The 144,179-nt window shown below is 43.3% G+C and overlaps 1 protein-coding gene and 1 long non-coding RNA gene across 3 annotated transcripts; one reads left to right on the plus strand and one right to left on the minus strand.

The window, feature by feature from the left end:
* Positions 1–7,735: 7,735 nt before the first annotated feature.
* On the minus strand, positions 7,736–29,035 carry LOC112113343. The gene is made up of 4 exons (XR_003369754.2): positions 28,924–29,035; positions 23,654–23,730; positions 18,924–18,979; positions 7,736–7,867 (listed from the first exon to the last, which is right to left on the minus strand). It is a non-coding gene; the product is annotated as an uncharacterized LOC112113343 (long non-coding RNA).
* Positions 29,036–29,755: 720 nt separating this feature from the next.
* CCDC6 (coiled-coil domain containing 6) lies at positions 29,756–114,184 on the plus strand. 2 transcript variants are annotated; one of them, XM_029911400.1, is made up of 10 exons: positions 29,756–30,092; positions 66,776–66,925; positions 83,630–83,758; positions 91,934–92,037; positions 94,101–94,261; positions 102,954–103,110; positions 104,810–104,910; positions 107,621–107,745; positions 108,068–108,116; positions 112,936–113,056. In XM_029911400.1, the coding sequence occupies exons 1-10, from the start codon at positions 29,826–29,828 to the stop codon at positions 112,956–112,958; spliced, it is 1,266 nt and encodes a 421-aa protein (XP_029767260.1). In that variant the 5' UTR covers positions 29,756–29,825; the 3' UTR covers positions 112,959–113,056. The 2 variants fall into 2 exon arrangements, with proteins under 2 accessions (XP_029767260.1, XP_024065474.2); XM_024209706.3 differs by lacking the exon at positions 108,068–108,116 and having other exon boundaries at positions 29,758–30,092; positions 112,936–114,184.
* The last annotated feature ends 29,995 nt before the right edge of the window (positions 114,185–144,179 follow it).

Consider the following 144,179-nt stretch of genomic DNA (forward strand, 5'->3'; position numbering starts at 1 on the left):
AAAGAGAGTGTCTTGTAGACACTCCCACTCCCTTTCAGAATCATGCAGACCACTTGCCCACCCATCCATGATCATATGACATCCCTGAAACAACTACAATCATTGTTTACATGGAAAAATAATATGTATTGTATGCATTCTAGCTATCTTTTAATGCAATTTACAAGATGGAAACCAAAAAGAGAGGAGCCCATGACAGCCATGCTAATCACCAGCAATCATGAGTCTGAGAACCACTGCACTACAGTCTTGAGTTCCTCTTTATCTCTCTTATGATAGCTAAGAGAACTAATGGCAATCAGGATTTTGTTTCATCCATGTCTTCTCTGCAGAGGCCCCTTTCAGAGTTCCTATTTGACAGGCTTTAGTTATATTTGGTGGACAGAAGTTCTGTTTCCTGAGACAGATAATTATACGAAAATATACATGTGAACCTAGCTGGGCCTCAGACCAACAACAGAGAAGCTGGAAACAACATCAAAGTTAAGAAGAAGCCAGATTTACAAGAAGGCTAGAACTGGAGCAGGAGTTTACCAGAGCCCTCAGCCCTGTTTCTCTACTGTCCTCCACCTTGCGCAATCATTTACACCAGGGCACAGTGAGTGGAAAATGCTGCCATTCTGATTTCTACAAAAGATGCAAGACTGAGGAAAATCAGAGCTCCATTTTGGGACAGCAACTGGATGAAACTGTCACAGGTTCAATAGGTTTCTGGGCTGTATATGCAGAAAGGAAAGATTTTGTGTGTGTGTGCAATGAGAAGAATTTAGAAGAGAACTGTCAACCTGCCAACTCTGAGGCGTAGCTAGCATCTGTTGGCTCACAATGCCTTTCAAGCCCAGTTCCATTCTCTAATCTGGGTCTCTACAATGAGAGAACAGGCTGACCTGACCTGTCACGTTATCAGCTCATTCACAAAGAAATATACTGTTCAACTGTATTAAAGTGCAGTACAGCCAATCAGGAAGTGATCCACAGTTCTACATGAAAACAACCCTTATATTGTTTTATCTTTATACTCCAAATTTAGAGATGATGTAAACAGCAAACTTCAATTTATTACCATAGATAAATCAGCGTATAATTGAGGGGGGCCGAAGGGTGGAGTTGTGGGAAAAAAAGCAATAAATTGGAACTTTGTTGTTTTAAGTTTAGCTGAACCATATCATCTTCTTTGAGGGCGCTGGGACAACTCTGTTGAAGAGGAGCTACCTGAAGAGGGGAGGAGGATTTCTCCTTTTAATAACAAAGCTAGGAAGGCACAAGAATCAGATCCAAGTAGGGAAGGCGCTGTGGGCATTTGGGATACACTTTGAATTAGTACCTAACCATCTCAATGCTTACATGAACCTAGTGAAGTTTATCTATCACTAGAGAAAAGAGACGGAGGAACCTTAACAAAACTAACCTGAAACTTAAAAAACAAAAACAAAAAACCCTCTGTAGCTGAAAGGTTCTTATTTTAACCAAACAGGATTGTCCTTCCTCAGATAAAGCATTCTGTAAATGCTACAGCAGAGCAGAAAAAAGCTCATTCTGCTTTTGCAAAGGATTTTGATATTTTGAAATTTGGTTTCATTCCAGTTTGGACCAAAAACCAAATATTTTCAAATTCTTTGAAATACCCGCTTCAGGGTATTGCAGCTGGAAGCCCAGGAGTCCCTATCGTCAGGGAAGTCCACCGGAAGGAAAGCCGTCAGGAAACCAGACAAGTTTATCTCAGAACTTTGGTGAAATTGAACCATTTCAGCGAAAAATGTTCTATCCCAATGTTTTCAACCAATGTGAGATGGGACAAAGAAAGCACAGCTCTGGCTGTTGATTCCTGACTACATAGATTTCAACCGCCAAAATTGCCTTTTAAGATAATGCAGCACCTTCTGAGCTGCAATTGCAGCTTTGCAGATGCTCTGTAATGCCAGGAATGATCTAGTTATTTAGTCCTGCCTTGAGTGCGGGGACTGAACTAGATGATCTACTGAGGTCTTTTCCAGTCCTACACTTGTATAATTCTATGCCCCTGGGGCTGGGAAAGATTCTGTTCCCCTCCCTACTTCATAGACAGCTATCCCCTGCAAGGCCCTTCGTTTCAACTATGCCTAGAGATCCAAAATTTGGCCCTGAATGTTGCTCCAAAACAATTCATTTGCCCCCTGAATTTGCAAAAAATAAATAATATATTCAATCTGCTCTGTCCAAAGGACAGGACTATGCTATAGTGAAATATACCTTTAGAGCAGTGGTGGCCAAACTTACTGACCCTGCGAGTTGCATACGATCATCTTCAGAAGTTTGAGAGGTGGGCATGCCTGCCGGGGATCAGGGCGGGGAAGAAGCCCCAAGCCCTGGAAGGCATGCCCCACGGGGATGAAGCCCCACCACCGCACTGCAGGGCAGAAGCCCCAGGCTCCCGCTCCCTCCCCCAGGCTGGTTGGTGGAGAATCAGGGGAGAGATGTGGGGGGCTCCACAAGCCGCACTTTAAATTTAAAAGAGCTGCATGCAATTGGCCGCCCCTGCTCTAGAGTCATGAAGTGCAATATTAGAGAGTGCAAATGGAATTTTTCTTTCACAATTGTTGGCAGGTTGGAGACTAGGAGATCTTTTGTATTTTTCAGGAGAAACCACTATGGTCTTTCCTCATGCTAAAATCCATTCATTATTCGAGCAGCTTTTAGTTTCAAGGGTAAAATCCTGGCCCCCCCTGAAGACAATACAAGTTTTGCTATTTACTTCAATGGAGCCAAGATTTCACCCTGATTTTAAACCCTGAAAGGAGAGAAAATTCAGCATTTAAATTCCCACAACAGTCTTAATTCTAACCCCGCTTGCACACATGTATTATGCGGAGTCCTGGAGAACTCCTAGTGACCTGAATGAGAACGTCACACAGAGAAGGGCTGACATGACGGGCCCAAGTTAGCTGGGTATTGCATTTCATGATTAATTAAAACTGGGTACTGATCTGCTCTAGGCACCAAAGGTGAAATGCTGGCCTTAGTGAAGTCAATGACAAAACTTCTGACTTTAATGAGTCCAGGAATTCATCCTAAATATTTATTATACAGCTCTGGGATAACTAACGTATGGAAGGGGAGGACATACTCTGACTGGTTCTACCAAAGTGTGTGGCTTTATTAAGCAACAACAACAACACTTAAATGCTGATAAACTGTCACATTTTCTGGTAAAAATTGAACACCAATAAACTGTACAATGCTGTTTCTATTCAATCCTTAGTGAGTGATGCACCTGCACTGGTATTGATCTCACTGTGTGCAGGGGTACACATTTTAACAGTGCACAGAGGGTGTTATTTCCTAATGACAAATAATAGGAACCTTCTTAAAGGGGAATATGCTTTTGTGGGCAAAACCCTGCCCTGAGGAGATGAACTGTGTGGTGGGAATGGGAGGGACGATAAGAACTAGTATCATCTCTGTGTTTGGCACTAGAGCCATTCTGCTGGGCAAAGGAGATGATCTGCCAGGTTTAAAGAGGAGCAATGTGTGTCTCCAGGTAGGATGTGCTTCTAGCTGAAGGCATGATCATATCCGTAGGCAAGAGACCACACTCTTGGCAGGCTGTGGACCTGCTAGCACTCTCTTGAGCACTATGTAGGAATCCTGCACTGCTCCTGTGAGAGTGCGCCTGGGGAAGAAGAGCTGGGGTCTGAAATCTGTACTGCCACACAGGAAACCCATATTAGTGAAATAAACATTTACCATGTCTTGGTGCCTGGTGATCCTTCTTGGTGCCTGGTGATTTGTGATGGTATCAAGACAGACTCTTAGTGCAAACCCCTTGCCTGCCCCTCCACAAAGGGCCATGACTCAGTGGAACCAGTGCAGTTCTGGGGCAGAATGAGGGAGGGCCTGACTTCAGACCATGCTAAGGTTATGTGCCCGCAGAGAATCCTAGTTCCCAAGAATGCAAAGAGTGTTTGAGGAGCAGGGCAGGCTGGTGGTGCTGTGAATGCAGATACCCCGGCAATTCACCTATGAGGCTGCAGCAGAGGCTGCAGAGGCACATATGATGCCATAGTGAAGCCTGATTCCTTCCTCCAAGCCACCGCCAAAATCCCTAGCATGCAACTTTCCAGAATTTAGCCCATAAAGTATTTGTACAAGGGGACAGAATTAAGTTTCACAGGGGAATCTTAATTCTAAAATTCCTGAGTTTAAAACTGCAAGCACATTAAATATTGTGTGGACACAGTTGTTTGCATTGAATGTATTCAAGCAAAGCAGTAGCTCAGGGTGCATGGGGATAGCAGGATTAAGACATGCTTTTATTTAGCATCAAAAGGAAGGAGAATATGGGCTGGAAATTTGCTAAATCCTAGTGAAACACAAATCTCTCCAGTAACAGCAAAGGAAATGCAAACAGCCCTGGCTTGATCATTTTCTTTTAGTATAATTTTCTCTTTTTTCCCCAGTTTTTCTCCAGTGCAACATTAGCCTTACAGGCAAGATTGAAAGTCATATGAATATGCTCCTATTCAAATTAATGGTATTGCAAATTGCTGTATTCTTTGGTTGTGTGTGTTTAATGCTGTTTGGGCTGTTTGTGTAATATTCTACATCAATTGTTCAATTTCTGCAAAAATCCATATAATATTTCATTTGTAATTGGATGTTAGAAATTACTATAGTCTCTGAAGTAGAAGATAAACTACAGTTGTTTGCAGGAGTTCTGCACCACCATCCTTATTAGTGCTAACTGAAGAGGTTTCCTGGAGGTCTGACACCTGCATCTGGCTGGGGTGCTTTTGTGCAATACAGCTTCACAGGAAATAGAGAGTCACTCTAGACAATCATTTTAAGGTAATTACATGGAAATATACTGTAGAAAACTAAAAATAAATAAATAAATCCCAGAATTCTTGCCATTAGTGCTTAAAAGGAAAAACGATGAATTACAGTGATTTTTTCTTTAAAAAAATCACTCAACCAACTATTTAGAATGAGTACAATTATACAAAGACATTATTAAGTAACTCGGTCTATGCTGAGATTTAGTACTTAGACTTTTTTATGATGGATTGGCCATGGACACATGATTGGCAGCAGTGGCTCTCCAATTAAATAAAGGACAAGTACACAGGACCCAATTTGTGCGTTTATGCAGTGGAGTGGTAATGATTTTACCTGGCAGTGGAGTATTTTAATATTCAGCTCTCTATTCAATATATTCAAGTACTTGGTACATGTTTTTGTATTTAATGTGTTCTCATTTGTTTTGGAGTGCGTGGATCGTAATTGGGTTTATAAATTGTGTCTTTTTTTTAAAGAGTCAAATTCTCTGCTGCTGTAACTCCATTGAGTTCAGTGGAGTTACACCAACAGAGATTTGGCCAGACAACTCCGTGATAAAGAAACAATCTAATGAAAAGACACTGCACAGATACTTACCAAAAAATGCCATTCACTTCAATGGACAGACCCTGCAAAACAGAATGAACAAAATAAGCATTTTCTTTTCATCCCAATACCCCAGATATTTGCAGCCACACATTAACCTCTCTTAGGACATAATTCTGTAAAATTTGTGAGGGGTAAGGACACCGAGCATCCCGAGGAGGAACTCAGCGCCTCACAGGATCAAGTACTTCATTTGATCTATATATTCATTCTTGCAGGCCAGACAGACAGAGGCTCGCATAGGCCACTATTTGCTGCAGAATCCACCCCTTGGCAGATTTGTTCTCCAGACTCAGAGTTTTCATCTTAAAAAAAAAAAAAAAAAAATTGTTCACAGCTGGTATGTTTGCAAAGAAAACCTTAAAAACATGCACCAAATGTAAACCAGTGTTGGTTTGCTGAATCTGCAGGCAGATGGGGACATACACAACCTTCAGAGCTACTTTTCCCATTAATTTCAATGGATCATCGACTCTGAAACTCAAAGCAGACATTTGAATATCAACATTGTCAGTTTTTACACGGTTGATCATTTTAGCAGATCGTCCAGTTAATATGTATATCCCACAATACCCAGATGCATTCTATGTCCTGACTGCTAAAAATGAATTCTATTTAATATTGCTATAAATAACAGTGAGTTTATTGTACTGATGTATTATTCAAGTTCATATTTTGTTCAGAACAAATCTCTAATTTTAAATTTAAAGGAAACTGTTGTACAATTTCCAGTCTGTCATACCAGAGAGCTGCAGAAATTGGCATAGAGGGAGGGGATACAGAATGTAGGTCCAGTCTGCTGCACAGTACACAGGGCCTTGCATAAAGGGTCATCTATTATTGCATGGAAAAGGAATTAGTAATGGGGGGGCCAAAGTGCATTGTTCAGAAAAATGTACATGCCACACTTTTCCTAATTGCTGATACTGAAAACAGCATGCTAATTGTACATGGCTTTATTTATTTGATCCTAAATCCAGGAGCAAGGTAAAAATGTATAATAAAGTTTACTGGTACTTTTCCCATCATGCTAATGTTGAATTATTGAGAAGCCATTTGACCTATAAAACAGAAATGCACAGCACTCGTTGGAAAGCTTCCAGAAGCTATTTATTATTATAGCACAACAGCTAGAACAACAAAGCAAACCTACTACAAATGATGAAAAAATTATTTGGGGAAATTACAAAGAAAGAAAAAAACAAGAGCTAACTATCTCATAGGGTGTACATTTATTGCTCCATGACACATCATAATTAATTATACTGTCCTCCACAGATATTTCTCTTAATATAATCCTCTGCTAGGACTGGTGGTAAGAAAGAAACTCTATATTTCTCACCTGGTTTTATCATAGGCCCATAGCTTCATTTTCTAAGTATTGTATCCTGCATTACTGAAGGCAATGGAACTTTAGTTGTTGATTTCAATGACAGCAGGATTAGGCCCTAAATTTTAAGCCTAATACTAGTGAATTGGTTTCCCTCTGTTCTTAATACTGTTTTTCAAATGAAACTTTTGCCCATGTAGTAGCTATTACCCTAATGGTAGAAAGATCTATATATGCTATAGATATTCCCATTGTAATGCTTTATTGCGAGGTAATTCCATTTGGCTCTACATTTTTTTTTAAATGTTGTTTGTTTATTTCTCAGATAAGATTTTTTCCATTAATTGCATTTTAATATGCATTTGTATATTTTCTTAAATTGGTTTTTTTTTTTTTGGTCTCAGAATAGGATACAGAATTTTCCTTGACTTCAGCGCTGCTTTTTCCTTTCAACCTATACAATTTAAATATTCTAATATAATTGTAATGATATGGTAGTTCTTACAAATGACTAACGGCCCTCTGTATTATATTAAAGATTTTATTAAACCCTCAAGCATACCTATTCTAACCACCATAACTAGCAATATGTTTTATAAAAATATTGCTGTCAATTATGTGAATTTATGAAATTGTGTTCTAATTGCCCATTACCTCCTGTAATGATAGTTACTGTCAAGAAATACATTCCTTTTTATTGCTTCCTTTTTTATGTGAACTTGTGCTCTATCATTACATAGTACTGGATGACATTTTAAGATTCTTTGATTGGATAGGAACATTTTTGTATATATTGTTATAAATAAACATTTAAAAAAAAAAAAAAAAGATGGTACTATATCTTTTGTATTTCCTGATGCTGAGAGAAGATATTTAAAAGCCTTTGCAGGCCAGCCAAACAAAATATTTAAGCTAATTGTGCAGCTGATCATATGTTTATGTTTTGATTAGTATTCATGCAGATCAAAATTAAATGGTGGAGTTGCTCATTATGAACAAACCTTGTTCTCCTCTTTCTAAGTACAGCTCTCTTAACACAGTACAAGCAGGTCCTTTTAGAGGGCTGAGAGAGAGCTGGCCCTGTTTTCCCAAATCCTGGGAGCACAATTTGAAAACCTGTAAGTACAGAGAAAATAAGCCCATTTGTTTGGTTTTCAGGCATTACCAATATATACTCAATCCTGTCTGTCTTTTACTCACATATGTATTTTATCTAGTGCAGTGGTTCTCAACCCGTGGCCTGCGGGGCACTTGTGATCCAATCAGCACACAGCTGTGGCCCAATCAGCACACAGCTGTGGCCCATGTGACATCCTCAAGGCCATACAGCTAGTACATATATTGTCTGGATGTGGCCCACGTAACACAGAGAGAGCTGCATATGCGGCCCACAATGGTAAATAGGTTGAGAACCACGGATCTAGTGGCTCGAGCACAAGTCAGAAAGACAGGATTCCTGGATTCTCTTGCCAGCTCTGCAAATGACTAGTGTGTGTGATGTTGAACACAGCTCGTAATTTCGATGCCTCTGTTCAGGGCTGGCTTTAGGACCTGCGGGGCCCGATTCCACGGTCCGGGTCTTCGACAGCATTTCGGCGGTGGGGAGGATGGGGTTTGCTCCGCGTCTTCCGTGGCACTGAAGGACCCCATGCCGCCAAAGACCCCGGAGTGGACCCCACCCCCCGCTGAAATGCCGCCGGACCGGGCCACCGCCGGGTGAGCCTAAGGTGCGGGGCCCTCTTAGGCACGGATGCGGGGCCCTCTTACCCATGGGGCCTGATTCCGGGGAATTGGGGGAATCGGCCTCAAGCCGGCCCTGCCTCTGTTTATCCATCTGTAGAATGGATCAGGGCCGGTTCCAGGCACCCAAGCTGGTGCTTGGGGCGGCACCTGGAGGGGGGCGGCGCGGCGCTCTGGCCGCCGGGGGGAGAGCGGAGCCCCCATCGGGGCTTGCCACCCTCGCCCCGGGGCTCCGGCCGCCCTCCCCCCCAGCGCCCTCCCCCCGGCCACCGGGGGGAGAGCGGAGCCCCCTCCGGGGCTCGCCGCCCTCCCCCTGTGGCCCCGGCCCCCCCCCCCCCCCACGGGGGGCGGGGGGGGGCAGCCGGAGGCTTTTTTGCCTGGGGCAGCAAAAAAGCCAGAGCTGGCCCTGGAATGGATATAATAATACCTGTTTCACACAGGTGCTATGATATTCAGGGGCAGGTTCTGCACTGTGGTCAGGCCTCTTTGCACTATACTGCTGAAGTTCAACAGCCCCAAGCACATGTTGCTTGCCATTGCAGGTAGTTCTGACATGCTAAGAAACTGGACCAGTGCATAGCCATCCTAGCATAGGGAAACACAAAGATGACTTACAGTCCCATTTGCACAGATGCCCTCCAGGGCTGCACTGTATGCTGCCTGCCATGGGTAGGTGGGCATTTCTGGGAAGGTATTGCTGACAGAGGTGTGACGGGGGCAAGAGGGAGGAAAGAGGGGACTCTCAGCTGGCAAGCTCAGAATGTTCACTGGTGGGAGCAAAATGTTGGCTCTGAAAGCCAAAGGATGATGAATGACAGGTGTCAGAGTTGACAGTGCACCAATTGCAGCTGCACCCATGATGGCACACATTCAGTTGAGTGTGAATGGATTCAGGCTTATCCCAGATACCACTATACAATTTTGGAGTAAATTAGGCCTTGTCTACACAGGGATTTGGCCCCATTTACTGCCACAAGTGGCTAGTTTATATAGGAAAAGCCCTCTAAGTTATGTTTTGCAGCTTACCAAGTTTCTGTAGTTTAGACCAGTAACTCCTGCGGAGGGGCTCATGGCAGCTACAGATCAAGGGGAATAATATACTGTGCAGCCATCTTTCCCTTCTGTGCAGCCCCATGACACATTTTCCACTGTTTTTTCATGGTTCTGCTGCCCTCCACCCCCTGCAACATAAGAGAGCATATACTCTCTTATTTTACTACCCCTCAGCTTCACAGGCAGATAAAATGGTGTAGGATACCAGAGTATTTAAATTCACTACTTGAAGACAGCTGGCTCATGTCTTTAAAAAGGAGTTTTGTTAATTATACTTTTATCACATACTTGTGCTTTTTCATTGATCTGGTTAATATTTCACTGATGTGCCAAGCACAACATTTCATTGTCTTCAGTGCTAATTAGAATAGCATTTCCTCTCACTCTCAATGTATTTATTTGGAATATTCAGATATAAATTGTAATTAAATTTATGTACATTATTTTCCAATTTACTGTGTAGAGGGAGAGAGTGTGGTCTCAAGCCCAAGCATCAGGCACCCCTGAGTGTTAATCCTGCCTTTCACCTGACTCATGCTATGTCACTGGGCAAGCTATATCACCATTCTACTTCAGTTACCTCATCTGAAATGTAAAGTGAGGCTAATACTTTCTTGCTTCACAGGGCAGTAGTGAGGATTAATTAGATAATGTTGCAGCACTGCTTGGACCTTGGAAGTGTTATAGACATGCCAAGTTATCATTCATTATTATGCTCACAGGCTAAAAGACTGAGGACAGTGCATATGATGCAGCTCCAACCGAGGGAGAAGGCGGTAAAGCAACAGAGCTGGACTTGGTGGGAAAATTCTTACATCAATTCCATATTATTTTTTCTTTGTACCTACAGTTCAATAGCCTATTCTACAGAGATTCTACCTAGCTGCTAAGGCATTTCTAAAATACCTATCATTTCAATAGTTAAGATGCTAATCTTGCTATCAAATTTCCACGACTAGACCTCACGCCTTCATGGGACCCCGTTGATTTCAACAGAGCTCCACACAAGCAAACTAGTTCACCTCCACAGATTCAATTGCATGACTGGGACCTTAGTGTATATTCTGTCTAATCTAGCTGTCATTTATGCCACACACATTGTGGTGATATATATATGGATAAATTGCATTTAGCTCATCCCTTTGGCTATATCACCTGCACTCTACCCACTAATCTATCTCAACCTGGGCTACCTGAAGAAGAGCTTTCTTGTAAGCTCGAAGCTTGTCTCTTTCACCAGCAGAAGTTGGTCCAATAACAGATATTACCTTACCCACCTTGTCTGGACTGTTTCTAACATTCCAAATCTCTAAGCAGCTTCAAATAGCTGCCATTACACCATCAGAAAATGTTTCCTTCACTCCATGCCCTTCCCCTCCAAAACATGTAAATGGGGAACATGGGAATCCTCCTTTGCACAGGGATACAGCACTAGTTTCAAGCACAGGCGGTTCTGGAGGTATCAGACCTTAAAATCACAGCATTTGATGTATAGAAAGGCTATTTTCAGCCAGTTTCCTACACATACATTTTCTAAAAGCTATTTGATATGGGCTGGGATTTTCAAAGGAGCTTAAGCAAGGTAGGTGCCACCTCCTATTGAATTTCAACAGGAGTTCACTGCCTAGCTCATCTAGGCTCCTTTGACATCCAAGTTATAATTTTTATCTCCCTCTGAGGCCTTACAGTTAGACACAGGGTAATTAGTCAATCTGACTTGACACACAAATGGATATAAAAACACAGCACCAATACAAATGTTAATACTCTGTCAAACATTTCTAAAATAGGGTTGGGAGTATCTTTTGGAAAATATATGACAAATCCAATTCTATGAGATGGAGTGATGATATATCAAGATTTTATTGGCATTGAAGAGAGGCAGAGTGGCATCCCTCTAAGCCTGGTCCTGACCGACCACTACACTCTCCCTGGTGGGCTTAGCCAAACCAGCCCCGCCCCTCCCAGAAGTGCAGGGGCAGGACAGGAAGTATAAGGAGAGGGCCTTACAGCTCAGTTGGGGCTGAGCCAGGGAAGGAGGCAGATGTCTCAAGTCCTCTGTGGGACTCTGGACCAGACCCCTAGCCATCCATGCCTTGTCACCAGAGGTAACCGAGGACAAAGAGATGTTATTGGGACTACCATCGGCCGTCTACCCAGAAGTTACTAAGGACAAGTGAAACTGTGCCAATGGATGGCAGTTAGGGTTGCCAACTTTGTAATCTCACAAAATTGAACACCCTAGCCCCACCCCTTCCCCGAGGCCTGCCCCTTCCCCAAGGCCCCGCTCTCACACTCACTACATTCCCCCTCCCTCAGTGGTGCACTCTCCCCGCCCTCACTCACTTTCACTGGGCTGGGGGAGGGGGTTGGAGAGCGGGAGGGGGTAAGGATTCTAACTGTGGGTGCAGGCTCTGGGATGGGGCCAGAAATGAGGGGTTCAGGGTGTAGGAGAGGGCTCTGGGCTGGAGCAGGGAGTTGGGGTGCAGGAGGGGGGTGAGGGCTCTAGCTGGGGGTGCGGGCTCGGGGGTGCGGGTGGGGATGAGGAGTTTGGGGTGCACAAGAGGGTTCCAGACTGGGGGGTGGGGACCAAGGGATTCGGAATGTGGGAGGGGGCTGTGGGTTGAGGCAGGGGGGTTGGGGTGTGGGAGAGAGTATGGTTTCTGGGCTGGGGGTGCAAGTTCTGGAAAGGGGGCCAGAAATGATGGGTTTGGGATGTGGAGGGGGCTCTGGGTTGGGGGGGGCTCAGGGCTGGGGCAGGGGGATGGGGGTTGGGGGCACGGGCTTACTTCGGGCAGCTCCCGATCGGTGGTGCAGCGGGGCTAAGGCAGGTTCCCTGCCTGTCCTGGCTCTGTGCTGCGACCCAGAAGCGGCGAACAGGCCCAGGCTACTAGGCGGCGGGGGCCAGGAGACTCTGCGTGCTGCTCTCGCCCGCAGGCACCCAGCTCCCATTGGCCAGGACCCACGGCCAATGGGAGTGCGGAACCGGTGCTCGGGACAGGGGCAGCATGCGGAGCCCCATGCCCACCCCCCACCCACCTAGGACCCGAGCCTGCTGGCGACTTCCAGGGCGCAGCGTGGTGCCAGGACAGGTAGGGACTAGTCTGCCTTAGAGCCGCAGCACCGCTGACTGGACTTTTAAAGGCCCGGTCGGCAGTGCTGACCAGAGCTGCCAGGGTCCCTTTTTGACCGGGCGTTCCAGTTGAAAACCAGACACCTGGCAACCCTAACTGCAGTAGGAAGTAGCCTGGGGAACCAGACATTAGTCTGGCTGTGCTGCTGGAAAGCAAGTCAGTGTGTTTCGGTGGGATCTCCGCTGACTCAGTGTTGGCACCTCCCGCCACTGTTAGACCTGGTAGAGTAAAGTGGACCTGAATCCTTCAGGCCTAGGATGAGTAGGCTTCCCCCCCATTACCAACCTCACCCCTGGGGTGGAAGCCTACTCATCCTAGGCCTGAAGGATTCTTCCTTGTTGTGGCCTGCCCCAGCCTTGTTGTGGGCCCCTAGTCTGTGATTACTGTCTGCTCCAGCCTGAAGGTTGAAGTTAAAGACTGCCTGCTGCTCTGCCCCGCTCAGAGGGCCAGAGCTATAGATTGAGTTGCTGTCTTCCCAAGCCAGGAAGCTTTTGGGCTATGGGCTGTGTGTTGCTCGGCCCTGCCCAGATGGCCAGGGCCTCTAGACTGCCAATTGGCTGTTGTTTGCTCTCTTACTCGGTAAGGCAGAGTGGCCTCCTTCCAAGCCTGACTGTGAGGGACCACTAAAGGCACTCATTTAGACTAAAGGCATAACTCATTTATAGCTCATTTATAGCTAACAAGAGTCGCTGGGGCCTTCGTGACAACCCTTTGTGCAGCTGTGGCGCAATACAGACAATGACGCACATTGTCGCTTACTAGGTTCAGCGGTGGCCTAGAAGAACTGCATCATGCCATTGAAGATGCCATTGCTTGGCTAGACAACTGTGCACACGCTAAATATATGTATAGCTGTACCATGCATGTGCGATGTGGCCATCACAAATGAGTCCCAGCAAATCTTTATACAATGCCACACCACTGTATATTTATGTCTCTATTCATGCACGTTTGTGCAAGTCTATATGTGTGCCTCTTTCTGTCTCATACACTATATATAATGTATGAGAAAAAAGCTGCACAGCAAGGATTAATAGATTGTGGAGCAGGTTAAATAAATGGGGGTGGGGAATATTTTTTCTCCTTTTTTTTAACAAAATGCAGAAATGTTTTGACCAGGTCTAATGGAGAGAGAAGAAAATAAAGAGAGAAAGAAAGTAATGAAAGGAAACTAAAAATTATTTGTTCACATAATAAATTAGAACACCCATCGACTATTCATAAACCCAGTATGGTTTCCTAACATCACTGGGAAAGGGCCTGGTGATTAGGGCTGGCGGGAAAACAAGAATTCTGTTTTGCAAAAAAAAAATAAAAAAAATTCAAGGTTTAGAAAAAATTTTTAATTTCACAGCTGAATGAAGTTTTTTGTGAAAAAACATGAGAGAGAGATACCTGCTCCTGAACAGTCAGTAGCTCGGTGGTTAGGACACTCACCTGGAATGTGGGAGATCATGCTGAAGTCCCTGCTCTGCATGATTCAGAGCGAGACTTGAACATGGGTCTCCCACACCTAGGGTAACCAGACAGCAAGTGTGAAAAATCGGGACAGAGGGTTTGGGGTAATAAAAGCCTATATAAGAAAAAGCCCCAAATATCAGGGCTGTCCCTACCCACACCCCAGCGTGGCCCCCCAGGGGTTGGAGGGGATGACAAAGGGGCAATTTGAGAGAGGGCCAGTGAAACAATATGATGGCAGGAGGACGGCTCGAACAAATTTGAGTGAGTTTCATTGTGGCCTGGTGCACCAGGTCACTGTGCCACTGTAGCTTGAGTGGCCTCTATGTGCAGCATGCTGCACCCTCACATGCCAGTTGCTAAAACCACAGTAGCGCCTTTCAGCTCCGGGCACTGGCCAGAAAGCAGGACGGACCCGTTACCTGGGGTCAAGGCTCTCCGGCAGGGAGGGGCAAGGTAAGGAGTGGATAGGGGAGGCATGGGCTGCTGGGAGAGGATGGTAGAAGCGACTCGCTTAAAGGCTGAGGCTCATAGGCCAAGGGGGTAGAGCTTTTTGGAAGGGTAGGAAGGCGCCTCAGTTTCAGATTTTCGCATCCTCTCCAGTTGGTATTGGCTATTCTGGGGTGGCTATCCCTGACTGGAAATTCCATCCTTGCCATGAGAACTTTCCAACTCAATTTCCATCAAAACCTAAGTGTTTCCCCGAAACATTTCAGTTTCAACTTTTATTTAGTTGAAAAATACCATTTGGTGAAATTTCTTTTGACTACAGTAGAATCTTAGAGTTATGAACACATCGGGAATGGAGGTTGTTCGTCACTCTGAAATGTTCGTAACTCTGAACAAAATGTCCTGGGTGTTCTTTCAAAAGTTGACAACTGAACATTGACTTAACACAGCTTCTAAACTTTACTATGAAGAAGAAAAATGCTGCTTTCCCCCCTTTTAGTAGTTTATATTTAACAAAGTACTGTACTGCATTTGCTTTTTTTGTCTCTGCTGCTGTTTGATTGTGTACTTCCGGTTCCAAATGAGGTGTGTGGTTGATTGGTCAGTTCATAACTTTGGTGTTCGTAACTCTGAGGTTCTACTGTAGTTCTACTGCTATCGGCATGATTTTGAAAGACAGTCTCTTCTAGTTTTAACACAGCTCTCTGTTACAATAATGTGCTACAATTCATTTCCCATCTGCAGAGATTGTCTCATCAAATTATTGCTATTATTTTGTTGCTGTTGCTATAATTATTTTAATATTAATATTACCACAGCTTGCCCCAAGCACAGTTGAGATACTGTTGTGCAGAAGCACTGTACAAATATACAAAGAGACAGTCCTCATCCGAAAGGATGAGTGGGGGGTTGTGAACTGGGCTTCCCAGAAAAGTGGAGCAAGGCCAAAAGATAGGGCATCCTCCAAATTTCTGGTATTCACTTATCCTTTGAAATTGAGTAAAAAAGCAACTGGTAAAATATTTGAAATGCAATCTAGAGATGACCCAGACTGCCTCTGATTCTGATCACAGAGAGTAGAGAAGGAAAGACCTATTATGTAATCTGTTCCAGATGCTTTCTGTCAGTGCAGGACTGTTCCCTACGGTACATTTCCTAGTGTGTTGTCCAGTCTAGCTTTAATGTCCCAAGTGATATGGGGGCTTCTGCCATTTCCCTTGGAGACTATGGCCCCCAATTCAGCAAAGCACTTAAGACTGTGCTTAATGTTGAAGTCAATGTGATGTAAGCACAGTTTAAAGTTAAGCACACTACATGGTTTGTTGAATAGGGACAGATTTAAGCAGATATTTACATGCTTTGCTGAATCAGGGTTTCAGTGCATGTGAGCCAGCAAGGAACTTAGGCACATGAGTAGTCCTGCTGAAACCAATTGAAATACCAGTTGAATCGAACACATAGAGCTTTATGAAGAGAGAACACTGCTTTAATTTGCAAATTAAATTTTGAAGAAATAAGTTTCCTTTGGAAGGAAAAGAATGAGGCAGCTAACGAGCTATCATGTCAAGGACTGATATCTTCCAGATTCCCAGAAATATTTCATATTCTGTCTTCTCTGTGGCAACAACTGTGCTAGAGATAATGATCAAAATGAAATCTCTTGTTCTTTTAGGAAGGACAAAACAATTTTCACATGAAGATAACACATCGGTACAATACAATGTCTGTTTTCAACTCGAAGAACACACTAACTCCTCAAATTAAAGTAGATATTTTCTATTGAACTGTTATTAACTGTTCAGGAAAGGATTCAATTTCTGTCCAGTATTATATCAAGGGAGATATCCAAATTATTTCATGGGGTGGTTTGCATTTTAAGAGTTTTACATTATACCCCAATAATTCATCAAAACTATTGATTCCTAAATATTTTGTTCAGTTGCTAAAAACCTCTAAAAACAAGTCAGGCATGAATTTGTTAAAGCAAATTCCCTTTCTCGGGTCACAGCTTCAGTTTCTGTTATATGTGCTATAGAGCAATAAAAATGATAAGGTTTAACGATAAGAGCCATTTTTTAGAGGCTCATATAGTAACTGTTTTTCTGGGCATCATTTTAATACCAAAAGTATACCCTTAAAACATAGATACAGGACAGAGTGTAAACCTGGAAGGTTGGAGAAACTTGCCACTAAATGAACAATGGCCCCCTAATGACTGAAAACTTGGTTGATTTGTTCAGCATTATTGTACAATAGAAAATCCGTTTTGACATTTAGTGTAATGCAGAAGAGCTCTCATTAGGTTGTTCATGGACTTTAGTTAACTAGCAGGGCTGACCCTAGACCAAATGGCACCCCAGGCAAGGAGCGTCTTTGGCACTCCCTCCCTCCATTTGTTAAACTTTTGAATACCTTACAATACCCTGAGCCCGGTGCCCCCCAAGCCCAGCACCCCAGGCAGTCGCCTGCCCCTAAATCTGGCCCTGTTAACTAGTCTCCATGTAGTTCAGAAAGACTATAATACAGCTCACAAAGGTTCCAGTGCTTCAATCTTCATATTTCAATGAGAGTTTAGTGTGTCTGAAGATTGCAGGGTCAGAGTCATAAGCCTCCTTTTATTACATCAATCTATTCCAATTCAAATAACCTATTCCAATACAGATGGCACAACATCAGTATTATGGCCCAGATCCTCAGGTAAGGTCGAGGAAATGCACCACACTATCCAGGGAAAGGGATGCAAAAGTGGCTTTAAGTCACCTTTATGCTTACCAGATCATGAACCTTGCCAGAGTATAACCTGCGCTGCTCTAACTTAAGGAAGCTGCCAGCATCCCCAAGGAACTGGTACAGCAGCTGATAGTGAATAGTGGCTCTAAAGTAGTGAGTTTACTGTATGATCAAGCAGGAGAAAAACATGGTCTCTGAGTCCTTATTTAAAAACACAAGTGTGAAGGAGTGTACTATCCTACAAGGGACAGCCTGGGGTGTAATCAAGGAGGTCCTGCCCGTCCCCAGGGCTGGGCTATTTAAACAGGAAACTGGGCAAGGGAGAGGAAAGTAGAAGTCATGCAGACTGCAGCAGGTGGTGGTTATTTTTCTTTTAGGCTCTAATACATCAGCCTAACCAGAGTTTATGGACTTGAAATTAGGAGCTCTGAACTAGGGTCCTGAGGTGAGGGCCTTATGAACTCTTTCTTATAATTGTTCCATCTCCTGTTGTCTTCAGATGAAGGCTGGATGCCTTTCTAGAGGAAATGTTTTAATCAAACACAGTTTATTGGGCTCAGTACAGGGGTAACTGGATGAAGTTCTATGGCTTGTTTTATACAGGTTAGACAAGTTGATCTAATGGTTCTTTCTGGCCTTAAAATCTACAAGTCTGTGAAAACCCACTGCGAAGAAATTGTGCCTGAGTAGCCCAATAGAACCTGCATTACCATATTTTGGACAACTGCACAATGTACTGTGAGTGGCATCTAATTTTGGTCTTGGTTTGTGGCTGGAGGTAGGGAGAGTATGACCATTTCCCCTGCAACTTGAGCCCTGTTCACATGGCAACATGAAGCTCTTCTGTCGTACTACCAAATTTAAGGTCAACTTCAATTAATCTTTCTAAGAAAATCACATTACTTGTTCTCTGAAATGGAGGGAACACACCTTATTGCCAATGCTTGTGATTCATAAACCAAAAATAAAATAATTAAATATCTAGCCCCACAAAGACAAAGAGAATAAATACATTACAGCAGATACAATTCCTTTCTATATTATAACCCATTAAATAAGAATAAAATCTGAAATTCACTGTGGAAGAGAACAAAAAAGTATTACATTAAAAGATATTAAGGACTTAATTAACTCAAAACAATGTTGCCAATGTACAAATGACTTTGTTAAAAGACTAAAACCCACTTCATAAATAATTGAATAGCCAATTACACAGGCTTTGTGAATGGTTTATTCAGAAATAATGTTGATGACATTATTCCATATATTTAACAGTACAGTGTACAAAACATTTTAATTTCACTCAAACCCACTGCCTTTTTTCAACTGCAACTTTAAAACAATATAACACCAATGTATACAGTTATAATGAAATATCATAGCCAAAATGAGATGTGTATTAATATATCTTAAATAAAAACAAATAGAACAATTAAAGCTGAATAAAATAAAAAATTCATCCAGTTTCTATGCCTTAGACATTTACACATTTACCCTGAGGAAACACTTTATTTTTCTTTTCACGGAACAAAAGCTGAACATACATTCTTGTGACTATATCTCTAAAACAGTAACAAGAGAAAATAAACGTAAAAAGGGCTACTTACTGCAGTAGCTCTTGTTCTATGGCTGCATTACCTGCCACTCTTGGTATTTGCCAACCCTAGAAGTTCGAAAAACATGTCAGACTTCAAAAAATCACGAGATTTTTTAAAAACAAAATTATATCATGTATTTTGGTCTGTTTCTGTATTTTTTTAACTTCCCCTGCCCACAATCAAGGTTCATGTGACCTAGTGTTCCCAGCTCTCCCAAATGTACAAAGTAAGGTGCTTCTGGCCCCTAAGGTTTCACTGGCTGCCTGATGGTGCAAGGTTTCCAGTTTCTCCCCAAACCAAAAGTTCCTCACTGATTAATTCAGCCCCAATTAATTATGTGCTCCCCTAACCCCTATATCAACTTTGCCTCCCACATCTGCCCATCTAGCAACCCACAAGTTCCATCTCTGCTCTTCCTACAGCTCCAGGGATTCTTCACCCTCTCTCTTGGGGCAGGAGAGGGGGGCACTATAGCAGAATCGTCTCCTTTCCAGGCCTGGGGTGGAAAGGCAGGGGCAAGAAGATCTTCACTCCCTTCCCAGGCCTGGTGTTCCAGGGACGAGGAGCAGAGAACAGACTGAGACTGAGGATCACCAACTTTCTAATCGCACAAAACCGAACACCCTGCCCCTGCCCGCCCCTTCTTTAAGGCCCTGCCCCCACTCACTCCATCCCCCTTCCTCTGTCACTCACTCTCCCCCACTCTCACTCACTTTCCCCAGGTTGGGGCAGGGGGTTGGAGTGCGGGAGGGGTGAGGGCTTTGGCTAGGGATGCAGGCTCTGGGGTGGAGGTGGGGCTGTGGATGTGAGGTTTGGAGTGCCGGAGAGGGCTCTGGGCTGGGGCAGAGGGTTAGGGTGGGGGGAGGATGAGGGTTTGGGCTGGGGGTGTGGGCTCTGGGGTGGAGGTGGGGTTGTGGATGCGGGGTTTGGCGTGCTGGAGAGGGCTCTGGGCTGGGGCAAGGGGTTGGGGTGGGGGGAGGGCTGGGGGTGTGGGCTTTTGGGTGGAGGTGGGGCTGTGGATGAGGGGATTGGAGTGCAGGAGAGGCCTCCGGGCTGGGTCAGGGGGTTGGGGTGCGGGGGAGGGTGAGGGTGAGGGCTCAGGCTGGGGATGTGGGCTCTGGGGTGGGGCCGGGGATGAGGGGTTTGGGATGCAGGAGGGGGTTCACGGCTTGGTGTTGGGGTGGGCATGGGCTCTGGGAGGGGCCTTCGGGCTGGGGTAGGGGGTTGAGGGTGCAAGAGGGGGGTTGGGGTCCTGGCGACACCTTATTGTGGCTCCTAGGAAGCAGCCGCCAGGTCCCTGCAGCCCTTAGGCACCGCCCCCGCAGCTCCCATTGGTTGCGGTTCCTGGCCAACGGGAGCTGCAGAGCTGACACTAGGGGTGGGGGCAGCATGCAGAGCCTCCCTGGCTGCCCATGCGCCATGGGGCCGCAAGGACCTGGCAGATGCTTCCGTGAGCCGCGTAGAGCTAGGGCAGCCAGGGAGCCTGCCCTAGCCCTGGGCCCCCGGTGCGCTGCCGACTGGACTTTTAACAGCCCAGTCGACAGGGCTGACTGGAGCCGCCAGGGCCCCTTTTCAACCAGGCATTCCAGTTGAAAACCAGACACTTGGCAACCTTAAGACTGACTCATTTTTCAAAGTGAGGGAGGAGGGAGCTACCTCTTCTGTTATGCACTCCCTCCACTCACCAAGAAGGGAAATCATGGTGCATCATGGAAGGCGTAGTCCAACTGGGGATGCTGGCCTAGAGAGGAGAATGGAGTGCTAAGCACCCAAAACACAACTCCCATAAGGCACCATGACAACATTTCCAAATCAAACTATTTCAAGTTTTGGCCGAAGTATTTTGGTTTTCAATTTTGCACAGAATGAAAAGTTTGTTTCCTGGGGGTTGGAGGGCACACTTTCTGACTAGCTCTAAAAATCAGGTCTGTTTTGCCCACAGTACTGCAACCAGAATTACTCTGGCTTTCTCCTGCCAAATCCTCTGCACCCTGAGTATGAGAGAGAGACTTAATAGAGCCCATTTCCCCAGTGTGAGAGAAAAGGCACATGATATGCATTTCACCTATCTGCCCACTCAAAGAAAAACTTTATATATTTGTTGTTCTATCTTGTAACAAACAGGTCCAAGTCCAGATGACCCACTTACTTAACAAATATCAGACAAGCCATCAAACTTCGAGTGGCCATTTCTGATAATCTGTACCTTTTTTCAACACAGGTTATTGACTATGTGGTATTGCTGCATTGCTGCCAGGAGCAAGGCAGATACTGTCGATTTCTTCCAGGTACAGTAATCCCCCAGATGGATGGCCTTCTGACACAGAAGTTAACAAGCACCCCCAATCTATTCAGGTAATAGTGTGTCTTTGGGAATTTGCACTAGTTGCCCTTACTGAACTTTAGGAGAAGGGACCTGAAACTCAGCCTGATGGCCTTTTGATCTATTAAACTTTATGTCAAACCTTGACTCCAAAGGCCTGCGGAGAAGGCAGAGAAGGCCAAGAAGTGCTGGGCAGGATGATAGCCCCTCAGGCTGGAAACTGAGGCAGGCCTCTGCAAAGCCATGCTTGGCTACGGGGAGTGCTGCACACCTTTCACATTGTGGTTAACTGGCTGCACCCTTTAACTGTTCATTCCTAGATTTTCTAATATTTGGGGGAGGAGGGTTTATGAGTGTAACATATTTGAGAAAAGAAAGTTTTAATATTGGTTTTGGACAGAAGTTGGACTTCGGTGAAACACATTTTCATCCTTAAATCTTTTAAAATAAAGATTTTTGACTATGAATGTGTAAAGCTGCTTCCATTATAGCACCAGCCTTGGTCTAATGCATGTAATACAAGTCACATTTATCTGTAACATGAAAAACCAACAGGGAGTCAGTTTTAGAGTACAGCCCTGATTCCAGCTTATGTGAGATGCATAATCTCTTTCCCAAAAGGTACGCTAGTTCCACAAAGGGCTAATGGATTCTCCACAGACCTGACCTGGTATTGAAGAGGTACAGAGCATCTTGATGAGGAAATAGAGCAGAACCAATTGGGAAAGCAGAGAACGCATACAAATTCAGTTCCAATTGGAAAATACAGTTAGGCTCTTCAAAGATGCAAGTGAAAGAGACATAAAAACATGATCACAGCCAAGTTAATCTTTCTTAGTCTCCACTCTTACTCATAGGCTGTTTTGGCACTGTTTCTCCATGGGCAGGGCTACAGTAACTGCTGCATTAGATACCTCTTGCTAGTGAAAAACCGCTACTGACATCCAATGTCTCTGCAAACCAAACTGGCCCTGGGTGGATTTTCTGCGGTTTTGGTTTGTATTATTAAAGTTGCTTGGGCAAGCTGTAGCATGCTCTGCAATGCTGATTCTAACTGGCTCGCAATGAACAAGATATCTAATATCAGACTACTAACTTCCGTGAGGAGATGCTCTCTGATGTACATAAGGTGCATTTAAGTGAAATAGTACAACTTTCCATAGATTAAGAGAGTAATTCTCAATATAAATCAGCTGTTCCAGTATGGAATTATCTTGTCTCTTCTTAGCCACTGTGAACTATATGATCTAGACAAAGAAAATGACTCGTAATGCTTGTAGGTCAGCCAAATAGCTGGGCAGGAGTCTGATATGATTGGGATCTTTTTCTATTCCTGAAGAGACTTCACTGCTGACTCTTCTTGAGCTTTTTCAAATGTTAAATGTGCTACTCTGCAGTATATAAATCCCAGCTTCACAATAAAGCAGACAAATGGAAAAAACTCTGAGGTCGTGATCTAAAATATAAGATCAATAACAAAGTGGAATAAAATATTATGAGCTAACCACTGAGAGGAGGTTTATTTCCGCAATATATAATACATTATACAGAATATATCCAGCTCCAGCTAAAATGAGCACTAACATTGGATGCTAGAATGGTGAAAATGACCATGGGAATCCAATACATATGCTGCAGTGATGCCCGCTGAGGTACTCTCTGGAGAAGAATTGGAAATCGTGAATACATTTGAATGTAAGTACTAACCTGTAGTACTGAACCCCCATATATATTAGCCTGGATTCTCAACTATACCCCATGATTGAACTCAGACAGCTGATGAGAGCAGGGTTATGAGGGGAGAAAACTGGTCCCTCTGAGCCACCTTTCCCTTTCCCCTGGTCTGGCTGGGGCCTGCTACTATCTGCTATGTTGTATTGTACTAAGAAGCACAGCATGAGCAAGAGATCCACCAGGAAGAGCAGTGAGAAGAGACCTGGAGCAAAAGAGGAGGAGCCTGGAGACCCTGGTTCTCTATTCAGAATGCCTGGAAGCAGAAGGAACTCAGCAAGCCCTGTTGACCAGAGTAGGAACTACAGGGAAGACTCAGCTATCTACCTGTGTCCTACTGAGTATAACTGTGATGATGGGACAAATGTATTTCACACCAAATGAGTGATATTTGTAAGCATGACAGATATGGCAATTTCCTGGACAAACCTTACTGCATTACGTTAAACCTTACTGAATAAAGTTTAAGTATTTTAGGCAGTACCGTATTAAAAATGCAAACGTTTATATATTATTGTGGATTGTATATAACTTCTTTAAGGGAGAAAAAGGACTAATGTAAGCTCTGGGAAGTGTTATAAGCTTCAAAGGACTCTTTTAAAACAATGGGCCAGACAAGACTGAATGTTTAGTTGTGTGGGTTTCCTAGAAAATATGTGGGAGGACGGGAATGCAAATTACCTACCTCAGGACGGACCCATCCTTTGGAAGCTAGGCCTTGAGGAGAAAGCCGTTGTCCAGCTGATTACCTATTCACGATCTCTGTAGATTGAAGACACAAAAGTGGATAAAAGAATGAATCATATGTTCATGTGTGGGCTTGTTTTGAGCTAACAGCTGTTATGAACTTATGACTAGAGAAAAAAACTCTGGTGGGGTTGGGTGGACTGTCCACTGGCCAGAGCACTTGTTGGAGTTGGGGTGAGCATTGGTAAGCTTATTAGCATGCATGTAGGTTCTTTTATTGTTTTCCCTGTAATGCTTTCACTTTATGAATACATATGTTTGCTTAGAAATGGCTGTGTGTAACTTAACTGTGGCAACAACACTATTTATAGTCTCTGAGGAGAAGGCAAAACAGACTGTCTTGTGCTGTGTGCAATTCTGGTCTCCCATGTTTAACAAAGATGAATTCAAACTAGAACAGATGCAGAGAAGGGCTACTTGTATAATCAGAGGAATGGAAAGCCAACCTTATGAGATGAGACTGAAAGAGGTTGGCTTCTTTAGCCTAACCAAAAGAAGGCTGAGGGGAAATATGATGATCTCTATAAACACATCAGAAGGATAAATACCAGGGAGGGAGAGGAGTTATTTAAGTTAAGCACCAATGTGGACACAAGATCAAATGGATATAAACTGGCCATCGACAAGTTTAGGCTTGAAATTAGATCAAGGTTTCTAACCATCGAAGGAGTGAAGTTCTGGAACATCCTTCCAAGGGGAGCTGTGGAGGTAAAAAACCTAACTGGCTTTAAAGCTGAGCTTGATAAATTTATGGAGAGGATGGTATGATGAGACTGTCTACAACAGCATGTAGCCCAGGGGTGGGTAAACTTTTTGGCTCGAGGGCCACATCTGGATGGGGAAATTGCATGCAGAGCCATGAATGTAGGGCTGGGGCAGGGTGCTGGGGTGTGGGAGGGAGTGCGGGGTGTGGGAAGGGGCTCAGGGCAGGGGGTTGGGGTGCAGAAGGGGTGCGGCAGGGGGCTCAGGGCAGGGGGTTGGGGTGCGGGCTCTGGCCCAGTGCCACTTACCTGGCTTCAGGGTGGCAGCAGTGCGCACTGGGGCCAGGGCAGGCAGGGCTCCTCCTGGGGGGGCGAGGGGGCAGAGGGCTCTGCGAGCTGCCCTCGCCTGTTGGTACCTCCCCCGAAGCTCCCAATGGCCACGGTTCCCCATTCTCGGCCAATGGGAGCTGTGGGGGTGGTGCCTTCAGGCGAGGGCAGCGCGTGGAGCCCTCTGTCCCTCCCTCTCCCCCAGGGGTTGCAGGGACATGGTGCTGGCCACTTCTGGGAGCGGCATGGGGACCACAGCACCACAGGGGTGGCAATCCCACGGGCCGGATCCAAAGCCCTGATGGGCCGAATAGTTTGCCCACCTCTGATGTAGCCCATCTGTAATTGCTAGCAACAAATATCTCTGATGGCCAGTGATGAGATGTTAGATGGGGAGGGCTCTGAGTCATTACAGAGAATTTTTTCCCAGATGTCTGGCTGGTGGGTTTTGCCCACATGCTCAGTGTCTAACTGATCGCCATATTTGGGGTTGGAAAGGAATGTTCCCCAGGGTCAGATTGGCAGAGACCCAGGGATGGGAGAGGGGGTTCACCTTCCTGTGTAGCCAGGGGTACAGGTCACTTTCAGGTTTAAACTAGTGTACATGGTGGATTCTCTGTAACTTGAAGCTTTTAAATCCTGATTTGAGAACTTCAGTAACTCAGCCAGTTGTTATGGGTCTATTACAGGTGTGGGTGGATGAGTTTCTGTGGCCTGCAACATGCAGGAGGTCATACTAGGTGATCATGATGGTCACTTCTGGCCTTAAAGTCTGAGTCTATGAGTGATGCTGGGGAATTCACAGTGCAGGCAGGAAACTGCAGCCTGGAAATATCCTGGTCAGGAGCGAGAGAGACATATGTTTTCTCCCAGGAGATGTGATGGCTGGGCAGCCAGAAGCCTGAGAGTGGGTGCTCTGGGTTGACCATAGGCGGAATATTGGTGCAGTTGCCCTGATGTGACAGTAAGCACCACCTCAAGGTGAGTCTTGTAAAGGGCTGAGCATACTGTCAAATTTTAGCAAATAATAAATTACAAGTATTTTTATAATATTGTGGATTTTATAATGGGTTTCTATTTCAGTAATGTAAATTCATATTCAGAGCCCTGTTGTGACAATGTTTGGTTTCACTCAAATCATTTTTACAGGAAGCTGAAAATTAGACACACTTTCCTTGAAATAACAATAAAAAACAGTAGAAAAAAACCTGTAAATTTGATCTCATTTGCATCAGCAAAGAAGAAAATGATGTGAGCATCTTTCCAAACTTCTTCAAACATATGCACTGCACTATTCTTCAATATTTGTATGATTTATCAGAACACCTATTTTTTCCTAATTCCTGATGAACATTTATTCTCCGGAAGCCTTGCAGGCCCCTTTAAGGGAGTCAGGCAACTGAAAAAATGCTGACTCTATGCAGCAAGTCTCCCTTTCAAAGCAGTTGGTGAAAGCCAGCAAGAGTAAGCCAACCTGCTTCATGCCCTGCCAAGAAAGAATGTCCATGCTGCAGTAAAGCAGTGTGTGGAAACCAACGGATATAATGTGATAAGGGGCAGTGTGAATGTATATATAGGCAAGCCAGATCCTCTGTAGCTTAGTGATGAATAAAGTGGAAGGAATGCTGTTATATCTGTTTCCACATGGTGTTATTTCTAGTTAGCCTACTCTTTCACATCACTTAGACCACTGGTTTTCCAGAATCCCTATCCAATGTAATGAGATGCTTGGCTACTGCTATCCGACCCAGATAAGAATTTACACTGGACAAGAAAGATATTACAGACATGCTTAGCTTAAGAAAATCAATATTTCCTATAATTTGCCATATAATTATTTAGATGATTTAGATAAAAGGAAAGTTTCACCCATTTTGAGACTCGTAGTAGCTTGAAAATTCATAGGTTAACAAACACTTCTCACCATGCAGAAATGTATTTGATAAAATGTTTCTAAATTGCAGTTCATATTTCTGAGCAGCCTATAGGAAGCAGCCAGCTTGCTGAAAAGTTACATCATTTTTGTTCACTGGCAGCATGGGAAACCCAATGTGAGGCTGTGTGAATAAGGTTTCATTTTGCTTTAACAATAATACAATCATTTAATGAGATATTCAAAATGAAAATAATAGCCCTGATCCTCCATTCTGCTAAAGCAGCTTTACACTGGTGTTATTCAAGTGAAAGCAATGGAACTACTTTGGCATAAAATTGATGCAACATAGAAGAGCATCAGATTCTTATTCTTGTTATCACCTTAAATTATTATAACTGAAAGAAACTGTAAAAATCTCATTTTCACTATCTATTATGTTTGTTTAGGTTTTGTGAACAGTCAAATTAGACTAAGTTTCACTGTATTTTTTTTTCATCGTATCATTTTCTGGTTTTCATGCAGTAACACAGTTCTGTTGCATTTGGATTGGATTCATAGCGCTGCAGAGGAATACACACACACACACACACACACAAATCATTGCTTGCTTTAATTGCAGGTAAATATTAATGTTTTGTAAAACATTAGGGCTCCTCCAGTCCTTCATTGTGGTTGTGCACAGGATGACTGCTACTCCTGCATGAAGCTCCTTGCTCTGTGTGGGCACAGCAGTCGCCACAATGCAGGATTGAAGCCATCGTTAGTAATTTGTTTCTCTTTTTACACAAAACCTAAAGTTTGGGCATAAGCTGTTTCATTATATATTTTTTAAAGTATGTCAAAGTGCTCACTTTAAAAGCATTACCATTCATTGAGAGATTATTAAATCAGTAGTAAGGCAGGATGAACTTTTTTGCACTCTATTAAAATGCTCGCCGCCCCCCCACTGCCAGTATCACGAACAACACTGGGTTCTATCCTTACTCAGAATCTGATCGGGCCACTGTTCTTCACATTGAGTAGTACTTACGCATGTGAGGAGTCAAGAGGAGCTGGAGTACTTAAAACCTCTAAAGATGAAGTCACTCTTATTCTGGTACCTCAACAGAAATAGAGGTGCTAAAATGTAAGTACTCAAGTTTGTAAATTTTGGCCTTAGTCTTTTGTGAACCCAGTTCTTAATACCATGTTGCTTCCCTAGCAGCCTCAGGTCCTAATACCAGGAGGCTCAGTCTAGAATGCTGGGGTATAAATGCAAAAAATAACAAAACAAAGCACACATTCAATTTGCTAGGGATTTTGTTACTGGAAAGGATGGGAGCAAGAGAATGTGTTTTGTTTAAATCTGTTTAATTTTTTATTGTTCTGCTCCATTTTAGCTCTGAGTCTACTTCGTCATACATGGATGGACCTCATAAAGGGAATATAAAGGAATTTCAGACTGGTTTACAAAAAAAAAATCTTTGGGCCTTTTTAAAAAAAACTCTACTGGATAAATTCAACACACTAGTAAACTACTGTTAAAATTAGCAGTGCAGTTCCACCATTTATTCCACTAAAGGAAATTAAGGCTGGAGCTTGACTGTAACTACTAACTACACTGGCAGGAATGAAACTCATCACCTAAAGTTCTACAAACAAATGTTACACATAGGCCATGGTCTTTCAACTTGTTCAACATGGATGGACCACTGAGCCTGTGTGGAGCCCCACTGATTTCCTGTGTCCTAGATGTTTAAAAAGTGTGACACACACACACACTAAAAACTGCAGCCCCTATCCTGTACTGAGAACCATGTGGGTGGAATCCTACACCCATGCAGAGCCTCAATGAAGTCGGTGGGTCATGCGTGGTTGCAGATTTCTTAATGCAGGATCAGACTCCAGAGAGGAATAATATAACCAAGGTGAGAGACGATATTGCAACCCAGTGCTTATTAAACTCAATCCTTACTACCTACTAGTAGGGAAAATAATTCTATTCTAATGCCCCAAACACAAGAAAGGTACAAGAAAAATGTCCTCAAATTATCATAAATAAAGCACTTCACATCAAGAACAAGGGAGAAAAACTCTACATTGATTATTTTGTTAATTACATTAAAATATTAATGTTCTGAAAAATATGTTTGCAACTTTTTTTTTAACCTAACGTTTGGCATAAACAGTTTGACATTATTATCAATAAGAAAAACTACATAATGCTGCCAGAGAGGAAAGAGCAGAAATTGCCGTAACCTGCCATCAGATGAGAAATTTACGATCATTAATAGACACATAAGTTAAATCTTCAGATTCTCTTACCATGGGGAAATCCCTGAATCAACATTTTCTATATACTGGTGTTACCTTTTATACAGTTCCATAAACAGACATGGTGTTTATTAGACGTAATAATAATGATAGCAATACCAAGTATTTGCAGGGTCAAACAAGCTTGACAACACAGCACGCCACGGTGTTGGGAGGGGTATTATTCATGGAACGCCATAGGTGTGCGGCAAATTACACGCAATGGGGATGGGAGGTCGAGGGCTGAATAGTGCAAATACACTTTTCCTCCACTCTCCATGGGAGTTTTAAAATGAGGTAATGTTTGCAGCGCGGCCACGGCTGCTCCCCCTGGAGGGGTATGTGACTGGCTGAGTTTTGTTGGCGAGAACAGGGAGTCACTGTCCTAGCCACGTGTGCCCTGGGGTACCCAGCAGGATTCTTTGTTAGTAGCCCCCTTTCCGCTAATGACGTGTGGGTCCCTGAGCGAGCCGCCACCGTGGGACACTGGGGGGTGACTGGAGGAGAGGGGAGGGAGGGCTAGGGTGAGGTTGGAGGAGGGTTGCAGGAGTCGGGGGCAGGCTGCGGGGATTTCTGGGCGGTGGTTTGGGGCGAGAGGCTGCGGAGGAGTTCTGGTTGCGGGAACTGACCGCATGTACAGAGGAGGGAGAAGTGCGCCCCGGCGGGGGCGGGGCGCGCCCCGCTGCCCTGGCCGCGCAGCGCCGCTCTCGGGGGCGGCTGCAGTAGCGCCGGGCCGCGGGCGGTGTCGCTGTGGGCTGGCAGTGCAGCGGGCAGCTCCCCGCTTTGCCGGCGAGCGCGGCTCGGAGCCTGCGCCCTGCTGCCCAGCCCAGGCGGTGCGTCTCGGCCGACCCCGCCCCCTCCCCTCTTCCCTTCGCAGGCAGGCAGCGCCTGAGTGGGAGGCGGCGGCCGCGGCGATGGCGGACAGCGCCAGCGAGAGCGACACAGACGGCGCGGGGGGCAGCGGCGTGACGCCGGCGGGCTGTGCGGCGGGCCCCGGCGCGGGGGGCGGCAAGGCGGGCGGCATCGTGATCTCGCCGTTCCGGCTGGAGGAGCTGACGAACCGGCTGGCCTCGCTGCAGCAGGAGAACAAGGTGCTGAAGATCGAGCTGGAGACCTACAAGCTGAAGTGCAAAGCGCTGCAGGAGGAGAACCGCGACCTGCGCAAGGCCAGCGTCACCATCGTGAGTGCCAGGGCAGCGGGGCGGGGCTGCCGGGCAGCCCGGCTCGGAGAGGGGGCTGCGGCGCGGTGGGTTGGGTAGGGCCGTGCCTGCCCCCGCCAGCCCGGGAGGGAGGTGCCCGGCTACCAGGCGCCGCTGGAGGTGCCTGGCTGAGAGGCGGCGCTGGGCTGGGCGGGTTTCCCGCCTCGCTTTGAAGGGGGGACCTGCCCGCTGGGGAGAGGGGAAGGTCCCCGGTTCTTGGGCGACTTGCGGTGGGGTTGCTGGGCTCCCCCGGTGGTTTGGCTTGGGGTGCGGGAGGAGACCCCTGGGCATCCCCTCGTTCGGTGGGTGGCCTTGCCCGCCATGCCAATGGCGCGGGGTCCTGAGGCGCTCTCCGCCGTGGTGGTGGGGGTGTAATTACCAGAAAGAAGGTGCTGGAGCAATTTATAAGCTGGTGACGGGAAAGCGACACATGCTCTGCCGTGGGAAGTGTCTGGGGGAGAACCCAGTGACCTCGGAAACTCCCAGCGCTTTGCACTAGGAAGGGTTCTGCCCAGGAGCCTGGCGGTGGGGGGCACCGTGTCTGCACCCCACTCTGTGATGACAACAGATGGAGGAGGTCAGGCGCTTCCCTGACAGGCTTTCGCTGCTGTTTTCCTGCTGCTTACTACCTCCTTGTAGAAAGGTGGCTAAGGGGGGGAAGGGGCTCACCTAGGCGTAAACATTTAGAGCACCTTGTCTGGCAGCTGGGCTGAAAGGGTTGGAGGTGCTGCAGTTTGGGTTGGGTCCCTAGATCTCTGGCTTAATTGGAAATAGTTTAGTAAAGTTTTAACATCCTGTATGCTGATAAGGGCTTCAGGGAACTACCACAATACCTGAGTCTGTTGGCATAGAACTGGGTTTAAAATACTGGGTTTTAATAGCAGGGTTTGATGCTGTTGCAGCTCAAACAAGTTTCCTCCTGCCAAACCCTTCAAGTAAAATGGATCTAATCATAACACATTCAGAGCTGTCTAAGTCTTAATGTATTCTTGCATAAATGGAACATTTTTCTTCTTTCTCTCTTTCTCAAATGCTTGCAAAAAAATTTAACTCAGGCTAAGTCTTTCAAAACAGGTGCCATATGAATTAGTTTATTTAAAATATTTTCCTTTTTTAATATTCCTTATTGTATGAAAACTAGAGTAGAGAATGAGCTATAATCAGACTCCTTTAAGATTCTATACTTTCTGCCTTTTGTTTTACAGTGCTTCTGAAGTATTGTAAATACTGCACTTGGTTACAGCCCTGATCCTGCCATTGGATCTGCCAGTGTAAGAGTCCTCTGGAGGGGGCCTAAAATTTGCAACTCGATGAGAAAACATGCTGATTTCCTCACCAGGGCTAATGAAGTACAATTGGTTACTTCTGTGCTAATAGATGGGTTCTAATCTATATGGCTTTATTTGGTAATTGATAATTAATATGCAAGTTTATTAAAATAGATGAATATTTTAAGGGAAGTAAGGGTATTGGGATTTGTGTAGAGAAAATATAGACATTCCATAAAGTCACTCATAGTAAAGAATGGTGTTGAATGGGATGGAGAACAGTTCATTTAAGGATACATAAGTTATGGATACACTCAGTACGTGTTCAATTCACACTCCTCATCTGAGAAGACAAACGGTAAGAAAATATGCAGGTTACCATAACAGTATTTTAGTCGTATATTTAGCACACGCCCCATTTTACATGAATAGATTGGATGGAAACTCATTTAAAATTAGTACTGAAAAGTTGATTTGTAAAAATAGTCTTTAAAATAAGACTGTTTAGCATCATTGTTGCAGATGTAGAAACACAGTATTAAAAAGTGTAAAACTTAAATGCCCCTATCAGGGGTAGGCAACCTATGGCACACGTGCCGAAGGCGGCACGTGAGCTGATTTTCAGTGGCACTCATACTGCCCAGGTCCTGGCCACCAGCCCGGGGGGGCTCTGCATTTTAATTTAATTTTAAATGAAGCTTCTTAAACATTTTAAAAACCTTATTTACTTTACATACAACAATAGTTTATTATATATTCTAGACTTATTGAAAGAGACCTTCTAAACATGTTAAAATGTATTACTGGCACGCAAAACCTTAAATTGGAGTGAATAAATGAAGACTCGGCACACCACTTCTGAAATCTGCTGACCTCTGCCCTAGATAAAAGGACACAGTTATTGTAAACTTTGTCATTTTAAAACTGTGAGAAACACATTGCCTTAGCCTATGTGAGGAAGGGCCATTGATTTATGAACACTTAGGAGGATAATTAGAACTCTATCTGCATCATGAATTATGGGATTAGGTAATCCCGAGTAAAATAAATATGTAAATATGATTAACATGCAGCTGTTCTAGTTTTCCATTGTTTTAGAGTTCAGGTGCTTTTAGGTGAATAGTGGTTGTGATGGTAGTTAGAATTTCATTATCAAAACTAATATGCAAGCATATTGTTTTATAATCATGAGCAACGTTCTGTGGCATTATAAATAACCCTACGTACTTGTATGCATTGAAATTTGGTCTCGGCTCTGCACACCTTTACTTAAGTGAATAGACACATTGATATGCAGGATGAGTCTCTTAGAGTGCAAATGCTCGTAACTGTCCTTTCTGATCTTTTATCTGTCTCTGGCCTAGCAAATTCTTAGTTTTATTACAAATATATTAGCAATAACTTGGCTACCCACTTTACTTCTTACTATTGGTGATATGAGTATATAGACTGTTATGTCTGGTGGCTAAGAAAAGGAATCTGGAACTCATCAAGAGAAATCTCTCTCCTAATAGCCATTTGAATGTCCAGCAGGATGTCTGCAGGAAAAGTGCATGAAATATAATACAGTAGTATTTTGGTGCTATATTTGTCATCCTTGACTAATCAGGGAAATGCACAGTTCTGTTATTACTTTACAAGAGGCATATGCCATGTTTTTATTAAATTAAATAGCGTAGTTTATCTTCTGGCCCAGAAATGAAGGGTGAGGGATCTTATCAGAGACTTTCTTTTTGCCATTTACAGTGAGATGATATACTCAGCATGGTTTCAAAAATATACTTGTTTGTGTGTAATTTCTAAAGAGAACCATTAGATTTTTGAACTCATTTCCAAAACTTATAGTCTGGGGTTTTCTTTGGGGACTGAATGCATTCACTATTAATCAGATGTTAATGTATAAACAGGTGCTATTTTTGTTCAAATCTAAAATCCAGTAGTGCAATTTATTTTAAAATATCTCAGAAGAACAGAGAAAAGAAGTACAACATATCTATGGCAACCTGTGGGCACACCAGAAAATCTAACATCTTCAGAAGGATCTCTGTACAGTTAGCTCTTATAAGTGGTTCAGTCAGTAATGCACGGCAGTTTAGAATTCTGAAAATAGAATGAGGTGACATATTGATGAGCACAAAGGGGAGAACTAGAGTGCAGTCATTTGTTTGAAATAGTTGCTGAAGTATAGAAAAGAGAGATGATTAGGAAAATAAAATCAGCAAGGAGAGAGTGATGGCCCTGGAGACTGTTCACAATTTCTCTGTCATATAGAAGTATATATTTGTAACTTACGGCAGTGCAACAGAAATAGAATTATAGGCCATTTACCCTTTCTAAAGTCAACTTCTTGCTCTTTTGACATTTTCAGCCTATCAGTATTAAAGGTGACATGCAAGATGTCAGTTAATATGTATTTTTTTAAATAAAATATTGTATCAGTGTCTTGGATCAACAGAAAACATAACTTTATAACTAGGGCCCTACCAAATTCATAGCCATGAAAAATGTGTCACGGACCTTGAAATCTGGTTTCCCCTATGAAATCAAGTCTTTTACCCTATACTATACAGATTTCACAGGGGAGACCAGCATTTCTCACACTGGCGTCCTGACCCAAAAGGGGGCTGTAGGAGGTGGTGTTGCTTGGTTATTGTAGGGGTGGGGTCACGGTATTGCCACCCTTACTTCTGAACTGCCTTCAGAGCTGGGTGGCTGGAGATCAGTGGCTGCTGGCAAGGCACCCTGCTCTGAAGGCAGCATCCCACCAGCAGCAGTGCAGAAGTAAGGGTAGCAATACCCTACTATGCCACCCTTACTTCTGCGCTGCTGCCTTCAGAGCTAGGCGGCCAGAGGGTGGTGACTGCTGGCCAAGGCTCCCAGGTCTGAAGGCAGCACAGAAGTAATGGTAGCAATACTGTGACCCCCCCGCCCCCCACAATAACCTTACAACCCTTCCACAACCCCCTTTTGAGCTAGGACCCCTTCAGTTACAACACTGTGAAATTTCAGATTTAAATATCAGAAATAATTAAATTTACTATTTTTAAAATCCTGTGACCATGAAATTGACCAAAATGGACCTTGAATTTGGTAGGGCTCTATTTATAACTTGTCAGGACTTTAAAACTTTAAACCATCATTAATATAAACACATTTGCATTCCAAATATTGTCCAATTACTCCAATATAAAAATGGTTGGAGACCACTTTTCTCTGGCTTTGAAAAGGTTTAAGTGAGAGCTGATAGAAGGTAAGTGTAAATAAATGTTTAGTTGGGGAGGTGTGTGGGGGAAAACAGTTGTTCTACTTTGCTTGTCATTTACTCTACCTTTTACTAATCCTATATAGCTTTTTGTATTTACACCCTCACAACTCAACCCAAGTTCTTTGTTGGTCTTGTAGAGAAGTTGTAAATGTATGTAACATGTTTATTTCCTATTATAGAAATGACTGTGATGTTATAAATCAGCTTTGATTTCATCACAGGGCAAAGATGAGCTGAGGAGGAGAATGCCCATTTGTGTACAGATAAAGTACCAAGATGAAATTGTTTTAAATGAACACAAAAGTATGTAGATGAATGTGAATCTTCCCATCATGTTGTTTCTTATCAAGGACCCTTGCAACACACACTGATTTGTACTCCACTGTGTTAGCACTGCAGACACGTTAAAATTGTATTGCAGTTACTTAGTTCTCTGTGCTGTTTCACCTTTAAATGTTGACAACGTTCTCCTTTTGTTTTCTTTTTGGCAAACCTTTATCCCCCCCTCCCCCAATAATGCTGGCTTTTGTTAGTCTTTGTATGTGTGCCCCATTATCACTGAATTCAGCATGAATGCGAACAGCTTTTGAAATTGTTTAAAAGCTTGCTGCAGCGTAGCAAAGGCGCGCTCGCTCGCTCCTTTTTGTGTGTGTGTGTGTGTGTGTGTGTGAACTTCTTGGTGGCAGAGGGGTTAATTTGAAAATGGATATTTTGTGCAAAAAGCCTGTATTAAAGTGTGTTTCTACATGGAATAGTCAGTCTGGGGGGAAAAGGCATCAAGATTTCATGTTTGCGTGTTTACTGATTCCATATCAAATTTGGTAAAATATATAAATACAAAGATTTCTTTGACTGTCAGGCCTTCAAATTAAGTTTGGGCACTAAATATTTTCTTCCTTATTGTCACCAGTTTGCACGCCAAATAGAGAATAACTTATACTTGTGCAACTGCCTCATCTTGAAATTATGCCCTCACTCTTGTGTAACCACATTGAAGGCTGTTGTTGGGATGATTGAAGTTTGTGCTGTGCTTTAAAAACAAAGCACCGTACAGATGTGAAGTATTATCAGATTACATACAAAAACATTACATTAGGAGAATGTTATGGTTACAGTGTTACAAAATCAGTCACTAAGAAATTCCAGAAGTAAGTTGCTTAACCTTAATTTCGCTCCCTTGTGCATATGCATTATGATAGTCTTTTACTACATCAATATATACCATTTTTTTCTACAAGATCCTTGCCTCATTCAGTACGTTGGGTGCCTGGTACCAGGGTAGATAAAAATAAGTCCTTTAAAAATTGGATTTTTTTTTATTTAGATCATGAATTTTTTTATTTAAACTTTTTAAAAATTAAATCAGATTGTGTTTTTACATTTTATAGTGTTACATTTTTAAAATGATTGTATTGTAACTTTTTTTTAGTTTTCTAATGGTACAATTTTACATAACTTTTTTCTACTAAGAAGTTTCAAACTTAAAAAGACATGCCAAGGGCCTCAGTAACTTCCTTACTGTGAGACCAACGCCAACTAAAAAAGTGATAAGCAAATAATTGTGCTATATTTGCAGTCAACATCACCTTCTATAGCTTAAACTTATATAAGGCAAGAAAGTGGGGGCAAGTAGCCACGTGAAAGCATTTCCAGTCAGGGTTTGGCTTGTAAAGTTAATGGGACTTGTGCTCCTAAGTCAGTTAAGTGCTTTTAAAAAGAACAGGAGTACTTGTGGCACCTTAGAAACTAACAAATTTGAGCATAAGCTTTCGTGGGCTACAGCCTACTTCATCGGATGCATTAAGTGCTTTTGAAATTCCTACTCTTAAGTGCCTAATATGGATTTCTGTTTTTGAAAATTTTGTGCTGGGTATAAAATGTTTACAGTAACTTTGTTAATGTATTGGAAGCCTAAACTTTTCATTAACACTGCAATAATTTTGTTTTATAGTGACACAGACTGCATGTCACAATGATGATGATTAAAAATAATTTTAGTTCCTGATTCTGCAACTATTTGTGCACTTGTTTAACTTTAAGTATGACTGGTAGTCCCATTGACTTCAATGGGACTATTCATGTGAGTAAAGTTATGTACCTGCTTAAGTGTTTGCAGCATTAGTACCATATTTTTCACTTTTTTTTTACTATAATAATTTTATTAAATTTGTTAGATAAGATACCTTATAGGCAACTTTAATTCTGGCATTTCTTAACTTTTGAGTGCTTGAGATTGCAACCTTAACATTATTTTGACATAGCTTGTATAAATGTCACTTCCTAGCTTGTTAAAAAAAGGTAAAATGAAAAAGCCCAAACATTTCAGTAATGGATTTGGAACAGTCAGATCCACAGCACAGACCTCTGCTGCATGAGCTAATGGAGTAACTAGTAGTAGGCAGTTATACTCTGTGAGCCTGTCATTTGAAGGGGATGAGACACATTCTTTGCCAGTGGGTTTTACAGGTATTTGCTGACAGAGGAGTGTTAGGACTCAGGAATCCTGGATTCTATTTCAGGTTCTGGAATGGCATGTGTTTTACTGGTTAGACTCTTCTTTCCCTCTGTTTCTTTACTTTCCTACCCTGTCGTTTCTCTGCTCTTCATACCTCTGTATTTGAGTTTGGCTGCTTCCTCTATGTTGTCCGGATGCCAATAGGGGGAGCATGGAGAATGGAGGCGATCGAGTTTCCTTGTTCTCAGTTCTAGGGCCCAGTGCTACTGTTGCTCCCAGCAGCTGGGAGGAGCAGTTGAAGGAAAACTCCCTGCTCAGCACTGGGATGGAAGGTGCTCAGTAGACACAAAGTTTGGAGAAATTTGCTGCCAGCCTCTATAACAAACCTCTGCTGAGTGTGTTCAAATTTTCAGTGGCTCATAAGTTAGGAAAATTTGGATGGATTTTCATGGGTAAAGCAAAAGGCACTACAGAGATACTGCAGTTTCTCAACAGAACAGTTGGCATCAGCAAAACAACTTATTTTCCTCCAACCTCATGCTCAAACTGTTCTTGCTGAAACTTTATATATAGTCAGAGACAGTTACCTGGCAAATAAACTTTCAGCCCTAACAGTTAAAGTTAGCAAAGTTAATGAATATTTCAGTTTACTATAAATACAGCGCAAAATATGCAGTTAATATACTTTTTTTTTCTCTTCTAGAGTCTCTTAAACATTAGGGTTTAAAAACAAAAACAAACAAACAAAAAAACCTTTGCATACACCTTAAATGCATGAAGATTTGGGAGGGAAGGAAGAACTAGGTAGGAAGAATCCAAAGGGGGTGTTTAAGGAGTGGTGGGTAAAGTGGTGGTGGGGGAGGTACAAAGGAAGGAAGCCAGTCGTCAGTGTCTGGAGGTGGACAAGTGGAGAATGAAGCCTAAAGTGGGAAACAATTTAGAGACTGGCTATTTTTTTTTTTTTTTTTTTTTTTTTTTAAATGGATAGTATTTGAAGCCCTATGTGCCAGGCTTAAGCTGTTCATTGAATTTTCATTTCAAAATGAATGTTACACATACAAAATTAAAGAAATCTGAGATGTACCTGTAAGCCCAAATATTTTAATATGGTTTGTGTGAAAATGGGTTGGACCACTATTTTGTTCTGTTTGGCTCCTGCTGGCTGTAGGATAGACTGTTCACAGTTCCAATCATTAGGGCTCAGTAGGCAGTCTTTTTTTGGAACTTTTTTTTTAATCTGTCTGCATTGTGGCTCAAATGGTAGTATGTCTAGAGACATGACAAAGTCTTGAATATATTTGCAGAGTGGGGTGAATTGGTGAAAAATATATTGGGGAAACTTGAGGTGTGAAATTACTAAAATAATGCAAAAGCTAAAGCAAAACTTTAGCACAAGTAATCAGCAAAATCTGTTCATTTTATGAAAATGCCCATTTTATCAATACCCACTTTTGAGAGTCAGGGATCAAACTGTATCATTAAGGAGCAGTAAATTATCAGGCATGATAGAACTGGCTAGTCTGTCAAATCTTTCAGAAAAAGTGGATAAATATGCAAGAGAGGTTTAATTTGTTCTTTTTAAAAAATTGCCTCTGTTTAAGAAGTGTCTACAGAACTTGAATCCTAGGTAGAAGTATCCAAAGGAAAAAAGGAAACTTAATAGTAAACTCTGTCAACTTTTTGGCCTTTAGGTTGTTGTGATAAGAGTAATAGTTACCTGCATGGTTGGCCAACTTTCACAGATGGCAGAAAAGGGTGCATGCATTGTCTGTTTACATTCAGTAGTGCTGACTAGCCTTTAGTGCATTAAGTTTCCAGAGGAAGACACTTTCAAGATGTTGTGATAACACTTTACTGTTTGACTATATTATAGAAATAAAATAGAAAAGCCTGGTGGCTTCAAGAACTGTAACAGTGTTTCTGTTAGAATATTGACAGTTTGTATACTAGATATTTATAAGAAATAGACTGGAAGAAAATATTTTGCCATTATTTCCTCCCTAGCATCTTGACTTATAGTGAAAATAACTTCATCAGATATAATTTTGAAAAATTTCTGTTGTATATAGAATTTAATTCAAATGATTACAAATCAAAAAGCATTTAAACCTGTACATCTTCAATCTTGGTGGGATTATCAGTATGGTACTTTGCATTGCTATATCCAAGTAGCTCTTTTGCATTGAATTGAGGGGGATTTCTTTTGTTTGGGTTAGGGAAAATATGTTGTATGCACTGGGACTCTAATGCAGATGTTTTGGAGTTTCGTATCATTCAAAAATATTGGGATTGAGTTAGATTAATTTTTTCTATTACTCTGTTCTTCTGTAGTTTCTAGTATTTGGTGTCCAGGTTACAAGGCAAATTGAGCCTTAGAACTGTTTTAGTCTCTCTCAAGCATACCGCATAGTTGACCTGGTTTCATGTCTGCCACTCTGGGTGAACCACACAGCCCTGCCGTTCTGACTGGATCTCTGGGCTGCAGCTCGCCCGGTTTCCCAACCATGTGAATGCAACAGGCCTATCTCGGTTTGGCACCTGTATGCCTCATCAGTCTGAGGAGCTGGGTTGTTAAAGTGACTCAAAACCAACGTCTTCAAAATAAACATGATTCATTCATTCACTCGTAGGTACACAACATGCAGAGCAAAGGGTGAAATAAATCAGGCGAGGTCTGCATGCACATTTCTCTATACATAAACTTTAATCTTTCCTTGTAGCTTTTGTATGGGCATGTCTACACTGTGAACTTACATTGGCAGAACTATGTCTCTCAGGGGCGTGAAAAATCCACATCCCTGTGAGATGTAGCTATGCCAGCCTAACTGCTGGTGTAGATGGTGCTAGGTTGACAGAATCCTTCCATCGATCTAGCTACTGCCTCTTGGGGAGGTGGTTTGCGTACGCCAATGGGAGAAGCCCTCCCATTGATGTAAGTAGTGTTTACATTGAAGTGCTACAGTGGAGCTGCTCTGCTGCAGCGGTTTAAGTGTAGACACACCCTATGTTTAAGTTAGCCCAGTTACCTCCATGTCTGGGTTGTGAGAAGCTGACTGCCCCAATGCAGTTGCTGCTGCTCTGTTGTCATCTTGCATGCATGCCGTGCGTGTTTATACTTAAAATGCTGTGGCGGCACAGTGGTACTTCAGTGAAGGCACTATGGCTTAGGTAGTCCACTTCCTTTATAGGTGGTAGCTAGGTTGGTGGGAGAATAGTGTTGTCTACACCAGGGGTTAGATTGTTTTTTTTCACACCCCTGATCAATATAGTTATACTGACCTAATTTCTTAGGGCAGACAAGGGCTAAGTATCTGGAAAACTCTCTCTATATTAGAGGCCCTGAGTGACTCCAAGAGTGTGATTCTGAGTACCACCCCAAGCATTGTGAGTTTAGATCCAACCCATGGCAGAAATTAGGCATGGGTGGAAGCAGGCAAATTGCTCTAATCTACCTCTGTCAAAGGGGGATTTTTATTTTGGGGGGGGGAAATACCCACTCCTAGCAGGGAATCCTGCCCCTGCTTCAGACAGGCTTCTCTAGCGATGCCCCAGGTCTACCCAGTCCTCCCCCTTTCCAGTCTGAGCCTCTCCCCCACATACTCTGGTCAGCCTCCTCCCATAGGTGCTGACTCAGTGGGTGCTCTGGGCTGGAGCACCCACAGAAAAAAATTAATGGGTGCTTAGCACCCACTGGCATTCAGCTCCCCCCTTCCTCCCAGCGCCTCTCACCCGCTGCCGGATCAGCTGTTACGTAGCGTGCAGGAGGTGCTGGGAGGGAGGGGCAGGAGTGGGGATGGAGCGGAACTTGGTGGGAAGAGGCGGTGCGGGGGTGGGGCCTTGGAGGAAGGGGTGAAGTGGGGGCAGGAAGAGGCAGGACAGAGTGGGGATGGGAAGGGCGGGTGTGGGAGCTTGGGGGAAGAGGTTGGGTGGGGGCAGGGCCTGGGGCCCAGAGGATGCAGGCGCCTGTGTCTCCTCATCAATCCTACACTTGGGATATGTATATCTTTACTATTTATTTTCTGGATTTTAGATGGCTCAGACACCCCAAGAGCAGCAGGGTCCCCCAAGTCCCAAAACACATGGCAGGCAAGAAGAGAGGCTCAGGCCCCTTCAGAGGGGCAGGACTCCCACAGATCCCAGAACACACACAAGAGGAAAATTCAGGGATGACAGACCCCCCTTACCACTAATCCCCCAAATCCCTCTGCTATCCCTCCCACTTCCCCTAATCTCACCCCTCACTCTCACATGAGCCCCTCCAATCATTCCCATTTATCCCACTCCCCATAATACCTCATCCCTCACTACATACCCAAACCCTTCTTCCCCTATTACCACCTATCTTGCATCCCTAATCATGCTCCCCTTTGTGAGCATTCATAAGTAAATTATTTTCTTTTCAAAACAGTTTTAGTGCCTTCTTAATATTCTGTTGTACTCTCACTCCTCAAAAACCCCACCTTGACAAAGGCAGATTTTTCCCAAATATTTATAGTCAGACTGCTGCTCAGGGTAGGTCTCAAACAGAGTTGCTAGTATCTGTGAACTTAGTGAAAGGCTTTTTTTTTTTTTTCCTGGGGGCTGTATCTCTGAAGGTCTGGTCAAATGGCCATAGGCGCTGACTCTGTGGGTGCTTCGGAGCTGGAGCACCCATGGGGAAAAATTAGTGCACCCACCGGCAGCCAAGCTGTCCCCTGCGCCCCCCTCACCTCCGCCTCCTCCCCTTAGTGTGCCACGTCCCCGATCCTCTGCCTACCTCCCAGCGCTTGCTGCCGCCAAACAGCTGTTTGGCAACATAGCAAGCTCCGGGAAGGAAGTGGGAGGAGCGGGAATGTGATATGCTCAGGGGAGGAGGCGGGGCCAGAGCGGGGATTTGGGGAAGGAGTTGGAATAGGGGCAGGGAGGGGGCGGAGACTTTGGGGAAGGGGTTGGAATGGGGGTGGGGCAGGGGTGGAGTTGGGGTGGGGCCGGAGGTGGGGGGGGGGAGGGTCGAGTACGCACTGGCGCGAGCAGAAATCGATGCCTATGCAAATGGCCCCAAATTTGGATCACAGATCATACCCCATTGGACACACCAAATTTAAAGAGAATCTGATTAAACATATGGTTTTAAGACACTTAGGACAGTCGATCTTTAAAGAGAAAGTTGGTTTTAACCTTAATGATAGCAGACCTGTTGCTCTGCTACTGAAAAAATCAGAGTGAGAATGGAAGCTCCACAGTAACACACTAGGCTCAGAGAGGTGTGAAGTGGCCCATCGGTTTCAATGAGATATTCTCAGCTGAAAGAGAATACCCAATGAAGATAAATGCCAGCTGAAGCAGTAGCTCTGAGACATATGAGCTGCTCCATTCATGTCAGTAGGCGTTCCTTTCCCTCTTCCCCAGTGCTGAAGAGTTCTGATATGTCAAGCATACCCATTTGCAGCTCCTCACTCCAGTCTCAGCAGTGTGTTGGTGGTGCATGCTCCGAGCCAGCTACCCAGTAGAGTGGCAGATTCCTAAATGGGAATGCAGGCAGGGAGAGGGGCTCAGACAACCCCAGAAAAACAAGGCCGCCTCAGAACCTTTGAAGTCTATTGATGAAAAACACTGTATTATTCCTGGGGGAATTATGTGCCAAAAATTTGCACACGATATTTTAAAATTCTGCATATTTTATTTGTCAAAATAATACAGTATAATCACACCAGTTTCAATTATTTTTGGTCATTTATTTCAAAATACCTGTCAGCAAGTATGTCTGTAACAATACAGACAACAAAAAAGATTCAGAAAATGTTTTTTAACAAGTAGATTCCTTACTAGGCATATGAATACAGAACTCTGAGTAATAATTCATTTAAACTACAATACAGAACCGTATTTCCCGCACCCTTCAGAAGCAGTGCAAAGGCTTGGGGGAGTCGGGGATAATGGAGATGCTGAGGGAGAGGGAAGTAAATTGCTGGGAAGGAGCCTGGGGTGTGAACTTGGAGGTTTGTTGGGTATAGGTGGGAAAAGTATGGAACAGGTTTTTTAGGGGGGAGGGGAGGGATTGTTAGGGAGCTTTTCCCATGCAGACCGTGGCTGACCCCTAGCCTCTCCCATTCAGTCAGGCACATCTGCCCCTGTCCCCATGTGTTTCTGCGCCCCATGTGTCCTTGCATCCCCTGTCCACATGTGACCCCCACTCAGACACCCATTCCCCCCATCCCCATGTTGCCCTGCTCCCCCTCCCCTTTGTGGCTCTGTACCCCCTCCCCCATCCGTCTGTGCCTCTACCCAGCCACCCTCTGTCCCTATGTAGCTCTGCACACACACCCATCACCATGTGTCCCTGCACCTCCACACCCCCCCCATGGCCCTGTGCCTCCACTCCCATCCAGTCCCTGCCCCAGGCTGTCTTCCCCCGCTAACCCTTATGAGCTCATCTGACTCCCCCTGCACCCCACACTGTGTGTTTCCCCAAAGCTCCTGACCTAGCCTGACAGGCACTGGGAAGAAGGCAGGCTCTTTCTCTTCCCTAGCTGGCTGGGTGCTGCTGCTTTGTTCTGTTGCCACAGCACCCTCTGGGAAAAAGGCGGAACTGCAGAAGTTTTTTTCTGCTGGGAGCTGCTGCTACTCTTGCACCACAGAGCCCTCTGGTGGGCAAAAGGCGGAACTGTAGCAACATTTCAGCAGAAGCTTTTTTGCTGTGCAAAAAATTAAAAATATGCACGGCTCATTAATTATGTGCATGTGCAGTAGCACAAAATTCCCCCAGAAGTAACTTTATAAAAGCTAGTTCTTTTGATTATTACCTAGCCACAGAAGCATATCAGCTGCAAACCTAGGTGAGAACTACAGCCTTCTAATTGACTACTAACTCTTATCAGCAAACATTTATCTTTGTTTAAAAATTTAGGAAATGAAATGGGAAAAAGAAATTCATTAATGTAGAGTTAAAGTTGCCCAGCGATAACAAACTTCCAGAACATTGAGTTAATCAATACTCAAACTTCTGAAAACGAGGAAATAGAGTTAAAGTAGATGCCCATGTAACCTTAAATCTTCCCTTTTTGAGTGATGTCCTCATATGTCCATAACACATACACACTCCCATTCTCCCTGTTTGCTGTAATGGACTGGGGCTCCCTGTGTTTGCCCTGCTCTCAAACACTGAGCCTACCACACTTGTGAAATTAACAGCCCCTTCACACTTGTACATAGTGTACCACCTAAACCTATGTTTTTTTCCCTACCCATCATTATATCCACAGACTGCTCTCATATCCCACATCACTACTGACAATACCTGTGGCAAGTGTCCTGTCGCTGACATAGCCTACACAATTCTGTACTGAAATGATGTAGACTGGAACCCTATGGGACACGTACACCTTTTTCCTTTGATAATGCACAATGGGGGACTCAGACCCAGATCTTCTCATATTATAATTGCAGCTCTTTCAAGCTGCTCCAATTTACTCCTCTATTATTCAGTACAACTACACTTAACACAGTGAATGCAGCTGGCATACATGCAGATAATTCCCAGTGGCTATTGCCAGCTCAGGGCCAGACTTAAGGTAAACATCCATACATCTTTAACTCTGTGTTTCCAGGTTTTCAGAAGCTTGGGTTTTGCTGAACTTAGTGTTCTGGAAGGGCACAAGCTATACCTGGGCTACCTTAACTTTGTGTTCCCACATTGTTTGCCTTTTAATCTATTTGAATCTTTCTCTGCTGAGCATAAAAACCACGTTTGCAGTTATCCAGGGAAGCATGTTCTAGTTCAGGGGTCGGCAACCTTTCAGAAGTGGTGTGCTGAGTCTTCATTTATTCACTCTAATTTAAGGTTTCACGTGCCAGTAATACATTTTAACATTTTTAGAAGGTCTCTTTCTATAAGTCTATAATGTATAACTAAACTATTGTTGTATGTAAAATAAATAAGGTTTTTAAAATGTTTAAGAAGCTTCATTTAAAATTAAATTAAAATGCAGAGCTCCCCGGACTGGTGGCCAGGACCTGGGCAGTATGAGTGCCACTGAAAATCAGCTTGCGTGCCGCCTTTGGCACGCGTGCCATAGGTTGCCTACCCCTGTTCTAGTTCTTGCTAGAAAGGTGCCATGTTTTTTCCTTTCCTTTCAGGTAGAACATTTGTTGGTTTAATACTAAACTTAAAGACCAAAAACCCTGTTGAAGGTATAGGAGAAAGGAGAGAAAACAGGGCAGAGCAAAATGCACAAATTGGACTACAGAGAGGGAATAGCAGACTAAACAAATAGGATAGAGGGAAGAGAAACAAATGTAGGCTGAAAAGAGAAAGGAGACCAAAAAGAGGAAAGCAGTTCCATTGGATTAAGGTAGAGAATATTAGTTTGGCCTTTTGCCCTCTGAGCTTGTAGGGTCTAGGAGCATCTCATGTTGTGTTCTCTTCTTTAGTCAGACCCTTCTCGCTGGTTGAAGACATGAAGTTCTCCTTAGCTAAAGGGGTGATCAGTGTGAAGCGGGGCCTTGTAAGAGAAGGAAGTAAAATGGGTGACAGGGCATATGGGGAGAAGGGATCTTCCAAACAGCTCCCAGCGAAACTCAGTGAGAGGGACTGAAACAAAGATGAGGTGAAGCAATATAGAAACAGTATGTGAGGAGCAGGGAGGCACTGATAGAAACCAGAAATAAGGCGATAGTAAAAAGATATATATGCTATCCATAGAAGGTGAGGAGCAGCCCATAAAAGAGAGAAGATTGCTTCATGTTAGGGTGCATGCTTAAATCCTACATTATCCTCCTCCCAAATCCCCTCCTTCTCAATACTTTTGGAAATATTTGCAAGATTTATTTATTCTATAAAACTGTCCTGATATTTAGTGTTCCTGCTTATTGCTGCATAGTTAAAGACTTCCTGGAATTCTTTATTTAATGTAGTTATTAATAATGAGGCACACACAACATGATATTTAAAACTCCTGCTACATGAATAAATAGCATTCATCCAGTGTTGTGGTATGGCCTTCTATAGAAGGACTGTATGTGGTTTTTAATGAATTAGATAAGATAAAAACCAATAACATTAAAAAAAATATCATGCTCTGTGGGGTTCACTTCTTTTTTCAGTCTGATTTCCTCCTCATATAGTGAAACATGGGGACAAGATTTTTGCAGCCCAGTCGAATCACCATTTCTTACCATTTTTCAACTTGAAGACTGCAAAAGAGGAGATAAAGTAGCATTTTAAAAAATGTGTGCTTTTTCAGCAATGCTTTGCCAGTCGCTGCAGAAAATACTTGTTCAAATTTGTGACTATTGTTCCTGCTTCAGAGAGAACCAACATCAAGGCTAGCATCAGAAGACGTGATTTCTGGAAGTGTAGCAAACAAGTCTAGCTGGCTCCACCTGGAAAGGGGTCACTATATACCCCACTGGTCAGACTCCCAAAGAGAAGAATCACAGGAATCTCACCTGCAGGGTAAAAACAGTGGATACACAGGGTACTATAATCCAGGTCCTGGTCTGGATAATTGTGGTAAAGGCACAAGTCCTGACACCTGAGGGGGTGCAATCAGTGATCCCATTTAGAGAACAGAGGCACAGCTAACCCTGTAACTGTGACACCTTCTACCTAGAGAAGTCTTTATAGTAAAATAACAAGATGATACCTTGACTTCTTTTGTATACTCTAATGAAGTATAAAGCTGACCTTGACGGAAAACAGAAACACACTTCTATATTATGCCAAAATCCTTTAAATAATCTACATGATTTAAATAAACCGAATTAGGATTTTTTCTAAAGACTGTTCAAGAAGGTCTTTAAGAAATTTTCTCTCTGCTTTGTTTTTGCACATACCTGTCTTTGAACAAAAAAACCAGTTGTGGAAGGCAGAATAGTTACATTTAACAAAGGTTTGCTGTTGGCTGGGCTTTGAGCAGACATGGGTAAATTTTGGACAAGACTGTACATTCCTGTTAGTATCAAAAGCATATATTCTGTGAGCAGAACATCTATTTCAGTAATATAACCACCCAAGAGGTTATTTAACTTTCTGACTAGAGTGTCTCTCCCCCCACCCCCAATGTTTTTATTTATAACTTCTTCCTGAGTGCACCACAGACTGTGGAGTGAAGTTGCTGCTAATGTAATATGGTGGAACGGGTGGAAGAAGAGGGATGGTCTGTTGTGTGGAAAAGAAATAGTAGTGGTCTATCAGTGAAAAGGAAAAGAAAAGGAAGACTAAAGTAAAAGCAAGTGTAGCTTTTAGGCCAACAAACTTTTTATACATTTCACATCCTATTTTGTTGCATAACTCAGGTTTATGTGCCGGAGAGTTAAGTTTGACGGTGAAGGTGGTGGCAGGCAAGAACATTGCTAATAAGGTTCAAGTAGAGTTACCACTTATTGGTTGGCAAGCAAGTATCCAAACAACCCGATTTTTTTTAATGTTACTATTTAAAATATTGAATTAGAACAATTATAATATTAAAAACAAAGAATTATAAATGAAGAATAGTTGTGACTGCACTGAGTATGGCAATCCTGATTTTTTTTTTAATATTGCATGCCACAGTGGCAGGTAGCTTTGTCCTTCCCCTCTTTCTCCCTTTGTATTTCGTGCCCTGAAAGCTGTACTACTTTAGGCAGAACATTTGACTGACCTTAAAACTGATAATCTAATGGGGAACATCTCTGGATTTTAAACATTTTGTTTAGATCTGTCATAAGCTAGCTATAAATAAAGATCCTTATGTAGTATCTGAACGAAACCAATGTTTTATGTGCTTATGCTCTCTGCTTGCTTAGCATATATTGATTATATTGACTGTTCACAGTGCTTTGACAAGATTACCTCTGTGCACAAACAGCAGTAAACCAAAAAGCTGCTGTTCTAAAACTTCACAAGTAACACAGAAAAATTCCAGTGTTACTCTGAGTTGCAAAAGCTTTTTGTTACGCTCTTGAATTGATAATGGGCAAAGGATTAGTACAGAGAGAAATGGTTAGAACTTCTAATTCAGTATTTTAAACAGTGGTTTTTTAAAGATGTGCTGTTGTCCAGTTGAGTTTCCACATCAAACAAACTTTGACTATCCAGTAAGGTAGTTGCTTCATTGACCCATATAAAATCACACAAGTTACTCATAAATTCTTGTTATATTAAACTGTATCTACTAATTTCTTACATCATCATCCAAGGTCTTTATCATCAAAGGCTGTTGTAAGAAATATCTAGGTATTGTTATATTCAACAGGTTACATTTTTGTGTACTCAAATATAATGTACACAGTTCTAATGCTCTCTTGTGGAAATAAAACTGCCAGGAAATCCATAAGCCAAATGGATACTACTTTAAAGGACACATGGTGTATGTTTTTAAGAACTCTGCAGCAGTGAGAGTAAATCTTCCATCTGATGTCTGATGCATTGAAAGTATATTTACTTTTGGCAATAGCATAAATCATTATTTAAACCCTTATTTGAATAGTGGATATTCCTTATCAGACATTTCAAACTAACCTTATAAAATGTCAAACATGTACTGTCCCAGGACCATATTCTACTCATCTACCCTTTACCATGGTATAAAAGATGAATAAAATATTTTTTATCATTATCTGTTAAAATTAATATATTCATTTTGGTCAAGTAGAATTTTCTAAGGCTGGTTTAAAATTTTAAAGCTACGGACATTGTCAAATGGCTTTGAAACGCATTGGCAAAATGTGTGCCTCATCTCCCTTTAGAGCAGAGGTGGGCAAACATTTTGGCCCAAGGGCCACATCTGGGTATGGAAATTGTATGGTGGGCCATGAATGCTAATGAAATTGAGGTTGGGGTGCAGGAGGGGGTGAGGGCTCTGGCTGGGGATGTGGGCTCTGGGGTGGGGCCAGAAATGAGGCATTCAGGGTACAGTATGGGGCTCCGGGCTGGGGCAGGGGGTTGGGGTGTGGGGTGGAGGGAGGACTCTGGCTGGAGGTGCAGTCTCTGGGGTGGGGCTGGGAATGAGGGATTTGGGTGTAGGAGGGTGCTCCAAGGAGTTCAGGGTGCTGGGGCAGGGGGTTGGAGTGCTGGAGAGGGATGAGGGCTGGGGCACAGGAAGGGGTCAGGAGTGCAGGCTCCGGGCAGAGCTTACCTGAAATAGCTCCTGGAAGCAGCGGCATGTCCCCCCTCCAGCTCCTATGGGGAGGTGTGGCCAGGTAGTTCTGCGTGTTGCCCAGTCCGCAGGCAACGCCCCTGCAGCTCCCATTAGCCGCAGTTTATGGCCAATGGGAGCTGTGGGGGTAGCAGTGCGCGCAGACCCCTGGCTGCCTCTGAGCGTAGGAGCCGGAGGGGGAACATGCTGCTTCTGGGAGCCTCGGCACATGTGTGCGGAGCGGCCTCCGACCCCGATCTCCGCTGGAGTGCGGGAGCAGGGCAAGCCCCAGGCCGCACTCCCCAGCAGGAGCTCAAGGGCCGGGTTAAACTGGCTGGAGGGCCGGAGGCCGTAGTTTGCCCGTCCCTGCTCTAGAAGTTGGCCCATATCGAGGATGACAGCCTTCTACAGCAATCAGTTGCTGTATTCGCTCAAGTTGCAGGGGTTTGTGCTATAGATTAGAGATTCTAACCCTGATGAAGAACCATCTGGAAGTCTGTATGGTTCTACACAATTGAATTTGTTTTCTCAATTTGCTTTTTTTAAAATCCTAGAAAATTACACAAAAAAGTATTAAAAGGACCTAAAGGTACAAGTCAAGCACTCAGAAATAAGGACAGGTTTCCTGTACAACCTTATTTTGGCACCATTGTAAATATTCATTGCAGTACAGTTTTTAATTGCATGGTCACATGCTATATTATCCGTAAACCTCAGTGTTTGAAGTTCTAAATGAAAACCTATTGACAATAGGCTTTGGGTTTATTTTTGGTTACTATTTTTTTATTGTCTAAATGTTGCATTTGACTATTTTTAAAATCTCTGGCTCTATAATGATGTAAAATTCTTTCTTTGTGATAACAATATACACAGTGAGGCTGCAGGGATTTTTTTCATTACTTGATTTTTTTAAGAAAATGTATTTAAAATAGGTTGAGGCTTTGTAAAAGTGACTTGAAAAATTGTGTTGATGTAATTTTAGATTAAAACTTTTAGTGAACTAAATAAATGCTGATTTTTTTTATTGACTTATTTCAGTGTCACTACTTGTAAGGTATACAGGCAAGAACAAAATCTTGGCAATCTTAATTTTATAACTTTTTTTCACAAATCGAAAGTGGAATAAAAGCTTTGTCACCAAAAACAAAATTAGTTCTATGTTAGCACTGAATAGTTGTTTAGAGTTTCAAACACTAAAAAAGTTTACATTTATGAAAACAGTTTGCTGTGGGACATTTAATAAGTACTTCCTCAAATGTAGATTTCAGAAATATCTGAAAGTAGGATTGAATGTCCTGGATACTGACTGCTGTTGAAGTAGTTTTGACTACAACATCAAATACCAATGCAATTGCATAAATACCTCATTACCTGTAGTATTGCTCCCTGAACCTGTGTGCCATTTAATCAGAACTGGCTAATTATTATTCTGAACAGAGGAATTTATCAATAGATAAATGTTTTTAAAAACACTTACACAAAAATCAAGTTAGAAAGCAAGTTCTAAATGTAATGATATATAACCAGCAGTAGATCACTTATTTATCTTTTCAGTCTGACTCTTCTTTCTGATACTTTCTGATTTTGCTTTTTTTCCCCTCATGGTTCTACCTCTTATTTTTCTTTCCTGTTCTCACTCTCATCCTTGTATTTGTTCTCTTGTTCCTTTTAACTTGCTTGTAACTTTTCATCATTTGGCTGTTGCCTCTTTTTTGTGCCTCTTTTTAGTTTTTCTCATTCTAACTGCCCACCTCAGAACTGCAATGGAATCTCTTTATTCCCACATCCTACCTTTCTAGATAACGGAGAATTACTAGTACTTAAAATTTTCTTCTGCTTGTCTGAACAGTAGAAATCAGTTAATATTTTACCTTGTTGTGTCCCCTCTGGATCCCTCTAGTCCAACAGTTCTGTCTTTATAATTGACAAGGAAATGCATCCTAGCCTAGTTCAGTGTTGAGGATTCTCTTGGTGATGCTTGGGAAAATTCATGTTTAAGTACCGTATATACTCGATTATAAGCTGGCTCATTTATAAGCCAACCCCCCCAAGATGGATAAGTAAAAATGGAAAATTTTTATGACCCATTCATAAGCCGACCCTATAATTCAGGGGTCGGCAAACTTTGGCTCCCGGGCCATCAGGATAAGCTGCTGGCGGGCCGAGACGGTTTGTTTACCTCGAGCGTCTGCAGGCACGGAGGTAAACCTAAGTAAACAAAGTGTCCCGGCCCGCCAGTTCCTTACCTTGATGGGCCGGGGTAACTGGTGGGGAAATTTTGGGGGTGGTTGGGGGGGGAAGCTGGGAGTCAGGGGAGTAACCCCTGTGATCACTCCCCACATGACTCTACTACCCCAGCTCCAGATCCCCACCCTCTCCCCATCCCATCCCTTCCCACCTTAGCTGGGGCGGGCCAGCGGAGGATGTCTCTGGCCTGGCCGGAGCTGCTCCGGCAGGCCGGGCGGCGCAGTCGCAGTCTGCTCCCATGGGCCGGGCGGCGCAGCCACAGCCTGCCAGCCCCGGAGCTGCAGCTTCTTCGGAGGCTGTGGGGAGAGCAGCATGGCCAGAAGCGGAGAGACTCTGGCCCCGCCTCTTCCCTTCTGTCTCTGCTGGCTGTGCTGCCTCTCCTTGCCCCCTCTGTTGAGGGGAGGGGCTGTGTCCCACCTTTCCCTCTCTATACCAGTTCATAAGCCGACCCCCTTCTCTGATGCTTCCCTTTTTTACTAAAATAATTCGGCTTATGAATGAGTCTATACGGTAATTAATTTCTTGTACAAGGCATAGTAAATGTAAGTGGATGGTTACCATGCAATTTAGAGTAGATCTGCTCAAAAAATAACAAGGCTTATTCTATTGTCATATATGAATCTTATAAAGATGTGCAATAACCAACAGCAAGTGAGCTTTGCATTTAGAGAAAGCTTACTGCATCCTTCTGAGTGTTACAAGTTCCAAAATAATTGTGTTTTCTCTAAAACGCTGGCTCATTCAGCCAAAAGATAAGCTTGCTCTGAAAGTTTATTTACTAAGGGCTTGTCTACACTACAAAATTAGGTTGACTTAAGTTAAGTGAACCTACAGCCACCTCAGTAATTAAATTGGCTGGTGGTGGCCACGCTATCCTCCTTCCGTTGGTGGTGTACGTCCTCACCAGGAGCGTTTGTGCTGACTGAAATGGGGCATTGTGGGCCACTGACAGATGGGGTACTGACATCTGTGCATGGCTCACAGCTGGAGCCCACTCAGGGCTTACAGCCCCAATTGTGAGCCAGGCGCTGGGCTCAGTTTCACAGCAGGGAGCCTACCAGCAGTGAAATTGACATTCTTGTCAGTTTCACGGCTGCTATTATTTCACATTTCCTTTCCAGCTCTGGCTGTAAGCCTGCATGGGGCTCACAGCTGGATTCACCCCACCCCCACCCCCCAACGGCTGTCATCCCCATGCAGGGCTCACAGCTGGAACTTCCTGGCTCTGGCGATGACGGTTAGAGCCTGGAGACTAAATGTGAAATTATAGCAGCTGTGAAACTGACAAGAATGTCAATTTCAATGCTGGTAGGCTCCTTGAGGTGAAATTCTGCCCTGGCCTACTCTCCGGCTGTGATCCCTGGGGCGGGAGGAATAGGGGCTACTGCTGAGAACCTTGCTGCTGGGGCTGACAGCCTGGAGTGCTGACAGGCTGACTGCCCAGAGCCCTGCTGCCACCTCCGGGTGAGGGTTTAGGGGGAAGGACAGCTTGGAGCCCTGTTGCTGCCTCCTGGTGATGGATTGGCCGGTGGGAGGAGAGCCTGAGCCCAGGTGACAGCCAGGCGTGGGCTCTCTCCCTAACCCCCCCCCAATCTCTCACTGGGAGGTGGCAGCGGACCATCAGGCTGTCAGCCCCGGCAGTGGGGCTCCAGACTGTCAGCCAACAGACGATGTAAGTACACTGCGTCACCCTAACTGCATAGACCTTAGTACTACACCTTTTGCAGAGGTGGAGTTAAGTCAATGTAGTGGGCGACTTACATCGGTGGGAGCACCATTCTAGTGTAGACACTGACATAGTTAGGTCGAAGTAAGCTGCCTTAAGTTGACCTAACCGAAGTGTAGACCAGGCCTTAAAACAAATACCTTCAGTAGTTTTGCATATGAAAACTGTGAAGTTGAGAGTAAATTGAAAACTCATGCAGATGAGCTACAGTCATCTTGTTCTTACCTGCAGCTGTACAAGAAACCATATAGACATTCTCCCTCTAGATTAATTTTGTATAGGTGCAGGTTTTCTGATCCAGGTTATCTGGTAGGGTAGAAACACCTTGAAATTCTTTGAGTTGTAATTAAAAAAGTGGGGATGGAGACTAATGAAGCATCAACTGCTCTCCCTGGCTGACATAACTAATAATAGGCCTATTGGATAGGGAAGAGACCCACAATAAACTTCAGAATGTGGGCTCCTTTAATTTTTTTCTGCAGCTGATGTTCATTCACTCAAACCTGCTTTACAGTAAATTTGTTACTGGAGTCTGAAAATGCTCATTCGATATGAATTTTATTGCTTCATAGCCTGAGCAATGTCAAACTGCAAAATGAGAAAGGTGATGGGGTAGGGGGGAATAGCCAGTTTAGGTGTTTGATGATTACTGAAGGGAGAAAGATTTTGTTGACAAATTGTTTTTCTGAATCTAACTGCAATAGCCAGATATGCTGTTCTGATGGATTGAGTCGAATGGCTGTATTTCTAATCAAGGATTTTTGTGTTATGAACTGAGTGTGAATATAGTGACTTATTGGTCACCAGGATTGTTGTCTGAAATTTGAAGAATAATCAAAGAGTACACTTAATTTTTATAAAAATTATTTTTTCAGTCAGACTTCTGCTACTTTTCTCTGTATTACTCCTCCCACCTCCAATTTTTTCTTTTCTCCTATGATTTTTCTTGTCACCTCTCCTGGTAGCATTTTGAATGTTAATACTACAATACAGTGGATGGAGAATAGGAGTGGGGAACATTGGAGGAAGTCACCAAACCCACTCTGTCTAACAATAATGTAGCTAGTATTGATCCTTTACTTTTAGTTACTAAGTCAACAAATATATGCAGCCATATGCTCAGTGTTGTATCATAGGCAACTGAAGAGCAAGTGAGGGCTGCAGACTCAAACTCACAATTTATACTGGCTACGGATCATCTCCAAAAAGGCCAGTAGCAAACAGTTCATGGAGCACATTTTGATAGGAAATTTTTTCAGTCCAAAAATTTAGTTCTAATCACTAAAGCACCATAAGCATTTATAAGGCCATACTGTCCTTTACAATAAGGCTCCTTTACACAACTCTGGCAATGTGAAGGAGCCTTAAAATTTTTACGCGTGTTTTATACTCCTGGGGAATTCACCAAGAACAATGGGAACAATTCACTAAGCAGGCAGGCTGCTACATTCTACTCTGCCTGAGGAGACAGAGCCTGCCGCACACCTACCTCTTCAGAAACACCACAAAGCTTTGCCTCTCCACTCCATGCCACAATAGCAAGTGAGAGGGACAGTGTGTGTGTGTGTGTGTGTCTCTCTCTCTCTCTCTCACATGCACGACTGCCCAGCTTCCCCTCCTCCTCCCCCCCCCCCGATGGTGATTTGTTTCTCTACCGGCTGCTCTGGGTACCCAAACCGATCTGCCTGCACTGCTGTGGAGGGGGCCATGACCGCTCTTGCGGCTTCCCTGTCAGAAGTTATTTTTCTGCGGGGAAGCAAAGAAATCTGCAGGGGCCATGAATTCTGTGCATGTGCAGTGACACAGAATTCCCCCAGGAGTAATTGTTGCAGATAGAGCTTTCAGAGAAGTATTCAAGTATTTTCTACCATTGATGATCCTTATGAACAATTTTAAACTCTCGGGGTGTGGAATTTAGGATATACTCCTTCTATCTATGAATTATAGAGTAGTAATAGATGGAATTTCTCCTTCAGTAATTGTCTAGGAAGGATCTAACTTGTAGGTATACATAGAAATCCTAAGAAGGTAGATTCACTTTAGTTCTGAGCTACTCAGAATTTATCAGTGTTATACCCTTGGCAGACAGTCTGTCATACCACCTTTTAAAGTTAGCATGTTTGTCTTAGGGAAAACAGAATTTCTCCGAACTTGAGATTTTTTTGTTTAACTCTTAAGCTGATTTATCACACCATGTGAAATTTTGTGGTCTGATGTGGGCTAGTAATCTTGACTTAAAACAAACAAAATCATCACTTCATATGAAGCCAGTTGCTCATATTGGTACCTCTTGAACTCTTAAAGCATTTATAACTTTCATTGTTCTAGCTCTTTTATTTCTTCATGGAGATCAGGGCACCACTATGCTAGGTATTGTGTACATACAAACGATGGAAACAGTGCCTGCCCCAGAGAGCTCATAGTCTATGCAAACAAATGCAAAGTACAATGTAAACTTTTTTTTTTTTTAATATTCCTGCAGTAATATTAATCCCTGGTTACATACATAATCTAAATTTGTCACTTTGTTTATTGGTCAGCCTTTTTATTACAGTCAGCTTTGTTTGGGTCCATTGCCTATTTTTTAATACCATTGCACATTGCCATGTCTTTTCCTTCATCTATTGCATTCCTTCGGAACTTCAGTTTTGACATGTTACATCACATAAGGCTTTCCCAAACCTGATGCCAACACTGATCTTGAGACCCATTGGAGTTAGAGACTAATACTGCAAGCATATACAGTCTGAAGATCGACACCCTGCTTTCAAATAGCATAAAGCATAAATGTCAGCTGCTAAAATCATGTCTGAATTAAAAGCCAAAATTTAAAATGCTAATTCATCTGGTGTCAAACATCTGGCAGTGGTACTCTTTGGTGTCAAGTTAGGAGCAGCTTTTCCCTGCCCACCTTCATGAAGTGCAGCACAGTGAATAATCCATCAGTACTTTCCCTGCTCACCCTCACAGAGTGCAGCATGGCAAATCAATGTAGAAAAGACCATGCCATAGCCATGCATACACTGAATCCCCCAAAGACATTTCCCGTTCGGGGGAGAGAGGCCAACAACAAGCAAACAAAAACAAACGACAGAGAATAGATATTCAGGAGATGTATACTGCATGTTGTGGACTAGAGCTATGAAGATTCCAGATCCCTTAAACAAGCTATAGCTATATATCCCTTCTCATGCACCCTGTGAGTGTGTAATAGAAGGAGAGAGATTTTTGTGCCACATCTAAAAGACTGGGAAAATATCGGGCTATCATCCTCAGATGCCGTTGCAGGTTGCCATGTCTTAACTATTGGGCTGTCATTCCCACCTGTCACTGTGGGTCTCCAGGTCCTAATGTCCTGGTTATTGTTCCCAGCTTCTGTTACATGTTGCCATGCCTCACTACCACTTCCACCACCTTCCCCTAGATGGCTGTGGAGTAATAAGAGGGACCGGGTCAGCAGTCCAGATGTGGAAGAACTGGCAGGCAGTGCGTGGCTTCTTGGCCCACAGTTTCTTTCTTTGCATACTACACATCCCCTGGCCTCCATTCTGTCTGGCCAGAAGGTTTCTTGATGTGCACCAATCAGAATTTATGCTGGTGTCACTACCAAAAATAAGTGTGCCTTTTTCCCTGGTGGTAAAGGACATGTTTCTAACTGGGGAAAACTTTTATCTGAAAGAGAGACATTCCACTATAGGCCCTACACAGGCAGCCAAGTCCAGGCAGGCATAATTTTAGCTTCCTCCTTTGGGCAGGAAAACTATTGGGAGCATCAGGCCAACAAGAATAAATAAAAGAAAACTGTCATCTGACACCATAAGCATCTCCCACATGTTTCCACAAGCTGTGCCAGATTGGGTGGGACAGTATTGCAAGTATAGACTCTCTCAACCTATTTTTAAAAAAAAATCTCACAGCCTAAGGGCTCCTGCTTGATGAAGAGGAGGAGTCAGGGCAGGCACACCGTCATCCTAGATCTCCTACAAATGAGAGCCATTGAAGCTGTCCCTCTTCAGAGGAAACAAGGTCTTATTCTGTATTGTTCAGATGCTCGGGGAGGGGGGGAGGAGGGGGAGGAAGTGAAGTGACAGAAGACTACAAAGTACACTCAGCATCAAATATCTCAACAGATCCATTACAAAAAAAATTCATGATGGAGACCTTAAAATGCACACTAGCTTCCATCAGCAGAGGGGACTGCATGCCATAATGGATGTGAAGAGTGCCTATCTCAAGACAGTGCCTCAGATGTTTCCTAAGCTTTGCTCTCAACACTTTTACCAATGCAGGTCCTAACCCTTTGGTTTAGCAACAGCTCTGCTAGTGTTTACAAAAGTGAAAGTAGTGTTAATATCAGCTCTGAGGCAAGTCTACCTCTTCTTGGGTGACCTCCTTATCCAAGCCTCATCCAGTCATGGACTGTACCACCAAAACAATAAGGATGAAGCAGAGCCACAGTTTTGTGAAAGTCAGTTAATAGTCTAGCATATTCCAAGTGTCTGTGTGGGAAGAGTCACTGTCCTCTATAAAGTTGCTTATTGTGGGAAAGGCAGGAGAAGCAGAGAAATTATATCAAAACCGTCAACCTCTCAGAGAGCTCAGGACACTTTGGTATGATCTCAAGGCTCTGCTTCCATATCTGGATTTACCTCATGTGTTTAGCAAGACAGACAACACCTCGGCAATGTCATACATTCACAGGCAAAGGGAGCAAGGTCTACAGTCCTTCACGGAGAAGCTTGCCTTCTGATGACTTGGGCAAAGGAGAATCTACAGTCAATTTTCTCCCTTCACAACCAAGGCAAAACTGAATGGTATGGCTGACTGGCTCAAAATTAGGGAAAAATTAGATCATTCACAATGGGACCTACACCCGGAGGTGTTTCATCTCCTGGTAAAGAAATTTAGTCTCTCAGACATCATCTGTTTGCCTCCTATCTGAATCACAAGGTTTCAGTCTTATTCTCTTGCTGGAGGAATCACAGAGCTCAGGCAACAGATGTCTTGTTGCAAAGGTGGACAAAGGGACTCGTATGCCTTCCGTCGCTTTTCCTCTACGCACCAGAATGCTACAAAAGATCAGGAGAGAAGCAGCAATGGTAAATGGTAATTTTGGCCTATTATTAGTTTCGTCAGCCAGAGAGCTGTTGGTGCTTCATTAGTCTCCGTTTCCACTTTTTTAATGACAGCTCAAAGACTTTCAAGGTGTTTCTATCCTACCAGATAACCTGGATCAAGAAAACCTGCACCTATACAAAATTAATCTAGAGAGAGAATGACTCTGTTCCTGTGGCCAGCTAGCAGTGTGCTGGGAGTAGGGCTTTGTGTAATACAGAAACTGCTTAACTGTGTTTTCAGTCTAGCAGTAAGTGTGGGAAGGAAAGATGTTTCCAGTTCCTGGGAATCGAGTGGGTACTTTTGGGATAGAAAGGCTGAGAAACATTGGCGCATGGGGATTGTGGGATAGTAAGAACATAAGAACAGCCATACTGGGTCAGACCAAAGGTCCATCCAGCCCAGTAGCCTGTCTACCGACAGTGGCCAATGCAGGTGCCCCAGAGGTAGTGAACCTAACAGGTAATGATCAAGTGATCTCTCTCTGCTGTCCATCACCACCCTCTGATAAACAGAGGGTAGGGATACCATTCCTTACCCATCCTGGCTAATAGCCATTAGTGGACTTAACCTCCATGAATTTATCTAGTTCTCTTTTAAACCCTGTCATAGTCCTAGCCTTCACAACCTCCTCAGGCAAGGAGTTCCACAGGTTGACTGTGCGCTGTGTAAAGAAGAACTTCCTTTTATTTGTTTTAAACCTGCTGCCCATTAATTTCATTTGGTGGCCTCTAGTTCTTATATTATGGGAACAAATAAATAACTTTTCCTTATTCACTTTCTCCACACCACTCATGATTTTATATACCTCTATCATATCCCCCCTTAGTCTCCTCTTTTCCAAGCTGAAAAGTCCTAGGCCTGGTCTACACTAGGCTTTTATGTCGACTTTAGCGCCGTTATATCGAATTAACCCTGCACCCGTCCACACCAGGAAGCCATTTAGTTCGACATAAAGCTCTCTTTAAATCGATTTCTGTAATCCTCCCCAACGAGAGGATTAGCGCTAAATTCGACATGGCCATATCGAATTAGGCTAGGTGTGGATGGAAATCGACGGTAATAGCTCCGGGAGCTATCCCACAGTGCACCACTCTGTTGACGCTCTGGACAGCAGTCCGAGCTCGGATGCTCTGACCAGCCACACCCCCGGGAAAATTTGAATTCATTTTCATTTTCCTGTCTGGGCAGTTTGAATCTCAGTTCCTCTTTGGACATCGAGGGGAGCTCAGCAGCAGTGGCAACTATGCAGAGCTCTCCAGCAGAGATGGCCGTGCAATCTAATAGAAAGAGGGCCCCAGCATGGACTGATCGGGAAGTCTTGGATCTCATCGCAGTGTGGGGCGATGAGTCCGTGCTTTCAGAGCTGCGCTCCAAAAGAAGGAATGCTAAGATCTACGAGAAGATCTCCAAAGCCATGGCAGAGAGAGGCTACAGCCGGGATGCAACGCAGTGCCGCGTGAAAATCAAGGAGCTGAGACAAGGCTACCAAAAAACCAAAGAGGCTAACGGACGCTCCGGATCCCAGCCCCACACATCCCGTTTCTACGAGGCACTGCATTCCATCCTGGGAGCGGCCGCCACCACTACCCCACCCCTGACCGTGGACTCCGAGGATGGGATCATGTCCGCGGCCGGTTCCTCGTCGGACATGACAGCGGACGGGGAAGATGAAGAAGGAGATGAGGAGGACGAGGCAGTCGACAGCGCTGGCACCGCTGATTTCCCCGACAGCCAGGAGCTCTTCATCACCCTTACCGAGATCCCGTACCAACCGTCCCCATCCCTTACCCCGGACACAGAATCAGGGGAAGGATCAAGCAGTAAGTGCTGTAAACATGTAAACATTTATTTAAAACAGAACGGTAATATTTATACTATTAACAATGTACATTTATAAAAGTTCTGTAAACTAGTAAAAAAATAATCAGGTACAAAACAGGAATATTTACAAAGGTAACAAATGGGTTTTCATGATTTCTCTGTCTTAGGCTCTTCTCAATTTAGTCCCAAGTGTTTTAAAAAATTTTCACAATGTCCGTTACTCCATGATTCCCAGGCCCAAGACGCTCCACTCCATAGTCCCAGTGCACCTACGCGAAAATCCGGTCAATGTGGCCGGGGATCGACGAGAAATCCTCGTAGGAGAACTCCTCGTAGGTCTCGTGGAGGTAGAGCTCAAGCCTGTTGATCAGGTTCCGGGGTAGGGCGATCTTAGTGGGCCCTCCGTGGTAGCAGACATGCCCCCTCCACGCCACAATCAAGTACTCCGGGATCATGGCCCGACATAGCATGGCGGCATACGGCCCCGGTTTCTGCATGCTTTCCCGCAGCATGCGTTCTCTCTGGGTGTCCGGGATCCTCAGAAGGGTGATGTCGCTCATGACGCCCTGCTTTGAATTAGGGAGGGGAATGTTAGTATTGGGACTGCTTTACAGCCACGCGGTGGAGGGAGAGGGGCAGCATACAGGGATCTTTCCCTGGGACAGCCGCGAGGGGGTGGGACAGGGGCAGAGTTGATGCTGTCCTGATTTCTGGCAGCAGAGACTGGCATTGCTTTCAATGTGAAAGGAGGCCAGTGCTACTGCTGGAGTTTTAAGCAGCCACAAGTCTGCGGCTTACCATTATTGCCCGCTCCAGAAGTTCAGGTCTCCAGCCACGCTTCTCAGATCACTCCAAGACCTCCGCAAGTCCACAGGCACTGAAGGCGACGGCCGAAAATTCGACCTTGTCCTGAGTGCGCATGTGAGAGGTGCAGTGCATGGTCTTGTTCACAGAGAAAGACTAGGTTCTTTGTATACAATTTCATTTATCTGTCTCAGGAATTCACTCCCTTTTCACAATTCACACAGACACATCTGCGACTGTCTCCCAACCCAGCCTGTCAGCACACTCCCAGAGGCTAGCGCAGATTAGGCGGAGGAAGAAGAAGACGCGTGAAGACATGTTCTCAGAACTAATGGGATGCTCCCGAGCCCAGGCAGCCCAGCAGACACAGTGGAGGGAGAACTTGTCACAAATGCACCGAGCAGTCATGGAACGGGAGGAGAGGTGGCGTCAGGAGGACCAACAGGCTACTGAAAAGCTGCTTGGACTAATGAGGGAGCAAACGGACACGCTCCGGCGCCTTGTGGATGTTCTGCAAGACCGGAGGCAGGAGGACAGAGCCCCGCTGCAGTCTATCTGTAACCGCCCTCACCCGCCACCAAGTCCCACACCACCCTCACCCAAACTCCAAAGAAGGAGGAGCGGCAAGGGCCGTTAAAACTTTCAGTCAACCCCTGCAGACTGCTCTAGCACTAGAAGGCTGACATTCCCCAAAATTTCATAAGTCCTTTCCTACCCACCTCACACAAGCCCCCGTCCAAGTTTCACCCCCCACGTTTCATGTCTGGTTCGCAATAAAATGTTTGTTTCTCTCCATTACTGTTTCAGTCAGGTTCTTTTGAGGGAGAGTCTGTCTGGAGGGGGGGAAGGGGCTTGGTAATTGGGCAGGACAGTGACCTTTAGCAGGGTACAGAGGCGGTGTCAGGTCCAGCATCAGGACACATACACAGTGCAGTCACTGGTTACCCTGGTCAGTCTGGGAGGTGTTTTTCATGTTCTCCATTGAAATAACCAGTCCACCAGTGCGTCCCCGGTTTAAAATATTCCCGCGAAAACAGCAACACAGACAACGGTGTTCATTAACAAAATCGAAATGATTTTATTTTTTGCGAAGGGGAAGGGGGTGAAGGGGGTATGTAACTGGAGAGGATAGTCAAAATGAACTGGGTAAAGAAACGGGGGCAGGTTCAGCTTTTCTGTCCACAAACTGAAAAGTCACTGGTTGCCCTGCTCACTCAGGAACCTAGCTTTCAAAGCCTCCCGGATGCACAGGGCGTCCCGCTGGGATCTTCTAATGGCCCGGCTGTCTGGCTGGACGTAATCAGCAGCCAGGCTATTTGCCTCAACCTCCCACCCCGCCATAAAGGTCTCCCCCTTGCTCTCACACAGATTGTGGAGCACACAGCAAGCTGCAATAACGATGGGGATATTGGTTTCACTGAGATCACAGCGAGTCAGTAAGCTTCTCCATCTCCCTTTGAGACGGCCAAAAGCACACTCCACTACCATTCTGCACTTGCTCAGCCGGTAGTTGAACAGTTCTTTTTCTGTGTCCAGGGCGCCAGTATAGGGCTTCATGAGCCAGGGCATTAGCGGGTAGGCTGGGTCCCCGAGGATGACTGTAGGCATCTCCACATCCCCAAGAGTTATTTTGTGGTCTGGGAAGTAAATACCTTCCTGCAGCCGTCTAAACAGACCAGAGTTCCTGAACACGCGAGCGTCATGAACCTTGCCCGGCCATCCGACGTAGATGTTTGTAAACCGTCCCCGATGGTCCACCAGTGCTTGCAGCACCATTGAAAAGTAGCCCTTTCTATTGATGTACTGGCTGGCCTGGTGGTCCGGTCCCAGGATAGGGATGTGAGTCCCATCGATAGCCCCACCGCAGTTTGGGAATCCCATCGCGGCAAAGCCATCTATGATGACCTGCGCGTTTCCCAGGGTCACTACCTTTGGGAGCAGTACCTTCACGATTGCCTTGGCTACTTGCATGACAACAACCCCCACGGTAGATTTGCCCACACCAAAGTGGTTCGCGACTGACCGGTAGCTGTCCGGCGTTGCAAGCTTCCAGAGGGCTATGGCCACTCGCTTCTGGACAGTGAGGGCTGCTCGCATGCGGGTGTCCTTGCGCTTCAGGGCAGGGGACAGCAACTCACAAAGTTCGAGGAAAGTCCCCTTCCGCATGCGAAAGTTTCGCAGCCACTGGGATTCATCCCAGACCTGAAGCACTATACGGTCCCACCAGTCCGTGCTTGTTTCCCGGGCCCAGAATCGCCGTTCAACAAAATCCACATGCCCCATTGCCACCGTGATGTCCTGGGCGCTGGGGCTCGTGGTTTCTGACAGCTCTGTGCCACTCTCCGACTTCAGGCTCTCACGGCGGTGCCGTAGCCTCCTCGCCCGATTTCTCTGCATCTGCCTCAGGGAAAGGTGTATGATAAGCTGCGAGGTGTTGAGAACGGCCACAAGTGCAGCGATGGTCGCAGCGTGATCCATGATCGCAGTGCTGTGGCGTCCGCGCTGTCACTGACCAGAAAAGTGCGCGAACTGATTTCCCGCCGGCGCTTTCATGGAGGGAGGGAGGGCGTTAGTGACGGACGGATGACGACAAATTTTTTTTACCCAGAAGGCATTGGCGGCTCGACCCAGAATTCCGATGGGCAGCGGGGACTGCGGGAACTGTGGGATAGCTGCCCACAGTGCACCGCTTCCAATATCGACGCTCGCCCCGTTAGTGTGGACTCACAAAGTCGAATTACTGTCCTTAGTGTGTCCTTAGTGTGGACACACACGTTCGACTTTGCAATATCGATTCCACATATTCGATTTAAGTAAAATCGAATTACCCTCGTAGTGTAGACATACCCCTAGCCTCTTTAATCTCTCCTCATATGGGACCCATTCCAAACCCCTAATCATTTTAGTTGCCCTTTTCTGAACTTTTTCTAATGCCAGTATATCTTTTTTGAGATGAGGAGACCACATCTGTATGCAGTATTCAAGATGTGGGTGTACCATGGATTTATATAAGGGCAATAAGATATTCTCCATCTTATTCTCTATCCCATTTTTAATGATTCCTAACATCCTGTTTGTTTTTTTGACTACCGCTGCACACTGCGTGAACGTCTTCAGACAGCTATCCATGATGACTCCAAGATCTCTTTCCTGATTAGTTGTAGCTAAATTAGTCCCCATCATATTGTATGTATAGTTGGGATTATTTTTTCCAATGTACATCACTTTACATTTATCCACATTAAATTTCATTTGCCATTTTGTTGCTCTATCACTTAGTTTTGTGAGATCTTTTTGAAGTTCTTCACAGTGTTGGCAGAATATCCAGACATGAATCTGGGGACTCAGGCCTGAGCTGTGTCCACACAGCAAAAAGACCGGGCTTAGACCTGAGGCCCAGTGTACAAAGTATTAAGACTCATTACTGCAGTCTACAAGAGAAATTTGATTATGGAATGAGTGTTTAAGCTTGAATGCTGGTGGTGAAAATACAATAGCATTCAGGGTTTTGTCCAGTATTTTAGACAACGTTAAAGCAATTAATGGAAACCAACATCAGATAAATGAATACTTTAAAACAACTAAGTAAATCAGGTATTACTTTGGGCCAAGTCTACAGACAAAAGGGAGGCTTTCTATAAGAGAGAATGCATGGGGTTAGAAAGTATGGCAGCGGGGGGCTGGCATCCTTTCGTAGCATGTTCTAGTAACAATACCATATTTACCTGTTTTCATAGTTGGCATGTGTTAAACTCAAATTCTCAAGTAACATAGATCTGCATTCCCTTGTGTTAAGATTAACTGTTATATCAGATTAACTATTATATCAGTTAGTACTTTTACTTAAGTGTGTCAGTCACTTAATTATCTGGTCTCTTATTCAGAACAAAGTACTAGGTTTTGTTTAATTTTAGACCTTTTAAAGGCAGACAATATAGGATGACCTTTTTAATGTCTTTTCAGCATTGAAAAGCAAACACCAACAGTAATGATGTGTTACTGGCAGTGAAGGGAATGGGTTTAAGAACTAGTTTGTGCTGTGAAGGACTCAAAGCCGATAGACTCTAACCATTTGACTTTAACGTATGTATTTGTTCTCTATCCTGAACTTCATTGTGTCCCGGTTATAGATTTGAGGCTGTGAATACCTGCCCTATTTAAATTCCCTTTTAAAGCTTCTTTTGACAGTTGTTATTATTTTATTCAAATATCAGTTAGGTCTCTCATGTTAGACATCTTCTGGATGAAAGCTAACAACTTAATGTAGCATTTGTCCAAGAGCTTGCTGACCTTTATACATTGGGTTTGTAATTTCCTGATGTGACACTCAGACACATCCTTACATTATTACTAATGATAGGGGCACCGGACCTTGTTTGAATATAGCACATCTGTGACACTGCAGATGAAACCTGAGTATTTCAATTGCACAAGACTGCTTTGCCAGGGTGTTATGTTTTCTATGGTGAGAGTCCTGTGCATTTGAAAGAAGTTTGAGGATTCTCTGAACAAATTTCATTGCAGATTGTAACTATAGCAGCTGTTTTCTAATAAAATAGTTGCTTTGGGGAATATGGCTTTCCTTCAAATAGATAGGAATGACATATTATTGTATTAAGCGTTCTGAGAAGCTTTCTGTTGCAAGTTTACTGAACTTACAATGTATGTTGTGTACTGTTAGGTTTTGCCGGAAGAATTTTTGTTACAGAGGTGCAGTTAAGTTTTAGACTAACACCCTGTTATAATTCTGGTTCTTGGATTTTTAACCTTCTCTTTTCACCCCTGCCAAACTGAAACTGATCTGCCTAATTCTTTACATGCTGCATGTTAGTCCAGGGTAGATTTTTGTTTGTTTGTTTATAAGTTTGGGGCAAAATGGACAAGGATAATAGAGTTCAAAAAAATAGGATTTTAAACTTTTTGATAACTTTTTAACACTGTATTGACTCATTTCCTAAAAAAAAGGTTGGCCTATAATTCTAAATTTGTTTTATTCTGTTGGTTTTAGTTAGGTGTGATCTATTTTTGGAGGCGTGAGCTTCGCTGTTGCATTATTTAGCTATGAGCTTGAGTTTGCATCTATGTAATAGTCTGTGTGGCCTATGTGGGCTTCGAAAGTATGCGTCAAGCAGGTTGTAAAGTTTCTGCAGAACTTCTGAGATATGAAAGAAGAGTTAGGAGGATCTAAACTCTGCAGGAAGGACCCAGAAGATGGAGGGGTTGGAGGGGCTGATCCCCTGTGGAACAGTACCTAACCTCCAAGGAGAGACTGAGTGTGAATGCTGCTTCATTTTCCTTCTGATAAATTTAAGGATGCTCTCCTGGAGAGAGAGTTCCTTGAATGGAGAAATAAGTGGCAGTCAACCTCTGTCCTCTGGAACTCTATGGAGAAGTGTACTGCTGGATGATTTGATGAATTTTTAAAAAACCCACCTTGTTTGTCTGTAGTAAAGGTTGAAAAAATCTATCTGTGAAGGAGAAAAGCTGAAAGGTTGGGGTGATAGTCACCCCCAACCAATAGTGTGTGTGTGGGGAGAGGGGTGTCTTTTTTTTCCTTTTTTTTTTTTTTTTTAAAGTTTAATTGTTGCCAGTTGTAGGCTGGACATTTCTTAATGTGATCCAAGAAAAAATGCTTGGATCCAAATGTGATACAAAGTAAACAAAGAAAGGAACATATGGCAATATGCAGGCAGAGTTTCAATGAAGGTAATGGGGTTTACTAAGCTGTATACAGTACTTTTGAGGTCCAGGTGACAGATGAAAAGGATTACCGTATTTTTTTTTTACAGTACTCTAAGAGCAAAGAGAAATAGTTGTAGCTTTCAATATGGAAACTTCCAATTTTTTGCAATGTCTTTTTTCACAGCAAGCAAGGGCAGAACAGGAAGAGGAGTTCATCAGTAATACTCTATTTAAGAAGATTCAAGCTTTGCAGAAGGAGAAAGAGACACTTGCAGTAAACTATGAAAAGGAAGAAGAATTTCTCACTAATGAACTCTCAAGGAAACTGATGCAGGTAATTGGTTTCAAAGCTTGTATTCCTCCTCACAGACCCCAAAGGACAAGCTTAAAGAGGCGAGTTTAAACTTTGTTCTTGTTACCATATTTTCAGTAAAAGGAATGTGGTTAGCTTACCTGTAGCTCAAAACTAACGCTTTGTAGAGGAAAAAACAAATCTCCTTTCTTTTTTTAAAATCTCAATAGAAAGGTGTGTTGTTTTTTTTTTTTTTTTTTTTTTTTTTTTTTATTAAAAAATAAATTTTTTTTTTTTTTTTAAATTCAAAATAGAATTGTTTTTTTTTTTTTTTTTTTTTTTTTTAACAATTTGAAACTCAGGTTTTGTAGACTGAGAACTTGATTGAAAGTGAAGCAATTATGTTGATTTTCATTCTCCGTACTGAGATAGAAAAGTAAATTGGATTTTAAAAATTCTTTGAGTTCTAATACCCTAAGCTTTTGTTGTTAAGACAAGTGAAGAATCTTATTTACGGTATTTGATTTTAAATTAACTGTGCATATGTGACCCAGATAGAGTGCTTATGTTAAGATGGGTAGCAGCACTTGAAACTTGGCCAGGAAATGTTATCCACATTTTTTTAAATATGTTAGTTCGATATTTTTAGTAATTTATGGCCTCTTCTTCTATTAACACTTATAACATGTACTTTACTAGTATTTCATTAACGCAACTTTAAATGAAGTTTAACAGTGTATTATTAAAGAAACTTATTTCTGCATATTCTAAGCATTTTTAACATTCTATAACTGTAACCTTAAGGCATATTTAATTCTATAGGATAGTGAGGAATATATTGTTGTAAACTATACTATGGCTAATCTCCTCTGGCACCTTCGGCATTGAGAGATGGGATAATTAATGGGTGACTGCCACTTATTGGTTGTACCTTACCTCATTCATTAACATAAATGTCAGGAGTTAAGGTTCTCTATATTTTGTGGTCATACTATTTCCTCCCACTGTTTTATACTAATTTAGTCTAATTCACAAAGATAAACTTTCAGAATTATCGTTTTCTATGAACAATATAGTAGCATTTTTAGTGGGAATGGAAGGAGGGGTATTAAGTATTCTCTTCTTGTCAAAGTAATATGTAGTTTTCCTTATAGTAAAACACACTGGAACATCTTGAGTGCAGTAGCTCTGGAAAAAAGCATGATGGGCTAGTGCATTTATTTCACTCAATAGAGTACTTAAATTTCTAATATAAAACTGAGATGCCTTGAACCAAACCCACCACCATCTACAGCAAAATAAAACCTCATACAAAATAGCTTAAGTGAAAAATGCAACTTGATTTAATTGGCTGAAGTGGCTTCAAACCCATGTAATCTCTTATGCACATGGACTCCATAATTTCCTTAGCAACCAAATTACTGCACCAAATGTAATTTATATCTCTATTTTATTTGTAAGTAAAAATTTTGTCTTTCTGTTTCTTAGAGTTCAGCTGCTCTATCGGTATTCCAGTCCCTCTCTCAGGAAGGACAGGGACTGTTTTAAAAGTGTATGTGTTATATAGACTTACCGATTGTGACGTTAGGTGCATATTACAGAAATTAAAATAAACTTCCTGTCTACAACTGTCACAAACTGAACATATTTACATGCTCCAGAAAGTCAGAAGAGTTAACTACATATAGTCAGTGTTCTAGCAAACCATGATTTGGTAATATACTACAAAAAGAGCAGTCATGCACCTTCAGTTTCTTTCATCTGGGAGTCCTGAAAGACACTGGTATGGGGGAAAAGATTCTGTCCCAAAGAGAAGTTTAGCAAAATCGGGAACTTAATTCAAAAGGAGCAAGCCATTAAAGATATACCCTCATTATTTTTAGTCAGATTCCTTGGGACGGACTGATCTCCTGCAGATATTGAAAAACATGTTGGGCATCTGAGTCAGAGGACTAACAGACTACCCAGAGATTCCAAGAAACTGCTCCACTGCCTTGCCTGTTACTCATAGCTTTGACTAGCAGCATCAGAGGGAAAACAATATTCTTGTCAATTTTCTTCTGCTACTGCTTAGCAAAAGGAAGAGCAGGAGCAGCTCAAATCGCTAGCAGAGTCAGTAAAACAAAACTGCAATGACTAACCTTTCAAAGGTGAACCAAATGTAAACTTCACAACCTAAGCTAGAATACTTAGGACTGAGTTCTCTTGTTTCTTTGTGCTGCTCTGGTGACTAGTGGAACCAGAAACTGGCCAAACCTTAGCTAGGGATTCCCCCAGTAGGTCAGTCATAAGAGGGAATAGAGCTGATGTAGACTGTGCCTACACTGCCTTTCTGCTAGCCAAAGTGTTGGGAATGTTCTCTGGATGGAGCTCCCTGAAATCAAATGGTGGGCAATATTGTTTAAAAAAGCAAAACAAAAAACAAAATAAAAAAACATAACCTGACACCATGTGCCCCCTTTGGTAACTAATTTGGTCATAGAATTTAGGTCCCAAAGGGTAAAATTCTGACTACAATGTATTTACCAGTACTCAGCCTCAAGTCTGAATTTTAGTTTGCAGAGACCTCACGCCCCAACTCCCATTCAGTCCAATGAGATTAGTTTCACTCTAGTTTTTGACAATCTAGATTAATTCCTGATCGCCATAATGTCAGCTCAAAAGATTTTATAGCTTACTGTCTTATTCACTGAAAAATAGTACTGTAGTTTTCCAAAAAGATTAATGACTAGATAATACTTAGTCCTGCCATGAGTGCAGGAGACTGGACTAGATGACCTCTCGAGGTCCCTTCCAGCCCTATGATTCTATGTCCTAAAGCTCCCATGAATATTTCAGTCAAAGTCAGGGTGTTATCTTCCACTTCCCAGTACCAACTCAATTGACCTGAAAGAGAGAATTTATTCTACCCTTGATGTTGATGGTGATAAAATTGTGCCTATGAAGAACAAACACCACCAGATGTCCCATTTATTGTTTCTGGCCAACCAACCACAATGTAAAGAGGAAAAAATAATCTTTTTCGTGGTATAGTGCAAGACGTAGATCTAGCTGCATCACAAAAAACTTACCTAGCCATAAGTATTGTGATACATAATTCTGGATGCACTGCATTCTTCATGCTGAAAAAGCACATGCTTCAATAGAGGAAGTATGTGAAGCACTTGTTTGTTCTTCCCTCCCTACTTTCACAAAGGATTGTGTTTTTGTACTTTTTGTTCTCCCGCAATACTTCTTGGAAACTTTTTTGCTGTTTTAATGCAATAATGCTTAACCTAAACAAAAACAAAAAAAACCAACTTTATTTGTATGTCTAGTTGTACGTCTAGTATAAACCTATCCACCAGAACAGGTCATGGCTTGATTATATCCCCGATGTACTACTAAACTACCAGACATACCCTGGAATGAGCAAACAAAGGTGCAGGAACACATTTCCCCAACCACCAGTAATATGCTGATCAGTGTGTAAGGTACAACATGAAAATGGTCCCTGTCCTGAAGAGCTTACACTACAGAATTATAAATTTCTCCTCTTTGAAATATCTTGCCCTGCCCTTTTTCTATGGTGATCTTGGACTTGGGCACTTGGTACTAAAATATACACTAATTGTATATAATTTTCTTAGGTAGTTATGAATTCAGGTTAATTTTAAAGTTGATGAGGTTTGCAGATCATTATTTGGCTGAAAGCATGTCAGTTACTGATGGCTCTGATCTACCTCTATTTTTGAAAGGGGACGTTTCCGTTCATATGTATAAATGACTGTTTTTGAGAAGAGACTATGGTACTGTAAAGCAAATACTCCATTTAATAGAAGAAATGGGAATAGAAGTGCATGTCTGTAATATGATCAAGTGAACACTTTTATAGCAGCTTAACATTTGCAATTCTTGGTTCTTCAAGTGATGGTCCCTATGGGTATACCACATGTGGGATAGGCATGCACACCATGTGCCTGTGTCTGGAATTTTTTGTAAGCAGTGTCTGTTATCCCACATGTGCACCGAAGCAAACCAAAGGCATAAAAGTTCTCTCCAGTTCCTTCATGCTGCCACATGGTCTGAGTTGGAATCTCCTAGAACATCTCGGAGAACATATTTGCTCCCCCCATCAGTATTCATCCCTCCTGTTGACAGTCTCTATTCCGGGATGGCGGACGCTAACCTGGTGTGGCAGAGTTGTTCTTCCCACCTGCCAACCTTGGGGCACAATCATCGGTACTGTCAGTTCCACTAGAGATAAGGGATCCGGCTTTCTTTTCAGATGAGTCTGAGGCCCCCCAGGAGCCTTTGCAGCATCGGACAGAGGTGGCACGGGACAGGAGATCAGAGTTCCAGCCTCCAACCAAATACAGTTGGTCAAAAGATGGGTGGTACCCTTTGCCACGGGATCCTCCTCCACCAATTGATCCATCCTACTGGCAATATTGAGGACCATGGAAGCCCAACCCTAGACACCCAGGATCAGTGTAGGAGTCCTGTTTGACATTGCCCAGGCACTCACAACTTGACCTGTTGAAATATTCAGAAGGGGAAGGTGAGCTGGATCCATGAGTGATCTCCTCATCTTCACTGGATGAGGTGGTTACCCCGTCTTCTCCATCTCCACCAGACGACTTTAAACACTATCAAGAGCTCATGCACAGGGTGGCTGCAGAACTACAGCTTCAGCTTGAGGAAGTCCAGGAGCCTAAGCACAGTTTACTAGACATTCTGCAGCCTTCCAGTCCCAGTTGAGTGGCCCTCCCCATCAACAAGGCCATCGTGGATCCAGCAAAGATGGCTTGGCATGCTTATTCTTGTGCTCCCGCCCCTAAGAGGGCTGAGACACGCTATTTTGTTCCATCCACATTCTGTTCCCACTGCCTAACTCTTTGGTGGTGCAAGCAACAACACCCAAAGGCTACTCCCTCTGATAAGGGACAGAAGCAACTTGACCTTTTCGGAAGAAAGGTCTTTTCTTCCCCTCCCTCCAGTTCAGAATCTCAAATTATCAGGCCCTCTTGACCAAATATGTTGATACTAGTTATAATAATTTTTTTTTAATGTAAGGACAAGCTCCCGGAGGAGGATAGAGCCCAGTTTGAGGCCTTAGTGGAGAGGGCAGATTGGTGGTCAAAACTTCCTTCCCAGCTGTGGTGAATGTGGTAGATAAGGCACGTGGCAAGGAGGATGGCTATAGTCATTGTTATAAGGAGAGACTCGTGGTCACAATCCTCAGGTTTTCCTAGCGAGGTGCGAGAGTACCATCCAAGATCTGCCCTTTGATACTGTTAACCTATTCCACAAGAAGGCAGGTGAGTCTCTGCACTCCCTCAAAGTCTCAAGTCCAACGCTTAGCTCGCTGGGTATTTATACTTCTCCTCCTAAGAGAAAACACCATAGATGGGGTAAAGGGCCCTCCTTAGCAGTTTTACCACCACCATCCTCAGGAGTCACCATGCAAGAGACTGAGGGCTTATAGACATAGGAACCCAACCTCTGCAACATCCACCCGCACGTCATACTCTAACTCTCAGATGAAGAGTTTCTTTTTATGGGACTGTTGAGACCTATATCCTTTATTAATGTCCCTTTATTCCCCTCCTCTGACATTAGGAGCCCCCCTTACCCTATTTGCCAAAAACTGGAGGGTCCTAACTACAGACAAATGAGTATTGGAGATTATTCATGGCAGTTATCTGAATGAGTTTCTGGTACCTCCTCTCCACAAATCCCCCCCCTTTCCCAGTTGCTTTTCAGGGACCGCTTTCATGAGGAGATTCTACAAGATCTCCTAAGGTAAGCCATAGAGAAGGTTCTATCACAACATCAAGTGAAGAGATTCTATTCCCCTTACTTCTTGATTCCCAAAGAAGAATGGGAGATGGAAGCCAGTTCTTGATCTGAGACAGCTGAACAGATTCATTCAAAAAGTAAAATTCCACATGATATCCTTGGTATTAATAATTCCCCCGTTAGAGGAAGACACATGATTCATGGCTCTCAGTATGAAAGATGCATATTTTAACAGATATCCACCCAGCCCACAGCAGTTTCCTTAGGTTCCTCTTTGATTACGAGTATTACCAATTCAGAGTCCTTTCCTTTGGCCTAGCTATAGCACCCAGGGTCTTTATGAACGTTTTTTCAGTAGTGGCAGCTTGGATGAGAAGACAGGGATTTAGTCTTCCTTTATCTCAGCGACTGGCTTCTGACGGTCAGTTCCTACAAGGAAGTCTAGTGAGCAGCCAGTGCCCTGCTCAGCCTTCTGCCTTCCATGGATGGCTGCATCATTCATGAAAAGTCCACATTGCTTCCCACAAGATTCCTAAATTTTATAGTTGTGACAGTGGGCTCAACTATAGCAAGAGTGTATCTACCTCTAAAGAGATTTCAGGCCATGAGTGTTCTCATATATCAGGTCAGTATAGGACCATGGTCATCAATCAGAACTTGCCTTTTCCTTGGCCACATGGCCTCATGCACATTGTGCCGTTTCCCAGACTTCATCTTTACAGCCTATAAGCCTGGCATCTCGCTGTTTTGCTGCCCTTCTCTGATGAGTACACAGAAAGGTGACAGTTCTGCCCAAAGTTTAACTCTCTCATTTGCTGGACAAAATGAGAGAAGGTTGGTATGGGGATCCCTTTCCTCACACCAACTCCTGAAGCAAGCCTGGTTACTGACACCTCCCTCTTGGGTTGGGGTGTTCATATGGGTGATCATATGGCACAAGGCATCTGGACCCTATGCGAGTCTGGAATACATATCAATTCACTAGAACTCCCTGTGGTGGTTCATGCCTGCAACACCTCCCTCCCCCCATTCATCTGATCCAGACACGTCCAAATAATGTAAGATCTCATGACAATGATATTTTATATGAACAAGCAGGGGGGGAGTGAGATCTCTCCCTCTTGTGCATAGAGGCAGTCACCTCCTGGGACTGGTGCATCAGCCATTGCATAACTATCAGCAGTATGTTTAGCAGGACTCCCTAGCTGACAAAACTCCTTAGCCGACTGCCCAAGCAGACCTTTTTTTGCACAGTTTGGTTCTCGATGACATCTTGACCGAATGGGGAACAACAGCCTGGGACCTTTTCAACTTGTGGGAGAACAGGAAACTTCCTTGGTACTGCTCCAGAGCAGTCCTGTTAAGGGCTTTATGGGAGATGCCCTGTCACTGTCATGGAATGGTTGCCTGTTATATGCCTTTTCTCCCATCCCGTTGATGCCACAAGTTCTGCAGAAGATCCACCAAGAAAGAACTCGAATAATCCTGATTGCACCCAACTGGCAGAGTCAGTTCTGGTTTATGGATCGGCTGATGCTCTCAGTTCACCTACCCATGAACATCCTCACATTACTGGAGCTTCTAATACAGCACAAGCGTGGGTTCAAGCACCACAGTCTGGGACTGCTTCAACTCAGAAGCTTGGTATTTGAATGGGCATCAGAAGTAGAGTGCTCACATTCTGAAAGGGTACAATCCATCCATAACCAAAGCAGAAAATACTACAAAAAGCAGTTAGCAAAATGGAAGTGTTTCTCCTCTTGGGCTCACCAGTGTGAGTTGTCTCTAGAATCATCCAGGATCCCTGCTGTCTTAGAGTATGTACTTACCCTTAAGTCTCTGGGTCTCGCACTCCATTTTCTGTGACTTCATTTAGCACCGATCAGTGCTTTCTATCCTCCGGTGAATAACAGTATAATATTCACTCATCCTGTCACAACTAGATTTCTGAAGGGGATTCTCAGTCCTTTCCACCAATGGGGAAGTTTGAATCTCAGTAGTACCTCAGTTTTTGTTTTATTGTCACTCACCTTTGAACATCTGGCCACATGCTCTGTGGCCCATCTGTCCATGATGGTGGCCTTTCTGGTAGCCATAATATCAGCCAGAAGAGTTAGTGAGCTCGGAGCACTCATGGCAGACCCACCATATACTGCCTTCTATAAAGAAAAAGTCCCATTACAGACTCTTCCCGACTTAGGCAATCGTTCCATTCCGGAAAGCTTTGCATTACCCAAATTTTACGTAAGTCGGAAACTTATATTGTGCAAGCATAAAAAACAAATAATTACAACAAAAATATTGCATTTACCTTAATCCTATTGTTATCCTGGCACACTGAAAGCTGTATTTTGGTGGTGGATGACAATGGGCTTAATTTGTAAATGAAGAAGGAGAGGAGGAGACAGGCATTACATCGTCGGGATCGTCAGAAGAGGCTTTGGAGGTGGAAGGCTGTGGAGATGTGGACGTTGCAGACCTTTCAACCTTTCTTACAAACTTATTGAGAGATGACTGGATAGTGATCTTTTTCTTCTCTTCATATATCTGTCTATAACAGGTTAGCGTTTCGTCAATGCCTCTGTTCACTTTCAAGAATTGTGATTTTAAAGGAGCAGAGCCTTTCACATGCTCTCTTATGCGTGCACTGTCATTCAAAATACTTTTCACTGTTGAGGTAGCCAAATCGAGTTCACGAGCAAATGAGACCGGCTTTGTCCACCTTCATACTTTTTCACTATTTTCATTTTCTGCTCTAAATCAATCTTCTTTTGCTTACAAACTGGTCCTGCACTCTTGCTATCACTTGGTCACTTTCCAGGCATGATTTGAATGAAATAATAGGGTGAAATAACAGAAATACAGTATCACTGAAATAACACGAGACTGAGAGGCTGTGAGAGCGCAAAGCCTTCCCTTGTAGGAGATGCTACTGCTGTATTCCTCCGCACACCGCACGACAGTACTTTGCGTTTCCGTACGCTATGCAATATTTTCCGCAACTCAAAAATTTTATTTATGCCTTATGGAACTTTTTGCGTAAGGTCGAATTTGTGTAAGTCGGGTCTTGCATAACCTGGGGAGTGTCTGTACAAACCTATCTTAGATTTGTTTCTAAAGTAGTTTCCAAGTTTTATAGGAGTCAGAAAATCCACGTACCAGTATTTTTCCAAAACCCCACATGCTTCAGATGAAGAGAGATGGTTGCATTCTAAAGTCATCCAAAGGGCTTTGGCTTTTTATCTGTAAAGAATGAAGGATGTTAGAAAGACTCCTTAACTATGTTTCCATAGCAGAGCAATCTTGAGGGGTCAAGCTACATTGATGCAGAATGGATCTCAGGTTGTATTACCCTTTGTTACCAATTAGCTCATGTTCCCACTCTGGAGAAAGTGAGGGCTCATTCCACCAGCGGGCAAATTACTGCAGCTATATTGCTGAGGGACATAGCACTCCTAGTGATATGTAGCACAGTACTTGGAGCTCTTTGCATACCTTCTTGAGACATTACCCTCTGGTCTAGCCATCAACTGTGGATACAGCTCTGAGGACAGCAGTACTACAGTCAGCTATCACTTCTGCATCTGTGCACCCACCTCCTGTCTGATTATTGCTTGTGAATCTCCCACGTGTTGAATACACATAACGATAATCACTCAGAGGAAATGGAGGTTACTTAGCTGTAACTGGAGGTTCTTCAAGATGTGTGGTCCTTATCTATATTCCACTACCCATCCTCTGTCCTTTCAGCTGTGAATTGTTTGAACTGCACTAAGAATGGGAAACTGGAGAGACCTTTTATGCCCTCCGTTTGGAGTACAAGGAGAGCTACACGCATGTGTGGGCCAATGGACATTGCTTACAAAACATTCCAGATGCAGGAGCATGATGCGCATGTGTATCCCATGTGTGGAATGCAGATAGGGACCACACATCTCGAAGAACCTCCAGTTTTATGGTAACTTCCACCTTTATTTGAGTTGTGCAACCATAATGTTGCATTGCCATAGCCCAAGATTTTCAAAAATAGGAACCTACAGTGTTCATAATTAGGTTCCTCAATGTCTGATATTCAAAAGTGGTGGGCAGCAAGCAACTCCCACTGAAGCCAACCTATTTTCCATATAAGAAAAACTAATACCAATCTTGTTCACAAACAGTGAATTTTGTTTAGTTAATTTTGATAGGCAGGTTTCCAGCTGTCATTGACTTCATTGCCTATTACACTTAAAAATAGGACACGTTATTTTAAGCTACACTGCACCATCTCTGGTTTGAGAGCAGCTTTAAGTTTCCTGCTACATGAAGTGTAGTAGGCTAGGCTTGTTGCAATGTCCAGAGCGAGGTAAGGGAGCAAAGGTCACGTGTAATTGTTCAGGGATACTGCACACATGTGGCTGAGAGGTGTTGTCATGAGAAGATATATAAATAGGAAAAAAAGACCCCTAAATAGTGAACTGGCATCTTTCCTCTTCCATATGGGGCTTCTGTGCTTCAGACAGAATCCTTCCTGTCTCAGACAATGATCCTATTTTGGATGGGACTTCCATTGGAGGCTGTCAGACTTCCAATTAAGTCCATAAAGAGAGTCTCTCCCCTCTCTGTTTGGGAATAAACACCTGAACTTGGGTGCCCATCCTAATCTGAAATGATAGGAGCTCTGATCGCAACATTGAGCTAACCTGGAATTGAATTTTCTCAAATTGAAGCTAACGTGTTCCCAAGCAGTTTTGGTTAATTGAGAAATATAAGATAAACTGATGTACGTGAAAGAATTTTAGATGTCCCAGGGAGGCCTTGTGATATATTCTGCTAACCCAGGTAGAATTCTTGGCCTCTTATTTTTTCAAGCTATCAACATTCTGCTGCCAAGAAAAAATTGCTGCCCCATTATGCAATTGCCGAACAGTTGGCAGAGTGATTTTTTTTTTTCATGTTACCTGAACTGTTGCATTGTTGAATCTTTGTTTTTCACATTGGAAGGGACTTACACACTGCATTGAGTGGCATCTGGAAAGAGCTCCTAGAATGTTTCTACTACATTTTAAATGTGACAGCTGACCTGCAAGGCACGAACTACAGCTCTCGCATTAGTAGTTTCATAAGAATTTCCCAGTTCAGCATGCTATTATTCATTGCAGTTATAAAACACAATAAAATTGCATTAATTTTTCAACTGTTATAAAATTGATTTTGAAACATTTTTATTACTTGCTCGCTTGATTGTAAATATATACACACTTGCACTTATAATAAGAGAAGCAGATAATTTACCAAGGATGCCTGTCCTTCTTAGACTATGCTTTCTGCTGTAGTGTGGCATAGCAGAGTTTGCTTACGTATGTTTTAAAATGGTTGATATTAGCCTTTAGTAAAACTTGTATGCTTATTTATTGGGCTTGTAGAAGCACTGTGTTCAGTTAGCTTTATGCAACACAGCATTTGGTTCTGCTGGGCAAAATGCTGCATATGCACAATGAGAGAAAATACCACCTCAGCAGACATCTTGGAATGAAGTACGGTATATACTCGTTCATAAGCTGAATTTTTTTTTTTAGTAAAAAAGGAAAACATCAGAGAAGGGGGTCGGCTTGGGAAAGGTGGGACACAGCCCCTCCCCCCAACAGAGGGGGCAAGGAGAGGCAGCAGAGCCAGAAGGGAAGAGGCGGCCGCCCAGCCCGCTGGAGCACGCTGCGGCCGTCCGGCCTGGCCTGGCCCGGCCGCTGGAGCACGCTGCGACCACCTGGCCCGGCCTGCTGGAGCACGCTGCGGCCGCCCCGCCTGCCGGAGCACGCGGTGGCCATGACACTTGGCCCTGCCCGCCAGAGCAGGCTGCGGCCAGGCCAGAGACATCTTCCCTTGGCCCACCACAGCTAAGGTGGGAAGGGATAGGATGGGGAGAGTGTGGGGGTCCTGGGCTAGGGGTGGGGTCATGTGAGGGGTGGTCACACGGGTTACTCCCCTGACCCCCAGCTTCTCCCTCCTCCTCTCTCCCTCCCCCCCCCAAAAATTCCCCACCAGTTGCTGTCCCGGCCCGTCAGGGTAAGCAGCTGGTGGGCCGGGACACTTTGTTTACTTGGGTTTACCTCCATGCCTGTGGACGCTCGAGGTAAACAAACTGCCAAAGTTTGCTGATCCCTGAATTATAGGCTCAGCTTATGAATGGGTCATAAAAATTTTCCATTTTTACTTATGCATCTTGGGGGGGGGTCGGCTTATAAACGAACCGGCTTATGATCGAGTATATACGGGACATCCTTCATTATCTGAAAAAAGGATTTTAGTGACACAACCACCTCACTAATAACTATTTTTACAGCCCTTGTTTTAAATTAAATGTCTTGTATTTATGACTTTTATTTGATCGGGTTCTGCTGACAAGCCAAGTCTTTGAAAAGTTTGGAAACATAGGATTCAGGAAAAAGAACAGGAGTACTTGTGGCACCTTAGAGACTAACAAATTTATTTCAGCATAAGCTTTCGTGGGCTGCAGCTAACTTCTTCAGATGGAACTCTATGCATCTGAAGAAGTGAGCTGCAGCCCACGAAATTTGTTAGTCTCTAAGATGCCACAAGTACTCCTGTCCTTTTTGCGGATACAGACTAACACGCCTGCTACTTTGAAACCTGTCATAGGACTCTGTTAAAATTAACTACTAATTTGAGAACTTTTTTTGCATAACTCCATTAGATATGCTTGGTATAGGATTTGTTATTGCAAGTTTTTCCTTGCATTCACTTGTTACACCTTTTGAGATTTCATGGAATATATTTTGAAAATTTTGAAAATTAAGCTTGCATGTAACAGGTTGCCCAAAGGGATAATTTAGTTTTTTTTTTTTACTTACAAACTCATTTATTCTTTTGACTCTCTAAATTTAAAAATTAGTGAGATTCTGCTTTGTCAGTATCCTTTACCAATATTGTACTATTTGCTAGTTGTTCTAAGTTTGGTGTATCTCACATGATGACTTGTGGATAATGTTAAAGGGGACACCATCAAATGAATAGGCATAATTTGTGTATTCGTGCAAACTAAGTGGGCAATAAAAATAGATTTGATATCTGACTCTTCTTCTTGACAGTCCTTTTGAAAATAATATATCTTGTAAAAACAAGCTGCTGACCCCATTCAAATGTCATATTAACTCCAAGATGCAAATGAAATAATTCATTGCATACAGAATGGGTATCATTTACCTGATGCCATCTGGGAACAAAGCCTATGTAGCTTCTCAGTTTCAGAAATATCTTTTTAAAATCCAAATAGATTATATCTGTGGTTGAAGACACTAGACAAACTGAATAAAATCTAGATTTTTGTAGTCTATTTGAAACTGCATCAGTAGGAAATAAGACTAATTATTTCCACAAGAGTCAAATGTATTTGAATGGAAAATGCATTTGAATTCAAGAAACTCATAAGATACCAGGATCACAATAAAGAGCAAAAATTAATTTTGCCCTGAATCATCAGCCAAGGGTAATACACAAACCAAAGGCGTTGACCGTCGACTACTTTTTATTTACGCGTACATCAATTTTGTATTTGCTACTGTCTTTTGGGAGCATTTCTGATGCTTTCTGTCACTGCACAGCTTTCTTTTTAGCAGTCTGGCCATATAAATTGTTTGCAGTCTTAAATTTATCCCAAGCCTGCCCATCTTTTTACCTTGCTGCCTTTTTAAAACGCCCATTTCCTACACCACTTAATATTTTCATCTTTGAGACAATGTTATGTAGCTGACATTTCCAGTTACCAAGTGCATATTTTTTACCCTTTTCTTCAAATCACAGCTGTCTATGTATTTATAAGCAACCATCACTAAAACCTAAGTGCTGCACATATAATTAAAAGCACAGTGTCTGTCTGAAAATACTCCACCCCTCCCTTAATGCACTCTTTTACTTAAGTGGATGTTTTCTTTATGTCAGTGAGAGATTTAGCCATGCCAGCCTGCAGCTGTTATTGGGGGAAAGCGAGATTGAAATGTCAGCATTATTAACTATTTCACTGCTGATCAAAGCAAGTAAGAAAGGAGAGGGATGATCTGCACAATCTAAGGGTGACATCTCACTTTGTCATGAGAGTTTGGTGTCTGGGAGAGTACCACCACTAGTTTTCTGCCATACTTTGTCTTGTGGAATCAAAAGAAAAAAGAGGAGAAGAGCCCCAGGAAGTTGCTTTGGAGTCCACCAAAGAGGTCAGAATCTTGCAGAACCCAGCATGGCAAGTCCTTACCATTTTTTCTCACATGGGCAATGCTTTCTTCTGTGCTCCTCGGGTACTCAGCTTTCTGATGTGCTTCATACATTTGAGTCAAGTAGAAAAGAAAGCATTCCTTTGGCTGGACCGCTGTTGGCTTTGCCGAAAATCAGATGGAGCCATTGGAGTTCTGATCAGCACAACCTTGTGCTTTGGCTGCAGTGTGCTCACACTGCTAAGATCGGATTTAATGGGTCCTACAATAGGTACAGCATAAGTGATTGAGCCTCATCATTTCCTCTGATGCAGATTCCACACCCAAGCATTAAGCAACCATGATGTGATGAGCCAGATTATGCAGCTGCAGCTAAACTTGATTAAATAATAAATGTTTCTGGTTCGTGTCATTGATTAGGTTAGTTTTTGAACAACCTTTATGATTTTATTTGTCTGATTCGCTGCTGATGTTAACAGTCCCTAATCACACACTTGACATTAAGCATCAGTGTAGTGTAGACTCAATTTATATCAACAGAAGGGTTTTCTGTTGGTGTAGGAACATCACCTCCCCAAATGAAGTTAGCTATATTCATGGAAGCCCTCTTCCATTGACATAACCCATGGTGTAGATGCAGCCATGTCAGCAGCGCTACACTGGTCAAGGATGTGGGTTTATTTTCACATCCTGATTAAAGTAATTATGCCAATATAACATTTCATTGTAGGCCTGGCCTAAGACTTTTTGGTCATGTACCTCTTCATACAGTTATTAATTCACTAACTAAAAGTTAACCTGATTATCAGCAGCTGGCTTTGGTATTAATTTTCATGAGAGAATGAGTCCAGTTTTTTTTTAAATTAGAGTGAATTTTAAATTGATAAAAGTGAAAAACTTGCATTACCTTGAGCTAGGCACTGCTGTGCAAGGTTTATGTGCATTTTTGTTATTGCTCTGGTCCCTCATGTTCCAGTCTTAATTCTCTCTTCTGAAAATTCTAGTCATACCATATTTTTGGGAGTGATGTAGGGTGGGTATTTAAGGTGAGCATGAAGATGTGACCATCAGAGGCAGGATTTAAATTCTGGTCTACAAAGGTATAAAACTAGGGAATGGTATACTTTTGATATTGAAATTACAAATTGTTTTTTTTCTTAGAAAGTTACCTCTGTTTTAACGTTACGCTACATAACAGCATTTCTCAGTTTTCATACAACTTGTAATATTCGAATTGCATGCATTTTAAGAGAGATCTGGTGGTGAATGAGGGAAAAAATTAAATATTCGTGCTGCTTGTTCAAGCCATGTACGTAGGTGCGATGTCAATAGTCACAACTTTTAGTGGTGAAACAGGCAAACTATTGGAAAAGGTCTGAGTACCTCAGGGATCAGCATTGAGCCTTTTCTTGTTTATCCTCATCCGGATACCCTCACAAGGAACATAGTGAAAGAGGCGTCTTGGTGCATGCTGTTTGCAGATGATATTGTTCTATGCAGTGAGGAGAAAGATGCTCTAGAAAAGGATCTGGAAAAAGGGGAGATGTGTTGGACAGACCTGGCCTCAAAATAAGTATAGGAAAAAGAGTAGGTGGTATGTAATTTTAATAATGTGAACAATGAAGAATTATCCTTGAAATTAGATGGGCAGACAGTATCGAAAAGGCAAAGTTTCAAGTATCTGCGTTCCAGAATCTGGAGAAATGTAGGACGAAATTAGAGCTAGGATAATAAATGCATGGCTCAAATGGAAAGAGAAGTGGTGTAGTATGTGACAAGAAGATACCAGTAAGATTGAGAGCCTATAAAAGAATAGTCCATCCAGCTTTAGTATATGATGCTTAATGTGGGCAACAAAGAAACATGACTGAATGATCTGTTCCAGAGAAATGTGAAGGTTGACGTGGATGAATGGGATAAGCAAGAAAGACCCCAGAAGGAATGTGTGTGTTAGGGTACGTCTATACTACCCGCCGTATTGGCAGGTAGTGTTCGATGTATCGGGGATCGATTTATCGCGTCTCGTCTAGATGCGATAAATTGATCCCCGAATCGGCGCCCGTACTCCACCTCGGCAGGAGGAGTAAGCGGAGTCGACGGGGGAGCCGCAGCGGTCGACTCGCCGCCGTGAGGACGGCTAGGTAAGTCAAACTAAGATACTTCGACTTCAGCTATGTGAATAGTGTAGCTGAAGTTGCGTATCTTAGTTCAAACTCCCCCTTTAGTGTAGCCCAGGCCTTAGACATGTTCAAAGTACCGGTAACATCCATAAACAAAAAAAATGGAGTGTAGGCTCAAATGGTTTGGTCATGTCAAGTGCCGTCCTGACAACTATGTGAGTAAGAGTCCAACAGATCAAGATTGAAGGAAAAAGAGGCTGACTCAAGAATTTGTGGGATGTCATAAAGAAAGACATGGTGAGATGACATGGCACTGAACAGAGCACTTTCGATGGAGAGGACTCCAAGAGCTGACCCCATTTGATGGGATTAATGCAAGAGAGAAGATTTTTGTCTTTGCTAAATATTTGGAAATTTAAGCTACTTTCATCTGTTTTATATATTAAGCATAATTTAAAATGTTGATCTTAAAAAGTGTGGTGTATATTTTCAAATCTTCTAATGAGAGTTGAATACAGCCAGTAGAGAAGACTTTAATATCCAGAAAGAATAAATGTGGTGTTGCTTATAGTCCTGTGTAATCTGCTTTGTAGACTTTTATAATTATGCATTGAAATATTTTCATATGTATCTTGAATTTTTAGCTACAGCATGAGAAGGCTGAACTGGAGCAGCATTTAGAGCAGGAACAGGAGTTTCAAGTGAACAAGCTGATGAAGAAAATTAAAAAACTGGAAAACGATACTATTTCTAAGCAGCTCACTTTGGAGCAGGTAAACTATTTCCTGTTCTTTGAAATAAAGTGTTTATCCTAGAGAACAACTTCTGTTCAGATTTTTTTCACTGGGGGGAAAAGTGATTTAAAAATACATAAATATTTTAGGCTCCAAATTTGACCCATTTATTAAAATCTGTAATTTAGCTGGAGGTAATTATTCAGTTTTTAATGTTTTGGGATAGGAAAAGTATCAGGGATATTCAAAGGAAATAGCTGGTAGGTTTATTTTGTGATGATTATGGTAAATTATTTAATCTTGTGCTTCAGACTGCCTGTTTTGTATAATAGTGCTTCACAGGGCTGTTACAAGGTTTGTAAAGTACGTTCGCCTTTTGTTCATTGAGAAATACTGGTGTTGCCACCACCATTATAACACTTTAGCTCACCTGTACCCACATACAAGTACTTGAAACGGTACACATTGTTTACAATGAAGCAAGGAAGAGCACAAAATGATAAAATAACAATTGAGTAAAACATAGCTTAGTCCCACATGGTTTTACCTTAAAAACAGATGTATGTTTGTTGTTCAGCAGCCACATTTCAAACACCACATCTCTCCCCTCAGTGTATGTTCTTATACTGGAGAAGTTTGCACATCAGTCTGTCCACTGCCTCAGCAGTATCTCCCACACTTAATGCAACTGAAAGACCACATAGAAAAAAAATCATTTGTTTGAAAGTTACCCCCCATATTTCCAAATCCACTTACCTCAACATAATGCTCCAGCATCCACTTTATGACCCTGCTTATTTCCCATCCTGTAGGAGTGATACACACCTGAGGGGCCACATTGGAAAGGAGGAGTGTCTTCCCTCCAGACCTGGATGGTCCTATCTCTGTATCCTAGAAGGAAACATTAGAAAAAGTAACTTAGAAAAAAGAAAAACAGCAATAACAAAATTAATATTGAAATATAGACTATATAAATGACAATAAAATCATCTCTCTGCCAGCACTCTCACCTAGAGGTGCTAATACTGTGTCTAGCACTTAGCCTCTAGGCTCATAAGCAGATTGGTAATGGAGCTGATGCGAGCTGCTGCTCTTCACCACATATTAGACACTGTCTCTAACAGTGGATATGCTATCCCCACCTGACACATGATGGCCCATGGATAGGGAAAATGGAGTCTCTGCTTCACACAGGGAATAGTTCAGTATAGCAGAAGAAACTCCTGCTTCATCCTGGCTTTGTGCAAGGATTCAGGGAAGTAGACTGAAAAGCTGTACACTCCCAAAGTGGCTTGGACGTGAGGACTCCCAGAGCAACGGCAGGCATATCATTATCCTCATGCATGATACTAGGTAATGAAACTGTCAACAACGTGGGAGAAATTATACCCAAAATGCAAAACATAAATAGACTAAATAGAGAATTATCACTTTGATTTTTAGTAATCAAGTTTATGGGATTTTATTATATACTATTGAAAAGATTTCAAATGATTTGGGAGTTCTCTGTAATGTTGGGATGGAGTGATTTTTAAATCATTTGATTTTTTGTAATTGATTTAAATTGAGGCTCTGTAAAACTAATTGGAAAATGTGTGCTGTCGCAATTTTAGATGAAAACTTTAATGAATTAAATTATAAACTTTTAAAAATAGTTTTACGGATAGGGTATCTTTTGAATTTTACAACACTTCTAGAGGCAAAAATCAAAATACAGGAAATTGAAGTCCTGATCTTGCAAATACTTAAGCAGGTATACTTGATTCACATTTACTGTACTTCAGTGGGACTACTCTGTTTAAAATTAAGCATGGACATTGCATCGTTAGGGAGCTAAACTGTTCTTATTAAACTTTTTGTGGCATAAAGCTGTCACTTCAAAACCAAAAGCTTCACACTGAAAAGTTATTTCTACTTTCAGTATATTAACAAAATTACTGTGAACTTTTTATAAAGATAGGCCAGACTTTTCCAACCCATATTTAGGCACCTAATTGTGGCATTTTCAAAAGCACCTAGTGACTTATAAGCACATGTCCCATTGACTTCACAAGGCAAACCCTGATGAAGCATAGCCTGGCCAGAGGATTTCAGCTTTCTTGATTTATGGAAATTGAGCATATTGGAAGGGAATGTTGGCTGAAAATATATCAGAGGCTATTTGCTAATCAAGTTGTTTGAATTTGTGGTCTTCTCACAATACAAGGCCCTAGACTTGGCTTTTTCAGCATAGAAGAGCATTTTAAATGTGAGACTAGTAGAATTCCAGATTTTACATGGATGGGGTTTTTTCTACTAGTAACTGGAAAACTAATGAAAGTATCACACATCTACTTTAGAAACAGAACATTATAAAATGGGATGAAAGTAAAGAATTCTCATGTAATTAAAAAATCGAATTTAAATAAGTATTTTTTTAATTTAAACATTGATTTTAATTATTTTAACCATGATTTTATCCCCCCTAGTTTATTTTGCACTTTGAACATGTCAAATACTATATATACTAAATATTATTCTGTTAAATGTGGATTATACTTAAATGTGGATTTATTGAAGGATCTGAGGAATAGAAAATTAGGCGGATGTAGTACCTGACAAAATCATGACAATCAAAATCTGGAAACAAACGTTAAACTGAAGTAACTCTCTTAGCCACAAGGTGGTGGTGGTGGCCACTTAGAACTAAAGTGCAGACAAACTGAACTGAAATATTATGCTGTTTTACAACCTTTGAAATATCAGTGCAAATAGTGTCTGTAAATTTCTTGTGTGTTGGAGCTGTGTTGGTCCCAGGATGTTGGAGAGACAAGGTGGGTGAGGTAATGTGTAGTATTGGGCTAATGTTTGTTGCTGAGAGAGACAAGCTTTGAAGCTTACACAGAACTCTTCCTCGGGTCCTGAAATAGAACTCTTTGTAAACCTAAAAGCTAGTCTCTCTTGCCAACAGACGTTGGTTCAGTAAAAGGCATTACTTGACTCACCTTGTCTCTGTAAATTCATTAGCATTTGTGATGTTACTGTGTATCTTGGGCAGACAGCTTGGTTAAAAGCTAAAAGGGCTGTGTTCTTACTGTGCTGTCCTCCAGTTTTCTTGTACTTAGGTACCTGGCATAATGCACTAATTTTATGTCTGTGCAAAGTTTTGAGTCAAAGATAGATGACCAATTGTCTTTGAATTTCCTTGCTTCTATGAGTTGGGTGTGTTAAAGTTTTGTTTATATAATTTTCTCTTTTCAGCATGGTAAAATAAATCCCAAGTTCCTTTAAACCCCCTACAGTGCATATTCACTTTCTTCCCTCTTGTGGTTTTTTTTTGTTTTGTTTTTCTTTTTTAAGTTAAGGAGATGAGTTGCAACAATACTTAACTCATCTGTTACTATTATGTTAATGCCTAGAGACCCCAATTGAGATTGTAACCCCATTGTGCTACAACCTGTATATGCATGTGGTAAGAAACAGTCAAAAGGAAAGAAAGGGGAAATATTATACAGGTGGAGATTTTAAGGCAGAGAGAGAGAATGATTTCCCCAGAGTTACATAGGTGTGGCAGACTGAATATTTGAATAAGACTGCCTTGATGTTGATGTTATGCTTGAGGAGGAGGAAGGATGATTTTAAGGAATGGTTTCAAACTGTTGTGGAGACAATATGTGTTAACATCAGAGGCTACATTGCTTGCAGTGTTGAGGTTCTACGGGATCCAACACTGTCATAGATTCTCAGGTAGTATCAGTGACCCACAGTATCTTCTATTGAACGTGACTAAGTTCTCTCTAGTGCAGAACTTCCAGTGATCATTCATGCCTTCATTGCTTCCAGATTTGAGTACTATAGTGTGCTCTGTTTGTGGCACAGGTGTCAAAGCCAGTAGGCCAGGGCAACCCACTCCAGGGATAATCCACTCTGACAGTTGTTTCTGCAGTTCATTTTTGTTTTCCCTTGTGTTTCTGAATTTTACCTGATGTAGTTCTTTCCAGCTATCTGCCTTAAGACAAACAATAGATCTGAGAGATTTTAATTCTGGTTCAGACATCACACCCTAAAGCATAACAGCACAATTTGAAACTCTGGCAATTTCATTAGCTGGGTATTTTAGCTAAAATGAACTGTAATGTGCTTCTCCATTGTTGATGCAGTGATACAGGATGAAGTGGCTGTCAGTTTGCCATCCAAGTGCTATAGTCTGCTGTTGTGATTGCAGTACTAGTTGTGGCCTCTTACTGTTTCTTCTTTCAGCTGCTTCCCTAATGAGCAAAGCAGAGGGCAGCTAGAAGAGATGCAGTTGGGGAGATAAGTAGGACTTTAGCTAACAGTAGAATCTGGTGCTACAACCACCCCTTTAGCCTGTAGTTCTTGAAAGAAGAGAGAACAGATTTTGATGCTTAAGAAGGAAGGTTACTCTTTGGGGCCAGCAATATGGTAAGGTGTGAAGTGGAAAGGGGATGGATGAAGCCCAGAGGTAGAGTTGAGATGCTGGGGGAACAGTAAGTTCAAGTCCTGAGACAAAGGAAAAGCATAGAAAAGAAAGAACAATATGCACAAATATGGAGTTTTGAGGGGGATATAGGTTGAAAACCAAAGAGAGGAGGATGGATGGTCAAGAAAAACAAAGTGCAGAAATTATTGTGGCCCTAAAAATACCATTTTCCCATTATAGAATGCTGAATATAACTAAGTTTGAGAGCCTAAGGACCACATTCTATCACCTGTGTCTACGCAAATTTCCATTGACATCAGTGGGAATTTTCCTATTAATCTGAGGGTAGTGTACAATCTTAACCGGGTAGCCACAGCCCCTTGCCCTTAGTTTAAAATGTAACTAGTCCCTGCCAAACTCATTATGTAGATACTGACTTTAGTCTGTGCTTGAAGTCCACTTGGAAGCTCCTTAGTGCAGAACACAGCTGCCTGCGAAGAGCTACAAAAGGATCTCTCAAAACTAGGTGACTGGGCAACAAAATGGCAGATGAAATTCAGTGTTGATAAATGCAAAGTAATGCATGTTGGAAAATATTATCCCAACTATACATATAAAGTGATGGGGTCTAAATTGGCTGTTACCACTCAAGAAAGAGATCTTGGAGTCGTGGATAGTTCTCTGAAAACATCCACTCAATGTGCAGTGGCAGTCAAAAAGGCGAAGAGAATGTTGGGAATCATTAATTAAGGGATAGATAATAAGGCAGAACATATCATATTGCCTCTGTATAAATCCATGGTACGCTCACATCTTGAGTACTGTGTGCAGATGTGGTCACTCCATCTCAAAAAATATATATTGGAATTGGAAAAGGTTCAGAAAAGGGCAACAAAAATGAGTAGGGGTATGAAACGGCTTCCATCTGAGGAGTTATTAATAAGACTGGGACTTTTCAGCTTGGAAAAGAGATGACTAAGGGAGGATATGATAGAGATCTATAAAATCAAGACTGGTGTGGAGAAAGTAAATAAGGAAGTATTATTTACTCCTTCTCATAACACAAGAACTACGGGTCACCAAAGGAAATTAATAGGCAGCAGGTGGTTTAAAACAAACAAAAGGAAGTATTTTTTCACAATACGCACAGTCAACCTGTGGAATTCCTTGCCGAGAGGATGTTGTGAAGGCCAAGACTATAACAGGGTTCAAAAAAGAACTAGATAAGTTCATGGAGGATAGGTCCATCAATGGCTATTAGCCAGGATCAGCAGGGATGGTGTCCCTAGCCTCTGTTTGCCAGGGCATGGACCACTTGATGATTACCTGTTCATTCCCTTTGGGGCACCTGACGTTGGCCAGTGTCAAAAGACAGGATACTGGGCTAGATGGACCTTTGGTCTGACCCAATATGGCTGTTCTTATGTACATCCCATTACAGCATTTAAGATGTGTAAGGAGATACTTGCTTTCCATACCTATATTTGAACACTTTGTGCTGCTGCAGGTGCAGTAGTGGCAGTGGGACTTCCATGGTTGAGGACCCTCGCTTCTGGAGTTCACTCCACTTGGGAGTCCATCAGAGCCCGTCTCTTGATCTTCAGGGCATGATGCAAGGCTAATTTATTTTTAGTGTCTGATGGAATCTGAGTTTGTTGGCAATTGTTGATTGACTGAAGAAAATTTATATTACTTTGTTTTTCTCACTTAAGCTTTTTTGAGTTGTGCTAGATTGTACCTGAAATGTAAAAGCGATTAAAAGAAGAGTTCAGATGTGATTAATGTAATCTGAATTGTATGAATTAAGTGATGCAGAGACCACTGTACTACAACAGCTGATCTGTAGTCATCCCCTATCATCAGGTAATCATAGAATCATAGGATTGGAAGAGACCTCGAAAGGTCATCTGGTCCGCTCCCCTGTATGCATGGCAGAACTAAGTATTATCTAGACCATCCCTGACAGGTGTTTGTCTAACCTGATCTTAAAAATCTCCAATGATGGAGATTCAGCAATCTCCCTAGGCAATTTATTCCGGTGCTTAACCACCCTGACAGTTGAGAAGTTTTTCCTAATGTCCAATCTAAACTTCCCTCTATGTACCTTCATGGTGTAGTAAAAATGTGTGTGGTGGTAGTTTTGGGGGTAGGGAGGAGTGAATTCTCAGAATGTCCTGTACTCTTCCAAGCACTGGTGAGATGAATTGGCTAAAGAGCAGTGTGCTAAACACTTTATCTTTATATCTCTCCAGCTTCTGCTAGAGTCAGCCTTGAGTGTTTACTGCAACATACTGCTTCTGGACTTGACTTTTGGTTGTATTAAGTATAAATTTCCTTAACTATTAATCTAGAATCTCAATTCAAAAGCGCTTTTTTAAATTAAAAAATAACTGTCTGGATTAAAGATTCTGTCACAAAAGTGCAAAGGAAAGGCTTATTCTTCCTTCAGTTCTTTTACTTCCTTTAACTGATGATAGAGATATTTATTGTCATTTTAAAAAAAAGTCATGATTTGAGTGCAATAGTCTTTTCATTTACAGTAACTAATTTTTTACTCAGTTTCGAAGAAAAAACTTGTACATGAACCAAAAACTCGTATTTGGAAGGTAAACTGTTTCATGAAGCACTTCAATATCTAATTTTGCTTTGGTATCTGGATTAATTTATTAATAATCACAATTCACTTGTCTTAGAGGAAGAGTGCACTGTATGTAAGGGCTAAAGCACAGGTCTGAGATTCAGGAGATCTGGATTCAATTTCTGACTCAGCCATAAATAAGCAGAATGGCTGTGAGCAAATCGTAATCTCTGTTCCTCAGTTTTCCCATTTGTAAAATGAGAGAATTTATTTCCCCATTAGGTGTGGTGGTAGTATCTGGTTGGTTTGAGATCGACAGATGGAAAGTGGTGTAGAAGGGCAAAGTATTAAACCCTTTTAGCCTAAGTACATTTCATTATTGTTACTTTTATCTTCAGAGCTTCTGAACTTTGATGTCTTCACAGTTACAACTGTACTTGTTGAACTTGCAATGCATTCTCACCCAGAACTGACTACTGTCCAGCTTCTTTTGGGATATTTTGATGTGCCGTTTTTTTCCTATTTTCTGGTAGTTCATACTTGAATCAGTAATGGTTACTAGTCTTTTAATAGCCATTGGATAACTGAGAAGCTCTATGAACCCTTGTTTCTTCTGGCTTTAGAATTTGGTTCTATAACATTGTTATCTAAAAATAGAGAGACCACTTTTCTTCATTGCTTGCTGCGTTTACCTGTGATGCACACAACTTGCCTCTCATGTCAAGCAAACTTAAACCTCTGTAGTGTCAAATTTTGTTGTTTAATTCTCCACTTTAATTTTTTTTTTAATTACCCATAAGAATAATTATATATATATATAGTAGATGTGTAAGCATGTGAATACATTGTCAATGTAAATTACTGTGACACATGCAATGAGTGGTGTCTCTGCTAGGACCTATCTTTTCACTTGCTGGCCACACTGCAGCTCGATGACCAGGTATGGAAAAAGACAGAGCAACCCAAACCTGCGAATGAGAGGTTCTGTTTAGAAGGGGTCTATGTAGGGAGAAAAGGCAATGTACGCCAAAGGCAGTTTATGTACCTGTATTGATGTGATCTCCATTTACTTTGACACTATTCTACTATTTGTTTGAATGAATCTACAGTTCCCCCCCAAATTTAGCAATAGGCTGAATATTAAACTTTCCAGAATAAAAATCTTAAACAGTAAAGTCAATTCCCATCTCTTTCACCAAACAATTTTCTTCCTCAGCTAAGACGAGAGAAGATTGACCTTGAAAATACATTGGAACAAGAACAAGAAGCACTAGTGAATCGTCTCTGGAAGAGGATGGACAAACTTGAAGCAGAGAAACGGTTTGTCTTGTCATGTGTTCATTATTATAGATACACCATTTAATACTTAATTCATCACAAGAGGCTTGTTTGATCTGCCAAAGGCGCAGAAGTTACAATATTTCAAAAGTTACTTGTTGACGTGATACAATGTATCACATACTTGGCTGCTTAAATTTGCTAAAACCAAGTAGTACAAGAAACAAGGGAACTGGGAAACTAGGGAGAAACTTGCAAACTTGCTCACTTACTATTTGCTGGCAGGCTGGTTTTAACGCTATTTTAAAAGGTGACCTGCAAAGAAAACAATTGGGCTTGTACCCTTTCTTTGCTGCTTTATTGTGTATAAATAAGTCTTGAGAGTTTTTTTTTTTTTTTTTTTTTTTCTTTTCTGCTTGTTTATCCCATAAGAAAGGTCCTTTGTAGCCTGGAAGACTGACTTAAGGACTAGTGAAATTGTGACGTCACAAGAATGAAGAGAGAACTGAGCAATTTGGGAGAAGATATTTTTCATCATATTTTTTTAAACTTTGTTTTTGTCTTTTAACAGCTTTTTAATTTCAGTGACGAATCTTTAACCAAAGGCTATCTTAAAATAATGTTATACAATCTTTCCCTGCTGTAAGGGTGTTACAGCTCACATTAAATATCCTTGAAACCTCCCAGAGGTTCTTCAGCAAAACTAGGGACATTCAGGTTTGACATTCCTGATATTTTCATGACTTAAAAAAAAAATTCATAATACATCATAGAAAATCAAAAAGGACGTAAGTTTATAAGCTCTTTGGGCCAGGGACTCTTCTGTTATACAGCTGTACAGCATCCACCTCAATGAGGCCTCTGATTCCTGATTGGGCCTCTGGGAAGTTCTGCAATACAAGTAATAATGAATAAGCCCAGGGTTTAAAAAATACCATTAAAAGTAGTTTACATTTGTCCTTATAGTTCTGTGTTGAACGGTAGCCCTCTTAATGGGAAATGAAGTGGTGCTCTAAAAAACCATCTCTCTCATACCAGTGTCAAAAGCTCTATGAAGAATGAGGCCCTACCTAGGGCTCATGCTGTCTTGTACCTGTGTTCATCGTTCATCTTCAGCTGCACAGTTTCCTGTTTGACTTTGCCCAGTATGTGTCTAATAAAGAACAATTTCATATTTTCATGCTGACAGATTCCTCCCTCCCTTCACTTCAAGAACCTTTATGTAGCACATCATTCTATTGCAGAGCTCACTTTATACGAAAAGCAAATTGTGCCTGAAACCCTAATAATTAAGACAGATTCCGGGCATTTAAATTTTGGCTTCCTGTAATTTGAAACCCTAGCTATAGAAATATGATGTGAAATACTTTTCTGTGCAGAGATACTAAATAGAATATCTATTTTGGAAGCTGTGTCTAGTTTATTCAACAACACAGTGAATGCATATATATATATATATATATATATATAGATAGATAGATAGATATCAATAGTGCAGGAAAAATGTGTTAATGTGCACTTTATGAATGTTGCTCTGCTCTGATCTCTATCTTTGAGGAATGAGTTCTTTATCAAATAGCACAAATATAAATGTACCACAAGAGTTGGACTTGAATATGCTGAGAAGTTACTTAAGAGAATTAGGAGGGGATTAATATAAATCCACAGTAGTTAAATGAATAATGGAACAAGGCTATAAATATAGCTTGTTTATAGCTTGTTTCTGCCCCTGCAAATTCAGTTTCCCTTTTAACTCTATTTTGACAGTTATTTAAATGAAATACTTCTTGAAATTTGGGCATATAGTGGGTATAGTTGAGGCTTTCATGAAGTTATTTCACTGAGGTGTACAAAAACTATTCATTTTCAAAATAGTGTGCATTTACTATTAGAAACACTTTGACAGTATCAGCATCTGAACACTTAAATTTCAAAAGATCTAACACTTGGCGTTTGACAAAATAAACTTTACCTTCATTAATAAAACTTAAGCATACTATTAAAACATAATTGGAGCAATGTATACCTATTAAAACGTTACTACTTCAAAGTATATGCATGTATCTTTCAGAAATACAATAACATCTAAATTATTTTTAATACAGAATTTTGCAGGAGAAGTTAGACCAACCAGTTTCTGCTCCACCATCACCCCGAGACATATCAATGGAAATAGATTCCCCAGAAAATATGATGCGACATATCAGATTTTTAAAGAATGAAGTAGAGAGGTTAAAGAAACAACTAAGAGCTGCACAGTTACAACGTAAGTAAACTCTCTTTCGCTATAAATGGAGTCTGTAGCTAACAATTTACCAAAGTGTACCTAAAGGAATTCCTACATATTTTTAGTTTAGTTGGTGCTGAAATGTATTAGCTGTTTAAACTGCACCAACCTTGAGCAGTGAAGATACTCTTCACTTACTATTCTCATCCATTTAAAATTTAAAGGTAGATGACAAAACTTAATATTCAGATTGAAGTTTGAGTAGGCCATTGTGATTAAATTCTTTACTGTTGTGAAAAATGTTATTTGATCTTTTACCACGAATAGTCAGTCCTGTACTTTGCATTTCATTTGAAAGATAGGAATTCCAGCAACACAGCTGCTCGAACACCATGCTGTGGCATAAGCTCTGAGTGGGAAAGTGTTACCTGTACCTTTGTGTAAGATGTTGACTCTAGTAGCTAGAGTAAGGCACACAGTCTCCGTTGGTATATAATTTCTTTTGGTAATTGGATTGACGGTCATCTCCCTCCCACCGTGTGCTAGTCTTGGCAGACTAACTGGAATATTGCTACCCAGTTTTTGGAGCAATAACATTTTGCAGAGATAATGGCCTTCTTTACAGGCAGATGGGTGCTCTTGGACAGAGGCTTTGTGTACAGGTTTGGGATATTAGTATTGAATGCCACATAAAGAAGATAAGGAGTGTTAGTCTTGCCAAACTCTCCAATATAGCCTTCACTTACCGAACTTCACAATGAAAACAAGGCCTTTAATACTGAGTACTTCATGTGCAAATGCTAGGGTGATTAATTAAACTTGAAGCACTCTTCATTATTTTGCGATTGGGATAACAGAGACTTGGTGGGATAACTCACATGACTGGAGTACTGTCATGGATGGCTATAAACTGTTCAGGAAGGACAGGCAGGGCAGAAAAGGTGGGGGAGTTGCGTTGTATGTAAGAGAGGAGTATGACTGCTCAGAGCTCCGGTATGAAACTGTAGAAAAACCTGAGAGTCTCTGGATAAAGTTGAGAAGTGTGAGCAACAAGGGTGATGTCGTGGTTGGAGTCTGCTATAGACCACCAGACCAGGGGGATGAGGTGGATGAGACTTTCTTCTGGCAACTAGCAGAAGTTGCTAGATCGCAAGCCCTGGTTCTCATGGGAGACTTTAATCACCCTGATATCTGCTGGGAGAGCAATACAGCGGTGCACAGACAATCCAGGAAGTTTTTGGAAAGTGTAGGGGACAATTTCCTGGTGCAAGTGCTGGAAGAACCAACTAGGGGCAGAGCTTTTCTTGACCTGCTGCTCACAAACAGGGAAGAATTAGTAGGGGAAGCAAAAGTGGATGGGAACCTGGGAGGCAGTGACCATGAGATGGTCGAGTTCAGGATCCTGACACAAGGAAGAAAGGAGAGCAGCAGAATACGGACCCTGGACTTCAGAAAAGCAGACTTTGACTCCCTCACGGAACAGATGGGCAGGATCCCCTGGGAGAATAACATGAAGGGCAAAGGGGTCCAGGAGAGCTGGCTGTATTTTAAAGAATCCTTATTGCGGTTGCAGAACAAACCATCCCAATGTGTAGAAAGAATAGTAAATATGGCAGGCGATCAGCTTGGCTAAACAGTGAAATCCTTGCTGATCTTAAACTCAAAAAAGAAGCTTACAAGAAGTGGAAGATTGGACAAATGACCAGGGAGGAGTATAAAACTATTGCTCAGGCATGCAGGAATGAAATCAGGAAGGCCAAATCACACTTGGAGTTGCAGCTAGCAAGAGATGTTAAGAGTAACAAGAAGGGTTTCTTGAGGTATGTTAGCAACAAGAAGAAAGTCAAGGAAAGTGTGGGCCCCTTACTGAATGAGGGAGGCAACCTAGTGACCGAGGATGTGGAAAAAGCTAATGTACTCAATGCTTTTTTTGCCTCTGTCTTCACGAACAAGGTCAGCTCCCAGACTGCTGCACTGGGCAGCACAATATGGGGAGAAGGTGACCAGCCCTATGTGGAGAAAGAAGTGGTTCGGGACTATTTAGAAAAACTGGACGTGCACAAGTCCATGGGGCCGGATGCGCTGCATCCGAGGGTGCTAAAGGAGTTGGCGGATGAGATTGCAGAGCCATTAGCCATTATTTTTGAAAACTCATGGCGATCGGGGGAGGTCCCAGATGACTGGAAAAAGGCTAATGTAGTGCCCATCTTTAAAAAAGGGAAGAAGGAGGATCCGGGGAACTACAGGCCAGTCAGCCTCACCTCAGTCCCTGGAAAAATCATGGAACAGGTCCTCAAGGAATCAATTATGAAACACTTAGAGGAGAGGAAAGTGATCAGGAACAGTCAGCATGGATTCACCAAGGGGAAGTCGTGCCTGACTAACCTAATTGCCTTCTATGATGAGATAACTGGCTCTGTGGATGAGGGGAAAGCAGTGGATGTGTTATTCCTTGACTTTAGCAAAGCTTTTGATACAGTCTCCCACAGTATTCTTGCCGCCAAGTTAAAGAAGTATGGGCTGGATGAATGGACTATAAGGTGGATAGAAAGCTGGCTAGATCGTCGGGCTCAACGGGTAGTGATCAATGGCTCCATGTCTAGTTGGCAGCCGGTTTCAAGCGGAGTGCCCCAAGGGTCGGTCCTGGGGCCGGTTTTGTTTAATATCTTTATTAATGATCTGGAGGATGGTGTGGACTGCACTCTCAGCAAGTTTGCAGATGACACTAAACTAGGAGGCGTGGTAGATACACTAGAGGGTAGGGATCGGATACAGAGGGACCTAGACAAATTAGAGGATTGGGCCAAAAAAAACCTGATGACGTTCAACAAGGATAAGTGCAGAGTCCTTCACTTAGGACGGAAGAATCCCATGCACTGCTACAGACTAGGGACCGAATGGCTAGGTAGCAGTTCTGCAGAAAAGGACCTAGGGGTCACAGTGGACGAGAAGCTGGATATGAGTCAACAGTGTGCTCTTGTTGCCAAGAAGGCTAACTGCATTTTGGGCTGTATAAGTAGGGGCATTGCCAGCAGATCGAGGAACGTGATCGTTCCCCTTTATTCGACATTGGTGAGGCCTCATCTGGAATACTGTGTCCAGTTTTGGGCCCCACACTACAAGAAGGATGTGGAAAAATTGGAAAGAGTCCAGCGGAGGGCAACAAAAATGATTAGGGGTCTGGAGCGCATGACTTATGAGGAGAGGCTGAGGGAACTGGGATTGTTTAGTCTCCAGAAGAGAAGAATGAGGGGGGATTTGATAGCAGCCTTCAACTACCTGAAGGGGGGTTCCAAAGAGGATGGAGCTCAGCTGTTCTCAGTGGTGGCAGATGACAGAACAAGGAGCAATGGTCTCAAGTTGCAGTGGGGGAGGTCCAGGTTGGATATTAGGAAACACTGTTTCACTAGGAGGGTGGTGAAGCACTGGAATGCGTTACCTAGGGAAGTGGTGGAGTCTCCTTCCTTGGAGGTTTTTAAGGCCCGGCTTGACAAAGCCCTGGCTGGGATGATTTAGTTGGGAATTGGTCCTGCTTTGAGCAGGGGGTTGGACTAGATGACCTCTTGAGGTCCCTTCCAACCCTGATATTCTATGATTCTATGCTGTTTCTTTCCTTATTGTATCTTTGATTTACAGTAAAATTTTCAAAAACACTAAGGGCTGGTCCACACTAAGCCCCCGGTTCGAACTAAGATACGCAACTTCAGCTACGTGAATAACGTAGCTGAAGTCGAAGTATCTTAGTTCGAACTTAAAGGTACTTACCGCGGGTACACACACGGCAGGCAGGCTCCCCTGTCGACTCCGCCTACTCCTCTCGCGGAGCAGGATTACCGGCGTCGATGGCGAGCACTTCCGGGATCGATTTATCGCGTCTAGACAAGACGCGATAAATCGATCCCAGAAGATCGATTGCTTGCCGCCGAACCAGCGGGTAAGTATAGACGTACCCCTACGTTCTTCTTCAAGTGATTGTTCATGTGCATTCCAATAGGTGTGCGCGTGCCGCGTGCATGATCGTCGGAAGGTTTTTTCCTTAGCAGTAGCCGTCGGGTCGGCTGTGGAGCTCCCTGGAGCGGGGCCTTCATGGCGGTGTATAAAGGTCCCTCCCGATCCACCGCTTGCTCAGTTCCTTCTGACCGCCAGTGACGGTCGTTGGAGCAGCTCAGTCTCTTGCATTCGCAAGTGCCTACCTAGTGGTCCCCCCTTTCTTAGTTGTAAATAGTTTCATAGAGTTGTAGTAACAGTAGTTTGTAGTTTCATAGTAAGCTAAGCTTATTTTGGGGGGGGTCCTCCCCGCTAGTTTTCCCCAGATACCGGGGCATGCCTCAGTTGCAGGGGCTTGTCGTGCAAGAGGTGTGGGAAACCTATGCCCAGAGGCGATCCGCACGCTGCTTGTCTTAAGTGCCTGGGAGAAGGTCATCATACAGACAAGTGGTCAATTTGCAGGAGCTTTAGACCCAGAATTGAAAGGGAGCGGGACTATCCTTTGAAGCTCCAGAAACGGCACCGGCAGCATCAGTGCACAGCGCTCCAGGGTGGGACGCCCTGGTACCAAGAAAGAACTCCTCCAAGGAACATTGGCGCCATTCCTCAGCTCGTAAAGCCAATTCTAGCAGGCGGCACCATTCACAGTCCCCGGTGCCGCATAAGAAGAAGGCAGAACAGGGGTCATTCCCCTGTTAAGAAGCCGCGTTGGGATTCCAGCGGGGTGCGTCCCACATCGGGACACCTGTGGCCTGGCACCATTGACTCTGGCCCCGACGGAGGTCCATCAAATCCAGAGCTGGTGGACTCCCCAATTCGGGAGGAATTGGAGGAAGAACTTGATCATCCCTCCATGCCAGATACCTTTGAGGCAGCACGGGACCTTATTACCATGACTGCACAGTCCCCAGCCCCGATCCAGATGTCGCCTTAAATTCCGGCATCGTCAGCAGCACCGGTGGCGGCGGCGCAGCATGTGACACTGTCCCCGGCACCATTCATGGCACCGATGGCGACACCACCTGTCGTTCACCACTGAGGCAAGCCCATGATGTTACGGCGCCGTTCCCATCGCCCCGGTACCACTCCCCGGCACCGTCGGGCTCAGAGTACTCTTCCGAATAGGAGGCCGAGTCTTCTGTCTCCTGACGCAGCCGGTACTGCTCATGATCCCAACACCGGTCCTGGCACCACAGAATCTTGGACTTGTCGGCACTGATGGTATCCTGGCCAGCCTAGTGTCAGGGCCCGGTGCAGTGGCCCTTTTGGACTTCTTGGGCCTATCATCAGGCTCAGGGACAGGGCTGCAGGGCCGCATCAGTGGCATCCTCACCCAGGCTCCCCCCTCAGTGACATTGATGTCACAGGGCTCTGGAGGACCCCCTACGGGACAAGGATCCTGGGACTTCACACCCAGGCGCAGCATCCGAGCCAGCACCACCAGTGCTACTGGAGCCACCTCCAGTCCTGGGGCAGACCGACGCACTTGACCCAGCCTCTAGGGAGCTAGAGGGTCAGGAAGACCCGGTCTCATGGACCTCCTCCTTCTCACCAGACGAGGCGATGGCGGGCACCACCACCACCCTCCTGGTGACGGACACCTGGGCGCACCAGAATCTTCTTAGGGGGGTGTCCCAAAACCTAAACCTCCAGGCGGAGGAAGTCACAGAGGACTCGGACCCGATGGTGGACATTCTTGCCCCGGAGGGTCCATCTGAGGTGGCCTTGTCCCTGATGATAAGAACTATCCAGAATACCACTAAGGTAGTCTGGCAGACCCCGGCCTCGATACCACCCATCGCTAAAGGGGTGGAGAGGAGGTACTTTGTCCTGCAGAAGGGGTATGAATACCTATTCACCCACCTCCAGCCGGGGACTCTAGTGGTTGGTGCAGCAAATCATAAAGCGAGGCAGGGACAGCTGGGTCCCACTCCAAAGTCATGGGACACCAAGAAGCTGGACCTTTTCAGCCAGAAGGTCTACTCAACTGGGAGGGCTTCAGCTTCGAGTTGCCAACCAGCAAGCAGTACTCAGCCACTGTGCTTTCAATTCCTGGAGCGCATTGGTAAAGTTTCAGGAGTTGCTCCCGGCTGACTCACTTCTAGAGGAGTGCAGGGTGGTGTGAAGAACCTCCCTCTAGCCTGCGTTAGACTCGGCAGCTCGGACTATGGCCACTGCCATTACAATGAGACGTAGCATGTGGCTGCAGGTGTCGGGGATACCGGCAGAACACCATTCAGGACCTCCCCTTTCACTGTGCGGGCTTGTTTGCCGAAAATACAGCCTCCAGCTTACACAGTCTTAAAAACTTGCGGGTGAATCTGAGATCTTTGAGGATCCACACTCCTGCACCCCAGAGAGAGCCATTCAAGCCTCAGCCCCCTTCCCGCTTCTGCTCCGGGCCCTCAAGTTGGGACTCATCCAGGAGAGGGAGCAGGAATAATAGGAGGCGCCTGTTGCAGTCCTCCTCAGGCCACGGATGCTGGGAAGGGGGTGGGGGGGCACTGCCCGGGGGGGTGCCGTGGGTGCTCGGGGGAGGGGGGCGTGGCCTGGGGGGGCGCGCTGCCGCGGGTGCTCAGGGGGAGGGGTGCAGTCGCGGCCTGGGGTGAGCGGGGGTTGATGGGGCTGGGGCAGGCTCCCTACTGGGCACCTGGGAAGCCGCGATCCTAGCTCAGGGGCGGGCAAACTTGTTTTGGCCTGAGGGCTGCATCGGGTTTCCAATATTGTATGGAGGGCCGGTTAACAGAGGCTGTGCCTCCCCAAACAGCCAGGCATGGCCCGTCCCCTATCCCCTATCCAACCGCCCCTGCTTCTCGCCCCCTGACAGCCTTCCGCTCCCGGACTCCTGCCCCATTCAACCCCCCTGTTCCCTGCCTTCTGATCGCCCCAACCCCTATCCACATATCTGCCCCCTGACCACTCCCCCGAACTCCCCCGCCCTCTATCTAAACCCCCCCCCCCCCCCCCCCTCTGCCCCCCTACCGCCCCGCCTGGAGCACTGGTGGCTGGCAGCGCTACAGCTGCACTGCCCAAAGCACCAGGACAGGCCGCCACGCTGCCCGGCTGGAGCCAGCCATGCCACCGCGCAGCACAGAGCACCGGGTCAGGCCCCAGCTCTGCAGCCGTGCTGCCCCAGGAGCTTGCAGCCCTGCCGCCCAGAGCATTGTGCCGGCAGCGGAGCGAGCTGAGGCCGCGGGGAGGGGGAACAGCAGGGGAGGGGCTGGGTGCTAGCCCCCCGGAGCAGGAGCTCAGGGGCCAGGCAGGAGGTCCCGCGGGCCGGATGTGGCTCGCGGGCCGTAGTTTGCCCACCTCTGTCCTAGGTCCATTTGCTGCCTCTGCTCCACTCCAAGCCCCAGTTCTGCAGCTCCCATTGTTTGGGAACTGCGGCCAATGGGAGCTGCAGGGGCAGTGCCTGTGGGCGGAGGCAGCACGTCAATCTAGGAGCTGATGGAGGGGAGTTCCTATCGCCCTTCCGGGGAGACACCTCCCCCCGGTAATCCCTAGCCCTGAGGCCTGCACACCCAAACTCCTGCTGCTGGGGTGTGGGGAGGCACTAGACTGCACAAGCAGTGGCCGGTACTCCTGGCCCAGGAGCTGGCCAAGCTGCTCAGGAGCCTTAAACATAGGTAATGATTATGAATGCTGAAAAATCCAGATATTTTAAGAATCAAGATGTGCACCGTAAACATGATCATCTCTTAAAATTAGAGGGCAATGCAAAATATGATGTATCATACCCACAAAGTGGAAGGCTTCCTCATATGTTCCTTCTTACTAAAATAGAGCATCCAAAAATATGTTTATAGTCTATCTGGCACTTAGCTTTGATCATTCATTTTTATTCAGTCATTTAAGATACTCAGTGATGCTAGCACACCTAACTAACATTAGCTGACTTAGTTTAAAAACGTAAACTTAAATGCCCACTTACGTAAATGCAGCTATTTGAAGTAAAGACTAACTCACTTAGTGACTTTTAATATTGACAGACATCCTGCTGGTTAATCTCCAGGATAAAATCTCTTTAATTGAAGGCATGCTGGGAAATGTCATAAAACAGCAGTTTAATAAAAGTTGTTCAAATGTTTGTTTTCTCCAGAGTATGGCTGATCTTTCCCTTCCACCTGCTCTATAATGTTAAGGAAAATCCTCCTGGGGAGTAGTAATTTGCAGTGGTTTTTAGGGAAGTAAACCCTTTACACTTATTTCTGTCATTATATTTGTCATCAATCGATCAGTGTACACTGTTTTTAAAAAATATGTATTCTACAAATTTTGAATATCCTCATTTTAAACTAAACATTAAAATGAATATAGTAAACCTTAAAAATTGATTAAATATTTGTAGAATATAAGTCCATATGAAATATGAAATTTCAATTTTACAGTAGGGCAAATGTCTGTTTCTTCCTACAGGTCTGATTTTATTAATGACTTTTTTAAGCTTGCAGTATTTTTCAAATCTGTTCAGTTAAGAGGGAAAAAAAGAGGCGGAAAGGACCAAGCAAGCTTAATTTCATAGTTCACCAACTAGTGATTGGTTAGTAACTAATTTTGATCACTACCATCTTTAAAACAGGCTTTGAACCTAGTGATTTAGAGATGAAAGACTATTGAATTAACAATTCCCTGAGCTATCCTCTCTTTCAGCATTTGAAATGTTTGGGTAAAGAAAGTAAAATTCAAAATACTTGCATATACATTAAACTGAGTTGCTTAAGAGCTATCAAATTTGGAATTTCAGATTCAGAGAAGATGGCGCAATATTTAGAGGAGGAACGTCATATGAGAGAAGAGAACTTAAGGCTCCAAAGAAAACTGCAGAGGGAGATGGAGCGAAGGGAAGCTCTATGCAGACAACTGTCAGAAAGTGAATCCAGCTTAGAAATGGATGACGAAAGGTTTGTGTTCTCAAACATTAAGATCTGTGTCCTCTGTATAAATAAATACTAAAATAACACCCAACCTCTTATATTGATATTTCTACATATCAGCTCTGAAAGTGAGCTCATATACAATAATGCAAAGAATTTCAAAAGAATATATTGTAAGCATATCCTTTGTAGGAGTGTGATTTAATTCTTGCAGTGCTGGTTTAGGTTTACCGTGAGCAAGAGAATAGTTATACTTGAAGATTGGAAGTGGCTTTTACAACCAGCATATACATATAGATTTAAATAATATGTATGTAAACTTGAGAGACACATGGTAACTTTGTTCTGGACATAAATTCACTAAAGCAAGTTGAACAGCCTACAGCACCCTTAACCTATGCAAATTGTAATTTGTAAGATGTTGCAAGTTCTAGTGTTTTGCCATCCTAAAAGGACCATATATGCAACATTAGATACCAAAAGTGGGATTAGCCACCCTGAGAGCTCTTAATTGAGATGTTCTTGCTGTACTGGGTGTGGTATCAGAATTACAAGATCTTGGGTTTTTTTTCCTATTTAAAAAAAAAAAAAAAAAAAGTTGCATCACTTGCATGGACATTACAGATGGCTCAGTTTTGTGTCTTAAATAGAAATAGTTGATATCTTACTACAGTCTTGCATAATAATGTCATGGCAGAACTTTAAAGCTCGCCCTAAAACGTCTTTCCTTCAAAGGCTAATACTTTGGTTTCTTACTGGGCTCAACCATATGCCAGTATTGGTATAGTTTTATTGCACATTATACTAGCTATATGAGGGCATCTGAAATAGGGTCATTATAAATTGGAATTCTACTAATCCTCAAAGAAGTTCTTCTTAGGGAGTTTGTATATTGTGGTATTAAAAATAACTAACCTGAATGACTTTCACATAACTTACAATAAAACAAAACATTAGCTATTTTGTTTCAAAGACTAGGTTAGAAGATTAAAGGCAATATTTGCATTTTTTTTTTCAGACGGCTTCAGCAAGCAACATCTAGCAGTAGCACGAAGTGTATCACCATTGTGATTCAATGAGCTTTTTCTAAAAGATAACCTAAATTAAACATATGCTCTAGTAATGTCTGTAATTGTTTGCATCTACTTTTCCATTAACCCTGTTTTATGGGTTAATATCTCAGTTTAAATAGAAATATGGTATGTGGGTTCATCTTAGATATGATTTTTTTATATGGAAAAGATTAAATACTGTAGCACTTCTAGTTGGTCAAAATCCAAATTTATATTAGCAGTTCTTTGTCCAATGTTTGGCCAAAAAGCATATAATATTTCAAAATTAAACTTTTGTTTAATTAAGTGCTCACTAATTTTAGTACTAATAGTATCAAAAATCTGAAAAGGGTACATGCAAAAATGTTGACTAAATTTACATTCGCCTGTAAAACACTTTATTGCACCATTGATGATACTGCATAGACAAGACAAGGTAGCTGACTAAGATGAGGCCATTTTCAGTTGCAAATTAAGCCCATATTTGAACTCAAGTCTTCAGAAGTGAAAAGTGAATGTTAACCCAGGCAGCACCAAACTATTCAAAAGTGGCTGGTTCTATGCTAACCTGATCTGTATATTTTAGAATGTGAGATTAATGCTGTGGAAAATCATTTAAAACATATCAGGGTTTGAAAAAGTTAATCTAATTGTTCTTTACCTTCTTTTGTTAGATATTTTAATGAGATGTCTGCACAAGGATTAAGACCTCGCACTGTGTCCAGTCCAATCCCGTATACACCTTCACCAAGTTCTAGCAGACCTATATCACCTGGTAAATATATAACCATATATAAACCAGTTTCTGGTAAACTTTTGTATGCATCACATAAAAATGTGCCATAGTATTATATTTGCTTAAATTGCCTATTAAAGCTTACCTGGAAAAAAGTAAATCAAATGAAAGAGTAATTTTGCCTTAAAACTTTTTCAAGTACTTGAATATTTTTACATATTTTGATTAGAGAAAATTTTGATATAATGCAACATGTTTTTAAGAATGTCCAGACTACATCATAATTGTCCATTAAAGGTCAATTATTAAGTGGTTAGCATCTGAAGTTGTATTTTTCTAAAAGTGTGAGTACACAAATTCTCTTATGCAATGTGATTTTGGGCTTGTTTTCTGATTCTTAATAGTCCAGATTTCTTGCATCTCAGTGGTTTCAAACACATTACCAGGAAAATTGCAGGTGTTTCACTTCTTAGTGTATAATTTGATATATATTTTGATTTTGAAAATCAATTACAGGAGCATAATTATGCTGGAACAACCAGCTTCACACGCTCATACAAGTGCACATATTCATGATAATCTAATGTCTTTCATTGTGGAATGTAGTCACAATCTTCTGTAGTGGCGGAGTTTTGGGGGTGGGAGCAAAGAACTTTCTTATGTGTAACACTCTGCATCAGACATGTTTCTTACACATGACACGGTCACATGTTGTTCCTACCCAGGGACTGTTGATGGGTGAGGACGCTGGTGCTACTGCCACCAGGGAATGCTAGTGGCCAGGCTACTCATACCAAAACTTCCCTTATTCTGACCTGTCCCTTTTGGTGCTGTTCTGAAGACCTGTCATAGCCTGGCAGCAAAACCCCTTTGCTCCTATAGCTCAGCTCCACTGCTCTACCATAGTCATATTGGCTATAGCAGCACTTGCTGCAACTGACAGACTTGTCATAGACTCTCTCACCAGCAGTAGGTCTCTGACTATTCTCTCACCTAAGCTGGGTCTTTAGAGTGATGGTGCAGATTTGCTTTCCTGGTGTATTGTTCCCACATCAGAACTGTGACACTACTGATAACTCTATTAACTGCTCCTATCAAAGGGACCTTGAGTCCCTACCCTCTACCAGGAAGTGTCCCAGCAGCAGGGAATGTTGCAAAACAATGGTAAAGTTAACTATAAAACAAAACTAAAATCCTTTAACTGGTGTTTAGTTCCAGTGGAGCTACCTGGTTTAGTAAAGTATGTTTTATGTAGAAATACTCCAGACTGTCATTTTGATATTTCACTTGTCCTAGTGTCCTTCCCGTCTTGTAAATTAAACCAATATTTCAAAATACTCTAATATTCTAAAGCTTCAAACATGAAAAATATATGCAGCATATTATTTAATGGACTAACGAGATGGGGAATCTGACATCAGCTCAGGGTGTGTGAAATACCTTAAAATATTAGGGAGATGAAGCAAACAGTTGAGAGAACTTCATGTCACAGGCACTGTAATAAGACACAAAACCAAGTGTATCCAACTCCAAAGATATCTGGTCATATAAAACATCTGTATGTCTTGGAGTGTTTCCTTTAGAAAACGATGTAATTGAATTTGCGGAAAAGTAGTTTGAAACTATCTAATGCCATAAATTCATGGATTTGCACCTTAGTCCATCACACTTAATGAGTGAGTATGCTGGTAATAGGGCCAGAATGGTGTACAGAAGCTTTGAAATCCCCAGCTCCAGCTGAGAGAGAATTTCTCTGGTGCAGGACCTGAGGAAGTAGCCACAGACTGACTTCTGAGGATCTCTTTGCAAGCTGAGGTGTGTCAGGGCTGTGGGACGCCGCGCTGCAATTTAAATTTGGTCCCCAAAGCAGTCCAAAATCAAGAGGACACAGAGGTGATTTAAAGCCAACTTTGCCCCTCGTCCTTCTGACTTCTGTACTTCACCTGCAAAAACTGAACATGATGTTGATCCAACGCTATCCAGCTGGAGCACACCACTCCCTCCTCCTGACCGCACATACATAGCTTCACAGGTGCATGCATGAGTGAGAGAGAGACACGTGCATTGCCCCTTTAAGTACGCTGACCCCACTTCAAGTACGTTGTCTTTTTAAGCAGATCCGCCAATTCTGACAGGAAGCAACAGCTTCCAGCAAGCTCCCTCCTTTCTGTCCCTGAGCCCTGTCCCCGGCTCCTCTGCTTTGTGGAGAGGGAGTACAGAACGGAAGGGGGGGGGGCAGGAGCAGGGGGACATCCTGATATGAGCACTCCTCTCCCCCCCTCCCCTAGCAAGCAGGAGGCTCCCAGGAGCAGCTTCAAAGCAGAGCGCAGGGCAGGAGCAGCACGGCAGTGGGGGGAGGGACATCTGAACTGCTGCTGGATATCTGCGGAGCCACGTACCCTAACAGGAAATTTAGGGGAGCTGATGGGGGGGGGTTGTTACCAAGCCCCCCCACCCTCCCCAACGAGCTTGTTCCCTAATAGATCAGCAACGTAACAACATTAACCAAGGAGTTACTGGATGTTTTCAAACACAGGATATTTTCCTAATCTAGACAAACCCTTAGGAAAAATATTAAAAGTAATGACATTCTTTTTTTCAAAGCAGTGGATATTTTTTCTGGGTTCCTAACTTAACTGTACAATTATCAGTTTCTTAACCAAATAAACTTTGTACTTACTATTACTTGCAGTACTCAATATTATTTGCAGTAGGAATGTTAATGTCCCTTTGGCTTTAATAATTGTAGGTCTATCATATGCAAGTCACACAGTTGGTTTTACACCACCAACTTCACTGACTAGAGCTGGAATGTCTTATTACAACTCCCCAGGCCTTCATGTGCAACATATGGGACCGTCCCATGGAATTACAGTGAGTATTAAAAACTAGTAAATTTTCTTTTGAATTAAAATGTTAGTTATTTCTTTAACCCATTTTCAAAAATGCAAATGTTTGATTTTGTTTCCTTGCTCTAAGATGTCTGTTGCCTTCTTCAGTCCTGATTACCTCTCTACCTTGAGAAGTTGATTCTTAGTGGAAAACCTTTTCTTTCTGAAAGAGAGTGGAACATGTTTTCCCCTTAAAGACAGTAATAGGTATCACCCTATGGATCTGCAGGCAAGGTGTGAGACGTGATGTTCTAACCTACCCAGTGTTGCAGGAAGTAAATACATTACTTTCATTTTTCTCCTAGTCTCCACCACATCTGATGGATGAGTCATCTGAGGTTGCTCCAAGCTCAGGTTTTCTTCAAGATAATGCTACCACCGTGTCACTGTAACAGGCAGCTAATTATTATTTACTTTTTTTTTTGTTTTCCAGTGAGAATAGCAATATATTAAACATTTGTTAGGACACTACTCAACATCTTTCAACTGGAATCATTTTTTATTTCTATTGAATTTAATGTACTTAACTTAATCAAGTTTTGTCTAGGACTGTCGATATCGCAGTTAACTCATGCAATTAACTAAAAAAAATTAATTGTGATTAAAAAAATTAATCGCAATTTGTCGCAGTTTTAATGCATTGTTAAATAATAGAATACCAATTGAAATTTATTAAATATTTTGAATGTTTTCTACCTTTTCATATATATTGTATTCTGTGTTGTAATTGAAATCAAAGTGTATATTATTTTTGCTTACAAATATTTGCACTGTTGTAATAAATGGTATTTTTCAATTCACCTCATACAAGTACTATAGTGCAATCTCTTTGTCATGAAAGTGCAACTTACAAATGTGTGGTGGGGGGGGTGGTTTTTTTTTTTTTTTTTTTTTCTTTTTTGGTACATGACTGCACTCAGAAACAAAACATTGTAAAACTTCAGAGCCTACAAATCCACTCAGTCCTATTTCTTGTTCAGCCAATCGCTAAGACAAACAAGTTTGTTTACATTTACAGGAAATAACGTGCCCTCTTCTTATTTACAATGTCACCAGAAAGTGAGAACAGGCATTTGCATGGCACTTTTGTATTTACATTGCAACGTCTTTATGTGCCAGATATGCTAAACATATGCCCCTTCATGCTTCGGCCACCATTCCAGAGGACATGCTTCCATGCTGATGACGCTCATTAAAAAAATGTGTTAATTAAATTTATGACTGAACGCCTTGGGGGACAATTGTATGTCCCCTGCTCCGTTTTTACCCACATTCTGCCTTATATTTCCTGTTATAAGTCTCGGATGATGACCCAGCACATGTTCATTTTAAGAATATTTTCACTGCAGATTTCACAAAACGCAAAGAAGGTACCAATGTGAGATTTCGAAAGATAGCTACAGCATTTGACACAAGGTTTAAGAATCAGAAGCGCCTTCCAAAATCTGAGCGGGACGACGTATGGAGATTGCTTTCAGAAGTCTTAAAAGAGCAACACTCTGATGTGGAAACTACAGAACCCGAACCACCAAAAAAGAAAGTCAACCTTCTGCTGGTGACATCTGATAATGAAAATGAACGTGCGTCGGTTCGCACTGCTTTGGATTGTTATCGAGCAGAATCCACCATCAGCATGGATGCAGGTATTCTGGAATGGTGGTTGAAGCGTGAAGGGACATGTGAATATTTAGCGCATCTGGCATGTAAATACCTTGCAGTGCCGGCTACAAAAGTGACATGTGAATGCCTGTTCTCACGTTCAGGTGACGTAAACAAGAAGCGGGTAGCATTATCTTCTGCAAATGTAAACAAACTTTTGTCTGAGCGAATGGCTGAACAAGAAGTAGGACTGAGTGGACTTGCAGGCTCTAAAATTTTACATTGTTTTATTTTTGAATGCAGTTATTTTTTTGTACATAATTCTACATTTATAAATTCAACTTTCATGATAAAGAGATTGCACTACAGTACTCATGTTAGTTGAGTTGAAAAATACTATTTCTTTTGTTTTATACAGTGCAAATACTTGTAATCAAAATATTTAGGGATTACTGTACACTTTGTATTCTGTGTTGTAATTGAAATCAGTATATTTGAAAATGTAGAAAACATCCAAAAATATTTAAATAAATGGTATTCTATTGTTTAACAGTGCGGTAAATCACAATTACTTTTTTAATCGCGCAATTAATCACGATTAATTATTTTAGTAGTTTAACAGCCCTAGTTTTTTCCAAATACTCATTGAGTTTATAAAGCAAACAAAGCTGAAACTTTAGACCTTTGGCAAGATACTTTGTGGCTGATGCATCAAACAGGAAGCACTATTCAATATATTCTGAATAAGTACAACAGTATGCAAACAATCTCCTGCAAAGTGTTTCTTTGTGCCAGTGTCCTCTACCTTGTTTTAGTAGATTTTTATAGAAAGGCACAAATATAGCAGTAGATTTGTCAAACCTTTAATAAAAAAAACTTTTCATGACAGAAATGTAGCTGGAGTATGATTACAGTAGAATATGCTAAAATGTGGACTTTCGTAGGTTAACTGTTAATATTAATTCCACAATCGTTAAGGCCTACAACCATACCACACGGAGCTCTGATCTCAGGGGGAGGCAGCATGGTCCAGTGGATAGGGTACCAGAGTAGGCGTCAACTTGGGTTCTGTTCCTAGCACTGCAGCTGTTTCTGAGCTAGTTACATAACCTCTTTAGGCCTCTGAAAAAATGGGGAATAATAATGTCTGCCCACTTTGAGAGAGACTGATTTTTAAAAAGGTATTAAATTTTTATTACTATTATCTTTATACCATAAGCTAATCAGGATCAAGCTGTGTCAGTACTTGGAGGGAAGACTTCCAAGACAAAAAGCTGGATGCTGCAGGAAATGGTGTTGATTAATAGGCACATAGCTCTCTGCCTTCAGCATGTACTGAACCAAGGCTCCACCATGGTATTAGAGGTTCACTCATGCTAGAGGTGCTTTCAAAGCAGAAGCCCAGATCAATTAGTTATCAGAAATCCTATGGCCTTTTTCACATAGTGTCAGTCTAATTTGTTGTATACATTTAAACTGCAAAGTAGGTGTCCTTGGTGTCCTGGCCAAATTCTAATTTGGAGAATTTTATGCCTACCTAAAAGGCACTTCAGTTGGAAAAGCAACCTCCTTAATAAACAATCAAGCTGTATATCTGTTGTAGAATTGTTTCCAGGTTTCTTTCCCAAAAGGTAGCTGTCTTTTCTTGCTTGGTTATGTCAGGGGGAGGGGTGTTTTGGAGTTCTTAAAGATCTGACTTAATATACAAGTGTTACTGTTACTATTTGGGTCATAGCTGCTGCAATTTTGAAGACATTTTGGTTTGTCTTAGGGCTGGTCTACACTGGGGGGGGATCGATCTAAGATACGCAACTTCAGCTACGAGAATAGCGTAGCTGAAGTCGACGTATCTTAGATCGATTTACCTCGCGTCCTCACAGCGCGGGATCAATGGCCACAGCTCCCCTGTCGACTCCGCTTCCGCCTCTCGCTCTGGTGGAGTTCCGGAGTCGACGGGGAGCGCGTTTGGGAATTGATTTATCGTGTCTAGACGAGACGCGATAAATCGATCCCCGATCGATTACTACCTGCGATCTGGCGGGTAGTGAAGACGTACCCTTACATTTTTATATTGCTAATTTTACAATAGTGCTTCCTCTACTCTGAAAAAGTGTCAGTATAGTAGACGTCAGATCTTGCTTTGAAGAATATTTTCACATTTTATTGTACTTGCAAAAGGGTGAGCTGAAGACCATTACAAATCTGCAGTTTCTTTGGAGACAGTTCTGTTAGCCACTGTTTATTTGCAAGAGCCCAAAGGGATGTACTCACCATTTTTATAATGCTTGCCTCGTAAAGAACAGCTTGATTTGTACTGCCATATGACTTCATTTTCAGATATGATCTTTTTACAGTCATTTGGAATTTTCCTATACCAGTTTAGGTATGCACTTTTTAACTCCACGTGCTGATAATGTTAAGTTGTGCTTATTAGCACCTGCTGCTATGCTTTGTTCAGTCATAGATAGTTATTGTATCTGAGCTTCTTCCTCTATTCTTTTTTCTAGGTACCTATTTGCCATTAAGTGTTTCCAGGGCTACACTTAGGAAGGAATAATCAATTGCACAAATACAATATGAGAAAAGATTGCCTAGGCAGGAGTAATGCAGACAAGGATCAGGGGTTTATAGTGGATCACAAGCTAAAGATGGGCCAACAGTGTAATGCTGTTGCAAAAAAAGCAAATATCATTCTGGGATGTATTAGCAAAAGTGTTGTAAGCAAGTAATTCTTCCCCTCTACTCAGCACTCAGGCTTCAACTGGAGAATACGCCCAGTTCTGGGAACCACACTTCAGAAAAGATGTGGACAAGTTGGAGAAAGTCCAGAGGAGAGCAACAAAAATGATTAAAGGACTAGAAAATGTGACCTATGAGGAAGAATAGAAAAAATTGGGTTTCTTTAGTCTGGAGAGGAGAAGACTGAGGGGGAACATAAGAGTCTTCAGTTACATAAAAGGTTGTTATAAAGAGGAGGGTGATAAATTGTTCTTAACCACTGAGGCCAGAACAAGAAGCAATGGGCTTAAATTGCAGCAAGGGAGGCTTAGGTTGGACATTGGGAAAAACTTCCTAGCTTTCAGGGTAGTTAAGCACTGGAACAAATTACCTAGGGAGGTTGTGGAATCTCCATCAGAGGTTTTTTAAGAACAGGTAACACAGACATGGGGCAGAGATGATCTAGATAATGCTTGATCCTGCCTCAGTGCAGGGGACTGGACTAGATGACCTATTGCGATCCCTTCCAGTCCTACATTTCTATTTCTATTTTTTATTTTTCCCGTACTGGCTTAGAGGAATAGGCACTTTCTTGATCTCAAAAATGGTTCCAGTGTGCTATGCTAGTGCATTTCAAAGTTAGGTCAAATTCAGAATTTGTCTTGATAACTATTTACCTAAATCTGTATTGTGATCCTTTTTAATATTTTGGACTTGATCCTTCAATTTAATTTGGTATTTTGAATTTTGCCTTTAAACAATGTGTTAATGTGTCTGTAAGATGACTTCTTGATATCAGCGAAAGCGTCTTAGAAATGTATACATGTTCAACATAATTTCAATATTTGTTCTGCAGAGGCCTTCACCACGAAGAAGTAACAGCCCTGACAAATTTAAACGTCCCACTCCTCCTCCTTCTCCAAACACGCAGACCCCAGTCCAGCCACCTCCTCCACCTCCACCACCACCTGTGCAGCCTACAGTCCAATCAACAGCATCGCAGTCAGCCACTTTTCAGCATTCAGTGCATCCCTCCTCTCAGCCTTAGTGCATGTGCTCAGCAGTCTGTATTCAGAGTTGGACTCATAACATGGAGCAGTTTACTAAAAGCCAAAGGCTTACCTGGCATATTTGGATTTGACTTTCTTGCACTGAGGTTATATAGGCTTCACTGTTAATTGTGTTGTAAACATTTGTCTAAAAATGCAGCCAGTGTTGTGGGTCTACAACACTAACTTAACAAAATTTTCCATCAGTGTTTACTTGAACTACATGTATGTCCATTCTCTGGCTGGAACATTTGCTACTCTCTTTGGTAACACGGCATTATGTCGTTTTGCTTGGCTCCAAAGCTTCATTTTCCTGGCTTTTAGGTTTGTAAAATTAAAGGGATATCTTTTTATATTCTTTTCATGACAATTTGCATAAAATTACAGGCATGATGGGCTATATTATAAATTCCTAAATATTAACAGTGTTTACCAAGCATATGGTAAATCAGCACTACATTTCAGTAATCTGAAGATACAGCTTTTAGTGCAAAAGTGAAAGTCAGACACGTTAATCAGTGCCCAAGACTATACTCTTATTGTATCACCTAATAAATACGCTTAATACAGGTTCAGTATTCAGCACACATGACACATTCATACTTTTTCCTGTTTTAAAAAAAAACAAACCAAAACCTCAAATGTATGGTGCGGTCTGAAGTTAAATGTGGGGAATCTAACTTGTCAAAGTATATGGAATGTACAAGTCATGACCTTAAAATTTGATTGTCTGATTTATCATTTATGTTAACTTGTAAGCTGTCCATACTGTGTGTTCTGTCACAATGAACTTCTATAAGTGTGGCCCTGCCAACAAGTTACTGGTGGCTGATTAAAGTGTGCTCTTTGATTTCTGCTGCAGAAGGCAATGTGATTGTAGAGAACAGCTGATTTTTTTTCTTGTTGAAATATATTAATTGTGATTTCCCCTAAAACAAAGTTTGAACAACTATTTTAAATGTTCAAAAGACTATTAGAGAATATGGTATAAGATGAATATTATAGGAATATATTGGCATAACAGCCAAAAATGTTGTATTGCTTGGTAGAAACAGAACAGAGTACAGAGAAAGTAGCACAACATGGCACTAATGAATGCTTATTTAGCAGCCTAAGCCGGTACAATGTATAAAGAAGTGTATTCTGAATACATCTTTCCATTCATTTAGCACAAATAAATTGTTTGGTTTCACTTTGCAGTGGAACAAAGTGTCACTTTTTTCTTTGATACTAGCATCTTACCTAGTTTTATTTTTAAGTTCCTGTTGACTAGGTTTATATAATATTGATATTTTTAAGTGGTTTACCTCATATATTAGCATATGTGGGCCATGGAAAAAATAATTAGAAAATGTTTATTTGAGAATATGTATCTGGGTCTAATGAGAACAGAACATTACGTACCTTATTTGTTTACAAAAGCTTTTTGACACACCTAACATTTCATTGAGCATGTTCTTAAGAAGGAAATATAGAAATTTGGATATTTACTAACACTTGTACATACATTTTCATATTTGCCATTCAACAACTATGTAAGAATTGCAGGGTGAAAATGGTCATCAACGATAGCAATCAAAATATATCAAGTTAAAATAGTGTTTTAAAATGTTCAGATAAGGTCAGAGCAAAAGTGGAATTTCATCAATATAGATATGTAGTTTCATATCTTAAAAAGAGTTTAGAAAAATGTGTGTGTATATATAGTATGTTACACTAGTTAATGCACTTGATCTCATGTTGGCTTATTAAATTCCACAAGCTTCTTTCTGGTAAAATGGCATGGTCAATGTTGTGACAGGCCTAAAAACTGACCTATGCTCCCATCTGGAAATTTTCAACTTTGTTTCTTTTTCTAACCACCTTTTCAACCCACCTTCTCCCTTCCAGTCATGAAGCTCAGTAAACTGCTTGTATACAAATTGTCTGACACAGAAAATGCTCACGGTTTTAAGTCTCAGTTGTGAGCATTTTATTAACTAAAACTTCTGAAGCAGTTGCAGGATTGTATTGGAAAAATTACAGAAAGTCAAAAGTTATAGTCCTGATGGGACTATATGTAGATTTCACACTGTTTGTGTTTTTTGTAAATATAACAAATAGAAAAAATCTATATTCGTACAAATAAGATTCCTGCTCATGTATGTCACTGATTATTTAAAACATAGTGCCCACCTTTCTAAAGTACTTGGAGACTCTTGGACAAAAGGTGCTATATAAGTGCAAGCTAGTACTAGTGGTAGTGTAAAAGCTGGCTAAAGAATAAGAGGTGTGTGGTAGTGTTGCTTTAATATCTTCAAAAAAAATTAAAATAACCCAGCATAATTTAAATTTGAAGCTTGGTCTAAAATTGAAATTCTGTAATGCAAGGTTTGAGCATTGTTATAAGATATCACATAGAGAACTCTCCCTTATTAGTGTGGGATTTGTTACCAATTGAAAGCAAAGCACTGACAAATGTATACTAAATGCTGAAAATGTAACAAGGCACTGAAGTGGCCTTACTTAGCTAATAAGGTTGAACAAACATTCTCTTGAAGACAGAAATGTTAACTTTTATTTGTAGATTTTTGAATAAGATAAGGACTTGAGCACATCCTTCTAATAAACATCAATGGATTTTCAGTTTTGCTTGTGAATTATAGTCTTCCATGATTCTGCAGCTATGGATTTACCAGGCTACTACAGAATCTTCTGTGGACTAGAGAAATTCACTTAAAAATAAGAGCCAACTTGACATGAGTCCCTTACATGCTTGGTTTCTTATTTTATCCAGTATACATTCAGGTGGGCTTTTATCTTCATCAGTGGTAATATTTGCCAGTCGCACACTGCATGGCCACTAGTTGCGTAGCATGGTGAAATAGACAACCCAAGATGCTGTCATGTTTGGAGGGAATGGATTGTTCTAAGGGCACATCTTCACTAGCAATGTTAAAGTGCTGCCGCGGCAGCGCTTTAACATGGCTTGTGTAGTCGCGGCATAGCGCTGGGAGAGAGTTCTCCCAGCACTATTAAAAAAAACACCTCCACGAGGGGAATAGCTGCCTGCACTAGGAGTGCGGCTCCTGGTGCTGGTGCAAAGTCTACACTAGCACTTTACAGCGCTGAAACTTGCAGCGCTCAGGGGGTGTTTTTTCACACCTCTGAGCAAGAAAGTTGCAGCACTGTAAAGTGCGAGTGTAGACAAGCCCTTAGTCATAACATTCCTTGGACAGTACCCTGCCATAGGACTCATGCCTAACCATAAGGCCACAGAAGCACTTTTCAGTAGTAATTGGTATTTAGGATGTGTGCACAATTCCCTCAAGCTCAGCAGTTAAGGGTATAAAAAGCCCTCTTCCTTCAACTATCCACCAGTTGCTCTCTTTCCATTGCAGGAATGATCACCAAACCATCCTCCTTTTTTTTTTTCCCCCCCCTTTCCCCCCCCCCCCCCAAAGATAAGCAAGTGCCATTCCATTCTTTGGCAGCTAAATCTTAGGGGAGTCTGGTTCAGGCATGGGAATATCTAAGTAGTCTGATATTCCTTTGGAGAGTTCTAGAGTTCATCTCACCGGGGATTTATTCTGTGGAGGTATTTTTGGCTCCATCTGAGTTTACAGGATCAGTAGTTCTTAATTATATAAAATCATTCTCTTGGGAGGAGGAGGTGGGACAGTTCTCAGAGGCACCTCCTCCACCTCATCCTTAGATAGGTTGTGTTGACTGCTTCCTCCCCTTCTCTGAATGACATTATGGTCTTTCAAAACTTGGTGGGCAGAGGAACAGCTGTGGTTTGTGATTCTTCGAGTGATTGCTCATGTGTATTCCACAGTAGGTGTGCATGCTCGCCATGTGCACCGGTGCTGGAAGTTTTTCCCTTAGCAGTACCCGTAGTGGGGGAGCCCTGCTGCGACCCCTGGAGTGGTGCCTCTATATTGTGCTATAAGGGGCGCTGTGCGCTCCCCCCACCCTCAGTTCCTTCTTGCCGCCAGTGAAGGTAATCGGAACTTTGTGCTCCAACTTTGTTGTAGCGCCTCTAGCCTTAGTGGTACGATTCTTTGACCGTAGATAGTTTCTCTAGTTAGCGGCCTGGCATGGGGCATGCCCCGTGCCCCAGGCTTCAAGTCGTGTGACTCCTGTCGCAATTCCATGCCCAGAAGTGATCCACGTTCTCAGTGTCTTCGCTGTCTGGGTGAGACTCACTTAAGTGAGCATTGCAAAATCTGCAAATCGTTCAAGCCTCGGATGAAGCGTGAACGAGATATCCGTCTCCGGGCTCTACTCATGGAGTCGGCATTGGCCCCACCACCGGCGCGCTGACCTGACCTGGTGCCTGGCATTGCGTCCTCGGTGCAGAGCGAGGGCCCATCTACCAGTCAGCACCGCTCCCGCGCTAAGAAGCAAGGGAAGACCCAGTGGCGCCGAGACAAGGATAGGGGTGAGGCTGGCCCCGAGTTGGGCAGCCCACGATCCCCATCGGGACCTAGACCTCCGACTCACACTGAGCGGAGTAGTCCAGTCCTGTCCGTGCATGCCTCTCCTCTGGTAAGGATACCGTCAACACCAGAGGCAGCATTGGCAGCGCGTGACATCCTCGTCCTGCCGGTGCCGGGCGCACCGCCCAAGTCAGGACCCCAGTCCCGAGGGAAACCGCCACTGGGCGCTCACCAACCATCTCCAGCCAGATCCGAGGCTGAGATGCCTGCCCGTTCCGAGGGGCCTTCCCGTAGCCCGCGACAGACCTCTACTCCATTGGCCGGGTTGCCTGAGAGCACGTCTCCCGAGGCCTCCACTGCCCGGAGGGGCCGCAGGCACCATGATAGAAGGCGTCGACGCTCCTCTTCCAGCCGGAGTGATAGGAGTAGTTCTCAACACCATCAGCACCGCCACTCATATTTGAATGTTCGCCGAGACAGACGCCATACTCGGAGCGCATCCCGACCGTCACCGAGGCATCGTAGCCATGGTTGCCAGAGGGATTCCAGAGACAGTACATCCGACGTATACATGTCGTTGAGATCCAAATCCTGAGGTTGGCGCTGACATGGCCGGGACTGGCCCAGCCGCTCGTACGGCACTGTGCGTTCATCGGTGACATCAGCCTCGGCTCCAAGCCGTCCCTCCCTGGGCCGCATTGCCCCTCAAGAGCAAGTGGCTCTGCTAGGACCCCATATGGGCCAGTGGCAAGGGGTGCCCTTGCAAGGACAGTGGTGCCAATGGGCACCATGGCCCCAAGCGCCCGAACCGGCGAGACCCCGTTCCGTGGCAGGGGCATCCCAGGTCCACTCGGTGTCCACGTCTCGGCACCAAGATCAGTCCTCGGGCACTGAGCCACCGGCACCGCACCAGGGCCTGGACGCGGGGTTTGAGCCGACGGTACCGCCCGACGCCGTGGAGGCAGCACCGGTCGCCTTGTCGGCACCGGATGAGTCTATAGCGGCGCCGCCCCCTGTCTCTCAGGAGGACTTTAAGGCTCATCAAGAGCTTTTTAGATGGGTGGCCTTGAATCTCCAGCTCCAGGCTGAGGAGATGGAGGAGCCATCGGACACTTTGTTTAATGTCTTGTCCTCCTCAGCACCGGGCCATGTGGCCTTGCCTCTTCACCAGGGGGTAGCCAGTATTTCTACTGGACTTTGGCAGACCCCAGATTCCCTGGCGCCCATTTCTAAGAAGGCAGAGCAGAAGTACTTCGTGCCAGCAAAGGGGCACGAGTACTTGTACACTCACCCAACCCCAAACTTGCTGGTGGTGGAATCCGTTAACCACCGTGAGAGACATGGCCAGCCTGCACCCACCCCCAAGGATAAAGACGCCAGGAGGCTAGACACTTTTGGGGAAAAGGTTTAGTCATCGGTGAGCTTCCAGCTCAGGGTGGTGAACCACCGCGCGCTGCTGAGCCGGTATGATTTTAACTTGTGGGGGTCTCTGCTGAAATTCGAGCCTCTTCTCCAAGACAAGGACAAGAAGGAATTCAAAGGTTTAGTCGACGAGGGGGCGGCGGCGGCGAAAGCAGCTCTTCAAGCGGCTTCGGATGCGGTGGACACAGCGGCCAGTTTGATGGCCTCGGCTGTTTCCATGCAAAGGGCGTCGTGGCTCTTGCTGTCTGTGGAATCCCAGTCCCTCATGCAGGACCTGCCCTTCGATGGGAAAACCCTGTTTGCGGACCAAACAGACACTCGTCTGTATGGGATGAAAGACTCCCGCACCACCCTGCAGACCCTAGGCCTGTATGTCCCGCCACCCAAGGACAAATCCAGGCCTCAGACCTTGGCTCCCCCAGTTAGGGGCAGATATGAGTCCCCGCCTAAGAGGCCGAGGGAGCAGAGGCATAGATCCCAGCGCCAGTCCCGTTCGGCCCCACGACCTGGCCCCTCGAAGGGCAAGAGGCAGGAGAAGAGGCGTTTTTGACTCTTTGCGGGGGGCCACCGGGCCTGTTGCCTGGGAAGCCCCCTAGTTAATAAAGTTGGTGTTTGGCAACCGTTTACCTGCCTTCCGAGTGCAATGGTACCATATAATGTCTGACCGGTGGGTCCTCAGTACCATCTCCAAGGGGTACATGTTGCAATTTGCCTTGCCCTCTCCCCACCATCCTCCGTCCCGGGAGGTCCCCGGAGACCCAGAGCATGCCCTCCTTCTAAACCTGGGTGCGGTGGAGAGGGTACCTCAGGAATTCCAGGGCAAGGCGTTTTAACCCCGGTATTTCCTGATCCCGAAGGCGAAAGGCGGGCTCAGGCCCATCCTTGACCTGCGGTATCTCAACCAGTCTCTGGTCCGTTGCAAGTTCTGTATGGTGTCCCTGTCCTCTATTGTTCCATCCCTAGACCCGGGGGATTGGTTCATGGCCCTGGACCTCCAGAATGCATACTTTCACATCCATATTTTTGAGGGTCACAGGTGCTTTCTCCGTTTCCTGGTAGGGAAGGACCACTACCAGTTTACGGTCCTTCCCTTTGGCCTCTCTTCGGCCCCCAGGGTTTTTACCAAATGCATGGCAGTGGTGGCAGCTCACCTCAGGTGGAACTGCAAATCTTCCCCTACCTGGATGACTGGTTGCTCAAGGGCAAGTCTCGATCCCAGGTACAGGCCCAGGTGGAATTCCTCCTTGTCACTTGCAACAGTCTAGGCCTAGTGGTAAACAAGGTCAAGTCCACGTTAGTCCCGGCTCAGCACATACACTTCATAGGGGCGCTGTTAGACTCAGTAGCGGCCATGGCCTCTCTCCCCCGAGACAGGTTTGAGACGCCCAAAGGTCTCATAGCTTCAGTCACGGCCTTCCCCGTGATGACGGCAAAGGTGTGCCTTCAACTCTGAGGCCAAATGGTGGCACGCATCTCGGTGGTGCGGCATGCCAGACTCGGGATGCGGCCCCTTCAACTTTGGTTGGCCTCCCAATACTCCCAAGCCAGGGATGGCCTGGACAAGGTCGTCATGCTTCCACCTGCGGTGGTGGCCGCCGTGGAGTGGTGGTCCCTCCCGAGCAATATGTTGCAAGGGATCCCCTTCCGAGAGGCCCCTCCCTTGACACATCTGGTGTCAGACGCCTCGGACCTGGGGTGGGGAGCCCACGTGGGGAGCTTTCAGACCAAGGGCAGATGGTCGGCCTTGGAATTGTCCCTGCACATAAATGTCAGGGAACTCAGGGCAGTGCGCCTAGCCTGTATCGCCTTCCACCGGTATCTGCAGGGGAAGATGGTCAGAGTCCTCACGGATAATACGACCGCGATCTATTACATCAACAGTCAAGGGGGTACGAGGTCCTCAGCCTTGTGCCAGGAAGCCCTAGCCCTGTGGGAGTTCTGTATAGCCCACAACATCTCCTTGAGGGCCTTTCACCTACCCGGCACGCGCAATACGCAAGCCGATCTCCTGAGCAGGGTTTTCTCCCAACAGCATGAGTGGTCACTCCATTGGGAGGTTGCCAGGTAGCTCTTCCTGGAGTGGGGCACTCCCCAGGTGGATCTTTTCGCCACCAACCAGAATCACCTCTGCCCTCAGTTCTGCTCCAGGGCGGGAGGGGGCGAAGGAGTGATATCGGACGCGTTCCTGATTCCATGGTCGGGCTGCCTGTTCTACGCCTTCCCGCCCTTCCCCCTGATAGGCAAGGTCCTACAGAAAGTGAAGACAGATGGGGTCAGTGGTCTGATAGCGCTGGATTGGGCCCGTCAACATTGGTACGGGGCCCTCCTACAACTTCTAGTGGCCCCTCCGCGCAGACTGCTGCTCCGACCGGATCTCCTCTCCCAGGAGGGAGGATCCCTCCTCCACTCCGACCTGGGCGCGCTTCACTTGACAGCGTGGCTGCTCTATGGTTAGACGAGGAGGAAGGGAGGTGCTCTGAGGATGTTAGGCAAGTCCTGCTGGAGAGCAGGAAGCTGTCCACATGATGAACCTACCTGTCCAAATGGTATAGTTTCTCCACGTGGACGAGGGGCTCCTCCCCCTCATCCGTGTCGCTCCAGCTCATCCTCGGTTACCTACTGTCCTTTAGAACCCAAGGGCTGGTGCCCACCTTGGTCAGGGTACACTTAGCAGCAATTTCGGCTTTCCACCCTCCGGTGTCTGGTCAGTCGGTATTTGCCCACCACATGACTTCCCGGTTTTTGAAAGGTCTGGATCGGGCATTCCCTTACGCTAGACCCCCGGTCCCGCTCTGGGACCTGAACCTAGTGCTCTCCCGCCTCACGGGCCCCCCCTTTGAACCCTTGGCCACGTGTTCCTGGTCCCACTTATCATGGAAAGTGGCGTTCCTGGTGGCTATCACCTCAGCCCACCGGGTCTCAGAGCTTAGGGCCCTGATCTCTGATCCCCCATATATGGTCTTCCATAGGGACAAGGTACAGCTCTGCCCGCACCCGGCCTTTCTGCCAAAGGTAGTCTCGGCTTTTCATGTGGACCAGGACATTTTCCTACCAGTTCTCTGTCCTAAGCCCCATTCCTCCAATGAGAAATGACACCTACACATGCTAGATGTGCGTAGAGCGCTGGCTTTTTACCTAGACCGGACCAGGCCATTCCGGAAATCCCCTCATCTTTTCATTGCATCAGCTGAGCGCATGAGGGGGCAAACAGTTTCCACCCAGCGGATCTCCCGCTGGATCACCTTGTGCATACGCACGTGTTACGACCTGGCAGGGGTTTCCCCGCCTCTTATAATGAAGGCTCATTCGACGAGAGCTCAGGCCTCGTCGGCTGCCTATGTGGCTCATGTCCCTATTCAGGACATCTGTAGGGCTGCTACGTGGTCCTCTGTCCACACCTTCTCCTTGCACTATGCGATCGTCTCCCAAACGCAGGATGATGCCGGGTTTGGTAGGGCGGTACTCCGCCCTGGTAACCTTTAAACTCCTACCCAGCTCCATCAGGTATAGCTTGGAGTCACCTACTGTGGAATACACATGAGCAATCACTCGAAGAAGAAAGGACAGTTACCAGTTCCGTAACTGGTGTTCTTTGAGATGTGTTGCTCAGGTGTATTCCACATCCCGTCCTCCTTCCCCTCTGTTGGAGCTGTCTGGCAAGAAGGAACTGAGGGTGGGGGGGAGCGTGCAGCACCCCTTATAGCGCAATATAGAGGGGCCACTCCAGGGGTCGCAGCGGGGCTCCCCCACTACGGGTACTGCTAAGGGAAAAACTTCCGGCATCGGTGCACGTGGTGAGCACGCACACCTACTACACCTGAGCAACCCATCTCGAAGAATGCCAGTTACGGAACAGGTAACTGTCCTTTCTCTTTGCAGCTTTGCCCAGGAAGCTGCACAAGCTTTTTGACATCCTAGAGCTCCATGAGTGAGAGAATAATTCTTAATGTCAGTAAGAATGTTTCAGCTCCCTAAAGAGGTCTGAATCCACTCCGACTCTTATTTCAGTCACAGGGAAATCTAGTTTCTTATACAAGGTCTTCAAATTATTTTTCTAGTATTTTTTCCAAATAAGATATATGGAGCTGGAAATGTAATTGACCCCTGGGCAGTTCAAATGACTGGACATCTTAGGAAAACAGGTTTATGCCCCTCTGATCTGAGTTTTGCAGCTGCCAATTATCAGGCTACCTATACATTTCCAAGTGTTTTTGCTTTTTGCCTCCTTGTCCCCAGTACATTCTTGAGGCCAAAAAAGAAATATCTGGATTCGTTCATGGAAATCAAGGTGGTGTCCAGACACGGCTTCAGCCATGGCTAGCACCCCAGAGGTAGTGTCCAAGATACCCAAGGAAAACTGGTCTGTTAGAAGGATGAAAATCACAAAGTTCACAGCCAGCTCTTTTGGGCTTGAATCACCCTGTTGTCAGCAGAAAATCTGTATTTTGATTTCATATGTAAGTTACAGCAGTCTTCTTCAGAAGCTGTCTGCCAGTAGAGCATGAAATAACCTGGAAGATATTTCCATGCCTACTAAAGAAAGCAAAGATCTGCCCCTTCAGCTATAGGTATTGCTGCTGCACCCGTACAAAGTTAGAGGATGCATCAGAGGAATGTGATGAGTCTTGGAACTTGCAGCTCCTAATTTTTCCTGTACTGCTCCACCCCTGTGGGGTTTGGCGGGGGGATTGAGACATGGGAAACCATTTATTTTGACCTTTGAGTCTTGGGGACAATTGACCAGGGAAGAAATGGTGGTCTCTGTCCTGTTTTGGACCTAAGGATAAACAACTTTTGCATGCCTGCTCTATGGAGCATAATTCCTGTTCTCAACCCCTTGAGGATTTGGGTCAGGGCTCTCAACCTTTGAACTATCTACTTCCACATCTTGCAAAGGCACAGGAGATGGCTCTGGTTCATGGGGCTAAAAATTGAGTGTAAATGTGAGGTTATACACCTACATGTCAAGAGCTATTAACTACTATTTAGACAGAACAAAGTCATTTAGAAAGATGAACAAACCGTGGCCTTAAATTTAAAGGTTTTTACCTCCAGCTCAAGGGCTGTGAGAGTATACATCCAGTCCTATTATGAAATACCTGATGTTCTTGCTCCTGAATGTCTTGTATCAGCAGTGTGCCCTCCTAGAAGATCTGGAGGGCTTCAAGTGCATCAAGAATTGGTGCTGGTTGGGGGAAGACAGTACTTCAGTCACTGTTCAACTAGTAGGGGTACTTAGCCCACTGCTAAAGCTAATCTCTACATGGAAGCAATGTCAGAAGGGCGGGGGGGGGGGGAGCTACTTAAGTAATTTGTGGTCTGAATGTATTGCCTTCATCAAGATCTTCTCTCTTTGCTTTGGATTCTCACTTCAAATAGGGTTTCTGAAGGTAGAGTAGAAGGGGGAAATGTTTAGAGGGCAGGGTGGAATGTTGGGTTTGAGAATTATGCATGTCCCTTCACTGACACCTATTGCTCTGAGAGAAGGTCTGTGGATAGGCACAAGCCTCCTAGAGCATGGCTCGGTAGAGGCAAAACATTCGAAGAGCAAGAGTTACTGTTAAATAATCCTTTCCTCTCAGAAACTGTTTGGATTCATGTATATTTTTTACATATACATGACAGATTTAAACTCGTGTTTCTGACGTTGGGATCTTTGATAATGAAGCTGCCGTGTGACCACCCCCCCCCCCTTTTTTTTAACCAGCCTTTCCACATCAGCTTTGGAAACCATGTCCTATCTAGCAGTGAGCAAGCTTTCTTGCCATATAAACATTTATTTAAACAGACAAGTTATGTATGCTAGTACTGGAACCTGAACTATCCAGGCTGCAAGTCTGTGACTGTCTATCTTCAGTATGGTAACTGTTCCACAGAGAATGGAATCCAAGCTTCCTGACGAGGAAGAAAGTATCACCAGGCAGATCTAGAGCCATATCCTCCCTGCAGAAATATTGCAGGTTCCCTGAATGCCAGACAGAATTGGAGCAGACCTCAATGAACCTTTCTGCACCTCGGTGTTCCAGTGTCAAGAGTTCTTGAATGATTTGGCCATTGTATTGGAGGAGATGGACATCTCCACAGGGAGCTTCCAGGCCACATGGTGTCTGGGATCCCTTTGTTGAATTACCCCAGAGTCTCCCTAACCCCAGCTGAGGGAGGCTGTTTGTGGGCTAGCCTGCTTAGAAGTCCCTAGATAGATGAAGGTTTGTTAAACTAAGTGCAGATTTGCTGGATAAAAACCAGGGCAGTGACTGAGTACTATTTTTCCTGACATGGACTGGAGCTTGCTAATCACGAATGGAAAGGTACAAGATCTCATACACTTTGGGAAAGGCTTTAGTGGTTTACTTTCTCTTCCTTCCCATATTATTAGCTGCATCATTGATTTGTGTTTTTATTCTCAGGTGCGGTGGGTTGTAATGTGTATAGTCAAGTTCATCTGTGCCTTCATTTAGACTTGCAATAAACACTCCTTTCTTTTATGCCTCCTGGTATTGAAAATGTCCCCTCAACCTCTTAATCTTTTTGGCCTTTGTCCACGCGGGAGTGGGAAAGGGAAGACAAGAATTAGAAAACCAAGAGAGTGAGACTACCCTAGCTTACAATGTTGTCCATCTTGCTGTTTCCAGTTCCAGTGGGGGCTGTCTCTGATATTTCCACACAGAAGTCAGATTTGGAGGGAGGTAGTGGTAATCTAAGTTCCATCAACAAATGAATTGTGTACATATGAGATCCCACTTGCAGTACTTTGTGCAGATGCTGAAAATTTCATCATGTATGCTCTGTGGACACTTTAGGGTTGGCTCCCCCCTGTAGGGTCCAGCTATGTTCCAGAGGTGTGTACTAACCTTTTTGAGCTGGCTTCTGTTTGGGGGTGGGGGCAAGTGGTGATACTCTCTCAAGCCTTACTTGCTTGTGGGGGTATGTGGTCATTCACAGTAGTCTCTGCAGATCTTACTCCTGAGGGAATTCTGTGCATGCGCAGAATTCATGTCCTCCGCAGATTTCTTTGCTTCCCTGTAGAAAAATGACTTTCTGACAGGGAAGCAAAGGGAAGCCACAAGAGCAGTCATGTAACCTTCCCCAGCAGTATGTTTTGGGTGCCCAGGGCAGCTGTCAGAGACATAAATCACTGTGGGGCAGGGGGAGGAACTGGAGTAGGAGCCACCAACTGGATCTTCCCTGTGCCAGGCACAGCTGCTAGTCCGGCTGGGCTGGGGAGGACGGGACTTCCTCTTCCCCTGTACAGCATCCAGCGCTGAGTCAGACCCACCCCCAGATTTCTCTCCAAGCTGCAGGAAGCTCTGCAAACTCCTCCCTCTCCCCCTCCCCGCCCCAACCCCTTGCTCCTCAGCGGCAGGGGGAGTATCACTGTATAGGGAGCTGCTCCCCCAACTGCCAAACCCCCATGCATCCAGATCCCCTCATGCCCCGACCCTCCGGCCGAGCTCCCCGCGCACCCAGAATCCCCCCTTCCGAGCCCCACTCCCCCTGCATCTGGACCATCCCGATGAGTCACCTGGGTCTCCACCCAACTGATCCTCAACCAGCTGCACCTGGATCCCCAACCTCACTGAGCCCAATACTCCTAGCATCTAGCCCTCTCACACCCAGACTCCCCTGCTGAGCTCTATCCCCTCCTACACCCAGACCCCCCTGCTGAACTCTATCCACCCTAGATCCAGACCCCCTGCTGAGCTCCAGTCATCTTCATCTGGACCCCCCTGCAGAGTCCCATTACTATTGCACCCAGAACACCACCCCGCCCAACAAACCCCTGCACCTCAATCCCCCACTCAGATTGCCCCACACAGACCCCTCTAAACCCACACCTGGATCACCCCACACTAAGCCCCTTCACACTTGGATCCTGCTGGGCTGAGCCTGCCTGCCCACACCTGGTGCACCTGGCATGGAGGGGCAGGGCCTTGGGATGTTTCTGGGGCAGGCCCAGTCCTTGCGCTGTGTCAGGGTTGGTGCAGCCTCACCGCTGAGTCTGTGTCCGGGGAAACTGCACAGTGATCTCCCACCTCTGTGCAGCCAGTGGCCTATGCTCCCCAATGCCATGCTGGTGCCGCCACACTTATTTGACAAATAAAATTTGCAGAATTTTAAAATACTGTGTGCCGAATTTTGAATTTTTTGGCACAGAATGCCTTCAGGAGTAAGATCTTCATGACATGATTCGCTTTCTCGTTTCTAATATCTTGACATTTAAAGTACTTTCATTGTCATCTGAGTTAAAACTCATTGAAATGAATGGGGTGTACCCCTCAGCTGCTTCAGGATTTGCAAACAGGCAGATGTCACTGCTTCAGTGAGCCTTGAAACCTGAACCAAATTTATCGCACAAACCATAAGAGCTGGAGGCTTACTTTTAAATAACGAAAGCTTACATTCTGGAGGACAAGAAGGCAGTATGAAAAAGTTCCTCATATGGCATATTTTTGCCCAGGCTTCTTTAGCCATTCTCCAAATACTGATTGTATGGTTACTTAAGTGGTCAGAACACTTTCTGCAGTTCAAAATTTGGCAGTTTCCTTGTTTTCTTTGTAGCATCAAAGGTTCTGGTATCTAGCCATTATTATCCACCTTTCAAATCCTTTCTCTGACAATCAAGCATGAAGTGCAATACAACATAATTCTAACTAGAGCTACTTGATTGTAAAATATTTTTGTCAGATTGAGCCCTTTTTCACAAACATATTCCATGTATTTCACTTCGCTTTGAATATTCCCTTAGAATATGTGCTAACTACTTATGCTAAACTATCTGTTCGAATTTGTATTTAGCTGTGACACTGAGTACCTTTACCAGACCTGAAGAAGAGCTCTGTGTAGCTCAAAAGTTTGTCTCTCACCAACAGAAGTTGGTCTAATAAAAGAGATTACCTCACCCACTTTGTGTCTCACTTTCTACTGGACAGTTCTGCAACATGACTTTTACCAATTTGAGTTTATTCTTTATTTATCAAATCATTTTTATTGAGCATATATGTGAAACTGAGTTTTTTGTTTGCTGTAGTGTTCTCCTTTGAATATTCAGGCTGCGGTGATTGGTTACCTAAATCACATGGCATTATTTCTGTTCCCATACTAAGTGGCCTAAGTTTTTTATAACAGGAACAGGCATCTGAAGAAGGGTCTCAGTAGAGGAGCAGGAGATGGGAGGAAATGAGCAGTGTAAGAAATGTGCAGAAGATGCTAAAAATAAGTAATGAGGCGGGGGAGAAACAAGGCTGGGAATGAAATGAGAGTAATGGGGTCCCTTGGCAGGAATTTTTTTCAGCACTACTGCCTGCTGCCCTCTCAAACTGCACTGCTCCTCATCTTCCCATGCACTGACCACCACTTTTCTCTCCCCTGACATGAGCAATGAGTTGAACTAGGGAGATGACTTCCCCCAGTTTTTTTAAGGGCAGTGTGAGGATGTGTATCTATTCCCTGCCTCATCTCCTGTGTGAAGCAAAGAGGAAGAAAAGCCATTTGTGGATAGTATTCAGGGGCCTGAAACATAAGGCTGGGGCTTAATTGCCTAGTGTGAAGGGAAACACCACAAAAACAGTATTTCTTGTGGTATTTTCTCAAGCGCTTGAATTGACCAAGTATGTACTGATACAGCCTACCTGTACCTCTTTTAAAGCTGCTATCTTGTTCTCCAGAATCTGAGCTTTCATTTTTAACAAAATGTGTTTTGAAGAAAACCTCAATAATGTGAACCAACTGTAACCAATGCAGAACTGAGTCTGCAGAGAGCCTGGAACCAAGTGCTCCATTCACTTTAGTGAGGGGTTATCTCAGAGGCCCAATGGTGATGATTTAAATGTTTCCATTCTGAACTATTTAATTTCTCACATAAGAGAAGGGTATCGCAGATCTGCACAACTTACTGTGAGTGATGTTTCCATTTGGTGCCACCAATGGGAGGCATTTGGAAGATGCCACCACATTTTTCTCTTAGGAAGGAGCCTGATAGAGCCTATGGGCATAGTTAAGCCCCACCAATGGCAAGCCATGCTCAAAGACCTGGTGGAGCTCAGAGATGATATTAATATTTTGAACATCTGCACGTATTACTGAGTCCTGTCCTATATTGGCAGCTCACATGAGCAGAACTTACTTTTGAGGACAGAGCTTTGCAGTGTACCACCATTACCACTTTTTCTCTCCACCCCCAAATTTAACCTTTGGTTTTTCTCCCACATCAATGCTATAAATTAGTCCTCTGCCCTCAACCTAATTTCTGTGCTAGAACCACAACTGTGGCCTTTTGTGATATTGAGATGGAATTTCAGATCAGATGCAACTCTGGCTGTTACTTCATGATCAATTAGTGCGAGTTCAAGAGCTCTCAGAAGTTCAAGAATTCTCACTCTTGGCTATTAGCAAAACAGTGGTGAATAGTGGCAATTCTATCCTCCTGCCAGGAGGTGGAGACTTGCAACAAAAAATATTGTGACCAGTAACTGTTTCTGTTCCCAATAAAAATCTTTCTTATTCCTGGTTGATTTTTCACCGAACTCATGGTATTTAACTGCTATAAAAGCTTTAATTTCTGGAAGAAATAAGAACGATCAAGTATTAATAAAAACTGGCGTACCAGCTCAGGTAAGACTTCAACCCAGTTCACTATCTTTTGGAATGAGAAGGACACTAAACAAAAGCAAATTGTGTTGTATAAACTGAAAGCTGTCCAGGATAAGTGAACTGATAGCTTCTGCATAAAAGGGGCCTAAAGAATAAGTTATTTGTGAGTTTATCTCATTTGTGCTAGGTTGGTGTGATGTTCCTATGTCTGCTAATACATATAATTTTGGTCAAAGAGTTAAAAGTTTATGTGAAATGTCTAAACAACATTGTGTACTTGCTGAGCTATGGTTTGAAACTGGGATAAGTTGACATTCCATGATTGACATTGGTGCAGTGATAGAGTTTGCATTCAGGCAGCTACAACAGTACCTAAAACCCCAGTGTAGACAAAGCCTGTGATTATAAAGATTTCCCAGTAATCTGTTACCCTTACTGTTGTCTTTACTGACCAGTTTATAGCAGTCAGTGCTTTTGGATAGTCATTTTAAGAATCCTAAATGGAAATCAAATTGTCTAGAGATAACTTTACTGCTTATATAGCAATTCAGCTATATAATTCTCTTTACAGATATAGAAGAGATGTGAGGTGTTTTTTCTAGGAGAACTTCTCCCTACTCTGGTCCCTTTATACCAGTTGAAAGGGCCAGAGCAGCATAAAGGGGACCCTAAAAGCCCCATATCTAGTTGTGGGAGGATTTTCCCAGCACAGGCACCATGGGAGACAGCATGTAAAGCTGCGTTCAGAAGATTCCCTAACAAACCCTGGCTTAGGGGCAAGAGTGGGGCAGATACGACATGCTCGGATGGGGAGGGTCAGCAGCATGCAGTGCTGCAGACATTCTGGGGATCACTGTGGCCCATAGGGCAGCTCTGGGGTGGCTCCTCCCACAGCTGTCTTAATTTCACTGGGGGCCTTAAAGCCACATTAGTACTTCATTCGCATGGGCTGCAAGTTCTGTGCTGTACTTCTGATAATGTCTTCCCTTCAAGAGAAGGTGTGATTGCACCACAGGTAGGCATATTTATCTCGCTTTAATCTAGCTAGCAAGGGTAACAGTAGGCTTGAACACATGGTGGGCTAGCATGGGCTAGCAACCCGAGTACAATATACAGAGTCCCCAGTGGATTTGTACTTGGGTTGCTTGCCTGTGCTGAAGCCCTTGCAGCCAGGTCTTCAATGCTTTTGTTACCATACCAGCTAGATTAAAACTAGCATGGGTATGCCTTGCCAAGATACAATCACACCTAGATTTGAGTGAAGACACTCCCTAATGGGTGAATACAATCTCACCCCTACTTTCTTCCCCCAAAAGTTCACAATCCAAGAACTCAATCTAACACCTATTGAAGTCAATAGAAAAGCTGCCATCAACTTGAATGGGTACTGTATCTGGCCCTAAACTTAAATGTATACATAATAGTGAAAGTGATAAAGGAAAGGCAATAGGAAGGATAAACAAAATTATTACAGTTTACAGTTAGCTTAATTTACCCTTATGCAAATAAAGGGGGAGGTATTGTTTTGTGAGTTAAGCACAGGAATGGCCATAAAAAGGTTTTGATTATTCTTTGAGTGGTGTCCCTATGGGTGCTCCACTTCAGGTGTGCATGTACCTTTGATCAGAGACCTTTGGTTGCAATGCCTGTTCGGCCCACGGATGAACTCCAGACATCCTGCACACCAAGGAGATATAGAGCTGCATGGGAAAACCACCCTCAGTTCCTTCTCAACCACCCGATGACTTGAGATGGAACATCCAGCATGCCCTCTTCAGCTTTGCTTAGCTTAGCCTCAAGTTTTAATTATAGTTTTAGCTTAGCTTATTTGGTTCTTTGAAAATTCTACTTTATTTATATGTCAGAGGGTTCCATTTAGTTTTTGCATCACTCCCCCATCTTTTCCCCTCTGTTCTGACCCCCACTTTGGGGGTCATTGTCAACTTGGTACGCCAGGATCCCCAGGATTCAAGCGCTGTCTTTACCTGCTGGGAAGCTTTTCTGGTTAATGATGAATGTTCCCAGTGTATGTGTTGTCCGGGCGACACCATATTCCAGCTAAGTGTAAGATTTGCAAAACTGATTTTGTAAAAACTGGGAGATTAAATTTAGGCTCCTCGTGATGGAGTCCTCCCTCCAACCAACCTCAGATCCAGGCAGGGCCGCCCAGAGGATTCAGGGGACCTGGGGTCTTCGGCAGAAGGACCCCCCCGCCGCCGAATTGCTGCCGAAGACCCGGAGCAGAAGAAGCTCCGGGGCCCCAGGCCCCGTGAGAGTTTTCCGGGGCCTCCGGAGCGAGTGAAGGACCCTGCTCCAGGGGCCCAGAAAAACTCTCGTGGGTGCCCCTGCAGGGCCTGGGGCAAATTGTCCCACTTGCCCCCCCCTCTGGGTGGCCCTGGATCTAGGCCCAGATACCCCCTGGACGTCAGCATCTGAGTGAGCACAGTACCCCATCAACCTCTGTACCTAGGTCTTCACAAGATAAGATCACAGACGGTAGAATCATAGAACATCAGGGTTGGAAGGGACCTCAGGAGGTCATCTAGTCCAACCCCCTGCTCAAAGCAGGACCAATCCCCAGACAGATTTTTGCCCCAGATCCCTAAATGGTCCCCTCAAGGATTGAACTCACAATCCTGGTTTTAGCAGGCCAATGCTCAAACCACTGAGCTATCCCTCCCTGTTAGAAGCTTCCAGGAAGAGGATTCTGGATCTCCTCAGAGAGAGCATACTTCAAAAAAGCCTCAGTCACCATCCAGGTCAACCGTTTCTGAGACCTCATGTCCCAAAAAGGGTACCACTGAGGCTCCAGGCATCTCCACTACTAGGAGCTTGTCAAAGACCTTGAGCCTCTCAGAGGTCTATGGTACCGTGCATACCTCAGTATCAAAATAGTCTGCAGTACCATCCAAACATGACTGCTCCAGCAGCAATCCTAAACACTCTGCCTCATTATCAGACTTTTCATTACCAACCTCGGTACCCAAACAGGTGACCCAGACTGCAACCCTGGTACCTCTGCCTAGCAACTTTGGTACCAACACCATCAGCTAGAAAAGTATCACCTATCAACATCCTTGGTACTGACATGGGTTACTCTGGAGCCCCACGTAATATCGGTGCAGAGTCACCCAGTACCATAGGAGTTTAAATTTTCCGAGGACCTGTTGGTGTTCGATGAGCCAGCATCTCCAATATTAATAGATACACCAAATGGCTATCAGTACTGAGATCAGCAAGGTCTTTGAGGCCTTATCTTTCTGTGGTATCCCATGGTTCTCCAGTACTGTTGGCACCAGGCAGACAACTATCTTTGTCTCCAATGTCTGCTCTTCCACTAGACTATGCTGAGGACCTTCTTCAGATTTCCAAATCTCTGTACCGGGATCTCCTACGTACCAATGGAGAGACATCTTTCCAGGCACCTTAACTGAGAGAGAAGCCCCAAGGGCAAAACAATCTCATGCTTCTTCTCACTGGTTTAAAGCAGCACCGGATGCCTCCCCATCTGTCGTATGGTCCTCCACAATGACCACATTGGGACCCCTGGGCAGCCTACCATCAGCAATATTCGAGGTTCCTAGCTATTCCTGTACGGATCATTGTGAAAGGCACTCTCCTGCTCCATCTCTCCCTCCTCAACAACCCCAACTTCATGAGGAGTCCTTTGAAGAGCAAGAGGCAAGTGTGGACCAGGAGATGACACTGCAAACTACTATCTCTTCATCTCCAGATGAGGCTGTGATGCCTCCTCCCTTCTCTTCTGCCGATGACTTTAAACAGTTTCAGAACCTGATGAATCTGAAGCAAGTCAGCAATCAGTTTCATTGGAGGAGGTCCAAGAGTCAGAACATAAGCTCTTGGATATACTCCACATGACATCTTCTCGTTGAGTAGCCTTTCTAATAAATGAGGCTTTACTTGATGCTGCCAAAACCATCTGGCAGATGCAACTGCACCACTTACCTGTAAATGAGCCAATTAAAAAAGAGAGCCTACATTCCCGCAAAAAAAATCTGAGCTTTTATTTCTAGTCTCATTCTAACTCTTTAGCTGTGGAGGCCATAAATGAGCATGGTAGACAACACTATACTTAATCTATGCCATACGATAAAGTCCAGGATTGCCTCAACCTCTTTGGTAATAAAAGCTACTCTTTGGCAATGCCGCAGTTTAGAAAAGCAAATTATCAAGCTCTGATTGCAAAGTATGATCACACCCGTTACAGCAAATTAAACATCTTTCTAGAACATCTTCCACTGCAGCATTGGGAACAGTTTCAAGCCATCAGAACCAAGGGTTAGCTCTTAGCAAGCACCTCATTGCAAGCTTCCCTAGATGCAACCAACAGTGCAGCTCATTCAGTCTCTACTACTGTCATCATGCACGAGCACCTTGGCTGCAGCTGTTGGGATTTCCTACCAAGGTCCAAAATACCATTCCTTTTTATGGACTAGAACATTTTAGGGAATCCATCGATGAATCCTTGGACACCTGAAAGGATTCAAGGGCCACTTTCAGATCTCCTGGTGTGCATATGTATACCCCTGCAAACAAAAGAAAATGTAATAGAACGAAGATGGCACAGAGGTCCTGCCTGGTCCAATTCTCTGGCTTTTGTAGACCAACCAATCCACATAAGAAAAGGTCAAGATATCAGAAGAGGCCTCCTGCTGTGACTATTACCACCTTCCTCATCAACAAAGCATCAATTTTTATGGTCTGTTTGAGAATCAATAATATCCCCACCTTGGGAGTCTTCAGCTAACCTCCTTCCCTCCCTGTGGAGACTGCCTTTCCTATTTTTGACCTGCATGGGAGCAAATTATATCCAACAAATGGGTTTTGGAGGTTATATCATGGGGTTAGTCCATCCATTTTACCTCTGTACCCCACCACCCCTCTTTCCCATCCTTCCTCAGGGACTCTTCTCACAAATCTTTACTGAGACAGGAGACATCTCCCTTCTATGCTTAGGAGCCACAGAACAAGTTCCAGTCCAGCACAGGAAAGGGATTTTATTCCAAGTGTTTTCTGGTTCCAAAAAAGAATGGGGAATGGAGACCAATATTAATCCTCAGACTTCTAAACACCTTAATAAAATCACAGAAATTCAGGATGGTAATTCTTGCAACTATAATTCCATCATTAGATGGCAGAGATTGGTTTATGGCCCTCAACCTTCAGGACACATTTTCATGTTGCAATTCACCCCTCTCACAAGAGGTTTCTTCATTTCACAGATGGCCAGGATCACTTCCAGTATCAAGTGCTCCCCTTTGGCCTCTTGTCTGCCCCGAGAGTATTTTCCAAAGCCCTGGCCATAGTAACCACTCAGCTTCATCTGTGGGAAATAGTCATCTTCCCTTGCCTCAATGACTGGCTAGTCAAGGGCAGGTAATGCATCTAAGTCCTCTCTGCAGTACAGACAGCCATGACCCTATCCTGCAACTTAGGATTTGAATGCAATATCAAAAAGTCCATTTAACTCCAGTTCAACAGATGGACTTTATACGAGCTTCTCTGGATGCCATAACATCCAGAGCTTACTTCCCTGTGGACTGATTTATGACACTGACAAGCCTTATTGACAAGGTTCAAATAACCCCCTAGATTACAAGAAATTGCCTCCACCTGCTTGGTCATATGGTACCTTGTACTTTAGTAACACAACACTCCAGGCTATATCTGTGCTGCTTCCAGGGTTGGTTCAGAACTGTCTATATCCAAAACAAGCATATTTTAGACAAATTGATGTCTCTACTTCATTGGGTGCTAGACTCACTCAGTTGGTGGAAGGACCCATCCAAAGTCCATGTAGGAGTTCGTTTCACCCAAACTTCATCTACCATTACTGTAACTTTGGACACATCACTCATGGGATTCGGAGCTCACCTTGGGATATACACCATTCAAAGCAAATGGTTGTCTTAAGAGTCTCTCCTACATATTAGCCTCCTAAAATTACACCTGTATCCACTTCCTTTCCTTAATCAACGGCCACTCCATCAAAGTCATGACAGACAATATGGCCTACAAATTCTACATAAATCATCAGGGATGGGTAAAATCCCCCTCTCTTGGTGTTGAAGTAATAAAGCTATGGAACTGGTATATAGCCATTCACATTTCAGTCTCTAATCTTCCAGGCAGGAAGAGCACCAGGGCCGACAATGTGAGTAGACATTTCTCCCTGGATTTTGGGAGTTGGACCCTTGAATCCTCAAACAGATTTTGCTGACCTGGGGGTTTCTGAAAGTGGACATCTTTGATTGCCAACAACAGAGAGTGAAAGTGTCAAGGCTGTATCCCCACTTTGAACTTTAGGGTACAAGTGTGGGGGCCTGCATGAGGACTTCTAAGCTTAACTACCAGCTTAGTCCTGGTCCGCTGCCACCATTCCCAAAGCTAATTCCCTTCCCTGGGAAGCTTTGAGAAGCCTTTCACCAACTCCTGGTGAATACAGATCCAAACCCCCTTGGATCTTAAAACAAGGAGAAATTAATCAGGTTCTTAAAAAGAAGGCTTTTAATTAAAGAAAAAGGTAAAAATAATCTCTGTAAAATCAGTATGGAAAATAACTTTACAGGGTAATCAAACTTAAAGAGCTCAGAGGACCCCCCTCTGTCTTAGGTTCAAAGTACAGCAAACAAAGATAAACACTCTAGTAAAAGGTACATTTACAAGTTGAGAAAACAAAGTAAAACTAAGACGCCTTGCCTGGCTTTTTACTTACAAGTTTGAAATATGAGAGACTTGTTTAGAAAGATGGGGAGAACCTGGATTGATGTCTGGTCCCTCTCAGTCTCAAGAGCGAACAACCCCTTAAAACAAAGAGCACAAACAAAAGCCTTTCCCCCCCCCCAAGATTTGAAAGTATCTTGTCCCCTTATTGGTCCTTTGGGTCAGGTGTCAGCCAGGTTACCTGAGCTTCTTAACCCTTTACAGGTAAAAGGATTTTGGAGTCTCTGGCCAGGAGGGATTTTATAGTACTATACACAGGAGAGCTGTTACCCTTCCCTTTATAGTTATGACAGCAAGAAATTCTGTTTGAGCGATGGTCTGAATTATCAATCTTTGGGAGACTGGCCTTTCTCATTCCTTGGATGAGAAGTGTTCTCTGTGCATATACTCTGACACCATTGATTGAGAGTATTGAACAAGATCAAACAAGACAAAGCCTGTGTCATTCCAATTGCACCAACTTGGCCAAGGCAGTTCTAGTACCCTTACCTGATTAATCTTCATTGCTGTTCAGCATTGTAGCTTCTGACCATTTCCCATCTGTTGTCTCAGAATTCCAGTCAGTCTCAACTTGTGCAGTAACTGGAGTTCTTTGAGATGTGTCCCCCTCGGGGTGCTTGAATTGCGTGCTCCACTACCCATCCACCTTCCCTTTGGTTTCAGAGTTTCATGGGACTTTGCAGTAGGGAAGGAGCTAAAGGCAGTTTGCCTGTTCCGCTCTCTATATCCTCTGGGTGGGGCCCAAGGATATCTGGAGCGCATGTGTGGGCCAAACGGGCACTGGTACCAAAAATATACGATCAAAGGCACTCATGCACCCTGGAAGTGGAGCACCCATAGGGACACACTTCTCAAGAACTCCAGTTACTGCACAATGTGCATAATTTCTTTTATGCTTGAGTGGCCTACATATTTATTTCTACATCCTTGGGCAAATAATTCTATGCCTCAGGTCCCCCATCTATAAGATAAGGATAATACCTACCTCATAGAGATATTCTGAAGCCTCATATATTAATTTAAACCTTCTATGAGTATTTAAACTCAACACAACCTTAACTCAGGAGCCAGAGAGATGCTTCCATAATTAAAATGTTCATAATGTGTGTGGTGCATTTAAATCCTCAGATGGAAATTATTATGTACCATAAGTGCAAAGTATTCTTTGTTCTAAATTAGGATTCCAAGCTTTCTTGGACAGGTAGTTAGAATACCAAGGTTTTCAAACTTCTTAGTGAGTATATTTTCATGTTACTTGTCAGAACATATTCCTGTGTAATTTTAAAACCATCCATTCACTTATGTTTTGTACAGAGATTTTTTTCCAGCAGATTTTAATGAGCTAGAACTGTCATACCAGTTTTATTTAAATGATTTTTTCTTTTTCTTTCCAAAACAAGTGTTAGCCATGACAACATATTAAAGAATTAAATCTGTTAAAACTCACTGCATTCCTCAAACTATTAAGCAACTCAAAGATTATTACGACTGTTGTCCTGAATGTTTAATCATGGGCTATTTGAATGGTGTTCGTTCCTAAAGATAATTAAGGATTTTCACGTTGTTTCATATTTGGAAAAGACATGAAAATTTGTTTTTAAACACTTCTCTTTAAATTTCCCTTTAGAAAGTGCTCTGTCTACTCTTCCAAGGTGTGCATTAGCTTTGTATAACCTATATTGTTTTCCAAACTATGCACTGAACCCTGCTCTTGCTGAAATCAGTGGGAGTTTTGCCTTTGACATGAGTGAGAGCAGGATTGATAACTAAAGGCTCAATCCTGCAAATTCATTTCTGAGGGGATAATACATGAGTAATGAAAACTTGCATGAGTAAAGATTGCAGGTTGAGGTCATGCAGTCTTTATTCCCATCACATGTTCCATGGACACCCAAAGGTGAAACCCTGGCCTACTGCAGTCAATGGCAAAGCTCCCACTGCACTGCACCCAATTTTAAAGGGTCAGAAAAAGACTGCAGAGCACCTGTATATTTGAAAATTAGCTCAGCTCAGATCTAACTTGGCAGTGGCCCAATGTCAGCGCTATAAGTATACAAGCCTGATATAGGTTGCTGCTCTCAGTAGGCACATTTCATATGCAAACTGGTTTTGACTTGCTTCTACCTTTGTTTGGGAAAAAGAAAAGTACAGAAGTAAAACAAAATAAAAACAAGAAGAGAGCACGAATCTCTGTTGATGCTGTCTCCAGTGTTAGCAGAGAGCAAGTAGGCCCAGGCAAGAACCTGCATAAACTGCTGCAGCATTTCACCTTCTGAACTTTGACATTCAGAATTGTGATTATTGTCCCCAAAGCCAAAGTAGGAGGAGAAAGTGGATTTAAAGTTTCTCCCTTCATGTTCAAAAACCACATTTATACAGCACTTTGGCTTAAATAATTCAAGAAATTGTTTTGTTTTTATGAATAATTAACTAAAATGGTTGGAATGTACCAGAATAATGACCAGAAACAAACTAGGGGAAATGTAAAACGAGTACATTTATTTGCATTATTTAAACATGAAGTGAGACATGGAAAATTCAGCTTAGTGTATAATTCTGCCTTGTGTTGTACTTGTCCTTCTTCCATCAATAAAATAAATGAAAACAAACAAAAACAAACAATTAGTCTCAGAATCCAGCCCTAGGTTATTAGTCAGGTTGGGAAACATCTTCCTCCCCAAGTAGCCCCACCGACTTCAGTGGGGCTGTGTGCGCAATACAGCCTTACTCATTATGTCTCAAGGGGAATCTGAACCTGGCTGTGTTGCATGAAGCTCTAAAATTCTGGCTCCCATTCCATTGGTACAAGTACAGGGCAATGGCAGTGAATACTGGCAATCTTTTTCATACCGGCCCAAAGCATCACTGGCTATCTTACTCCTGAGAATCACAAAGGCACAGAGAACATAGCTGCTACTGATGTCCTGGAGCTGCCCAAGCCCATATGTCACTAGCCTGTTTGCTGCAATGGTGTCAGCCAAACTCATCACAGTGGCATGGGAAAGTGTCCTATCATGGAGGAAGAAATCAGACTGCCCTCTCTAGAGAACTTCAGGAGAGGATTGCAGAATATCTCCATGAAAGTTTCATCAAGGTCTCTCAGGAGGACAAAAGAGACATCCCTATGTGCATAAACAAAGTGCTCCACATGCCCCACTCCCACCCCAACAGGGAAATGAAAAACAGATGCCGACTCTACCGATGTTTGTTCGGCCTCTTCCCCACACAGGACACCAAATCAATGTGGACCGTGTAACTGGACTGCCACAGTACTGTTCAGGAATTTATTTTAAATTTACTTCCTACGTTTTTATTTTCTCACAATATACTAGCAAATTAATGAAAAGTCAATACTTTTGCTTTATTCACTTGGGGATGGGCCAGGCACCAACTTTAAATGGGGGCAGGGGAGGAGAGAGGAAAGAGAAGCAAATAAAACATTGTAAGGAAAAATCCATTCACTCACTTACCCGAGCTCCTGTCCTCTTCATCAACAGGCTCATCTGCGCTCACCTAGAGGGACTGGCTAGACTCTTGCTGAGTTTCAAACAGGTCCTGGTTCATGGCATGGTTGGAGTCCCCTGCCACACATCTCTCCCTCACCCTATTCCTGCTCCTTCTTGCTGTTCAAAGCAAGGGTATCCATCTTGGTCTCTTCTGAGGTATCCACAATGGTCTGTGGGGTGTTCATAGGGTCATTGCTAAGTATGGCATGCAGTCCCTTGCCTTCTGGTATTCCTGGTGAAGTTCTATCACTTTCATACAGCACTGCTGCTGATCCCGGCTGCACCCCTTTGCCTACATCCCCCATGCAATCTGCTGATAGATGTCAATGGTCCTACAGCTGGTCCATAGCTGTGCTTGCATAGCCTGTTCTCACTGCAGGCCCAGGAGATCCAATACCTCCTCTCTACTCCAGGCAGAAGCATGTCGAGTAGCTGTGCGTGTGGAGCCATGGTCAGTTGGACACAAACAACAAAGGTAAACTTGCCAAGGTGGGCAACTAGGAAAGGACTGCCAAAAAATATGTGGGGTTTTCAAAGTGGGAGGCCTTCTAGTTTCTGTGACCGCCCTGGGCAGTGGCATTTAAAATGGTGAACAGAGAGGGGAATGAGGTATTGTGGGACAGTTGCTGGAGGACTGTTAGCGTTGACACAGAGTGTGCAGTGTGTACACTTGCACTATGTTGACCAAAGTAGGATGAACTGGGCTCTATACTGTTTGTGGAGGTAGTTTTATCGCCATAATGGGATGTTTCTACTGGCTGGAGACACATCCATAAATAGGTTGACGCAAGTGTTGACCTAACTTTGTAGTGTAGATCAGGCTTAGGGCATTGGATCAGAATTATGTACAAAGTTTTGGAAGGCTAGATCAATTGATCAGCAGAGCAGATTATTTTGCTTTAGCCTTTTAATAATGATTTCTATATTAAGAAATAAATCGGTAATCATATATCAATTCAAATATAAGTGTAAACTGTACAGAAACAAATGAGCTATACCTGTACAGAAAATTAAGTTTGTGTGTGCATGTGTTTGGATTTAATTATTACAATTTATTTGGTCACGTAACCTTTTTTAATTTGGCTGGTCATTTTAGACACAAGTTTCAGCACTATTTGTGTTTGTCAACTTCCAGTTTCTGAATATTAATCTTTTACCAGCAATACTGCCCATTTTTATATGACTATTTCATTTGTTTTATTTTTACCAAATAAGGTACATAAGTCTCCTGGTAAGTAAATTCTTAGTTTGAGTGTAAGACTTGTACCTAAGACGCAGAAGAGAACAAACTAAAGGATAGTGCCAGTACTGACTTCAAAGGATTGTTGGCTATGGTAGGTCACATAATGATTTTTGTTTATTTAGTTTGTCGCAGCCCAAAAAGGGATTATGGCCCATTGTCATAGTATATGTATTAGTTCATCATTGACTCCTACATAATTATAACACTTCTTAATTAGCCAAATTCATCCTCATTCACTTTTGTGGGTTTATGTCAGGGATGAATCTCACTCAGCGAGTCTATTATTCATCCTGCTAGGACTCTCTTGTGTTTCATAAGACAAAACTGGAGTCATTCATGCAACTACACCCTTCCTTACCCAGACCTTGATCTTTGGATGAAATGGGTCTTATTATTATTATTATTATTTATTATTTATTTTGCATTGAATTTGCATTGCATTGAATTTCATCTGCCATTTTGTTGCCCAGTCACTCAGTTTTGAGAGATCCTTTTGTAGTTCTTCGCAGTCTGCTTGGGACTTAATTATCTTGAGTAGTTTTGTATCATCTGCAAATTTTGCCACCTCACTGTTTACCCCTTTTTCCAGTACAGACCCCTGGGGGACAGCACTATTTACCTCTCTCCATTCTGAAAACTGACCATTTATTCCTACACTTTGTTTCCTATCTTTAACCAGTTACCAATCCATCTTATCCCACGACAGCTTACTTTGCCTTTGGTGAGGGACCTTGTCAAAGGCTTTCTGAAAATCTAAGTATACTGTATCCACTGGATCCCCCTTGTCCATACGCTTGTTGACCCCCTCAAAGAATTCTAGTAGATTGTGGCATGATTTCCCTTTACAAAAACCTTGTTGACTCTTCCCGAACAAATTATGTTTATCTATGTGTCTGACAATTTTGTTCTTTACTATAGTTTCAACCAGTTTGCCTGGTACTGAAGTCAGGCTTACCAGCCTGGGATCACCTCTGGAACCCCTTTTAAAAATTAGCTATCCTCCAGTCATTTGGTACAGAAGCTGATTTAAATGATAAGTTACAAACTACAGTTATTCATTCTGCAATTTCACATTTGAGTTCCTTCAGAACTCTTGGGTGAATACCATCTGGTCCTGGTGACGTATTACTGTTTAGTTTATCAGTTTGTACCAAAACTTCCTCTAATGACACCTCAATCTGGTACAGTTCCTCAGATTTGTCACCTAAAAAGAATGGCTAAGGTTTGGGAATCTCCCTCACATCCTCAGCCATGAAAACTGATGTAAAGAATTCATTTAGTTTCTCTGCAATAGCCTTATTGTCCTTGAGTGCTCCTTTAGCATCTAGATCATCCAGTGGCCCCACTGGTTGTTTAGCAGGCTTCCTGCTTCTGACATACTTAAAAAAAATTGCTATTACTTTTTGAGTCTTTGGCTAGCTGTTCTTCAAATTCTTTTTTGACCTTCTGACTTATATTTTTACACTTCATTTGCCAGAGTTTATGCTCCTTTCTATTTTCCTCACTAGGATTTAACTTCCACTTCTTAAAGGATGCCTTTTTGACTCTCACTGCTTCTTTTATTTTGTTGTTAATTTGGGATATACTTTTAAGTTGAGCCTCTACTATGGTGTCTTTAAAAAGTTTACATGCAGCTTGCAGGGATTTCACTTTTGGCACTGTACCTTTTAATTTGTGTTTAACTAACTTTCTCACTTTAGTGTAGTCCCCCTTTCTGAAATTAAATGCTTCAGTGTTGGGCTGCTGTGGTGTTTTCCCCACCACAGGGATGTTAAATGTAATTATATTATGGTCACTATTACCAAGCGGTCTAGCTATATTCACCTCTTGGACCAGATCCTGTGCTCCACTTAAGAGTAAATCAAGAATTGCTTCTCCTCTTATGAGTTCCAGGACTAGCTGCTCCAAGGAGCAGTCATTTAAGGTGTCAACAAACTTCATGTCTACATCCTGTCCTGAGGTAACATATACCCAGTCAATATGGGGATAGTTGAAATCCATCATTATTATTGAGGTTTTTTTATTTTTATAGCCTCTCTAATCTCCCTGAGCATTTCACAGTCACTATCACCATCCTGGTTAGGTGGTCGCTAATATATCCCTACTCAAATATATATATCCTTATATCTCAAATCTATGGCTGTTCTCTAGTTTTTACAGATTCTACCTCACATTTTTATCATCTAGTGCATATTCCACCCAGATGGGTTTTTAAATGTATCAGTTTTTACTCTAAGAGAAGAGCTAAAATGTAAAAGTTCTAGGTGTGGACCCTTTATTTTTCCTGGGGTTTCCAAATGGGATGGGAATTATGATAATTTTAAATGGAAAGTAACATGCAAGATCAAGTTGCTCTTTAAATGCCAAATAGAGCTGAAAGTAATGTCATTCAATCTAATAAAACTGAATAATTTAGGCTCTATGAAATGGAAGACACACTACATCATAAATTAGCTGATTGTGAATTGCTAAATTACTATTTGTCCATAAAACATTTTAAGTAAGTATAAATTTTGGATTTTCCACTAATGTGTGTTAACAGCAAGTTATATGTAAATACAGCTCAATATGTTAACTTGAGTTCAAAGTTATTATACACTGAGAGCAATAGTCAGTGTTGCAATGAAAGAGTTCTGGAGAGAGGTAAGGATTTTGCATATGACCTCTGGCAATAAAGTGGTAATAAATGCTGAGACTAGGAAATTAGAAATGGTTATGTCACTGATATTTGTGTATGTTTTAATTAGTATTGCATACTCTTTTGGGGGTGTTTTTTGATAAATATATGCCTGGGTTAATGTGTGATTATAGGGTTGGCTCTAATTCCTGCACTGAAAATGACATTGCATCTTATCTAACTGGGTTATTGGTGTAGAAAATCACTGATAATTTTAGTGTAAAAAAGTTAGCAAACAATAATCCTCCCTAGTACATGGAGATCACAACCAGCTTGTGAGTAGTATGTTTATTTGCCTTCCTAACCTAAGTGGTATCCGTTTGAAAGTGTTTGTTTGTTTGGGACTGAGCACTTGTCTAAAGAATTGAACACAAAGGTACCAGCAAGGAGGGGAGTTTGGGTAGAACAAAAGGGGGTAAAGGAAGAAATTGGAGTAGAGCTGAAAATG

The sequence above is a fragment of the Terrapene carolina genome, unplaced genomic scaffold (genome assembly GCF_002925995.2).
Source record: "Terrapene carolina triunguis isolate 2854851 unplaced genomic scaffold, T_m_triunguis-2.0 Scaffold95, whole genome shotgun sequence".
NCBI classification, from domain to species: Eukaryota; Metazoa; Chordata; order Testudines; family Emydidae; genus Terrapene; species Terrapene triunguis.

Bases quoted from the DNA above. Each gene is read 5' to 3' on its own strand.
- CCDC6 (XM_024209706.3), top strand. From the start codon at position 29,826: ATGGCGGACAGCGCCAGCGAGAGCGACACAGACGGCGCGGGGGGCAGC. The intron at 94,262-102,953 runs GTAAGTAAACTC...TTGGAATTTCAG, and splicing joins AAGAGCTGCACAGTTACAAC to ATTCAGAGAAGATGGCGCAA. The intron at 107,746-112,935 runs GTGAGTATTAAA...TTTGTTCTGCAG, and splicing joins GACCGTCCCATGGAATTACA to AGGCCTTCACCACGAAGAAG.